Below are 144,179 nucleotides of genomic sequence, written 5' to 3' on the forward strand. Positions count from 1 at the left end.
GTCAAAAGCTTACTTCAGTTTCACATGTGAATCAGGTACCTCTAATTGCATAGTGCCCATTATACACAATGTTGGACCATTGGGTCAGGTCTAACTCAAACTGAATAATACCATCTAATGAATCACTAACATTAGAAATAGCAAATTCCTAATTATGATGGTAATTCACTTTCTCTTATAAACTGGATTTTAAAATCTATTCCCCAAATTTGCTTTAAAAACCTCCTGGCCAGCTGAATTTTTGCTTGCGTGTCTCTAAGTAGCTGGAATGTTGCTTGTGTATTCTCTAACCAGAGAAGAATTTTCCGGGGAAGTTTGAGATCAATAGTGTAAAACACTTTTCAGATATGGGACCGTTATTTTTCACTTTTTGAAGTTTTCTTTTCCATGTATGTGTAGCCATACTGAAAATGATAGTTTGGTCCAGAAACTCCAAATTTGCTTTAATCAGTAGTGGTGGATGCAATGCTGTGCAAAGTGCCGGTGCTATTCACCATGAAACTTTGAAGCTCTCAAAATTCTGCCAGGAATTGATGGAATCTGGAAATTGCATATTTCAGACCAGTTCTAGAATCTCCATCAGCTGAGTTTGCAGAGGATGGCTGAGCTTTAAGCACAGCCAGGAGATGATCCACTTTGCTGGCAGAATATTTGATCTGAATACTTGTGTTTCACTGGATATCATGTATTGACTTTAATTTCTAAAAACCAAATACAAATAATAGTTTTCACTTACATAGCACTTTTCATCAAAGTACTTTACAAAGTTGGCCTCAATCCAGCAATGTGTTTATCTCTAAGCATGTGAGTAGTCTTCACTCGGACTGCTCTTGTGCCTAAAGTGAAGCATCTGCTTAAATGGTTTGCAGGACAGGGCCATAGATATTATTTCTATTTTCCTCGTGGAGGAACAGAGAACAAAACAGTTCAGCAACTTGCTCAAAGTCAAACAGCATGTCAGCAGCAGAGCTGTATCACCATAACCCAGGTCTCCCAACTCCCAGCCCCTTTCTCTACTCTCTAGACCAGTGGTTCAAAAACAGGGATACCTGGGGGTATGCAGAAGTCTTCCAGGGGGCACAACAACTCATCTAGATATTTGCCTAGTTTTACATCAGGCTACATAAAAACAATGAGCAAAGTCTGTATAAACTAAAATTTCATACAGACATGACTTGCTCTATACACTGAAATGTAAGTACAATATTTATAGTTCAACTGATTTATTTTATAATTATATGATAAAATGAGAAAGTAAGCAATTTTTCAGTAATAGTGTGCTATGACACTTTCGTGTTTTTATGTCTGATTTTGTAAGCAAGTAGTTTTTAAATGAGGTGAAACTTGGGGGTAGACAATACAAATCAGACTCCTGAAAGGGGTATAATGGTCTGAAAGGTTGAGAGCCACTGCACTAGACCAGTTATCCCCAAACTTTTGCTGGTCGCGCCCCCCCCCTTACCCCTGTCTGTGCCCCCCTGCACCCCATGAACCTGCGGCCGTGGCTCTGGGGGATGGGGGAATATGGGGTAAGGGGTCCAAGCAGGGGTGAAAGTCAGTTAGAGGACTTACCGGCCCGCTGGAGTCCTGAGCAGGGGGCGTGGCCTCAACCAGAAGAGGTGTGGCCTTAACCGGAAGAGGCAGGACCTTAAATCCCTGGGCCCTTTAAATCTTGATTTAAAGGGCCAGGGCTCCAGTTGCGGTAGTGGCGGCTGGGAGTCCGGGGCCCTTTAAATCACCCCCGAGCTACCAGCTGCAGAGATTTAAAGGCCTGGGGTGGTAGTGGCAGCTGGAGCTCCGGGGCCCTTTAAATCCCCACCAGAGCCCCACCGCCGCTACCCCAGGGCTTTGGCAGCAGGGCTCAGGTGGAGATTTAAAGGGCCGGGGCAGTAGCAGCGCCCAGAGCTCCAAGGGGCCTTTAAATCCCCGCCGCTGCCCCGTCGCTGCTACCCCCGGGCTTTAAATTGTCATCTGGGAAAGCCGGTCCCGGTATGGCGCACCAGCTCTTACCGGTATGCCGTGCCGGGGCATACCGGCTTACCTTCACCTCTGGGTCCAAGGCTTGGGCCTCAGCTGGGGGTGGGTCTGGGCCAGGGAGTGGAGCTGCGCAGAGGCGGGGGATGGGGATGGGGCCAGGCGCGGGGCTGGGAGCCGGGGATGGGGCCAGGGATGGGGCTGGAGCAGAGCTGGGGGCAGGGAGGAGCTGGGTGGTGCTCCCTGCCCCTGTGAGGGCTGGCTCAAGCCCCGCTGCATCTCCCCGGACATTCCTCCGCTCCATGCCCACCCCCTGGGGGCACGCCCCAGACTTTGGGGACCTCTGCACTAGACCATACTATCTCCTAAGGAAACCTCAGGACCACAAATCTATTTTGGTTAGATGTAAGTAAGGTTGTAAACTTTCTGATGTTCATCCAAAATGAATTTCCAAACCTCTTGAAATTTGCCCATCACTGGAATTTTGAAGGGAATGTCTTATAAAGCTCCAGACTGTCTGAATCTAATAATGGAGTGAGTCAAAATATAGTACACAAGAAGCAAGTAAAAATGCTGGAGAATCGAGCTAAAGCCCTCAGCATCCAGACCTGTGCATCTGAAAAAAGGGAGGAAGCAGAGAACCAATTGCTTCCTTCTGCCCCCCCCCCCACACTTCTCCTCCCCTCTCACCAGAAAAAGCAGCTGTCAGAGCTCCTGGTTCTAGGTGATCTGTATATCAGGATTTATGAAATGTAAGTTATGTACATTTCTAACTCCCAAATAAAATGTTAAATAACAGTGTGCCTAAGGTTCCCTCCGTCCCCATCCAAAAGTAGGGAAGTGTTTAAAACAAATTATAGCTTATGACTTTCCTGTAGGCATACATTCTCTATAGGTATTGTTTGCTCCCTGTTTCTTGTGTCCTTTTATTCTGACAGTTAAGTAACATTGCTTTCTATCTTCCTTGTTTTTTCTCCTGTTTAAGATCAGTAGCCTGTTCTAATAAATAATGCAGCCTCTGTCTGGGCAGTTGTTTGCTATGTGATCTTACATGATGCTGTGTGTAGTGAGAGGATAAAGCAAAACCTCTTTTACACATTCTTTAAAGTCCTTTGTAGTGTACATACTGTTAGAAAAGTTTGTGCCAATGTTTTCACTGAGCCCCTATTTTCACGAATGTAACCCATTCACAGAAATTTGATTTAGTTGCAATGGCAGACTGTATGGGGGTCCGTTTTCAGAGTCTATGCACTAAGGCCCCAGTTCAGAAAAAGCACATGGGGGTCAATGGAACACACAAAGTCAATGGGATGTAAGCATGCGCTTAAAGTTAATGAATGCTTAAGTGTGTTCCTGAATCAGGGCCCGGGAGAGCTGTGCAAAATCCTATGTTTATATGAACAAGTGTGGTTACTGATCTTCTAAGCACCTGTTTCCAGGAGCAAGGAGTCTATTTGTGCCTCAAAATGCAGGGTTCTCCCTGTGCACCAGGTCTGTGAATATTTGTGTGGGTTTCCAATGTCATGGGGCTTGGTACATTTGCCCCAGGCTGTCTCAGGCTGGGTGCTAATTTTACCAGTTGTAAAAATAAGATGTTTGACCATATTGAAACAACATGAATCTAAATAATTGAGCCCAGTCTTGCATTTCTTGGGAACCCAAAACTCCCACTGAACTCAGATCAGTGACTGAGAGGTGACTGGTTTGATTCTTCCGCCCACTGCTAATCACCTGAGCCATCAGTCCAGATAATGTCTTAAGTATAAAACCAATCAAAAAACCTTTTAACACCAGCAAATCTTCTCTATGTTAAAAGAAGCCATTCCCCCCCCCGCCATATCCTTGGTCCTTTGGAAATTCCATTGTTATCAAAGCAATGCAAGGCCACCCCTTTCCATAGAATGCATGACTGTGTAGAAGCACGTGTCTGCAGATGCCTTTTTGCACATATGCCAAATTGCTGTGGAGGGGAGGGTGTTAAATGGTATTTTGCAGCTGCATTCATGAGAGCTCAGTCTGTTTTGCTTATTGAAGTGAAGGGTAAGAGGTGGTGTGATCACCGTCTAGAAGTACCTACACAAGGAGAATATATCTGAGAGTAGAGAGCTCTTCAGCCTAGCCATGAAGTTAATTAACCCTGAGGAGAGATGTGGGGGATCCTTCCACATGTGAAGTCTTAAAATAAAGACTGGATATCTCTCTAAAAGCTACACTCTAGTTCACCCAGGTGTTATGGGCTTGATACAGGAATTACTGGGTGAAAATCTCTGCTCTGTCTTATGCCAGAGGTCAGACTAGATAGTCCCAATGGCCCCGTCTTGCTTTAAAATCTTTGACTCTGTGACGGGCTGCAGTGGATCTGTTGGCCCAGTAGTCTCAGTTGCAAGCAAGGATGGTGCCCGCCCACTCCTGGGACTTCAATAAGTGCAAGCAAGGATGGTGGAAAGCCAGGTGTTCAGCTAACGCTTGATATGGACTCAATTGGCTCAAAGAAATACAGAGCACCTTAGTCTGCAAGTGTGTCAGTGCATGCTCCCTCTATGTAAAGTTCTTCAAGGCGAGAACCCTTGACATTTAGAAAATCTCTCATTATTTCTTCTCATAGAAGTCTTGACTCTGGGGGTATTTGGTAATATCTTGCCTGCTGGAGTTTTGACCTATGAAAGAACTGGAATGATAGCAGCTCTGCATGCAAAGTTAACTTCCAGATTTCACAAGAAGCCCTGACCACAATATTGGAAAGGTCTTGTTCATTGCTATTTGATGACTTCGTCTTATCCCATCAATTGCTTCTAGAGTTCTCTTGTTAGTGAATGTCACTAACAGACTTATACCCCCACTGGCTTATTATGTGAAGGAATTCCTTGGCCCCCAAGCATTTTATATAATTTATCCCAATGGTGAATGTCCTTTCTGCACAACCATAATTGCTCTCGTGTTCCAAGTTGCCCTGGAAGATAAGAGTAACAGATGGTGGAAGCTTTTCTGCTCAGAGTCCATCCAGAGTGATTTCCTTCTTTTCTCATTTTGTTCACATACACAACTCAACAGAAATAATATGGAACATAATTCAGTGTGGTCTACGTGGTTCCTGAAGCAGGTGCTGCTGCTACTGCTGATCTCAATATTTATGAAAGGAAGTACCTTCCTTCTCATTTGCACAACCCTAGCAGCTAGTGAAAGACTGTCAGCGGGCTCCTTTTGGCTTGTTTCTTGTTTGCATATGTGTAAAAGCTGGGCTGCTTCTCATTCTTTTAAGTGCTTATTGCATATATATAGGAAAAGGCTATATTTTCTGAATTTAAAACCACCAAGAGGTTGTTTTCTGACATCGACAGATTCTGGCAGCATCACAGAACATTGAAAACAGAAGTCTGAGCAGCTGATCAAGCAAACTGCAGCCACCTAAGTAATAAGAAACAAATGTTATCAGGGGTCTTTTACCCAAAGTAAAATCTTTGCAAAGGCAGTGAGAGAAGCACAGTGAGTGTGGTAAAAATATTCAGACAGACTACTTTTAAATGCAAAATAAAAAAGGCACTAAAAAGACATGAACGTAGTCACATAATATTTAGCTCTTGTATATAGATCTCCAAGTGCTTTACAAGGTTGAGGTGGTATTGTTATCCCCATGTGATGGGGCTTACTCCTATCACCTGTTAGACAAGGGGTTACTGCCAATTAGTGCACTTGTGATTGGCTAACTGCCCCTTGGCCAGAGGGGGTGGAGGCTCATTAGGTACCTGGGCCTCATGAGGAAGCTGAGGAGGCAGGAACTATCTGTGAAGAGACCCTAGAGACCACAGGCTCAGCTTGGTGTGGGAAAGTCCTGAAACAGGGCTTAAATGGCAAGAACCCAGGTAGGAGGATTCCTTGGGAGTTGGGTTAGGCTGCTGTGGGGGAGGCCCTGCAACAGGATTAGTGAAAGCCCTTCAGTGGAGCCTGGAAGGGGTGGAAGAGTGATTAGCTCATCAGAGATAAGAGCAGCCAGGAGGATCTAGGCACAGGCCTAGGAACCAAAGTGAGACTGTTAAGCATAAGCTGGGGGGGAAGCAGCACCAGTGGGGCTTGGAGGAAACAATCCAGTAGGTCTGAAGAAGTAGATCTAGCTGCTTAATACAGGGCACCTGGCTGTAACCTAGAGTAGAGCATGGGCTGGATTTCCCCCACCAGCCCCTGAGGGAACCTGCTGTAAGGAATATCAAAAGCCTACGGTGAGGCTGAAGATTGACCCCCACAGCACAGACTGAGGAATAATCGGGGGAGGGTGTTGCGTTGAAGGCTCTCTTGTCTTGAGATGCTTTATGAACTTTCAGTGGGACCTTTGTGTTGCCTTGGAAGGGGACTAACCTTCATGGGACTTAGCTAGAGGGCTGAGCTATGGAAGACCTGGTCAGAGGCAGATGGCCCACAGGAGGCACTGGAGATGAGGACTCCTTGCAGTGCTGCCCCCTGACACAAGAGGGCACTATGGGTGGTGACTACATGATCTTCCACCCCCTTGTATAGACAGGGTAATTGAGGCATGGAGAGGCAAAGTGATTTCCACAGGGTGACATGGCAGTCAGCTGCGAACCAGCTGAGCGGCGAACGATGGAGAGGCTAACAGAGGGAGTTTGCCTGGGAAGAGCCCACTGAGGCTTTCATCTTGCAGGCTTCTCTGAGTAGTTACTACAACACCTGAGGAAGCTCTTAGAAGGAAGGTAGTATGGATGGTGAGCATTCAGCTGTTGTTACCTGCACACAATGTGCCATGTTTGTCTTTCTTCTACAGGACAGAAGTGACTTTGTCTGTACAAAGTGCAAGCTGGTCTCCATGTTGGAAGAGAAGGTTCAAGGTCTGGAGAAACAAGTATCAACCCTGCTTTGCATAAGAGAAACTGAAGATTTCCTGGACAGATGTCAGGATATGCTTCTACGGGCACAAAATTCTGAAGATTCAGAGCAGGCTGCGTAGCAGGGACAGAAGGATGGTGAAGAAATTTGGCAGCATGTGACCTCCAGAAGAAGAAAGGGGAGCATTCATGTACTAGCAATGCAGATACAGATAAGCAACCATTTTCATGTTCTCTCCACAGGTACTAATGCGGAGAGTGGACTAGATGATACATCTGAGGGAAAGGAGCAGAAGGAGACTCCGCCGATTGGAAGGCGTGAGTTGCCCTGTCCTAGGGATGGGGGTTCCACAACCACCACTCCCAAGAGAAGGAGGCAGGTAGTAGTCGTCGAGGACTTCCTCCTCAGAGAGACTGAGTCATCTATCTGCTACCCTGACCGGGAAAACCGAGAAGTCTGCTGCTTGCCAGGAGCTAGGATTCATGATGTGACGGAGAGACTGCCAAGACTCATCAAGCCCTCAGATCGCTACCCCTTCCTGCTTCTCCATGTGGGCACCAATGATACTGCCAAGAATGACCTTGAGCAGATCACTGGAGACTACGTGGCTCTGGGAAGAAGGATAAAGGAGTTTGAGGTGCAAGTGGTGTTCTCGTCCATCCTCCCTGTGGAAGGAAAAGGCCCAGGTAGAGACCGTCAAATCGTGGAAGTCAATGAATGGCTATGCAGGTGGTGTCAGAGAGAAGGCTTTGGATTCTTTCTCCAAGAAGGAGGAGTACTAGGCAGAGACGGGCTCCACCTAATGAAGAGAGGGAAGAGCATCTTAGCAAGCAGGCTGACTAACCTAGTGAGGAGGGCTTTAAACTGGGCCAACCGGGGGAAGGAGACCAAAGCCCTGAGGTAAGTGGGATACCGGGAGGAAGTGCAAACAGGAGAGCGCAAGAGGGGAGGGCTCCTGCCTCATACTGAGAAGCGGGACGATCAGCGAGTTATCTCAAGTGCCTATACACAAATGCAAGAAGCCTGGGAAACAAGCAGGGAGAAATGGAAGTCCTGGCACAGTCAAGGAATTATGATGTGATTAGAATAACAGAGACTTGGTGGGATAATTCACATGACTGGAGTACTGTCATGGATGGATATAAACTGTTCAGGAAGGACAGGCAGGGCAGAAAAGGTGGGGGAGTTGCATTGTATGTAAGAGAGCAGTATGACTGCTCAGAGCTCCGGTATGAAACTGCAGAAAAACCTGAGAGTCTCTGGATTAAGTTTAGAAGTGTGAGCAACAAGGGTGATGTCATGGTGGGAGTCTGCTATAGACCACCTGACCAGGGGGATGAGGTGGACGAGGCTTTCTTCTGGCAACAAACGGAACTTACTAGATCGCAGGCCCTGGTTCTCATGGGAGACTTCAGTCACCCTGATATCTGCTGGGAGAGCAATACAGCAGTGCACAGACAATCCAGGAAGTTTTTGGAAAGTGTAGGGGACAATTTCCTGGTGCAAGTGCTGGAGGAAACAACTAGGGGCAGAGCTCTTCTTGACCTGCTGCTCACAAACTGGAAAGAATTAGTAGGGGAAGCAAAAGTGGATGGAAACCTGGGAGGCAGTGACCATGAGATAGTTGAATTCAGGATCCTGACACAAGGAAGAAAGGAGAGCAGCAGAATACAGACCCTGGACTTCGGAAAAGCAGACTTTGACTCCCTCAGGGAACTGATGGGCAGGATCCCCTGGGAGAATAACATGAGGGGGAAAGGAGTCCAGGAGAGCTGGCTGTATTTTAAAGAATCCTTATTGAGGTTACAGGAACAAACCATCCCGATGTGTAGAAAGAATAGCAAATATGGCAGGTGACCAGCTTGGCTTAACAGTGGAATCCTTGCTGATCTTGAACACAAAAAAGAAGCTTACAAGAAGTGGAAGATTATAAAACTATTGCTCGGGCATGCAGGAGGGAAATCAGAGAGGCCAAATCACACCTGGAGGTGCAGCTAGCAAGAGATGTTAAGAGTAACAAGAAGGGTTTCTTCAGGTATGTTAGCAAAGAGAAGAAAGTCAAGGGAAGTGTGAGCCCCTTACTGAATGAGGGAGGCAACCTAGTGACAGAGGATGTGGAAAAAGCTAATGTACTCAATGCTTTTTTTGCCTCTGTCTTCACGAACAAGGTCAGCTCCCAGATTACTACACTGGGCAGCACAGCATGGAGAGGAGGTGACCAGCCCCCTGTGGAGAAAGAAGTGGTTCGGGACTATTTAGAAAAGCTGGACGAGCACAAGTCCTTCTCTGACAAGGTAATTGGCTCTGTGGATGAGGGGAAAGCAATGGACGTGCTATTCCTTGACTTTAGGAAAGTTTTTGATACGGTCCCCCACAGTATTCTTGCCAGCAAGCTAAAGAAGTATGGGCTGGATTAATGGACTATAAGGTGGATAGAAAGCTGGCTAGATCATCGGGCTCAACAGGTAGTGATCAATGGCTTCATGTCTAGTTGGCAGCCGATATCAAGCGGAGTGCCACAAGGGTCAGTCCTGGGGCCAGTTTTGTTCAATATCTTCATTAATGATCTGGAGGATGGCGTGGATTGCACCCTCAGCAAGCTTGCAGATGACACTAAACTGGGAGGAGAGGTAGATACGCTGGAGGGTAGGGATAGGATACAGAGGGACCTAGACAAATTAGAGGACTGGGCCAAAAGAAATCTGATGAGGTTCAACAAAGACTAGTGCAGAGTCCTGCACTTAGGACAGAAGAATGCCATGCACTGCTATAGACTAGGGACCAAATGGCTAGGCAGCAGTTCTGCAGAAAAGGACCTAGGGGTTACAGTGGACGAGAAGCTGGATATGAGTCAACAGTGTGCCCTTGTTACCAAGAAGGCTAACAGCATTTTGGGCTGTATAAGTAGGGATCTAGGGACGTGATCGTTCCCCTCTATTTGACATTGGTGAGGCCTCATCTGGAGTCCTGTGTCTGGTTTTGGGACCCACACTACAAGAAAAATTGGAAAGCGTCCAGTGGAGGGCAACAAAAATTATTAGGGGACTGGAACACGTGACTTATGAGGAGAGGCTGAGGGAACTGGGATGGTTTAGTCTGCAGAAGAGAAGAATGAGGGGGGATTTGATAGCTGCTTTCAATTACCTGAAAGGGGGTTCCAAAGAGGATGGATCTAGACTGTTCTCAGTGGTAGCAGATGACAGAACAAGGAGTAATGGTCTCAAGTTGCAGTGGGAGAGGTTTAGGTTGGATATTAGGAAAAACTTTTTCACTTGGAGGGTGGTGAAGCACTGGAATGCGTTCCCTAGGGAGGTGGTGGAATCTCCTTCCTTTTGAGGGTTTTTAAGGTCAGCCTTGACAAAGCCCTGGCTGGGATGATTTAGTTGGGGATTTGTCACGGAGTCCAATGGCGATGCTCTGGAACTGCTCCCCATGAAGCCAGTCAGGACTCTGGGGCGGTCGCCTTCCGGTGAGCAGCCTGTCTGCAGGACACACAGCTCACACGGCTTCCACCTTCCTGGATCTGACCTCGGAGCATTCAGCATCCTCTGCCCCTCCGTGCGCTTCCCACAGCGAGTCTGCTCAGGCAGGGCTCCTGGGGAAGCCAGAGGGTCCTGCACCCCAACTTCGCAGTCAGACTTGACTCTCAGTCGGCCAGTAAAACAGAGGTTTATTAGATGACAGGAACATGGTCTAAAACAGAGCTTGCAGGTGCAGAGAACAGGACCCCTCAGCTGGGTCCATTTTGGGGGGCAGTGAGCCAGACAACCACGTCTGCCCTTCACTCCATGTCCCAGCCAGCCCCAAACTGAAAGTCCCTCCAGCCCCTCCTCCTCTGGGCTTTGTTCCTTTCCCGGGCCAGGAGGTCACCTGATTCCTTTGTTCTCCAACCCTTTAGCTCTCACCTTGCAGGGCGGAAGAGCTCAGGCCATCAGTTGCCAGGAAACAGGGTGCTGGCAATTCTGTGTGTCCAGACTCCTGCACACACCTGCCCTCTAGGGCTCTGCAATGATCATACACCCTTACCCCACCCCCTAGATACTTAAGAACTTCATAGGGGAACTGAGTCACCCCCACACTACTCAGAGGAAACATTAAGAACAGTCCCACTTCGTCACACCTTCCTTTTGAGGGTTTTTAAGGTCAGCCTTGACAAAGCCCTGGCTGGGATGATTTAGTTGGGGATTGGTCCTGCTTTGAGCAGGAGCTTGGACTAGATGACCTCCTGAGGTCCCTTCCAACCTGATATTCTATGACATGCAACTCTGTAGCAGAGCCACTAATGGAAACTAGGTCTCCTGACTACTAAACTAGAGGTTTGTCCTCTAGTACAGTGTGTGTATGTACCTCTATCCGGATCATAGAGGGATCTGACTATCTGACCAAGTGCTGAGTTACCCAAAAAGTAAAAGGGGGAGAGAGAGGTTCAGATAGCAGAAAATGTTAAAGTCCTGGTGGCCTGGTTTTCAGAAATGCTGAGCACACTTTTAGTGCCTTTTGATCGTTCAGCACCTCTGAAAATCAAGCCCTAGGCATTCAAGGCCTGGCTCAAATCCAGTTAAATGACAAGTGAAATCACATCTGTGTAGGCAAATTAGAAGCCAAGTTGTAGGTCTCTGATCTGAACACCCTTGCAATTGCTTGGGTGCTCCCTACAGAATATGGAGCAGTGGCACAAAAAGAAAAGGAGTACTTTTGGCACCTTAGAGACTAACAAATTTCTTTTTGCGAATACAGACTAACACGGCTGCTATTCTGAACTCCTGGTGCACGTTTCTCCACATTACCGTAAGGAGGGGAAGATGATCACTTTCATGACAAAATGAAGCCTCTGAATGTAGAGATGTGCCTGATAAACCTGCTATTGTTCAGTGCATGCAAACAGATCTCTTTGTGTTTAGGGTTAGGGAGCTGTGGTATAAAAGCTCATGAGAAGCACAATTGGCAGATTCCCTGCTGAGCCGTTTCCTCTTGGCACGGTAGCTGGAGATGGGGACACTCCGGGGAGGGTCACTTAAATCTGTGATTCTAAGGGCAGATCTATAGTCTAGCAGAGAATGCTCTAACCTGTGCCAGCTGGCAATGGTTTCCAAGGGACAGAATGCCATCTAGATCTAGCCAGAATGTGATGTTCGGTGGCACAAGAACTGGGCATGCTGGCTTTGCCATCTGAGAACCCCCCCCCCGCCCCCACACACACACGCGCGCACACACTGGCAGGAAATTCTCAGCTGGGTGGATCTGGCTGCTTTCTGGCCCCATAGGTCTGAGAAGCTGCAATCTAATCTGTTTCAATCCTCTTTAGGTTGTTTTATTATCAGCTTCTGACGTGCACCTTTGTTGCCAAAGCTCTTGTAAAACTGTTTCAAAAACTTAAGGGTGAGTAAATCCCCAGTTTCTAAGTTTAAGAACGAGGCTCCTTTGGAGGCGGGGGGGTGAGTGGGGAAACTTTCCTGCCATCCAAAATCTACTTGAAATTTCAGTCTGTCAGCTATAAACTATTGTTGGAATTGATTTCAGTGGCTTTTCAGACTCTTAGCTGCAACATAGAAAAGGGTAACTGTCTTTGAATGCATGTGCAGCCCTAGGTACTAGGTCTTGCTTGTCCACTTTTGTAGTTTGTTATAAACAAATTATGCACATAAGCTCGTTCCAACTGACTAAGATCTCTTTTTCCAGTGATTGGAATGAAGACTGCTATATGAAAGGAGGCAACATTGTAGTTGCTTCACTGTCCTACAGACAAAGAAAGTCCATGTACTTTGACTTCCGTTACTTTTGGAGGTGTGCTCAGGTGGGTGAGGGTTTACAGGACTGGATCCTAACATGCCTATTTGATCTTTCTGTAGTCTTGCTGAATGTTGACACAGTTATTAGCCCTCTTTAAAAGGACATTAGTGGTGGATAGTTAAATCCTGTGTAGATTATTGTAACTTAGTCCTTCCTGGTCTTCCCTTCACCTTGACTCTAAAGCTCCAGCAATTGCGAAAGGCATTTACTCCCCTGCTCCTTTGTATAAAGGAATGGGGATCAATGACATCTGGGTTGAGCTGCACTGGCTGCTGCCATTAGAATAACAGCTACAGTCAGATCTTGCTAATGATAATAGGCCTGAATTTACTTGCAGGGCAGCTTCTACATCCTGCTCCTGCAACTAACATCCGGCTGATTGAAAGTTACACAGCCTGATAGTGACTGAACCGCAGGATGGCAGATAAAGACAAAGAGGTCAACGGAGTAATGCAGGGGTGGCCAACCTGTGGCTCTTCAGAAGTTAATATGTGGCTCCTTGTATAGGCACCAACTCTGGGACTGGAGCTACACGCGCCAACTTTCCAATGTGCCGAGGGGTGGTCACTGCTCAACCCCTGGCTCTGCCACAGGCCCTGCCCCCACTCCACCCCTTCCCACCCCCTCCCCTGAGGGGGCTGTGCCCTCACTCCTCTCCCCTTCCCCCCACAGAGCCTCCTGCATGCCACAAAACTGCTGATCAGAGGTGCGGGGAGGGAGGGGGAGACGCTGATCGGTGGAGCTGCCGGTGGGTGGGAGGCGCTGGGGGTGGGGGAGGGAAGAGGGAGCTGATGTGGGCGGGAGGGGGGCTGCTGACGTATTTCTGTGGCTCTTTGGCAATGTACATTGGTAAATTCTGGCTCCTTCTCAGGCTCAGGTTGGCCACCCCTAGAGTAATGCCTGACTCACTGGTGAAAGCGAGAGCAGAATCAGGCCTTGTAACTTTTTTAATTTGTCATGCTCTGCCAGGGATTAAAGTTTCAATGAACATGCAGTATTCCTTGTCAATATTTTGCTTTGACTAACATAGGATTTGAGTATGTGGCCAAAAAATCCTCAATGCAGGAAAAGTATGTTACTGACTGGTGGGAGATGGCTCCATTATTAATAATCATCATGCACTAAACAATAAAATAGGTATCTGTCTCTGAACTGACTAGTTAAGACTGTGCCCAGGGACCCAGCTATATCCCCCACTAGGTTTAAAACGATTCTTCTTTCTTCTCTCTGCCTACAGCTAGAGGGAAACAGGTGACGTCTACACTAGAAACACTACAGCTGCACTGCTGTAGAGTAGATGCATACTACAGCCATGGAAGGGGTTCTTCCATCACTGTAGCAAACCCACCTCTCCAAGGCTATGTCTACACTGCACTTTGCTCGGGGGGTGTGGGGGGGAAAAAAACATGCCACTGACCGACAAAAGTTTTACCGACCAAAAGCCCTGGTGTGGACGGTGTGGACAGTGCTTTGTCGGCAGGAGAACTCTCTCCTCCGGCAAAGAGCAGCTACACTGTGTGCCTTACAGCAGCAAGGCTTTCGCGGAACAGCTGTGCCACTGTAAGCTGGGCCGTGTAGACATAGCCCAAGAGGCAGTGCTAGGTCAACAGCAGATGTCTTCCGTTGACCTAGCAGTGTCTACACTGGGGCATAGTTGGCTTAACTAGATCACGCAGTGCATGAAATTTATTCTTAGCCCTGAGCGATGTAGTTAAGCTGACCTAACTCTATAGTGTAGCCCAGCCCTAAATCTCAGAGGCTCAACTCTTAATTACATGAAGTCAAATCAGAATACAACACAACCCAAGTAGCTTGATCTCCCAGCTTTTTAATGAGCACATCTTGCCTTCAGTTACCGAGGTGTGAGTCTGGAGTAACACCAGAACTCAATAGTAATGAAACAAAAGCAGCTAGTAATTCTGAAGAGTACATGGTAGAAGCACAATTCCTAAGCTTTCACAGAAACTCTGAAAAGAGGAGACAGATCAGCAAATGCATTTCCTAATAAACTAGCTTGTCAGACCCAAGGGTGGGATTTGGCATAAAATAAGTGTTTGCAAATTAAGGCACTGATCCTGCAGTTGAAGGTGGGCTCACCCCTGCATCCACATGGAACCCCAATGAAACCAGAGAGGCCCTGATCTTACAGTGGCACCCACATGGATGTCACTGCAAGACTGACCCTGACCCAGTCCTAGAAGCTTTACTCATTCATTGTTTACTCAGGTGAGTCGGTTCCCATTGAAGTCAATGCAAGTCCTTGCCCAAATCGTAAGTGTTGCATGCATGAGCCCTTTGAAACATTTGTTTAAGTTGGACACACACCCTCCCCTGCGGTGTTTTCCTTCCAAACTTTACATAACTGGGTAGCACAATAGAAAACTGACAGAACAGGCCAGCCAGCTCTCACTGGTGTTTCACTCTCCATTAGCTGAATGTAAAAAGTAAGCTAAGCATCACCTGAGAAAAGGAAATACAAATTTGGATTTTTACATGTTTTAAAAAAAAATCCTACTTCTGCTTAGTTTGCTTTTAACTGAGCAAAATAGTCTGTTCCCATAAACTCAAGCCATTGTAACACACAAACTGAAGTGAGAATTCTAAGCAATAGGGTCCTGCCATACCCTCATGAAAATCAATGCTCATTTATGTCAATGACAGCAGGCTTAGGCCCAGAATATTTAACCTGCCAATGCCCCTTGGGAAACTAATCATTTTTTAAGATGCTGAAAGAAACCAGACACCATTAGAATAGTTAGACAACCAAAAAGTGTTGCTAGCTACAGTCAGAAGGCCCATCTTGCAAGGATTCTGCACACAGAGCTCCCCTTGAAGGTGATGGAAGTTAAGGATCAGGCCCATCTTCTACCTCTTCAAAAACATTTGCTCTCTGCACAACATTAAGAATACGAGGAAATAGCACACATAGCTGTGTTCCCAATAACCATGTCAGCTCACTGTTAGTGTTCTGTGTTTTCAGTTTTTACCAATTATTACTGATCGATTACCAGTTTTTTATTAGAGTTCAGTTTTTACTGATTTATACCCATTTATCAGTCCATTCAATATTTTTTCTTATTCTTTTTTTTTAAACGCGAACACTTTACCCGATTGTTGTGTCCTGCAGCTCTGCAATTGAAGCAGTTCCGCAGTGTAGAACACACGGTGCAGGTCAGAAAATCAAACAATGTTAATATCGTGCTATGATTGGCTCACAAGGAGACACAGCCCGCCTATTCCTTTGTGTCCGTTTAGTGCAGCACTGAATTTAAGCAATCAATCCTTTGCAGATAAAGATAAGGTAAACCCGGGGCAAAAAGGCAATATATGCCTGAATACCAACAGAAAAATCCGTGCTTAGAAATTTTCAAGAAAATTGAAGACAGGAGTGAAGAGGATGCATTGCACTGCAAGTACTGCAGCATTGGGGTCGGTGCTTGTGCTGACAGAATAAAGGAGCATGTCAAAAGTGAGCAACACAAGAAGCTAAAGAAGAAAGTGAGCTTCGGGATAAACAGTCAATATTGGGAGCTTTCACCAGGGCTTTACTGAAAGACAGGACACTGCATGATTGTCAGTGAATTTGCACGTGCTCTTTGTTTCACTGGACAACCACTGTTAGTCGCAGAGGGGCCTCTAGGTGATTTTGTGCGACAATACTGTCCAGCAGCAAAAAACCTGCCTAATGCAGACAACCTCACTCATAAGTATCTGGAAGAAAATGACACTGCTTTAGTATCTAAACTGAACATGGCATCTAGTCTGATTTTTGACAGTCTCCTGATGCTTTGGACCATCAGATTGTTGGCCTTTTGTTTTCATTTTTTATTTCAAAGCAAATAAACCCCCATTGTTTTGTGCTGATGTGATATTCATCCCCTTTGCTGACATACATTTTGTTGAGTCAGCAGTAACTGACATGTCTGAGGTGTACCAACTAACTTGGGGAAAATGTGGCCGCAACCAGAGGCGACCCTGGGCTGCTGATAGTGAGGGCACAGAGTGAGGGCAGCCAGCTTCAGCAGCAAATCGGGGGAGTGACCCTGACCAGGCCCCACACCGCCCTGTGTTCCCTCTACCCACAACTAACACAGATTCTGCTTCCTACATAACTAAGTTTGCACTGGAGATTAAGCTCAACCAGGAACTGGAGCTGTTACGTATTACCTGCCTGATCATCTGATTAACATTCCGCTCTCAGCAGCTACTGCTACAGAAGAAATGAAAGATGTGAAATCTTGTATCATTGGATTTGGGGCTATTTTCAAGCATGTGAACAAGTTGAAGTCTCTGTTTTACACAGTGCAAGATGAGCGCAGAGCCGACTGCCGATTACCTATCCCTGTTGTGCCACATCGGTGAATGAGCTTGTACTTCACTGCATATCCTATAAATAATGTGTGGACGGTGCTAATGCCTCTCCGAGATAATCTTGAGTTTGTTGGCTCTAAAAGAGAAGCTATGAAATAACCAAAATGACTGCCAGATTCTACACACCCAGGTAATCTTCATTGTTGAAAACTTGGAATCACACTAACCAATTTATTTGAGCATAAGCTTTCGTGAGCTACAGCTCACTTCATTGGATGCATTCAGTGGAAAATACAGTGGGGAGATTTATATACACAGAGAACATGAAACAATGGGTGTTACCATACAGACTGTAACGAGAGTGATCAGGTAAGGTGAGCTATTAGCAGCAGGAGAGAGGGGGAGGAAAAAACCTTTTGAAGTGATGATCAAGGTGGGCCACTTCCAGCAGTTGACAAGAACGTCTGAGGAAACGGGGGGGGGGGGGGGGGGAGAATAAACTGGGGAAATAGTTTTCCTTTGTGTAATGACCCATCCACTCCCAGTCTTTATTCAAGCCTAAATTAATTGTATCCAGTCTGCAAATTAATTCCAATTCAGCAGTCTCTCCTTGGAGTCTGTTTTTGAAGTTTTTGTTGTTGAAGAATTGCCACTTTTAGGTCTGTAATTGAGCGATCAAAGAGATTGAAATGTTCTCCAACTGGTTTTTGAATGTTATAATTCTTGACGTCTGATTTGTGTCCATTTATTCTTTTACATAGAGACTGTCCAGTTTGGCCAATGCACATGGCAGAGGGGCATTGCTGGCACATGATGGCATATATCACATTGGTGGATGTGCAGGTGAATGAGCCTCTGATAGTGTGGCTGATGTGATTAGGCGCTATGATGGTGTCCCCTGAATAGATATGTGGACACAGTTGGCAACGGGCTTTGTTGCAAGGATAGGTTCCTGGGTTAGTGGTTCTGTTGTATGGTATGTGGTTGCTGGTGAGTATTTGCTTCAGGTTGGGGGGCTGTCTGTAGGCAAGGACTGGCCTGTCTCCCAAGATCTGTGAGAGTGATGGGTCGCGCTTCAGGATAGATTGTAGATCCTTGATGATGCGTTGGAGAGGTTTTAGTTTGGGGGCTGAAGGGGATGGCTAGTGGCGTTCTGTTATTTTCTTTGTTGGGCCTGTCCTGTAGTAGGTAACTTCTGGGAACTCTTCTGGCTCTGTCAATCTGTTTCTTCACTTCAGCAGGTGGGTATTGTAGATGTAAGAATGTTTGATAGAGATCTTGTAGGTGTTTGTCTCTGTCTGAGGGGTTGGAGCAAATGTGGTTGTATCGTAGAGCTTGGCTGTAGACAATGGATCGTGTGGTGTGGTCTGGATGAAAGCTGGAGGCATGTAGGTAAGTATAGCAGTCAGTAGGTTTCTGGTACAGGGTGGTGTTTATGTGACCATTGCTTATTAGCACGGTAGTGTCCAGGAAGTGGATCTCTTGTTTGGACTGGTCCAGGCTGAGGTTGATGGTGGGTTGGAAATTGTTGAAATCATGGTGGAATTCCTCAAGGGCTTCTTTTCCATGGGTCCTGATGATGAAGATGTCATCAGTGTAGCGCAGGTAGAGTAGGGGCATTAGGGGACGAGAGCTGAGGAAGCGTTTTTCTAAGTTAGAACTAACAGACTAACACGGCTGCTACTCTGAAACCAGCCATAAAAATGTTGGCATACTGTGGGGCCATGCGGGTACCCATAACAGTGCCGCTGATTTGAAGGTATACATTGTCCCCAAATGTGAAATAGTTATGGGTGAGGACAAAGTCACAAAGTTCAGCCACCTGGTTTGCCGTGACATTATCGGAGATACTGTTCCTGATGGCTTGTAGTCCATCTCTGTGTGGAATATTGGTGTAGAGGGCTTCTACATCCATAGTGGCTAGGATGGTGTTTTCAGGAAGATCACCGATGGATTGTAGTTTCCTCAGGAAGTCAGTGGTGTCTCAAAGATAGCTGGGAGTGCTGGTAGCATAGGGCCTGAGGAGGGAGTCTCATAGCTAGACAATCCTGCTGTCAGGGTGCCAATGCCTGAGATGATGGGGCGTCCAGGATTTCCAGGTTTATGGATCTTGGGTAGCAGATAGAATGCCCCAGGTCGGGGTTCCAGGGGTGTGTCTGTGCGGATTTGTTCTTGTGCTTTTTCAGGGAGTTTCTTGAGCAAATGCTATAGTTTCTTTTGGTAAACCTCAGTGGGGTCAGAGGGTAATGGCTTGTGGAAAGTGGTGTTGGAGAGCTGCCTAGCAGCCTCTTGTTCATATTCCGACCTATTCATGATGACGACAGCACCTCCTTTGTCAGCCTTCTTGATTATGATGTCAGAGTTGTTTGAGGCTGTGGATGGCATTGTGTTCTGCACGGCTGAGGTTATGGGGCAAGTGATGCTGCTTTTCCACAATTTCAGCCTGTGCACGTCGGCGGAAGCACTCTATGTAGAAGTCCAGTCTGTTGTTTCGACCTTCAGGAGGAGTCCACCCAGAATTGGCCAATACAGCTGTTTACCAGGTCCTAACAACCAAAATCTCAGCTGAAGTGAGCACAAAAGCTGCAGGAGAAACATACAATGAAAACCCAGCTGTTTCTGGAAATCTTTCGCACCCCGCAACATGAGAGAACTAAAAAAGCATTTAAAACCTTCAGCACAAAGTTCAGCGAGAAATGGGAGACAACCATGGCCCGTAATCTGAACCCCAAAGTGGGTGCCAGAGATTCTTTTTGGAATGTCATCCAGGTGTTGCACCCCTTCCTCAAGGTGAATTTTGCAGCAGATTGTGACCATTATGCCAGAGTGCTTCAACCATTTGCCACTAAGATGATATTTCAAATCTGAAATGGGAATTTACTACTTACATGAATATGTCTAACCCTGTCAATGTGAAACTGGATGTGCTGGCTTTTTGTAGCAGTCATCAAGACACACTTCCCAACTTCAACAAAGTGGCACAGTGAGCTTTGAGTGCATCCCCTGTATCTATTGATGCAGACGGCTTACTTTCAAAGTTGGACCACCTCCAAGACAGCAATAGGCTCAACATGAGTGAGGATACTTTGAAGAAAATTATGTGAGTGTACGCAAACCAGGATTACTGGACAAACTACTAGCTCAGAGACAAAATACCGTTGTACATTTTAAAAAAAGTTTCAATTATACTGTAGTAAAATGTGTATATGATGAAAGGGGTCTCTTGTTCTTTTTTGTGTGTGGTTGTTTTTGGTCCCACTTTCATCCCGGTTTTAATGTTAAGAAAACAAACACCAAAAACTTCCCAGAATTTTTTTACAAGTAAAAACTGAAAACACAGAACACTACTTACTATATACAAAGCTGAGTTACATATACACTGCTGCTCTGTTAAGTTATGATGGCTTCTGCAATAGAAGATAAGGAGGCCCACTAGAGCAGGGGTGGGCAAACTTTTTGGCCTGAGGGCCACATCGGGGAATAGAAATTGCATGGCGGGCCATGAATGCTCACAAAATTGGAGTTGGGGTGTGGGAGGGGTGCAGGTTCCAGCTGGAGGTGCGGGCTCTGGGGTGGGGCTGGCGATGAGGAGTTTGGGGTGTAAGAGGGTGCTCTAGACTGGGACTGAGGGGTTCGGAGGGCGGGAAGGGGATTGGGGCAGGGGTGCAGGAAGGAGTTCAGGTTCCAACTGGGGGTGCGGGCTGTGGTTGGGGATGAGAGATTTGGGGTGCAGGAGGGTGCTCCGTGCTGGGATCAAGGGGTTTGGAGAGCGGGAGGGGGATCAGGGCTGGGGTAGGGGGTTGGGGTGCGGGGAGAGGCTCAGGGTACAGGCTCCGAGCGGCGCTTACCTCAAGCAGCTCCTGGAAGCAGTGGTATGTCCTTTCTCCGGCTTCTACATGTGGAGCAGCCCCCGACCCTGGCTTGGACAGGACATCTCTACACTCACTGTCCAAGTGGGCACTCAACTCCATATAAAACCGGGGAGGGATTATTTAGGGATCATGGATAACATTTTCAAAAGCACCTAAGGCCCAGATCCTCAAAGGTGTTGAGAGCAAAGGGAGTTAAGTGCCTAAATAGACACCTTACACACCTTTTGAGGATCTGGGCCTTAAGTGCCATTTTCAAAAGTGATATAGGTACTTGGGAGCCTAAGTTTCCATTGACTTTCTTTTCCCTGGATAGCTTGGCCATATATGGAAGCAGCAGCCAGTTTTCTGGGGTTTATGCAGCTCAGATGGCTGTGGACATATGACCCTGGATCACAGCCCTGGTTTTCCCCCAATTTCCAATGTTTCTAATGAAACTTCAGCTAACTTGACTTCTCTTGTTGACTTCCACATTGACATATAATAACGGATCCTGTTTATGCAGCTCTGTAAATATCTCCAGTACAGGTGCTGCTGTGGAAGAAGCAGCAGGGGTACACAATCACACAGCACTGCTTTTTATGGGAGCCTCATGTAAATAGTGGGTATTTATTGCAAATGTCCCAGCACAAACAAGGAATTACAAACAAACAGGGTAACAATTTTAAGGTTATATTTTTAGCTTAAAATTGGTTATTTGTTTCTCTTTCCCCATAGTTTCAACTCTGACACATTGAACCAAATTCAGCCCTGGCAAAAGTAAATTTAAGCCCTACTGAAGTCATGGGGACTTGTGCCTGATTAGCAAAGTCTGAATTTCTCCTTACTATTTCGACTGTGGTAGCATCTACCCTGTGCTTTCCAAACATAAGAATACAAAGTCTCTACTGCAAAGAGTATGCAGTCTGAGGCCTTGATCCTGCAAAAAGGTCTACATGGATGGATTCCTATGACTCTGTAAAAAGAACAGGAGTACTTGTGGCACCTGTTTCCACTGCATGCATCCGATGAAGTGAGCTGTAGCTCATGAAAACTTATGGTCAAATAAATTTGTTAGTCTCTAAGGTGCCACAAGTCCTCCTGTTCTTTTTGCGGATACAGACTAATACGGCTGCTACTCTGAAACCTAAGACTCTGTAGTGCCTCATTCACTGATTTCAATGGATCTCTGTGTGGGTGCAGGCGTCTGCTTGCATGGAGCTCACTCTTACTCTAAAATTGCAGTCTCTATACTACGGGGAATGCATGTCCAAGTAAAAACAAATGTGTGTGTTGTTGAATGAATGCAAAATAAAGTACACCTCTCACCACGGAATCTTACAGTCAGTAATTTATGTTTCCTAGGGGTCATACGCACTCATTCTCCTCCCAATAAAACTAGAGGAAATGTCTGACAGCCCTCCCAAAAGTGGAATATTGAGTGCACTTCACCCTCATCTGCACGGTAGCAGGGAATCTTGGCAGTCAGCAGGTTTCTTTCAGACTATTGACTTGCTGTCAAAATGTCCCAAATTCTCCCTACTGAGGTCAGACCCATACGCAGATTTGGGGAGGCATGGCAGGGCATTGTCACCCCCCCTCCCCTCCAAAGCTGCAAGCCTCAGGCAGACAGCCTGAGTGTGCAATGTAATGAGATCTGGAGAGCAGACAAGAGACTGCTGCTCCTAGCTTGTGCCTGTGAGGCAGGGAGTCAGGATTTTGTTTATAAACAGAGTGATTAACAGGTGATTAAGATAAGAAAGGGCTGTTAGGATGTTTCCTAAAGTTAAATGATCTGTTCCAAGCCTGGTGAACTGCAAAAAGTAAAATAAAGATAAAATAAATTGGTGCCACAAGTACTCCTTTTCTTTTGCAGAAAGTAAGTAGCCTAAATGATAGAAAGTAATTGTAGATTTTTCCACAATTGTTTAAATTGTTGTATTCTAGAGGTAGGAACAAAGTCACTAATATCTTTCTTTGAGAAGATAACTGGTTTTTTTTAGACAAAAGAAATGCTAGTAGATCTAATCTACTTGGATTTCATAAGGCATTTGATACTGTTCCAAATGAGAAATTATTAGTTAATTGCGAGAAGATGGGGATTAATATGAGAACTAAAAGGTGGATAAGGAACTGATTAAAGGGGAGACTGCAATAGGTCACACTGAAAGGTGAACTGTCAGGCTGGAGGGAGGTTACTAGTAGAGTTTCTTAGGGATTAGTTTTGGGACCAATCTTATTTAACGTTTTTATTACTGACCTTGGCACAAAAATTGATAGCATGCTAATAAAATTTGCAGATGACACAAAGTTGGGAGGTATTGCCAACATGCAAGAGGACTGGAATATCATACAAGAAAATCTGGATGACCTTGTAAACTGGAGTAATAGAAATGGGATAAAATTTAATAGTTCAACACGCAAGGTCATGCATGTAGGAACCAACCAACAAGAATTTTTGCTATAAACTGGGGACTTATCAGTTGGAAGTGACAGAAGGAGAAAGACCTGGGTGTATTGCTTGATCACAGGATGATGCGGTTGTGAAAAAGGCTAACGCGGTCCTGGGGTGCATCAGGCAAAGTATTTCCAGAAGAGACAGGGAAGTGTTAGTGTCATTATACAAGGCACTGGGGAGACTCATCTGGAACACTGTGTGCAGTTCTGGTCTCCCATGTTTAAGAAAGATTAATTCAAACTGGAACAGGTGCAGAGAAGGGCTACTAGGATGATCAGAGGAATTGAAAACTTGGCTTGCTTAGCCTAACCAAAAGAAGGCTGAGGAGAGAGATGATTGCTCTCTATAAATACATCAGTGGGATAAATACCAGGGACCTACGTTCCCTCTAAGCTGTGCGACTGCGCAGCTGCCTATTAGGTCTCACGCAGGGCCCCAGGGCTGCGGTGAGGAGAGATGCCTTTCCTCCAGCACGGACCTGCCGTGGCAAGGAGAGACGCCTCTCCCCACTGGCCCCATCGGGGACCTGTCATGGCTGGGGGAGAGGAGCCCCTCGCCCGGCCCAGGACCGCCGGAGCTGCTGGGGAGAGGAGCCCCTCCTCTGGCCCAACCCAGCCCTGCCCTGCTGGAGCTGCCACAGTCAGGGAGAGGCGCCTCTCCCCTGGCCCCGAGCTGCTGTGGTGAGAGAGGGCTGGGGGGAGTCCTCTCTCCCCACCGCAGCCCTGGGGCAGCCTGCTCCCCAAACCCCTCAACCTGGCCCCACCCCAGAGCCCGCACCCCCCTCCCACACCCCAACCCTCTGCCCCAGCCCTGAGCCCCCTCCCTCACCCTGAACCCATCATCCCCGGCCCCACCCCAGAGCCCACACCCCCAGCCAGAGTCCTCACACCCCCCCACACCCCAATCCTCTGCCCCAGCCCTGAGTCCCCTCCTACACTCCGAACCCCTCAGCCCCACCCCCGCTACATGAATTTTGTTACGTACACCAATATGAAGGCGATGTGTCACACATCCAGGGCCGGCTCCAGGGACCAGCTTTCCAAGCAGGTGCTTGGGGCGGCAGTTAGAAAGGGGCGGCAGTCCGTGTCCCGCGGTGGCAATTCGGCGGCGGCTCCACCGCTCTTCCCGCTGCGGCGGTTTTCGCGTGGCATCTCCGGCGCTGTTGCAGCAGGGGCAATTCGGCGGCGACTGCTTGGGGTGGCAAAATTGGTAGAGCTGCTCCTGTACACATCACCTCCATATTGGTGCACGTAACAAAATTCATTCCACACGTGGCCGTAAAAAATTAGAGGGAACACTGCCAGGGACTGAGAGGAGTTATTTAAGTTAAGCGCCATTGTGCACCCCAGAACAAATGGATATAAACTGGCCATCAACAAGTTTAGGCTTGAAATCGGGCGACGATTTCTAACCATCAGAGCAGTAAAGGTCTGGAGCAGCCTCTCAAAAGAAGCAGTGGGGGGAAAAAAATCTAACTGGCTTCAAGCCTGAGCTTGATAAGTTTGTGGAGGGGCTGATATGACAAGACTACCAGGTCATGGTCTTAAAGGCGCTCCAGGCCCATAAAATGGAAGCATCGTGGGAAGGGCCATTCATAGTCCAGGAGCGCTTGGGAGCTGTTAATTATCTCATAGCATTCCCCACCTCCAACCGAAAGCCTAAGGTGTACCATATTAATTCTCTAAAGCCCTTTTATTCCAGAGAATTAAAGGTTTGTCAGTTTACAGCCCAGGGAGGAGACGACGCTGAGTGGCCTGAAGGTGTCTACTACGAAGGGAAATGTGCTGGTGGCGTGGAAGAGGTGAACCTCTCCATGACCCTTGGGCGTATGCAGCGACAGCAGATCCAGGAGCTGTGCACTAGCTATGCGCCAACGTTCTCAGCCACCCCAGGACTGACTGAACGGGCATACCACTCCATTGACACAGGTAATGCTCTCCCAATTAAAGTCCAACCTTACCGGGTGTCTCCTCAAGCTAAAACTGCTATAGAACGGGAGATCCAGGATATGCTACAGATGGGGGTAATCCACCCCTCTGGAAGTGCATGAGCATCTCCAGTGGTTCTAGTTCCCAAACCGGATGGGGAAATACGTTTTTGCGTGGACTACTGTAAGCTAAATGCTGTAACTCGTCCAGACAGCTATCCAATGCCACGCACAGATGAGCTATTAGAGAAACTGGGACGGGCCCAGTTCATCTCTACCTTGGACTTAACCAAGGGGTACTGGCAGGTACCGCTAGATGAATCTGCCAAGGAAAGGTCAGCCTTCACCACACATCTCAGGCTGTATGAATTTAATGTACTCCCTTTCGGGCTGCGAAATGCACCCGCCACCTTCCAAAGACTTGTAGATGGTCTCCTAGCTGGATTAGGAGAATATGCAGTCGCCTACCTTGACGATGTGGCCATATTTTTGGATTCCTGGGCAGACCACCTGGAACATCTATAAAAAGTCCTTGAGCGCATAAGGGAGGCAGGACTAACTGTCAAGGCTAAGAAGTGTCAAATAGGCCTAAACAGAGTGACTTACCTTGGACACCAGGTGGGTCAAGGAACTATCAGCCCCCTACAGGCCAAAGTGGATGCTATCCAAAAGTGGCCTGTCCCAAAGTCAAAGAAACAGGTTCAATCCTTCTTAGGCTTGGCTGGTTATTACAGATGATTTGTACTGCAATACAACCAAATCGCCGCCCCATACATGCCACAAGGGGCCACAGCAATGGTTCCCTCAACCCACCCAGCAATATTGTTAACCTATCCAACTATACTCTCAGCCCAGCAGAAGCAGCTGTCCTATCTCGGGGCCTCTCCTTCTGCCCCTCCACCCCCACGAACATGATACAGTTCTGTGGTGACCTAGAATCCTATTTTCGACGTCTCCGACTCAAGGAATATTTCCAACGTACCTCTGAACAACATACTAATCCACAGAGACCTCCCTACCAACACTACAAAAAGAAGGATTCTAGGTGGACTCCTCCTGAAGGTCGAAACAGCAGACTGGCCTTCTACATAGAGTGCTTCCGCCGATGTGCACGGGCTGAAATTGTGGAAAAGCAGCATCACTTGCCCCATAACCTCAGCCGTGCGGAACACAATGCCATCCACAGCCTCAGAAACAACTCTGACATCATAATCAAAAAGGCTGACAAAGGAGGTTCTGTTGTCATCATGAATAGGTCAGAATATGAACAAGAGGCTACTCGGCAGCTTTCCAACACCACTTTCTACAAGCCATTACCCTCTGATCCCACTGAGAGTTACCAAAAGAAACTACAGTATTTACTCAAGAAACTCCCTGAAAAAGCACAAGATCAGATCCGCACAGACACACCCCTGGAATCCCGACCTGGGATATTCTATCTACTACCCAAGATACATAAACCTGGAAATCCTGGGCGCCCCATCATCTCAGGCATTGGCACCCTGACAGCAGGATTGTCTGGCTATGTAGACTCCCTCCTCAGGCCCTACGCTACCAGCACTCCCAGCTACCTTCGAGACACCACTGACTTCCTGAGGAAACTACAATCCATCGGTGATCTTCCTGATAACACCATCCTGGCCACTATGGATGTAGAAGCCCTCTACACCAACATTCCACACAAAGATGGACTACAAGCCGTCAAGAACACTATCCCCGATAATGTCACGGCTAACCTGGTGGCTGAACTTTGTGACTTTGTCCTTACCCATAACTATTTTACATTTGGGGACAATGTATACCTTCAGATCAGCGGCACTGCTATGGATACCCGCATAGCCCCACAGTATGCCAACATTTTTATGGCTGACTTAGAACAACGCTTCCTCAGCTCTCGTCCCCTAACGCCCCTACTCTACTTGCGCTATATTGATGACATCTTCATCATCTGGACCCATGGAAAAGAAGCCCTTGAGGAATTCCACCATGATTTCAACAATTTCCATCCCACCATCAACCTCAGCCTGATCCAGTCCACACAAGAGATCCACTTCCTGGACACTACAGTGCTAATAAACGATGGTCACATAAACACCACCCTATACCGGAAACCTACTGACCGCTATTCCTACCTACATGCCTCCAGCTTTCACCCTGACCACACCACACGATCCATCGTCTACAGCCAAGCTCTGCGATACAACCGCATTTGCTCCAACCCCTCAGACAGAGACAAACACCTACAAGATCTCTATCAAGCATTCTTACAACTACAATACCCACCTGCGGAAGTGAAGAAACAGACTGATAGAGCCAGAAGAGTTCCCAGAAGTTACCTACTACAGGACAGGCCTAACAAAGAAAATAACAGAACGCCACTAGCTGTCACCTTCAGCCCCCAACTAAAACCCCTCCAACGCATTATTTGGGATCTACAACCTATCCTGAAGGATGACCCAACACTCTCACAAATCTTGGGAGACAGGCCAGTCCTTGCCTACAGACAGCCCCCCAACCTGAAGCAAATACTCACCAGCAACCACATACCACACAACAGAACCACTAACCCAGGAACCTATCCTTGCAACAAAGCCCGTTGCCAACTGTGCCCACATATCTATTCAGGGGACACCATCACAGGGCCTAATAACATCAGCCACACTATCAGAGGCTCGTTCACCTGCACATCCACCAATGTGATATATGCCATCATGTGCCAGCAATGCCCCTCTGCCATGTACATTTGTCAAACTGGACAGTCTCTACGTAAAAGAATAAATGGACACAAATCAGATGTCAAGAATTATAACATTCATAAACCAGTTGGAGAACACTTCAATCTCTCTGGTCACTCGATCTCAGACCTAAAGGTCGCAATATTAAAACAAAAAAACTTCAAATCCAGACTCCAGCGAGAAACTGTTGAATTGGAATTCATTTGCAAATTGGATACAATTAACTTTTACTTGAATAGAGACTGGGAGTGGCTAAGTCCTTATGCAAGGTAACCTATTTCCCCTTGTTTTTTCCTACCCTCCGCCCGCCAGACGTCCGTGTTAAACCCTGGATTTGTGCTGGAAATGGCCCACCTTGATTATCATACACACTGTAAGGAGAGTGGTCACTTTAGATAAGCTATTACCAGCAGGAGAGTGGGTTTGTGTGTGGTGGTGGGGGGTGAGAAAACCTGGATTTGTGCTGGAAATGGCCCAACTTGATTATCATACACATTGTAAGGAGAGTGATCACTTTAGATAAGCTATTACCAGCAGGAGAGTGGGGTGGGAGGAGGTATTTTTTCATGCTTTGTGTGTATATAAAAAGATCTTCTACACTTTCCACAGTATGCATCCGATGAAGTGAGCTGTAGCTCATGAAAGCTTATGCTCAAATAAATTGGTTAGTCTCTAAGGTGCCACAAGTACTCCTTTTCTTTTTGCGAATACAGACTAACACGGCTGTTACTCTGAAACCTACAATGGTGTGTGGCCCATCGGCGACAGCCTGTAGCAAAAATCCCAGTGGCTAGAGGTGGGACACTAGATGGGGAGGGCTCTGAGTTACTTCAGAGAATTCTTTCCCAGGTATCTTCCTGGTGGGTCTTGCCCACATGCTCAGGGTCTAACTGATCACCATATTTGGGGCCAGGAAGGAACTTTCCCCCAGGTCGGATTAGCAGAGACCCTGGGGGTTTTTGGCCTTCCTCTGCAGCATGGGTCACTTGCAGGTTTAAACTAGTGTAAATGGTGAATTCTCTTGTAGCTTGAAGTCTTTAAATCCTGATTTGAGGACTTCAGTAACTCAGCCAGAGGTTAGGGGTCTATTACAGCAGTGGGTAGGTAAGGTTCTGTGGCCTGCAAGGTGCAGGAGGTCAGACTAGATGATCACGATAGTCCTTTCTGACTTCAGTAAAGTGTATCTGAGTAAGAATATACATTACAATTTTAAACCTAACCAGTGTCCCTTAAGTGACTTGCCACGAGACATCAGAACATGTTAGTATTAGAGCTGGGTGGGTCTAATATTTATTTAATTTTCTTTCTTGATATAGGAATTAGATACAATGCTCTTGTCAGATAATTTCTAAATTATCTGCAAAAAAACCTAGAGTTTTCAGTTGCCCAAGTATCCCCTAGAATCACAGTTAATGTTGCCCCTCCACCCCTGAAAAATCTGAAATGGCGCCCCTGTGAACAGGCATGGAATTCCCGCCCCTCCTCCCCCCCCACACCCACACCACATGTGGTCCCATTGGCCTGACTGGAGATGCCCACCCCCATCCCAGTACAGAAGTCAGACTACACCTATGATCAGATCTGGTGACACAATTTACAGAGCATTTACTGTACTGTGTGGGTTTGGAGAGGGAGCAAATATCCCTCCCAAATGCACAGACGAACTGCAGATATATATGTCAAGGCTGAATTCCCACACTGTCACTCTGAGCGCAGAAGGTAGGGGCCTGCAAGGATTCTAAAAATTAATACTTGCCACTCCAGGCTTGTATTAAACTCCCAAGGTTACAGCGTCTCTCTGACCTTGGCTTCGTAAACGTTGCCACCACCAAAATGCAAAAAAACCCAAAACCCTTAGACCCAGGAAGGAACACTTGGGAATTCTTCCCTTTGGGGTAACCTCAAGCTCTTTCATCCCCCTGGGGAAGAGCTGAGAAAGAAAACAAGGGAATTTAGCTGTGGCCACCAGCTAATCAAACAGCATATGCACAAACCTCTTAGGACACAAAAATCCTAATCCTTCTTAAAAAAGGTAAATTTTATTAACAAAAACAAAACAAAAAGAAAGAAAATACATCTGGAACTTAGACTTTTGCTAGATTTTAAAAGAGCAATTTCCAAAAATGAAGCACCCAAAATAGCTTTCTTAGGGGTTCAGCTTAAAGGTTACAAGCAAATAAAAGCATCTGGGGTTAGCACAGAGGAGATCCACAAGTCAAAATAAAGAATAAACCTGATTGCATTTATCTAAACATTCCATATCCAAATGATTCCTTCTAGATATGGAAGATTATTTTTCATACTTGGTTCAAACTTTACACGGCATTCCTGCTTATAGCATTGATGCTCGGTCCTTGCTTCTCCAGAGAACAACAGACAAAGGGAAAGTTTCTTTCCCAATTTTAAAAAGTTCTAGCATTCCCATTGGCTCTTTTGGTCAGGTGCCCACTCCTGTTCTTTTACCTGTGGGCTTGTTAACTCTTTACAGATAAAGGAAGCAGAGAACAGCTACCAAGAGGGATTTTACAGCTAACTAGCTGGCTGGGTGTCCATCAAAGGGGGCTACTCCCCCTCCCGCCCCTTCACGTATCACAATATATTTTCCACAATTTTGGTTTCAGTGTAAAGTAATTGTATTTTACTGGAGAATTGCTTGGACCACTAGAAGCAAAATTTGACTTGAGTTACAATGGCCTGAGAATTTTCTTATGTGAACCACATTCTGCATGGATGTATGGGGAAGGAAGGGCACAGATAGCCTGCTTGGAGAGGACAGCCACCCAGAATCCTTTACCTGGAGCTGCCTGAGCACAAGGGGTGTTTGGGCCCCCAGCGGTGTAAAAGCTCAAACAAAGGCCGGCCCTTTCTCATAAGGCAACTGATCAGTAGATGTGGGCTCAGTTCCTGTCTCTGCTGCAGACTCCTTGGGCAAGTCACTCAATCTCTGTGTCTCAAGTTCTGCCCCTCTAAGCCACAGATAACCATTCTGTCCTGCCTGTTTAGATTGTAAGCTCTTTGGGGCAGGGACTATTTTATTGTCTGTTTCTACAGCACCTAGAACAATGGGGCCCTGATCTCAGTTGGGGCCTCTAGGTGGTACTGGGATGCAAATAATGGTATTAGTGAGGCTAAGGTCTCACCCCCCTCTCCAACAGCTTGTAAATCAGGCTAGCCTGGAGGGAGTGGACAGAGCATCATAGCAGAAGGCAATGGTAGCCAGTCCTCTGTGCGTGCCCAGCATACCTGCAGACATTTTGCCTTTGGGTGCTTCTGGGTAGCTGCTGCTGAGCCCACTAAGAGGCTGTGCCCTTAAAAACCACAACCTTCCCTGGCAATTGTTATATTTTGAGGTACAAAGTCTGAGTGCAGATAACCACTTGATTTAGATGATGGGTTACATTTTATGGTTGCTGCTTATTTGTACTGTGGCTAATATATTTTGAAGAGATAATCCATGGTTACTTAGACATACAATAAATGCCATATTGCAAAGATCAGTATCCCACTTGCTATGCTGATAGCTCAGTATTGTTATGGTTCTTGTACCTTGAGCTCTAGGGACAGTGCTGGTACCAGATAACACTTCAGAATCAGTAGCGAGTACAGATGGGATTAAAGTGGTGATACATCATTGTGACTAATAGGAAATTTCCTCACCATAAATTCTAGATAAGCTGCCCAAAGGATTGGGGGGAAAGATGATCGCTCTTCATGGAGAGCCAATTTTACCCAAAGTTTTCTCTACTGGACATTTGTTCTGGGTTCTAAAGAGCACTGGTGAAATACTATGGCTATAGTGCATTGAACGGTTAGGAAGGGTCACCTCTCTCAGGGTCACAGCACTCTGCCTGATCCAAGTCCTGGAATGGTCCCTATAGAACTCCTGTGGCTGGCATAATTTAGTGTAACTCTGAAGTTGCTCTGAGTTACACCAGGTCCTTTTTCAGACCCCAGTTGCCCCAGGAAAAGGGAGCTGGAGCACAGCCACCTCCTCCCTGCAACACACAGTCCTTGTCTGTGCAGAGCGTAATCTCAGTGCAGGCGGGACTCCAGCCCTTTGTTCAAAAACTGAGGGTCGAGTCCAAAAAAGCTCTGTGAGGCAGCTTCGGCGAAACGCAGGTCGGTGTTCAGTATCTCTGAATACGGACCAACAGATTGGGGGAAGTCACGTGCAGTAAAGGACCTATGGAACATCAAAGGTCTGTATGCCATTGTTTCTCTTTGAGGGTGTCCCTTTTGCACTAACACAAATCTCCCACCATATGACGTCAACACTGTGATCCCAACCCCTGCCTCCGTGTGGAGAACAGTATCCTCGATCCAAGATCCCCTTTGCAACTCTTATCTACCATAGTCCCACAGGAGAGTCTGTGTTTCAGCTTAGTTAGCTAAGCATTGGGGGGCGGGGAGGGCCTGTTCTGCAGCAGGAGCCCCCAGAGATATTCTGGCTGATTCAGCCAGGCTGCCTGTGCGGGCGCATGTGCCTTGAGTAGCTCCTGTTCTGTGTCTGAGACCCTCTCCCTCACTCCTGTGCCAGCCTTGTCCACAGAATGACTTGCCCTGTCCGTTTTGTGGGATTGGAGGGAAAGATCTAATGATACCTTCAGCGTTAGATGCTGTCATGCCTGGTCCCACTGACAGAACTCCTACTGACTTCAGTGGTACCAGGATTTGGCCTCAGGAGTGCAAGTGTAACACCGACAGACCCTGGTCGTCGGCGGGTGGGCTTGAACCTGGGACCTCTGGAGCTTAGTGCATGAGCCTCTACAGCATGAGCTAAAAGTCAACTCCCTGTTAGCAGACTCATTTTCTCTCTCTCTTTAAGTGGTCTCAGTGTCACTAGATGGGACAGAACACCACAACCAGAAGGTGTGTGGGTTACACAAGGACCAAGGTTATGGCTATCCCATGAGCAGGTGTGCCTGGTAGAAGAGAAGGCTACTTATACCTTGTCCCCCACCACTCCTTTCCCTGCCTTTCCTAGCTAGCCGTAATCTAGTGCATTGTATGCAGAAGCACTCTGAGATACCCATCTCCCCAAAAGGATTCCTTGAGCCAGCATTATTAGTGTGTGGCAAGAGCAGTGCCAGTTACCTTTGGAGCTAGCTCCTCCTTATAACCATGCTTTTCAATGGTGCGCCTTTCCCACAACCACCACGGTTTCCCCAAAACAAAACCCAGCCCCCTGCAATTGCACGTGTCTCATCTGAGGGCAGATTTCTATTCTGTTTTTGTTTTACGGTAAGGCTGGAGGTGGAAGAGGAACTCAGAAAGAGTCGAAGTTATGGTGTAATTAAAATCAAGCACATAAATCAGCTGCCTGCCCTTGACTCTGAAAATGTTTCTCGTTTTTCTTTTGTGGAGGATGGGGGTGACTTTTCAAAGAAAATGCTTTGGGCATGTGGACCTCATGCTAAGTTTGGCAGACGATGAGTTAACGAGGAGGTCCAGTGGGGTGGGAATTGAGGAGGCCCTAGGTATTCTTTCTCTGTCCTGACCAGCCCTGCACTGTTCAGCAAGGAAAAGGAATCAGCAGCTCCTTTGACAGGCAGCTAGGAAGAAGTAGGACACTGACTCATCTTGCACACTTCTGTAGGTGCCTATCTATGGATTAAGATGCTTAACTTTAGGCACTCCAGTTTGAAAACCTGACCCATTATTGTTAGACAGTGTGGGCTGATGGGATATCCCTATAGGCCCAAGGTGGATGCAAGTGGCTAGTGCGGAGGGAAGAGTTCTGAATAAGACATTCCAATAATGTAGAGTTTATGGCAGAAGTGAAAGAGGTGAGAAAAACTTGCTTTCAGCTGCCTCCATCTCCAACACTGCCTGTGATTTGCTAATCTGGCCTTGAATAAGTACTCTGGTGTCCAATAAAATCTGTTTAATATCTTAGGTTGGGGAAGGGGAGTGGAGTTTACAGGATGTTTCTATTTTCAAAGCGAGATTCTCAACTGCTCCTGTCTCACTCATTTACTCAACCATGAAAGCACTTAACATCTAGACACATCACCACACCTTTTTCTAAACTAGAGAAACCCCCAGGAAGCTGAGAGGTCCTAAACTAATAAACGTAATAATCAAAACCACCGGACAGTGACTTTAATGAAAACAAGCTGCTTGACTTTGCCCTTGAAAGTTTATGGTGTTTAAAACAATTGTAAACATGTCAGTATACATGGATACCGTTTCCATAGCAGCATAGCAACAGTTGGGGGCTTGCTCCCAAACATATCCAAAAGGAAACTAAAAATAGTTTGTCTGTTGCATCAAAATATGTATATGTCTTCAGACAGTCCTACATGCAACAGGAGTTTGTGGACCGCCATCAACTTTCCTAAAAGGGCATCTGCAAATGGCTATTTTTATTAAATGCAACAACCTCAGAAGTAATGGGCCTGATTCTCCGCTGCCCAGTATTCCAGGTTGCCATTTCAACCTGTGCAAAGGGTGGGTGTCAAATGCTACCAGCTCAGAGTGGTAGTGGGTTTACACCCACTTTGCACTGGTGTAAATGACTTACACAAAGTGCAAGGCAATGGAGAGTCAGGCCCAACATGTGCTGAACGCCTCCGAGGTCCAGGCCAAGAGGCGATTCCAATACATTATTAGCTTAGAACTACTCTTCTTCCATTCTTCCCCTTTACTTTGTCTCACAGTTTCTAGACCCACCCTGGAACACTGGTTCCCACCTCAATTGACACAGACCTGAACTGCAGACGAGATCCAAACTATAGGTAAAAACCATGGGATTTTTGCTCCTGTTCTGTGTGTGGGTGTGTTTGGGAGGGGTGCATGTGTGTATATATATATGAGAAAAGCAAGGGGATGGGTTAATGTTGTATGACTTTTTTATTTAAAATCGCTCGGTATTTGATACCTTTGGAACAGAAATTAATTTGAAATGTTTTATTGTTAGTCAAGTGCTCTATTGACATGGGATGACAGAAACAAAGAGATTCTAAGAGCTTTGTTACGAAGGATCTGATCCTGCCCTCATTGGCTAAACGCCCATTGATTCCAATGAGTCAGGCCTGACAATGATTTTTATAGTTACATATGTAGTTGCGAAAGTTTATATATAGGGGAGTGTGTGTGTGTGTGTGTGTGTGTGTGTAAAAACTCTTAAATTACAGAGGGCTTTGTGGTCTCCTCTGCCACATATAGCAGTGGGAGCAAAATGGAACAAGAAATTCTCCAGGTATGCAATTGGGGAAAGTGGGGCCAGCAGTGCTTCTGCAGCATGTCCTTTCTGACTCCAGAGATTGTGCAAGCCCCTGTTTGTGGGAACTGTACTGTCAGGGCTCTGTGGATCTGGAGGGAATGGACTGAGACAGGAGGAGGTGAGACAAAGGAGACCGTCATTCTGCACCCCATCATTCCCATGAACTGGGCAGGTGTTTCCCACTATGATTATAATGACAACGTCAGCATTAGCTTGTCCTGGTTGTTTCTGCTGTGGTAAGAACTTCTCAGATGGTGCAGCTGGTTGTGTTCAGAGGCAACTACAAATGGGTAGGCCGTGTTAGCCTGGATGCTGAAGGTATGAGCTGGCAACTAATTAAGAGGCATAGGGCCTCGGAATGAATAGCTATTGATGTTTTCTGTTCCCAAAATACCTGGCTGGTTGCACTGTGGTAGCAGGTGTGTGTGTGCGGGGCAGAGCTGGAAAAGTTCTCTCTTACCTTTGAAGCATCACTCAGACAATTTTCAGAAGCAGGTTATTGGATTAGTCAGTGCTGTGCACTGGTACGGCTGGCACTCCCTTTGCTCCTACGCAGTTTGTCCCACTGTACTAAGTTGCACAGCCATTTTCTATAATAGGTTCCCAATCTGCACCCCCAATGAGGTCACCAGCAATTGCCTGGGAGCCACGAGCCAGCTTACACTCCCAAACCCAAGACATCCTCTGAAGCCGAGGGAAGTGAATTAATGTGGTATCACAGTGGGATAAAGGGCTGGGAATGTGATATGTGCTTACCAAGAGGTCCTTTTGTAGACAAAAAAATTCTGGGATTAAATAAAGGGTTTTGCAGTGATAACATCTTTTTGGCAACTGTACAAAAGTCCCTTGCATTGGACAGTCATTCCTAAGAGATAACGTGTTACATGATGTCAAAGTAAATAAATCATGCACTGCAATGGGGCAATACAGCATGCACAATAGGAAAAGCATTTGAGAGAGAGCACTATGAATGAAAAAGTGAAGAACAACAATTTTCTAGTTAGATAGGACCAAGCAGTAATCGTGATTTTTGGAACCTTTCACAAATAAAAGCATTGAGTTGTGGAGACAAGGTGGGTGAGGTAATATCTTCCGAGACTTGAAGAAGACCTTTGTATAAGCCTGAAAACTTGTGTCTCTCACTAACAGAAGTTGGTCCAATAATAGATATTACCTCACCCACCTTGTCTTTCTAATATCCTGGGACTAACATGGATACAACGCTGCACATAACAATGGATGATATTGAATTTTGACTTGAGTCATATTGTACATTTTTCATACACATTCAGGGAACTGCTTGGTATTCAGGAAAACATGTAGGAATCCCCAAAATGTTATGAATTCTAGGAAGAATTAAATCAGAAAATGTATACTTGAAGTGTCGTATTTATTCATGATTTCCTTTTAAAAACGTGTCAGTCCTCTGATCACAAAGTAGAAAAGATACAGTGAGATGTAAGTAACCAACCATTTTACCATGAATAATGAATATCAAATGGTCAAAGTGCCATTCACAAACAAAGCTTAATCTGATAATAATTCATCTGAACTCTTTGGTAAATACTTAAAGAACAATAAATACAGTCAAAGAAAATGAGGATCTGTTCACAAAATATTCACTTGCTCCAATAAGGGGCTACTTGCACAAGACATTATTCATAAAAAGTATCTCAACCAGCTCTACTTAGGCTAAAGATTTGCCACTTTGACTATGTAAAAATGCATTTTGGGGTAGGAATAAGTAAAAATCATATACATCTTTGCCTATATTTTAAACAGTTAATGACATACTCTAGTTAGAGAATAAATGGTCCCTGCTAGTAAAATCCGTACAGTGAATGTATTGTTGAAATTCATTTACAAAACAATATACAGTATTCATAAAAGTAACATGCAAGGAAAAAATTTTCAATAATAACCAGTATCTGGGAAAATTGCTCACTAGTCAAGCTGAAATTACAGTACAATGTTCTTTCAAGCCTGTAGAGGATGATGATTGAGATCTCACAGATTAACAAACATTACTTATTGTTGTGGCATCTTTAACTACAAATCAGCATCGGCCTACTTGTCCTTTCTTCTGCTTTTATTTGCAGTGTTAGCCCAGTAATCTGCTTTGACAAATATCGCTGAAAGATTTCTTTCCATGTTTTCTGCACAAGAGTGTAACTAGTAAAAATGAGACTAGCAGCTTGTAAACAATAAAATAAACCATGAATGGGGTGCGGAGGAATCCTGAATCATAATATCTTACTATCTTTGTGTCTGTGATCTTACTGGGCATTTTTTCATAGTCTCCTTTTGTTGAGAGTAAATTGGATGGTAATAGGCCAGCTGGCCATTCCTCTCAGGTCTAATCCATAGCCTGAGTAGGCTCATTACTATCCAGGATAAAGCTTCATTCGCTAACGGACAATGGGCCTGATTCTTCTCACACCAATTTCACTCCAGTGTAATTCCGTTAGCATTACTCCTAATTTACAGTCCTTTACTTATTTGTTGTAATGTGGGTGTATGGAACTCATGACTTGAATAACTACTTGGAGTTTCCAAATAAATCTTGGTTCATTTCTTTAAAAAATCAGGTCCCTACATTAATTGGAAATAGGCAAACAACCAGCAAGCAGACCCTGGTCTGGTCTGCGGCCACTTAAAAAGCCCTGTTGGCAGACATCCATGCAGGAATGGCCCTAGGCATTTTTTCTGCAGCCTCCCTGGAATGGTTGAGGGAGGGGAAAAAAAAAGGCCCTGTAGCCATGGTAGGATCAGCCCAAACCAGATCCTCTGATGGCATAGAACTGGAGTAGAGGCACCTGTGGTACCCTCTTCCTAGGTGCTGCTGTTGTAGGAGATGAGACTGGGGAAAGGGTGTGTTCTCATGCTTTCTGGCAATCCTCCATTCCTAAATCAGGCCCTCGGGGAGTGGGGACACTTGGCAGCTGGCCCCGGGTGGCATCCAGAAAGAGATCTCTTCCTCCCTGAAGCTGACTATAACTACAGTGTGTACCGTCAGACTTGGATCTGCTGCTTAAATCTCTTTGGAAGATCCTGCCCGAAGAGAGCACAGATATGTAGTCTCCCAACTGAGTTTACTCATAGATTATTTAAAGAAGACCGTTATATCTCTGACATCTAGAAGTCACAGTGTTTAATGAAGGTTGATGTTAGATGTCCACATCAAAGTGATTAATATAATCAATAGGGCAGAGAAATGGCAACATAGCTGTGACCCAGCAGTCCCATGGTAAAGGATCCTGTTCTGTAAAAACAACTCTCGTCACAGACCTGACAAACTCACTACACCAAACACATATCTTGAAGGGTATTTATGCACAAGAGGTGAGTTTTCTGTAGATAGCTTACAAGTTATGAGGATTCATAATCAGTGTGAAATGTATGTATGGGGAATATTTAAGGAATAATGTTAATATTGAAAATGTGCTTTATGGTCTTAGAGTAAAAGTTGGTCACCAGGGAATAACAGTTCTCCGTGATGGCCCATTCAAGCAGGAGGGAGTTGTCACCCCTCCCTGGTTATCTAGTGATGCAATACAAGGCTCAGTTGCAGAGGCAGCAGGTGGAGCTCCACTTCAGGGAGGCTAGCCCCCCAGCTCCACCCCGTCCACCCATAACCTCCTGTTCCCCCCACAGTTGGAACCCCAAGACCCTCTGCTCCCCCTACGGCTGTAGCCTTGAGCCTCCCTGCCCCCTCCCCCATGGCTGGAACCACAAGCCCCGCCCCCTGCCCAGAGAAGCCCAGAGCACCCCGCCCTTGGCCAGAAGAGTGCCGGGATGGCCGAAGCCCCAAGACCCACCCCCACCTGCCTGGAGGTGCCCTAAGGCTGTCCTCCCCCCCCCAGCCTGGAGGAGCCTGCACCAGCCGCAGCTATGCTGTACCTCCTTTCCCCAGACCCCAAGCCTTCCCAGGGAAAAGCGTCTCTTTCCGAGGACGCTTTTGATATGCCCCATGCAGGTTCCGGGGGAGCCGAGGGGGCGGTATTTGCTACTCAGCTTCTTGGGTTCACCATTAATCTCTCTGGAGTCCAAGGAGATTACTGAGGTACCCAAGAAGCTGAATAGCACATACCACCTCCTCAGCCACCCCAAAACCTGCATGGAGCATAATAAAGCCAAAACTTCATTGCCAAACCCCTGAACTGGGGGTCTGGGTCCGGTGGCCTCCCATAGACCAGGCCAATAGGCCTGGCCTATTATACCCGCCGCTCATGCTTAGCTGTCTAGCTTTGCTCCATCCCAAGACTATCAATGGAAAGCCATCGGAGACAACTGCAAACAGTCAGAACCACTTGGATGTAAAAAGGGAACACTACAACAGACAGGGGATTGTCCTGTCTATGAACAGAGAAAATAGAATGTTTCAGTATAACAAGAGGGAGGAGCACTCTTTGTCCATTCACCGAGAAAACAGCCTGTGGAGTAGGGGTGTTTTCATGAAAGTTTGGATCCTGGTTCCTGGGAAGCCAGCCAGCTCTGCAACAGACTTATCTTTGGGGTGGGGACTGGGGACCTACTTTATTAGACAAGAAAGGTAACTGGTAATAACAGTAGGCCCTAGTTCATGACCTGTGATTTTTGTCTTATATTGTAATCATTTATTTCCATCACTCTTATTTCTAGTAGAATCTCTAGCCTTTCTTAAATAAACCTACTTTTGTTTTATTTTAAGTGCTCTGTGTTATAAAGGAGTGGTGATTGAAGGTAAAACTAGTAAACTGGGACACACTGCTCATTTGGGAACAGAGGATCTGGGATTTCTGTGAGTAGCCCAAGACAAGGGCTGGATATCACAGGGGATCACTTCAAGGACATTATGGTGCACCTCTTGTTAACCTGCAAGGCAAAGACAGGACTGGCACAACCCAGAGGAGAGTGCATGAGTGGCTAAAAGGCTGGTGGTGTTAGGGAGCTAACACCTAGCTACCACAGGCAAGGCTCCCTCTCACAAGAGGCAGGAAGTACCATGATAACTCACAGTCCTGGGTACTCTGAGAACTGTCACAATGGCCAATAGAAAAATCCCTCTGACCTGGGGAACAACTGAGATGTTTTCATTGGACTGGACTGGGAACAGGCCACTTCCTTACAGTCTCTGCGTATCCTGATTCACTGGTTGGTTGGTTGTTTTTTCCTGCATGAACTCTCTTTTCTCTGGTGCCGTCTGTGAGGGTGTAAGGCTGGGGCCTTTTCCTGCAGCCATATTAGGAAAGCAGCAGACATGAGCCAAAAAGCAGGAAGTCACATCCTCACATTCCATCTAAATTACATTAAAACAATGTAATATTGGGCTGTTCAGAAGGCGATCCTATCCTAATACCATATAAAGAAACAGATGGTAAGATGGTTAAGGAAAACTTTGTTTGATAGCATTATGTCTGGCAAGAAGCCACTGATCAACAGTTGTGGTTGTGAAATCCCTACTTCTTTATTGTTTTCTGTTTATGGTCCCCACTTCTCTAGTGTTTATCTGTAGGGTCTCTGTGGTTCTGTGATTGTTTCTGCTGTTACATAACTAATTTTGCTAGGTGTAAATCAACTATGGTGTTGAGGTCTGATTGGTTAAAGAACTGTTTCATAATGGGCTAGAATGGGTGAAAAATACTGGTTTGTAGGACTTTAGTTTACAATGATTGGTTAAGGCACAGCTCAGCAAGACTCAAGTTTCACTATATAAACTGGGATCCAAAAGGAAGCTCTTTGGAACCAACTCCAGGACACAGCCCCAAGATCAGAGCTGCTAGAGCTCAACACCCTGCCAATCATACCAGGCAGAAGCTGGAGTTCCCGCATGACCTGATCCTGACTGGCCAGCAGGAAAAGTTCATCTGCCTTATTGGGAGTGGTGAGAATTGTATGCTTAGCATGTGCATTCTGTTTTGGTGATTGCTAATAAATAGAGGGTAAGTAGGATATTACTGTGTAAGGCTCTTTCACTGGTAAAAGATCCTGTGAACCCACAGAAGATTATACCCTGAGCCCTAGGAACTGGATATGGGTGTTATACCCTGAGCCTACGGAGGGGTAAAGCTGAGCCCATGATGGAGTAGAGCCCAGAGCTCACGGAGGGATAAAGCTGGGTGCCTTATACCCATAGCCCTAGGAACTGGGAAAGGGTGGGGGTGCCTAAATTAACAGTGTTACGGTTTGAGCCCACGGAAGGGTAAAGGTGGGCTCCCTAGGGAGCGTGCGGGTAACAAGTGCTGCTTTTAAGTGTTTTGGCAATCACTCTTCCAAGGCGGTGTTATTTGCTTCTTTTCTAGTACTGCTGGGGCGGGGATGTGTTTCCCGTGAGGTGAAATGGGTAAGCACATTATTTCACTTAACAGGAACAGTGAACAACAAGGATTTCCTGAGGAGAAAACAGATGCTACGTGAGGTTTCTCTCTTCCCTCATCCCCCTTCTCTTATGACTACAGTAAGATTTCTCAACTCTACTAATTATACTGTCATCCTCATAGAATCCCTCCCACCCCCACCCCCTCACCCCCAAAATCCTGGCAGCAGAGTTATACATCTTTCAGTGGGAGTTAGTTTGTACGCATTTTCTATCTTGAATGTATGATAAAAATCAGCTGAAAGACTTCATATCAATGCTTTCCTGGGGCCTGATCTAAAGCCCACAGAAATATATGGAAGATTTTCAGTGAGTTTTGAATCAGCCTCCCGAGGCCTTTTATTATGGTCCCGCAGTGGAACAATGCGAGAGAAGCTTGATGTGTATACTGTATGAGAGAAAGAGAAGGAAAAAATGGCCTGAACGCACTGCTAGGAACCAGGAGTTTTGGCTTTTGAATCCTAATTCTGATACTGTGACCTTGAACAAGTCACTTTATCTCACTTTTTTCCAATCCATAAAATGAGAATGAAAACATTTAGCTTGCTCCCTGACAGGGTGTTGTGAAGATTAATATTTCTCATGTGCTTTGAAAACAGCCAAGTATTGTTGTTATTACATAACAACTGTTGCTAGGTAGGGAAAACTTATGGTGACCAGATCCAGACGCAGACACTAGGCCTGTGTTTGATGTCCTTTGACAGGTCAAAGTGGTTCTAGCACGGATATAGAAAGATCCCAATTTTGTATTTTCTTCCTCTTTATTTATATGCATTTTTTATTTTCCTGTACAACCATTTGTATGGCAGGACATAGCATGCAGCCAGCTGAACATACAAGATACACCATGTACCAGCTAGAATGTGGCCATCTGTGTGCTTGAGTGCAGATTTCAAATAGGAGAATCCTCCCAATGCACAGCATTTGCTGTCTGTAATCATCTTCAAAGCACGTACAGACATTAACTAATTAGTCCTCACAACACCCCTTTGAAGTTGGTAAGTGTTCTCTTACTTCAAGAGCTTCTGCTCCAATCCTGTGTGCAGGTTGCCATCCATGCACCCCACTTTTTTGGGAACATGTCAATTCAGACTCCTTCAGGCTGCTAAGCAACTGGAGTGACAGCTTCCACCAGTGGTAGTGCCCCGGAAGTAGTTAGTTTCACTGTATAGGAGACCTGCTTCAGCAGTTTGTACATGCTGATATTCCCTGTGAGGCCGCTTCATGGGCCATGAAAGAGGCCCCATCTGCACTGGGAAATTGGCTGAATTCAGAAACTGTTTTCAACATCCGGTCTTGAAGACTGTTTCAGCTCATATAGCTGAGCCAGAAAAGGCAGATCAAACTAATCTAGATAGTTTCTTATACCATCTGAATGCCTCACAAACAGCTCAAGGGTGGGGGATGAGGGCAGAGGGGAGAGGTCATTGAATTTCTCTTCCCCGTTTCCTCACAGTTGGGACTATGCTTTTAAAAAAATGATAATTTTTCTCTCTATTTTTGTCTATTTCCTTCAGTTTTGTCTTCTCCTTCTCCCTTTCTCTTCACTCTTGGCTTCATCCCTTTCTCTATTTCTAAGTATTATGGATTAGGAGAGTATTTAATAGAGACAGATTTTGCTACATCTGCCGCCTTGCACCTCCCTTGGAAGCATCTGGTGTTGGCAACTATCCTGATGGAGACAGGACATTAGACTAGCTGGCTCCTGGATCTGGTCCAGTATGGCAATACCTCTGTCCCTATGGCTATGTCTACACCGCAGAGTTTTGTCGCCAAAAGTGATGCCGCTTTAATTAAAGCGTTTTAATTAAACCGCTGTTGCATGTCCACACTATGCTCCTTGTGTCGGCAGAGTGCATCCACACTAGCAGCTCTTGCATCGACACAGAGACCAATGCACTGTGAGTAGCTGTCCCACTGTGCACCTGGCCTCAGGGTGCTTTGGGAAGGGTTTGCAATGCCTCATGGGGCAGGTACAGTGTCACATGATGCAGGTTTCTCAATCCCATCGTTCCATGGGCATCCTACTAGACTACCAGCCAGTTTTCAACTGAAGTGGGGTAAGAGTGTGACAGGGAGCATATGTAGCAGGGAGAGACAAAGTGTGTGTTGGGGGAGAGCGAGAGTGTTGGCGTGCTGTCTCTAAGTTCAGACAGCAGCTGAAAGAAACCAGTCCTGAGGCAGGGCAGGGAAAAGGGAACACCCCAACATCAGCCCCCACCTCCTTCCCTGGCTCTGCACAGCACAGCAATCTCTCTCATACGCATACATCCGCCCCAGCCTCTGTGTGTTCCTAGTGTGGGACGGACAGTCCCATTTTGGGGGACTTTTTCTTATATTGGCGCCTATTACCCCTCACCCCCTGTCCCATTTTTTCACAGTTGCTATCTGGTAACCCTAGGAAGAGAGCAGGAGCATTCCACATTGATGATTTGCTCTTGGTTCCCCAAGCAGAGCCCCATGCACGGCTGTCGGAGCTTCGAAAGGGGAGGGGTGCTGAGTCCAAAACAGTGAGCAGCGTGGCCACGGCGGGCATTGTGGGATACTGGGGGAGGCCAGTTCTGGTGATATAATGAATGGCAACGTCTACACTGATGCTTTGTCGTTTTAACTTTGCTGCAAAAAGCCCTGTGCCTCTCGTGGAAGTGGTTTTATTTTGTCGCCAAACCTGAAGAGTTTTGTTGCCAAAAATGGCATTGCAGTGTGTACACCTCCACTGTTTTGCCACCATAAGCTGCCTTTTGCCGACAAATCTCTGCAGTATAGACAAGGCCGATATCACTTCATTTTACCCAGTTTCAGTGTTTGCCTGCTGTCCTTCATCCAAGTGGTGATCTCAGACAAGCTAGGGGATGGCATTGCTTGCATTAGCAGTAAAGGAGAGGTAGAGCTGGGTGCCATCTGCGTAGACCCGGCCTTTGAGGCCCTGGCATCCCACAATCCATACACCAAAAAGTCTCATGCTTAAAAAATTAGCATGATATAAAATTAACATGCAACCCATTAAATAAATTAAAGACAAAGTAACTGATAGGTCTCAAAATGTAATTGTAACTGGGGAATTGGCATTTAGCGGGCGTGTTTCCATGGGGGTCCCACAGGGATCGGTTCTTGGCCCTATGCTATTTTTATTTTTATCAATGACCTGGAAGAAAACATAAAGTCATCACTGATAAAAGTTTGCTGATGATACACAAATTGCGGGGAGAGGTGAATCATGAAGAGGACTGGTCACTGATTCAGAATGATCTGGATTGCTTTGTAAACTGGGTGCAAGCACGCAATATGCATTTTAATATGGCTAAATGTAAATACATCTAGGAACAAAGAATGTAAGCCATATGTACAGAATGAGGGATTCTATCCTGGGAAGCAGAGACTCTGAAAAAGATTTGGGGGTAAATGTGGATAATCAGCTGAACATGAGCTCCCAATATGATGCTGTGGCCAAAAGAGCTAATGCAATCCTAGGATGCATAAACAGGAGAACATTGAGTATTTTACCTCTGTATTTGGCACTGGTGTGACCGCTGCTGGAATATTGCATCCAGTTCTGATGCCCACAGTTCAAGAAGGATATTGATAAATTGGAGAGGGTTCAGAGAAGAGCTATGAGAATGATCATGGGGTTAGAAAACATGCCTTATAGTGACAGACTGAAGGAGCTCAATCTATTTAGCTTAACAAAGAGAAAGTTAAGGGGTGACTTGATTATAGTCTCTAAGTATCTACATGGGGAAACAAATATGTAATAATGGGCTCATCTGTCTAGCAGGGAAAGGTATAACACTATCCAGTGGCTGGAAGTTGAAGCTAGACATAGTCAGGCTTGAAATAAGGTGTACATTTTTGACAGTGAGTGTAATTAACCCTTGGAACATGGGTAATGGTGGATTCTCCATCACTGAACATTTTTAAATCAAGATTGTGTGTTTTGCTAAAATATTTGCTCTAGGATTTATTTGGGGAAATTCTATGGCCTGTGTTATACAGGAAGTCAGACTAGATGATCACAATGGTTCCTTCTGGATTTAAAATCTGTTTATGTAGATAGGTGTTAAAATGTTGGTGAGAGAATCAAGCCTTGTGGTACCCCACAAGCAAAGGTGCAGTTAGTTATCCATCACCACTCGCTGAAAGCATCCTGAGAGAAAGGACTGGACCAATTTCAGAGCGTTCTCATTACTCCCTGCTATTAGTATTATTATTATTTATTTGTATTTCCGTAGCACCTAGAGGTCTTTATTGCAATCAGGGCCTGATTGTGTTAGGCACTGTACAAATACTTAGTAAGTAACATTCCTTGACATAAAGAGCTTCCAATGTACACAGATCAGACTTACATAAGATGGAAGGGGAAAGAAAGGCAGAGAGAAAGGAAATAACTAGCCCAGGGTCACAGAGCAGGTTAGTTCATAGCTGGAGATTTGCTTGGTTTTCTTAAAGCCTAAATCTTGCATTTGCAAATTGGTGCCAACTCCTCATTTAGGACTTGATCCAAAGTATATCGAAGTCAATGGGAATCTTTCCATTCTGCTATAAATTACACCTGTGTAATTCCATCAAAACACCCCAACCACATGTAAGCCCGAACTCATGTGGAATCATTGAACCTCAATGAAAAGCTATAGAACTCAATCCCAAATGGGACTGCACAGGTTTGACTGAGGGCAGAATTTGTCCATTACGGTGTAATCCCATAGGCCTGATCCAAAGCCTATTGAAGTCAATGGAAGTTCCTCTTATAGAAGAACTGCAAGATCAGTCCTGTAATTGAAGTCATTCTTATTTTCCTTTTAGCTGTACACATGCCGGCAGAGTCATCCCAACCAAACAAGCATTAAGAGCCTGATCTGAAAACCAGGGAAGTCCATTATTTCCTTCGGCTTTGAATCCGGCACAAAGTGGAAAAACTATTGATTTTATGTTTTTGGCAAGAGAGCCCATTTTTGCTGGAAAGAAAGAAATGCATCCTTATTGGGACATAGATTCTATAGAACAGAGCCCTAAGTCTTTGAGTCATAAAGGTTTAGCTGTCTTATCAGAGCAAGCTTCTTCAGGCCACTTAAACATGAGTACTTTAACTGCGGTCCCTTTCGTCCTTCCAACACACCCTATTGCCTTTGCTCTGACAAGGAAAAGAGAGTTCTGAAGGCTCCCAGCCCCCTCAGTTGAACTAAACTTGCAGTATTTGGTGAGCATTTGAAAGCCTCATTTTCTGCAGTCACATGATCGGTTAAGACTCTCAACTTTCTTTTTTTTTTTTTTTAAGTACATTTCTAGCCTCCGTGGTTCAGAGAAAAGTTTGGAAATGTGAACTCTCCCACCTCAAGAACCAGAAGACAAAAAAAAAAAAAAAAAAGCCAACATCTATTATTTTCAAATCTCATGATTGTTAAGCAAATCTCTTAAGTTTTAGGGCCTGCTCATGATTTCTGAACCTTTGGCAAAGCTGTAAAATGAGCACTGAAAAGCCAGTGGATATGGTGTGGTCAGCTGCTGATATCCTTGTCCGTTTACCACAAGCCATAATTTCAACCAGGCAGTTAGCTCATTCCTTTTCTTCCTTGCCAACCAAAGAAATGCAATGATTCTGTTTACAAGTGTAATCAGGATTGAAATAAACTAAATCTGTTTTGAGAAACCCATTATTGGCCTCCTTGTCTTTAAATACTTTCCTTGAGGTAGCACCTCCTTCCCCTTTGTAAATTCAACCAGCCAGAGGATGTCGTGTTAGTCATATTTTGGAGTAAAAAACGAGTATTACTCTGTTACTGTTCAGCCAACTCACATGGCTTAAAATCATAGTTTTAACAGGCCTTCTGCCATATGAGGTCTCAGGCTGAGTGTACAAGGTTTTTTCCAAAATATGAAGAAAAAAATATCTTTGGCTGCTTGTAAATTGAATGCAAACAAAAAACATGTAATAGTCTGATTTCATGTGCTTTCTTGGGATTCTAGAACTCAGAAGCAGCTTTGTTACTTTAACTTTGCACAGAGTGGGCTCCATTATTGTGACACTCCATACCTCAATGTAGTACCCTGGAACCTCCATTTTCACTGCTGTGATATGATTAGGATATGTTTTGTACAAAGTATGCCTTGTGAAGTATTATTTTGTAAATTTCGATCTGTTGAACAATAATCTGTTGGATTGTATGTGCTGTCATTGTATGTGAAGTTATGAAGTTTTGCTATGTGTGTGTTACTGAAATATGTTGTGAGGTTGGGAACACCCACAACCAGCCTTTCAGCTACAACAAAGGAGTAGCCATCTATAGCCAGACCTTCATTAATGGCTCATCAACAAAAATTCCACTATCCCAGAGGCGTCTTGGAAAAGGCGCAATGGAGACTGCTTGACCAATGGGGACTGCCTGACTCCCACCTCACCGCAAGGATCTTTCTAGCAGCTGGAGGAAGGCATAAAAAGAGAGACAGTGGCATCATCACTTGGCCTATCTCTCTCCTCCACCCCCGCAAATCTCAACACCTGGAAGAAGGTCTGGAAGAAAAAGACTTTGAACTGAGGGAGTTTGGTCCCAGACTGGAAAAGGGTTCAGCCTGTGTACTGAAGAACTGTAAGCTTCTTGTACCATCTGTTGGGGTGAGAAAAACTGTTTGATTCAGCTCTTGCTTAGTCTAAAAGTTTCAGATTTAGAATGCGTGTTTATTTTTTATTTTCTTATGGTAACTATTTCTTAAGGTAACCTTTGTGCCTACCACTTATAATCACATAGTCTATCTTTCTGTAGTTGTTACTTATTTTAATGTTTTGTCCTTACCAGTGAGTTTGTCTAAAGTGCTTGGGAAATCAGTGAAGGTTACAAAGGCTGGTGCATGTCCATTTTCATCGGATGCCCATGAAGTGAGCTGTAGCTCACGAAAGCTTATGCTCAAATAAATTTGTTAGTCTCTAAGGTGCCACAAGTGCTCCATTTCTTTTTGCGGATACAGACTAACACGGCTGCTACTCTGATCCCTATTGATGGTTCATGAGTGGCTGGGAGTTCATTCATGCGACTCGGTTGGGTGTGTCCCTGCCTGTGGATGTCTGTGTGAGTGCAGTGCCTGTCAGAGGCTTGTAGCTTGACATCAGCATCACAGTGTGAGAGACAGCCCAGGTTGGTGGGTTTGGAGGGCTCAGCTGTCCAACAGTCCAGGTTGCACCCCAGCGACCCAGTGACAATTACATAAACAATGGACCAGTATATCAGCTTAAATTCATTTGGCTCCCTGAACTTCAATGAAGCGACTGCAAATTATATCAGCTGAAGATCAGCCCCTTTTCTTTGCTATTTTCAAAAACTGAAGGCTAAGCAGAGTGAAGATTAAAAATCATCCGTACCGTGCGCACAGCCCAAATGTCTTCATTAATTTTCATAACATTTTAAAATACAGATAATACACAGCATCATGGCTTTAATTTATGATAGAGGCACGCCTAGTCATCTGAACAGAGGATTTCCTATATTCCTATCTGGGCTCTGAAACTCACTCGCTGTGTGGTATTGGGCTAAGTCATTTCACTTCTTTGTGCTTTGATTTTCCCATCTCTGAAAGAGGGGTAATTCTTGCCAAATGTATACTTCCTATAGGTATGGTGAGGATTCATTAGTTAATGTTTATGAAGTGACTTGATTATAAGTGCTAAGTATTATTACATAACACAGCAGGTTGATATGATAACTCAGAGGCGTAATATGTGGTTTTTATTTCACCTATTATACTTCTTAAGGATGACTTATTGAAGTCACACCTGCCCCTTCCACTCTGCCTGGGGTGCTGTGGGTTGTGTGAGAACATTATCAGCATGTCCTCATCTCCTGTGGTTCATTCTCTGAGGGAGGATGTGTGGAAATGCAGTAAGCCAATTCCACACATTCAAAAGTCATGCGTCAGGCCCCCCAGAAACCTAAGACTGGCTTAAAAATTAACAGAGTTTAAAAGAAATAACCACTTCTCCCCCCCAATTTTATTGTTTGCTTTCAGGTATTTTGAGCCTTTAGTGTTTACATTTTCAAGCTTTTCTCTGCAATCTTGGGGGCTAGAAACTTACTTTTAAAAAAACCTGAGTCTCATGGAATCACATGACTCCAGGAGCTGGGTCCTTAGAAAAACACCAAATATTGCAGGACTCTCAATAAAATCATGAATTGGCTACACTGTTTGGTCTGTCTCTAAAGACATGTTCTGTTCCCAGGCCTGCCCTTGGGACACTTACTACACAGAGGTTCCCTTTCTCAAACTCTGAGATACACCTAAGATATGTTCATCAGTGGATTCCTCTGCTGTTGCTGTATGTACATGATGCTCACCTACTACTCACATGCAAATTACCCCTCCTGGCGGCTAGGTGTTATAGAATCCACACTAGGCATTACATCACCCAGGTGACTTGCATACTGACGCTCTAGCTGGGGAGGCTAATTGTGGCTTGTCATGGCCTGTGGCACATGTGCAGTTCACCCAGCGCATGCCAGCGAGGTGATTGATGGCCAAGCTCCTCCCCATTCTGAATCATTTTTATAGTGTAATGAGTGTAACATACAGATGGTGTGAGGCAAGCTGACTGTGTGTGATGAGACAGATGGTTGCAGTCCATTGAAAGAAAGTGTGACCCTTGAATAAACTTTAGATCTGTGCCCACATGACAGTGAAATGTACACGCAGGCCTTTGAGGGCATACTCTACACAGCCTGTGGCAGTGAGCCTCCCAACCCAGACTGGGGCTTGTGCTTCTGTGCTAAAAAGAACTGCGTAGACAGCACTTTTAGGTTGCGGCTCAGGCTGGGGCTCAGACTCTGAAGCTCACCGCCACCCTCCCAGGTGTCAGCGCCCGAGCCGCAACATCAACACAGCCATTTTTAGCATGAGCTCTGCGCTGGGCTGTGTAAACATACGGCAGTCTGCAAAGGGGCAACCAACATGCCCATTATTCTATGCACTCTAGGTGAAATTCATCTCTCTGCACAAAGCCAAATAACCATTTAAGCCCTACTTGGCCCCTGTTTTGAAGTGGAAGAATGCAGCCACTGAGTAGCTGCACAGAGTAGCAATTATTCATGGGAGCTTGTCTATACTTGAAGTAAACTCAGCTGGTACAAATTGCGGCTTTCCATGACTATGTTTGGAGCCTGCATCAGTACACAGACACTGTTTGCTGGCCACGAGGGACTGAATCCCAGGTATCGGCAAAGCCTTAATTCAACCTGCTGTAACTCCCAGGCAGATTTCCAAATAAAAATCCACCCCAACATGAAGGGAGCAAGGTGTGGGAAATGTGGCCCCCGGAATCTTCTTTGCAGCTCTGTCCCTACCCCCTTCCCTTTCCTACGGATGTGAAGCCTTGAGTACAGAGCTGAACTTCCATGGTGCCTGGGCTGAGTGAAGAGAACACAGAGGAGCCACAGCACTCCCCACTCAATGGGTTTGGGGAAGCGTCCACCTCAATTTGCTACCTCCCCACCATGTAGTGTGTAGGCCTTCGTGTGTGTTTTTGTGAGTGGTTTATTACATTTCCCAGTACTGTGAGAGCCTGGGCTAGAGGATCCAATGTGTTGCAAAATTAACCCACTCACTGTACTTTGCAACTGTGTGTGAGTTACAACCAAAGGCCAGTCCTGGTGTTTTTAAAGGGAAAAGATTAGGATTTGACTTATACATTGTGGATAGGGTGACCAGATGTCCTGATTGTATAGGGACAGTCCTGATTTTTGGGTCTTTTTCTTATATAGGCTCCTATTACCCCCCCACCCCTGTCCTGATTTTTCACACTTGCTGTCTGGTCACCCTAATTGTGATTTAGGCAGTCAGGAGCCTAAGGCTAATTGAAAATCAATACAACTTAGATGCCGAAGTGCCTCAGGGCCAAATATTTAAAGGCATTTAGGCACCTAGTGGGATTTTTAAAAGCACCTAGGTTTCTAACTCCCTTTGATTTCAGTGGGGGTTAGGTGCCCGTGAAAATCCCAGTAGGCACCTCTAGTGGCTGCTGTGTCCAGCTAACCCTGCTCTATGACACGGCCCCTTTAAGGAATAGGTGTTTAGGGGAGCAGCAGACAAGCTGGTGAATGGGGTCAGGTGTTAACCAGCGAGCTATCTCCTGAACAGGGTAAAAACTCTGGGGAGAGAGAAGGGAGGCTCTGTGAAGCAGGGCTGGAATGTGGCTACTGCTGGGTTGGAAAAGCTGGCTTCAAACAGTACACAGCCCCAGAAAGGAAGGCTGTGGAATACCTTGACCGGGAGAAGGGTCTGGGCCTGAGAGGCCACAGGGGACTGTATCTTTGTAGAGAATTTAATAAATGGGATCCCAGGAAGGGGAATATTACTATAAGTCCTTTGGGCTGTGAACAGGTTTGTTGAGAGAAGCAAGAGGGAATGGAGGGTACTGTGCCTGCAGGGTCATGTTGTCCCATGACAGGGAGTGCTCTGGGTTAGCACCCTGCTACAGCACCAATCAAATACCTTTAAAAATCTGGCCCTTGAGCACTTTTGAAAATGCGATTCATCCCCACCTCCATTTTTTTTTGCTTGAAAGCGTTCTGGAGGCACTGTGGTAATGATGAGCAGGCCACAGCCAGCAGAAATGGCAGGCACGATCTCCACATACTATGATGATGGGTGCTATATAAAATGCTTAAACAGCAGACATTTCCCACTTCTGCCTTTTCCTCTAAGGACCCATCTTGGGGAGGAAATGGGAGCCATTGTTATGGGGACCTGATATGTTCACACAGAGAGAATAAATTAACAGTGTCATGGAATGTAGGGATTCTTGCAGCAGAATTTGGTCCCATTGTGAATTAGGACTTCAGCATCATGCCCCAACTTTCTGACTAATGTACACTGAAATGGCTAAAGTATTATTCACCCAGCAGACTAACAGTTTCCAATGCAAATGCCAGCACAACTGTAACTAAATGCTACTGATGGCACAACAGCAGAATATACGTGCATTGCTCTCTCGATCATTGCAATTTTCCATCATAAAGTTCCCTTTGAATTCATATCTCTGCAAATAGACCTCAAGATGTTGGATGTTTGCTTATTAACTTACAGCAAATTGCACTTCTAACAAGTTGAGAAGAACGTAATTTAATCCTCATTTGTGACCAGACTGATTGATTGCAATGATTACACATCCACCTACTTACCGGGTATGAACACTGCCACAGGTGTGGTACACATTCACGTCTGCTAAAAAGTAATGGTAAAGATGAGACTGACTCGTTGGTTTGGTGTGATTTCTAGTTATGAAGTTGAACTGTTAAAGGACCACATACTCTTTTGGGTTTATAATATACTCTCTGAGTCAGGAAGTATCATATTTTTTAAACCAAATATCTGATAATCATTTTAATTACTGTGCTCCTTAGCTAGCCTTTTGTTACAAAGCTGCAACCTTACACCAGCCAACTGTACTGTAAATCATGACTTGCATGATGACACCTCCATTAAAGAGTTCATCTTTTACTTGCAAAGTAAAATATTTTCTTGCATCTGAACTCTGACTAATGATTTAATTACAGATCACCATGTAGAACTGGAGTGATTATCTAGTTAAGCATGAATTGCAGAACATCACTGTAATGGGAGCAGTTGTCCACTACGTCAGAATATTTAGTTTCAAAGTTTCAGCTCCTCATAAAATGTTTTCTGTAAACTTGGTTTAGATTTGTGCTGTTTTAAATAGAAAATCAATTAATATAAAATAAGGCAGGCAACTCGAAGCTCCCCTAGGGAGCTGCAGGGGTCCCTTTTGAAGTAGAAAGGGTATGTTTCCACAGCACGAGGCGGCGGAGGCTGGATTGAGGGAGCTGCGGGAGGGTCTGTGTACTCCCATGGCAGTGTGAAGTTCAGTTCCAGAAGAATGACCGCTATAGCATTGCACAGGGGGTGAATAGGGGCTGTGCCAGGGAAGAAGTGGGGGCTGCATGATCTGGGCAGTGCAGTGGAGATGTGTTGAGGCCATACAGGGTTACCTCAGCCCTTAAACTGAATTAGTGGAACTACTTAGGGTGTATCTACACAGGGATGATAAACTGTGACAGGCCCAGGTCAGATGACTGGGGCTCTCAGGGCTTGGACTCCAGGGCTGAAAAATCGCTGTGTACACATTTGAGCTCAGGACCCCGCGAGGTGGGAGGGTCCCAGACCTCGGGCTCCAGCCCAAGCCCAAATGTCTACACAGTGAATTTTAGCCATGCCGCAGGGCTTTTATCCCCATGTAGACATACCCTAAGTGGTATGTCTAATACTGCAATTAGACATCCCAGTCCCCCACCTCAAAGGGTCCTAGAGCCTGGGTGCCAGCCTGAGCCCAAATGTCTACATTGCAATTAAACTGCCCCTCAGCTTGAGCCCAAGTCAACTGGCACAGGCCAGACCCGGGTTTTTAATTGCAGAGTAGACATACCCTTAGTGACTTGAGATGAGGACTCCTTTCCTCTAGCCCCCTCTGGCATCCAGTGCCTGGTCTACTACTCAGAGTTTGTACTGGGTCCCAGATTCTGGGTTGTAAAGCAGTTTAGAAAGACATAATAGCTGAACAATAGTCCTTACTGCTTCTTACTCACCCTCTGTAGCTGCAGAAAGATCATAGAAACATATGTTCTTTGCTGGGAACAATAGAGGCTTCCATGTGTCATTTTATGTTGCCTCTGACTCAAAAAGCCTGTTAGACACAAATGCCCGAACAGTATGTGGCTGTCAGAAAACAGAAACTGTTCATTTAAATATCAAAGACAATTTCAGTGCAGCGTTTTCCCATGTAACAACTTTATATTCCAATGCTGCAAGGCAAATGGGTCCCAGATGAAATGGCTCAGCAGACACGGTATTCCATATAAGAGAGCTGGTCTAAAATTAGACCCACAGAACCAACTTTATTTTGGTTCTGGGTGTGCTCATCTTGTCTGTTTTGTTCCTGGACAAGAAAGATTCTTATATATTATGGCACCATGCTGTCTAGCCAGAGTGGAAAAGACTGCGGGGGGGGGGGGGGGAATAGTGTGAAATGTACCACGATTACAGAGAAAATCAACCCCCCAGGCTTGTTGCTGGCAGGTAGCTCAGTTAAGAAGTCTGGACTTTAGCGATGGCTTCCATTGAACTTAGTGGTAGTTTTACCATGGACTGCAAGCTTCTTTTTCAGGGGGAAGTTGTTAGGTGTTTTTCATGGTTAGGGAGACGTCTTTAAAAAAATGAAAGAAACCCCATTTTGGGACTGCCAAACTTGACTATATCCTCAGTTTCTTTTAAGCCTCTATAGAAAACCCTTTTGAGGATTAGGACTGAAACTGTTCCTCTTAGAACAAGAAAAGTTCTGGAAAGTTGACTGGTTCTTAAGAAAATGAATAAGCAAATTGCCAGGACAATGGAATCAAACTGATGAATGAGCAAGGGTTTTTTTTAGGCTGATACAAAAGCAAATGAAAGGTAGCAGTGATGAAGTTCCCCTAAAACTTAACCATAAATTATTTGTTATCTAATAGGGAATTAGCCCAGAACAGAACTGTGAGCCATATGTTCCTGTGGCTTGTAGACTGAAAACATAGCAGAAGTTACTACAAAACCCAAAATTCTATGCACAAGATGATAATTTTTACTTGGTCTGGCTGCCAAAGCAACTTCCAGCATAAAACTGTCCCCATCCAGAAAATCAGAAAACTCTCCAAAAAGGGGTGCGAGTTGAATAAAATGTGTGGGGAGTCTAGCAAAGGCCAAAGTGCCACTTTGATACATTATACAGAAAAGTGACAGCAAATCAGTGATGCTCTGAGCAGCAATGTGCAGTCAAAATCCACACTCACTGTGGCAAGATATAAGTAATTAATTCGGTGGATACCTAAGCATGCAGGGGCCATTTGACAATGGTGTGTGTATAGGGGTGCAAACATCACAGATTGGAAGGGTCAAGGAAAAGATCTGTCCCCCTACTATAGACACGACATGCTGGATCTTCCCACACACACAATAAGCAGGTTTCTTTAAATCTCTTCTGTGGCTGAGATGCTACTTACTAGAGCATTTCAACTGCTAGTTACTATATGGTCTAGCAGACTGAGCACAGGACTGGAATCTGGGATCTCCTTAATTCTTGCTAAGGTTCTGCCCCTGAATTGCCTAGGGACGGTTTTCAACTCTCTTTGCCTCCGTTTCCCCTGCATAAATTGGGGGTGATAATACTATATGTTCATGTATCTACTTCACAGGTATATGGTGAATGATTCATTATTTAAGGTATGTGCAGTGCTTTGAACTCAGATTATTATATAAGCCTTAAGTATTACGAATAGTTATTATAACAACACAAGCATTATTTTCCCATGCTGCAAACTAACTTATTCAGCAGATTTTTGCAGCTTCTAATCTTTCCCTTACCTTTTTACCACAGAGAGAAGCACATAGCCCAGTGTAAAGAACAGGGGAAGTTGTCTACTTAATATTTTGCCACTGCCCACTTTTTCCTGTCCTGGTGGCAGCACTTAATACAACAATCTCTCCCTACCCCTGCCTCACTGCAATCATCCTGGTGTCACACGGACACACACACGTTCATTCAGTTAGTCACATACATTTTGTTCTTCCTCAGTTGCACGTGTCTCTCCCTGACAAGATAGAGAGGCATGTTCTGATTGGAGTTAATGGGAGTTTTGTCACAGACTTCACTGGGAACTGGAAACTGGGAACTGGTCCCATAAAAACAGGAAGTGAGCCCTGTGGAAGATATGGAAGTATATCACCTCCAGGTCTCTCAGCCTCTCTTTAAAAAATCCAACACAAAGTAAATTCAAGATCACAATCATTAGGACTGTGTCTACCCTAGCTTATGTCCTGAAATATGATCCACAAATGCTAACTCCAGTGGTAGCAAAATAGGAGTACTAGTACAGAGAAGACACCAGTGGCCACAGGTGTTTTCAATACTATGGGATCAGTCCTGCAAGGTGCTGAGTAAACTGGCTCAATCCAGCCAAGCACTTAAGCATATGCTTAATTTTAAAGGGACTAATCAAGTGCATAAAATTAAGCATGTGCTTAAGTACCTTGTTGGCTCAGAGCCAGACTGCTCAAACCAAAGGGTCCCACTGATTTTTATGGGCGTGGGTCCAATGTCATCTAATCCTCCTGGTCAGTTCTACACAACATGGTGCTAAAAATACAAGTGGCCACCATCACCATGTCAATACCAGCCCTCTGCTGCTGCTACATCAAGTGCTAGAAAAGATGGACATTTTTTAGGAAAAAGCCCACTGTAGAAAAGGCCCATAATAAAAGGCAGACTTGTATATTTGTTCCCATATACAGTACCAAATGCACAGTTAGTTTCACTGACTAATTCACAGTTATCAAATCATAATAATGTAGTATACAATATATTACATATAATATACTAAAATAATTATTAATTGTGGTGCACCTAGGAGTCCAAGTCATGGACCAGAACCCATTTGTGCTATAACCAGGGTAGTAAACATGTAGTGGGGAGATAAATAAGTGCTATATACTGTTTAACTTCCCCCCTCCCTTCAATTATTCCATCAGGTGTTTCCTTCAGACAAAATAAAACATGTTATTTGAAATTAATTATAAAACAAAATGTTCCAAGGAATTTTATTTTTTTTTTAATTCAGATTTTGATAGTGGTTTTCTACATATGAAAAAAATCTGGTCCATTGAAATTTATTTATGTATATTTAAATATATACAAGAAAGAGAAAATAAGATCAGAGGCCACATTCAGTTCATGATTTCCCGTAAGCTGGGGAAAAAAATAGAACAAAGTAAACTGATGTGTTCTTTTTTTCCACAACCACAAGGGTACTTCAGGTGAAATAGTACACAAGTCATTCAGAGTATGTATTTTGCCCAGACCAAGTGATCTATGAAAACTGATATAATAATCATTAGCAATAATGCTAGAGTAGTGGTGTGATATACAAAGGCAGAGACCTTTAATCTCTCTCTCTCTCTGTACTTTCTGTATGTATGTCCCTGTGTATAATTACACACACACACACATATACACAGACACATTTGGGCAGGATTTGGCAGCCTGCCATTGCCATGATATCCACCATTATTCATTTCACTCATGAAAAGAAGTAAGATTGGGAAAATACAAAACTACAGGTCCCAGTTCATTGTGTCTTAACATGAAATGCGTTAAGCTTTTCGTTTTTCATGGTAGTTGCTCTGTTCATGGTATAGATTTGAATCACAAAAAGAACTTTCAACTCTACTACATAGCTCCATTTAGGAAAAGGTGAGGAAAGTATCTATATTTATGTGGTCATAAGGAAACACTCCCTTATTGTCTGTGCAAGGCTCTAGTGAACATTTTAATGTAGAATCCATGCAATTTTGTACACAGTAACATCAGTGAAAGAGGAAACAAAAGCTCTGCCATGTAAATAGCCCACAGAAATCAGAAGCTCCCTCACTAACCTAACCAATGCATACAACAAAGTAGGGTGTAGCAGCTGAAATCTAAAGATTTTCACCTACTTTATCTTTCTGGGTCTGTCAGCCACCCTCACACACCCCAGCCCTCACTCCTGACTTCAAATATATCTGCCATATGTAACCCAAGTTCCTCCTCTGTATCTGTAGCAACATGCTAGAATCCTCCCTCTTCCTCCCGTCTTTGGGAGGAGAGTAAACCAAAGGTCTTAACTGTTTATGCAAAAAGAAAAAGAGTACTTGTGGCACCTTAGAGACTAACAAATTTATTTGAGCATAAGCTTTGTGAGCTACAGCTCACTTCATCACTGTTTACGGTAATTAAAGATCCTAAGGCACTTTTTACACAAAAGAGAGGTGTTAACCTCAACCAAATTACAGCTTGGGTAAGTTTCAGAGTAGCAGCCGTGTTAGTCTTTATCCGCAAAAATAAAAGGAGTACTTGTTAATCTCTAAGGTGCCACAAGTACTCCTTTTCTTTTAGCTTGGGTAAGGATAGTCTTCCTACCTACTTTTCCCCCTGTAGTTTCAAATGGATAAAATATCCTTCACTTCTCTCCCAAACTGCTGTGTAGTGTAACTCTGTGCTTTGGCACAGTTGACATATTTTGTCTGGGGGATAGTTATATTTAATTGGTGGAAGAAGTGATTCCTATATATGGCATGTACTAGTTCAGTTCAGTTTGCTCTGGGATAAAAAATGCTATACAAATAGGGGTTAAAGTATAAAGGAAAGTGAAAACAATGCTTCCCCACTCATTGTGTGTTTGTACAGCATCTAGTACAATGAGATCTCAACTGGGCACTCTGGCTACTGTACCATACGTAATTATTAATAATTGATATTCATACATCGGTAGTTCATATGTACATATTTGTGAGTGTGTATCATCATTCCCACTACAATGATCAGTTACTTGTCATATCATACCACCATCTCAGGTGTATCTCATGGGAATTCTCATACATCACTGAATAATCATTTAATAATTTCACTCTCTCTGTTTAAATATGTAAGTCGCTGAAGCTGTTGTCGATGAATCACAGCTGGTGCCTTTTGGATCTGAGTCAATTCTTTTCCTACCTTCTATTTCATTGCTTCATTGTGGGGTGCCTAACCTATGTAATGCTGAAGGGTCTATTAGTAGCATTCCAGGATCCCAAGAATCATGCCTAATTTTTATATACATATACATCCATTTAAACCAATTACAGATAAACACAATCATTGTATTTACTTGTATGTTCCTTGATGGAAAAAGGGAAAAGTTAGTTGTTTGTGTTCACCAGGAATAAAAATCTGGAGTTGATCAGCTTTTTATTTTCTCTCTATAACTATAGGGAGATGAGAGTCATGGTGGGATGTATTTTAAGACTTCATAGACCACACCGGGCCTTGGGATGCACACTGTGTCTCTGATTAACTGGATGGGGGAAGGAACCTATAAAATCGAATCATAATATTTTGCATTTATATAGGGCCTTTTGTCTGAGGATCTCCAAGCTCAGACATTTATTAAGACTCATAACCCCTCTGTCAGGCAGGTAAGTTGTTCTCCTCAGCTGTGGGTGAATTGTGGCACTGATAAATTAAATGACCAGCTGCTGTTCTGGATTGTTTTCTCTGGAATTGTTCAAATTTCAGCAAAAGCAACCCAGGGCTCAACAGAGTCCTAACATTACTTTTGAGAGTCACACAGCATCATCATCACATGATTAAGTTTGTATCATAGCGTGGCATTTGCCTCAGATGTGACTAGGTTGTTTTACATCCAATCCTTGTGGCTCAGCAGTTGGATTCGTAGCTCTGCCATGGACTTGTTGTATGACTTTGGACAAGTCAGTCTCTCTGTCCCTGTTTCCCACTCTATAAAATGGACATTGGAGCAATAATACCCGCACCCAGGGCTAAGATGACCGCCTTCTTTTCAAGGAAATTAATTACCACTGCACAAAAATATGAACCCTCCCCTCTCTGAGGCCAACCCCCACCCCCCCAATTTATTTATTTATTTTAAATATGATTATTAAGTCAATCGTGATTTTTTTTAGGCTTGTTTCGTGACTTTGAAGCGCTTGAGTTTGGCAGTGCTGCTCCAGTCAGGCATCCTCAATCGGTAGTTGCTTCGCAGTGCATTGCCCTGAGACTCCCGTGGGCAGATGCGCTCAGCTAGTGTGGCATCAGGCTTCCCAACCCACTGCCCTGGCTTCCCTGGGCAGATGCAGGTTGGATACAAACAAGAGGAAGTCTCCTTTTTCACCCAGTGCACAACTAACCGATGGAACGTATTTCCATGGGATGTTCAGAGGTGGATTAGGGATTTGTGGGGCCCTGGGTCAGAGCAAGTGGGGGGCCTCTCCCCCTCCCTTCTGCCTGCAATCCCCCCCAGCCCACCTGTTGGGGAAATGGGGTTGAAGCACAGGGGCTTTCCCTGCCCTGTCCCCTCACCCAGTGCTCCAGGTGGGGAGTGGGGTTGGGATGCAGGGAGCTTTCCCAGCTCCCCAGCAGGAGCGCTGGGTGGGTGGAACTAGTCGCAGGGACACCCATTTTTCCAGGGGGCCCCAATTGGCCGGGGCCCCTGGGCACGGGCCCCGTTGGCCCAGTGGCTAATCCGCCACTGGGTGTCATGGCCAAAAAGCACAACTGGGTTCAGAAAAGAAGGAGATAAGTTCACAGAGGAGAGGTCCACCAAGAGCTGTTATGGTGTGTGGGACACCCAATGCAGGGGGATTGGGACGAGACCCTCCGCCTCTGACTGCCAGGAGCGGGGAGTGGAAGACGGGATGGATCACTCCACAGCTGCCCTGTTCTACAGGCTTTCCTGAAGCTCTGGCACAGGCCAGGGTGGGAGCCAGCCTGCTGGGCTCCGCTGGCCCACGGCCTGCCCCACAGCCCGGCAGCTCCTGCACCCGCCGCCCAAAGGGCTGGGAACCTCCTCTGGCAAAATCAACCCTCCCCCACTGTGAGGGCAGAGACTAACCACCCAGAGGGGTGGGGGGAGAAAAAAGAACTACAACTCCCATGATCCCCCGCGCGATGGCGCGGGCTGATGCGGTCACCGCGCCCCGCCCACCCTGTGGGGTGTTGGAGCCGCCGCTACCAACGCCGCAGACCCAGAGCGCTGGAAGCTCGTTGGCGGTCGGCAGCTCGCGCTCGCGTCCGCCTCGAAGCCGGCCACAAAGGGAGCTCCCCGGTCCGTGCCGCAGCCCTGCCGGCTGAGCGGGAGGCGCTCTGGGCTCCGCGCCCCAGCCCGGAACTTCTCCGCCCTTCCCCCTTGCCGGGGGTCTGGACCCGGAGCGGCGGGGGCGCGCCACCGGCCGCGGGGCTCTCTGCCGGGGTTCGAGCCGCACGGAATCGCGACGGTGGGCGCCGCTGGTTTGGGCCGGGTGAGTGTGGCGACTCTCGGCCGGTACGTGTTAGCTGGGGGCGGGGGGTCAGGGGTCAGAAATCCCCCCCCCTTGCCCCCCACCGCCGGCTGGCTCTGGTGCACCCCAGCCGTCCCGGGCACGGTGCCGGGTGCGTGGGTCTGTGCCGACACCTACCTGCCTGGGGAGCGCTGTCAGTGCCGGTCCTCACGGGAAATTCCCCAGGCACCAGAGCGTAGCCGCCCCCCGCCTCCCCTGGCCGAGCTGGGTGTGCTGCGGAGCGCGGCCCTTTGTCACGGAGTTGCCGCTGAGCCAGCGCCTCCGGCTTTATTTTACTCTTTTTAAACTTGACTTGGTTTTTTTTTTTGCCCCCAAAACGAGACGCGTCTGCTGAGCTCGGACTTCATTTCCTTTTGCACACTTCCCGGTTTGAACCCAGTTAGTGGAGTGGCATGGGAGCAGACGGGTGAAAACAAAACAAAGGGGGGGTTTGTTTGCGTGTGTTAAGCTGCAAGTCTTTATTTTCCTGTATGACAAAATATTTCGCCACTGTTTACTTGGGACGGTTCCCCATAACCGATAGGGAAACTGAATTTGTATTCTATTCTTTCTATTGTTAAGCTTCCTTAGAACTACAATGTACAGACCTGTTTTTCTGTGCCCTTCTCCTGTGTTTTATGGCTCGTTTACAAAGGATCTGTGATTCAACACAACTTTAGTTTGCTAGAAGAAACAAAATTGTGCGCCTTCCATCCTCACACTTTTTACAGGGGTAAGCAGTGTATTTGCAGAGGTAAAATGATATTGGGGAGACTGGACGCTATTATAAAAAAGGAGATGAATTTAAAAGGCAGAGAGGAAGAACAGCTCTATTTTCAGATGTGATTCCTTCCCATCCCCCCCACCGCAAAATCTCTTTTAACAGGAAGAGTGGCCAGTACTTTTATACTGATGATTTTTGGCTTTCGTTTAAGTAAATTTTACTCAAAACCTGCAGTTACCTTGATCTCTGCTACACACAGTCCCTTGCGTGTATACACGCCTGCTGTAGTTTAACAGTAGTACTTTTTTTCCCCCCTTCATATTACCTTCAAAGGTCTTGCATTTGTTTTTGTTTTATTGCTTGGACTGACAGTTTAAAATCCACCGCTTTGTAATATTTTGTCATTTTAGTTGGCAATAGACAGAACTGCAAAGGTTGCCCCGAACATGCTCAGCAAAATGATGATTTTTCCCCCAAATCTTGAATTTGCAAGGTGGGGGAGGGAAAAGATTGAGTTTCCTTTTTTTGTGAACATAAAATGTTGCAAAATAGAAAAGTTGTAATGTCCTGCTACCATGATTGGATTTAGCACTTTGTATGCTGTAGATGTGTTTTGGGAAACCTACACTGAAGGTTTCCTATGCAAGTTTCCTGGATTATTTATTTTTATGAGTAGAACATGGTTCATATTAAGAAATTAAAAAAAAAAGTAATCTTTTATTTGTAAATTCTCTTCTAGGCCAAGATTTTCAAACGTGACTAGTGATTGTGGTTGTCTCAATTATTGTGTGCCCAACATAAGATGTCTTTTTAAAAGGCCCAATTTTCAAAAATTGCTGAGTACCCACAGTTTGAAAATCAGGCCCCTTTGAGGCTCTCAAGTTGGACATCTAAAATAGTTAGTTACTCTTGACCGAAGTATATAATATGGTTAATAATGAATTTTAATAATCTAGAATTAGCCAGCAAAGAGACTTAGTTTTTATGTGCCAGTTTTTAAACTAATTTTATTTTAGAGGACGTAGAACATTATTACTGTTGTTTTTGGGAAGTGCATAATTGGGGGGCATTAAATCGGATATAACTTGATTTGATATCTTCCTCATGCAGCTAAAGTATTCAGGTCTAGGAGGTACAGCAAGTTAATGGTTGTTTCTCCTGTCAAGAAGCCCAAAACTGAAAACAGGACTGTTTAATGTCTGGGTTGAGGTACAGTGGTAGAGCTGTGTAGGACAAGTGAGCACAGCATCTGTCTCAGGCCAACAGTATTTGTACCTCCCTTTTGTGAGTAGTAAATCTAGTCCTAATATTTTTTTCTATAAAAAGAAAAAAGCCTTCTTTAAAAAGAATTGTGGAATACAACAAGTAAGCTAGTTTGAAAATTAAGGCCATGTCTAAACTACAAAATTAAGTCGACCTAACTTACATTGGTTACTAAATCGCTCATATGGGTGCACACTGGGCTTCTTGTTTTGGTGGTTCGTGTCCTCACCAGGAGCACTTGTATCAATTGTATTGTTGGTGTGGGGCATTGTGGGACAGCTCCTGAAAGCCAGTAACAGTTGACGTAATCAACACAATGTCAGCGTAGACACTGCATCGACCTAATTACATCGACCGTGACCATATGCCGCTCAGGGAGGTAGTGTTACTAAATTGGCATAGAGAGCTGCTTACGTCAGCGGGAGCCAAACTTAAGGGAAGACACTTCCACAGCTAGGTTGAAGCAAAGCAGCGTATGTTGACCTAAACCTGTCGCATAGACTAGCCCTAAAGCTGTTTACAGATACTGATCTCTTCATTGATTGAAAAATGGGATGGAGAGTTGACATTGATTTTTCTAGTTAGGGGCAGTGTCGAAAATCAAACTCCTCCCAACATTCATTTCAGAGTGCAGTAAAGTAGTATACAGCAGTTGCTTCAAGGCTTAAGCCTTTTGCAGGACATCAGCTATTATGAAGTACTGTGTTGTTTGTACAAAGAGGCTACTCTGGCACTGCGTACCTTATTGCTTAGATCACAAAAGCTCTCTGACTGTAGATGGTGTTAACAGAGAAAGCCCAGATTGTTTGTTTCCAAACTTTCATTCCTTAATCTCTATATTCACAACTGCACTGACAGATTGTCTAAGGAAATGACAGCAAAAAGCTGGTGTAGGAACTAGGTCAAGCACTGCTAAATACTGCTGAGCCAGTTTCAGTGGAACAAAGTGAGCATGTTTCCATCTGATCTAGTTTTTCATTTCAATTTACTTGTCACAAGATACATGTGTATATTATACACTGCAACCAGAGGCCATTAGTTTCACTAAAAATGGTGTTGCACCCTTGATTTGGTACTTAGTGTATCTGCGTAGACAGAGTAATGGTGAAGGAGGTAAGAGTTTTTTCATTTGTCTTAAGGGCCAAATCCTAGGAGATTCCAAGCACCCACAACTTCCATCAAAGTCAGTCAGAGTTGAGGGTGCTCAGCAGCATGCAGACTTGGACCATATGTTCCTTCCTTTTCTTCTCCTCTGCGCTGCCACTACTCTTCTCCTTGATGTTACCAGATTCTGAGATATTGTAGTTGCGGGGAGGAGAGAGGGACAGGGAATTGACAAATACACACACCACCCTCATGTTTTCACCCCACCACAGAACAACATATATTGGTATTCTAGATCTCTCTAACATTTTTCCAGTAGACCTGACATAATTCATCAGCACAAACTGCTTTAAAACAGTGTTTCTAGTTTAACATACAGCTAGTAATGATGCATTCAGAAATAATGTCTTTTGGGTTTTTATTCTGTTTTTTTTTTTTTACTGGAAATTCCTGAAGAAACAAAAACTCCTTTATGACAGGCCCAAAATAATATTAAAAAACTTAAAATATAATGATAAAAGAACCAAATCTTGGTCTGTTGCCTTTTTCAGTTTAAATGTAGGAAGAATCCTATGTTTCCAACATAGAAAAATGATGGTCTTGAATGAACCCTTGGCAGATTCAGAAAAGAACATATTAAATATAATTTGAAAATAATTAAATGTATAGTAAGTCACTTTCAAAAACTGTGTATGCTGTCATGGATCCCATTGGTAGAGAGACATATGCCACCTGCATTCTAACCATCTTCCCTTTTGCTTCCCTTGTCTCAAATCAGAATATGATTGGTCTGTGAGGAAGAGTATTTAGGAGTCACTGTCTTGCTGGCTTTATAAAGTCCTACCAAACCTTTGATAGAACTGTTGTGGGGGAAAGTAGTAATCTCCTTTAGAACCCAGCATGTTCTGTTTGACCTCCAATAGTGCTGAGCCAAATCAGCCCCTTGCTCTTAGTGGGAATGGTGCACCCCAGCCTCATGATGAAGTGTAGTGATGTGATATCCTTCCCAAGGGCACAGTTTACACACACACCTGTGATCTCTGATCCCATGCCAATATCTAAAATGTGGCCAGCTAGCTGAAGTGAACCACAAACACTCCCCTTCTGCTCTCTAGTGGAGCAGGCTGCAGCAAATTTCAGCTATGCATCTCACAGAGGCTGATGAGACTCTTGGTATGCCCCTCTGCATATTGGCGGTTCAGCAATTTCAGCCAAGTTGTGTTTTGTCCAAGTACTAATATTTAGGCCTGTAATTCATTAATCACATAAGCCTCTGTCTTACCAAAGAGAGGGTTAAGAGGTGACTTGATCATGGTGTGTAAGTACTGACATTTCTGATAGTAGAGAGCTATTTAACCTAGCAAACAAAAGCATAACAAAATCCAGTGTCTGAAGCTAGATAAATTCAGGCTAGAATTGAGGAGCAAATTCTTAATAGAGAAGGTAATGGACTATTGGGACAGTTTACCTCGGGAAGTCTTTAAATCAAGCTTGAGTGTCTTTCTAAAATGATATTGTCTAGCTCAACCACAGGGTGGTATGGCTTTGATACGGGAATTGCTGGGTGAAATTCTATGGCCTGTGTTATTCAGGAGGCTAGACCAGATAATCATAATCAGGGGTGGCCAACCTGAGCCTGAGAAGGAGCCAGAATTTACAAATGTACATTGCCAAATAGCCACAGTAATACATCAGCAGTCCCCCAGCGCCTCTCACCCACTGGCAGCCCCACTGATCAGCGCCTCCCCTTCCCTCTCTGTACCTCCCGGTCAGCCGTTTTGTGGCATGCAGGAGGATCTTGGGGGGGGGGGGGGGGGGCAGGGGAGGCGAAGGAGCAAGGGCACAGGAAGGTGTGGAGTGGGGGCAGGGCCTGTGACAGAGCCAGAGGTTGAGCAGTGAGCACCCCCCGGCACATTGGAAGGTTGGCACGTGTAGCTCCAGCCTCTGAGTCAGTGCCTATATGAGGAGCCGCATATTTACTTCTGAAGAGCCACATGTGGCTCCGGAGCCACAGGTTGGCCACCCCTGATCATAATGATCCCTTCTGGCCTTAAAAACTACTAATCTATAATGATCCTTGCTAATCAAACTTGTCCTTTTAAGCAACTCACCATAAATGATTATGGTCTCCCTTGTGCACTAATTCTTCCACTTGGACATATTTAGCCATTAGTCTTTCACGTATACTTTTGCAATTACGTATCACTTTGTTCATCTTCAGAATGCTTTACAAACATTAAAAATCCCCACCTTTTCCTTGAGATAGGCACCCCCATTTTACACATGAGGAAGGGGAGTGGAAACTGAGGCACAAAGAATAAGGGCCTGATATTGTATCCATTAAAATCAGTATGTGCGTCCCCATTAATGGGGGTGTGGGGGGCAAACAGGGATAGGCCTTAAGTGCTTTACCTCAGACCATTCATTAAATTAGTGCCAGAACCACTATTAGAATTTAAAGAACCAGAAACTCCAGATCTTGTGTTTGGATCACTCCTCTCTGGGGAAGACTGTAAATTTGCACCATCTTTGACTGTTTTCTCCACCCTGTATCATTGATCACTGTGTTTATTTGTCATCAGTAGGGCCCTAACAAATTTGTGATCCATTTTGGTCAATTTCACAGTCATAGGATTTTTAAAACAGTAAATACCATGATTTCAGCTATTTAAATCTGAAATGTCATGGTGTTTTATCTGTAGGGGTCCTGACCCAAAAGGGGGTTCTGGGGTTTGCAAAGTTATTGTGGGGGGTCGCATTATTGCCACCCTTGCTTCTGCGCTGCTGGTGGCGGCAGCACTGGCTTCATAATTGGGCTGCCAGAAAGTGGCGGCTGCTGGCTGGGAGCCCAGCTCTGAAGGCAGACCTGTCAGCAGCAGCAACACAGAAGTAAGGATAGCATAGTATGGCCAGCAGCCACTGATCTCCAACCACCCAACTCTTAAGGCAGCGCAGCCGCAATGCCCCTACAAAAGCTTTGTGACACCCTCCCCCCCAATAACCTCCTTTTGGGTGTGGACCCCCAGTTTGAGAGAGACTGATCTCTCCTGTGAAATCTGTATAGAATAGGGTAAAAGTACCGAGAAGACCAGATTTCACGGTCCGTGACACGTTTTTCCACGGCCGCGAATTTGATAGGGCCTTAGTCATCAGTAGTGTTAAACAACTTAAATGCTGGGTTTGTAGCCAATATAGTTGTAAACTTGTCTAAGTACTTCACTTAGATCCTCTGCATTTAAAAATAAAATTCATATTAAATTATAAAAGAAGTGGCCTCTAAGGAACTCCCAAGAAGGGTCGCGGGCTTTATTTCAGTTTGTGCACTTTCAGGTTCTCTGCACTTTGATCGCTACTCTTTTGTATCTTTAATGCTACCTTAATACACCCTTTCCATTTTTCTAATGTTTTTACATTTCACTGCCATTTATGCAAGGATGTGGATTGTTTTAACAGTGTTTTAACACAAGGTTCAACTGGGAAAATATGACAACAGAACTGTCACTTCATGTAGCTAAACCAAATGTCTGGTATGTGATTAGGAATCTTTTTAAAATGCATCACACATGTGGCTTACTATAGAGTAATTCACTTCCTTTTAAAGAACTTGTAGCTTATTTTCCTTCTATTATGCATCTCTTGGGATAAGCTGCTAATTCTAAAAATATGTCAGTTCTGCTGTTTCCCATCATCCGCTGTAACTTTTTGCTTCTCCTTCATTTGGCATTAGTTTGTTTTGTCCCTGAGCTGCTTTAAATACTCTAAGGAATGCTTAAACATAGTAGAAAATAAAATGCAGCTTGTAATTCAAGTTGTTATGATTGGATCGTTGTTATATTTCATTGGATAATCAAAGGTAACTTTAAACGTGCATTGCTAAATGTGGGAGTGTACAGTATGTTTAGTGCAGTAGACGTTACTTAACTTAAGTGAGGTATATTTTTGGTTCATTTTTTAAATGGACTACACAATACCGTTTTTTTGGGAAGGCTAGGGCTTGACACTTGTTTCTGAGTTGGGGGTGAGGCTGTCATGTTGTCCAATAACTCATGAGATTTTAAAAATCTGTAGCATTTGTTGTCGTATGGAAGAAAAGCCTTGTATTTCCAGGTGTGAAACCAAAGTCCAGTATCCACTGAGCCATTGCTTCTGCATTAGTGTTACTGAGTAAACCATCGTGGTAATTCAGCTGCAGTTTTAGAAAGCCAAACGCCACTTTCAGAACTCCACAAAATACAGACAGCTTTCACAAATCCGTGTGATCATTCTATGGGCCAAACTTGTTGGTTGCATATCGACTTGGAAGGTAGTCTTCCTGTCTCAGAAAATGAATATAATCTGGCATTCTTTCTTCTGTAATTTATTGAGTAGTAGATAACCTGAGCTCAATCCTAGGCTACAGCCTCACGCTCCTACCCCAATTTCTGCCATGAGTGTTGTGTAATTAAGGGAGTTTTGTGTTTGGATGAAGGGTGGATTAAAAGGGAACCGTATATACTCGTTCATAAGCCGAATATTTTTGGTAAAAAAATGACACATCAAAGCGGGAGTCGGCTTATAAACAGGTCTACACCAAAATTTGATGATTTTAAACTCTATGAAATCATCAGTTGGGAGCATTGGCTGGGAACGGCAAACTGCAGCCACAGGGAGCTCAGGGGCTCTATGCCTGCAGATGCTCCAGGTAAACAAAACGTCCCAACCCACCAGCGGCTTACCCTGACAGGCCGGGAGCCAAAGTTTGCCAACCCCTGAAATATAGGGTCGGCTTATGAAAGGGTCATACAGTTTTTACTATTTTCACCTATCCGTCTTGGGGGGTCGGCTTATAAACGAATGGGCTAATGAACGAGTATATACGCTAATCAATCTCAACCTCTGGTGAAAGCTCTAGAGTACATGGACTCATGTTTGCTGTGCCACCTTGAACAAATGTGTCTGTAGAGTGACATTTAAAGTGCTTTTGCCCCCTTTATTGCTTCATAAGAGTATAAAGAGAACCTCACACACCAATGCTGCCTTTTTCCAGAGAAGTTATTTTCAATTTGTTTTTTACCTGAAAAATGACAGGTATTATCTACTCAATTTTTGAGAAAGGATTGGATTATTGGAGAACTAGTGAGATTATTACATCAATAGTGACGGAAAACAGAGCAATTGAGACGGGAAGGGATAGTAGCCAAACCAGTTAAAATCTTTTTAATACCTATACATCAAACTTCTGAAATACATCTGTGAGGAAATACATTGTTAAAGATTCACCCAGGCTCCTTCAGTTAAGGGCTAGGAGATATTCTCTGGTCCTCCAAGGAGACCTCAAGCAAAAACAGTGCAGACAATTTAATGTTCTCTATATATTTCTAAGATAAGATCTTTCAGGCCTTTTTTTAAGTAATCATTGACAATTCTTATGTTACCTGTTCTTCCAGCATAGGTCATAAAGGAGATCAAAATTCTTGAGCTGTCATAAAATGGGCTTGCAGAAAGAATGAATTTGCTTATCTGAACTATGTAGATAGGAGCCTCATCCTTTTCCTACCTCCGTCCCTTCCTTCCTTCCTGAGTAGTAATTTCAGTAATCATGCGATTAGAATGCTAACACTTATTGGATAATGAAAATGTTTTATGTCATGTTTCTGTACATGCTAATATGAGTAAGCATATTATCATATGTAATTGTTCTCTTTTTATATTCTGGAGCTGGTAGAACAGGTTACATAATGTATCTACATTAAAATCCTAGACAAACAACTGATCACTCATTTCTTTCCCTGGTTCTGCCCACAGCTTTCTGAGTAGCAGATGTGAAACAGAGTAGATTCTTGTAAACGTCACGCTGTTGCTGGGGAAAACTATAGGGACCCCATGAAGACAATCTAGTCAGCTTCAGTAAATATGTAGCTTTACTTGCTGCACCCGATTCGAGTCCTGCTGCCAATATTGGCAGTTTCAGAGCAGCGAGGAAATATTATAAATAGAAAAAATACAATTACGAAAGACCCACACATTCAGTAGGGGAAACCCCTGACTATACAGGGGAAACTGTCTCTAAAAATAGGGAAACAATATCTTTTTCTGATCTTTCAGTTACTGAAATCTTGAGTTACACTAGGTTTTGGAGAGGAGCTGATTTAAGTTGGCAGTATCTCTATGAACAGCAGCAGAAATACCTGTCTGATCCAAGATGGTGAAAGGAGAGTTAATCCTTGCCTTTTCTTACAGCCAGGAGAGGCTGGGAAGACTAATAGAACTGCATGTGTGGTAGGGAGAAGCAAAGAGCTCATATCTTCCAACAGGTAGGGTGACCAGATGTCCCTATAAAAATCGGGACAGTCCCGATTTTGGGGTCTTTTTCTAATATAGACTCCTATTACCCCCCACCCCGTCCCGATTTTTCACACTTGCGATCTGGTCACCCTACCAACAGGCCATGTGAACACTAACACTCTGTGGCCTTAAAGGGCCAGGTTGTGTCTGGGTTGGCAAGGAGAGGGGATGGTTCAAAAAGTATCCTGTCTTGCATCTTTCCCACACTGGCTAGGTACAGTCACAGGACCTGGCTAAGCTAAAAAGTTAGGTTAACCGAGCTATGTTGCTAAAGGATGTGAAATCCAAACCCCGAGTGGTGTAATTAAGCCAACCTAACCCCCCGATGCAGATAGTGCTAGGTCAATGGAAGAATTCTTACATCACCCTAGCTACCACTTGTCGAGGAGGTGGGTTTCCTATTTCCGTAGGAGAACCTCCTCCGTCAGGCTAAGTAGTGTGTACACTGAAGTGCTACAGTGGTGCTGCTGCAGCTGTCTCCTGTAGTGTTTCAAGTGTAGAGAAGCCCAGAGTCTCCTCACTTCTAGCACCCCCTGTGGCGCAAGATACCCCAAAAGGAGGATTCTCTACACCTTGAAGTCTTTAAACCACGATTTGAGGACTTTAGTAGCTCAGACATAGGTTAGGGGTTTGTTACAGGAGTGGGTGGGTGAGGTTCTGTGGCCTGCGTTGTGCAGGAGGTCAGTCTAGATGATCATAATGGTCCCTTCTGACCTTAGTCTATGATTCTATTTGGCCATGATATTTTCCTGTACTAGCCTCTTACGTTGGCTATGGTGAGAGTGTGGACATGCTCCACCGTAACTCCCTGGGAGCTATCAGATGGATTGTTCTCTCCATTCCTGTGTAAGCCACATTGAGCCCTATATATTTTTATCTCCATCTTACAGATGTGGAAACTGCGGTGCAGAGAGACTAGGTGACTTGACCTAAGTGTCTTGCTGTGTGATAACGTAGGGTTTGTCTACATTTAAAACTGTTAGTGCTTCCGTGTAGATACTACCTACGCCAATGGGAGAATTCTCCCATTGGCGTAGGTAATCCACCTCTCCGAGAGGCGGTAGCTAGGTCAACGAAAGAATTCTTCCATACCACTGTCTATGCCGGGGGTTAGGTCAGCTTAACTATGCTGCTCAGGGCTGTGTATTTTTCACAGGCCAGAGTAACACAATTAAGCCAATTTAATTTTCTAGTGTGAACTAGGCCTTAACCTTAATGTGCCTCAGTTTCCTTATCTTTATTAAAATAAGGCTGATGGTAACTCCCTCAGGATGTTGAGGCTTAATTCACTAACATTTGGAAGCTGAATAGAAATGCAAATTAGTATTCAATTATTAACTAATCTTCAGAGCACTGCTCTGAGGTATGTAAACTGAGGTACAGATGCATGAAACATGATATATGAACTGTTAAAGCACTTTAATTGAGTGTCTTCGGCCGTGTCTACACTGCCACTTTCAGCGCTAAAATTGTAGTCATTCAGGGGTTTGAAAAAACACACCCCTGAGCGACAAAAGGTTTAGTGCTGAAAAGCACCAGTATAGACAGTGCTTTATAAAGCTATCACCGCTCGTTCAGCGTGGGTTTTTTTAATTGCTGGGAGAGCTCTCCCCTGGCGATAAAGCGTGACTACACTGCCCACGTCACAGCGCTGGGCACAACGTGGGCAGTGTAGACATACCCTTACATTCCAATTATCTTTCTGTTTGCTCTGTTTTTCTTTTATATGCAGTACTAAACAATTGGTGGAATTTGTAGAAGTGTGTGCTAGAGGCAAGTCAAAGCAAGGCACTGAGCTTCTGTTGAACATCTGCCTGATATTGGGAGGAAAACTGCATTTGTAATACAGTGAAGTTTCATATCTGTATATATAAGCTTTGTCACTATGGGAATGGATTATAAAATGGCAGGCGTTGATTCCCTTCCAATCAGCATGTATTCATTACAGCATTTACTAAAGCATGTCAGTTAGTTCTAATGCAGTCATGCCCGCAGAAGGATCACCTTGATTTAATTTTTTTTTTAAGTGCATTGAACGGAAACAGATACTATTTGTTCTTCAAAGCCTAAGTGCTATATTTCTAGCTCTTGGCAGACATTGTCCACAAGTACTTCATGTTCCACTGGATTTATGCCAGAAACATACTGCATGTACTGAAAGCATCAAAACCAGACCTCCTTTAATTTTAGACTCTACAGCTAACGTTGATTTTTCTTAGAATTCCTACATTCTAACTACTATCATTTAAAACTTTTTTTCCTTGAAAGACTTTGGGAATGTTCTGTCAGTCCTTACTCAAGTGCCTTGCACCATAGAAGTCAATGGGACTACTCATGTAAGTAATAGCTGCAGGATTGGGCACCAAATTACCTGCTTCCCAATTTGTAAAGTTAAATGAACACAGTGAATTATTTTGTTTAACTCCTGTCTTTCATGATGAAGCTGGGTGCTTTGTGGCTAAGGGTAGACCTGGAGACACAAGCCCCTCAGCTATCCTGCATTCTGCAAATCTTGAGGGACCATTCTGATTACTTAATCTGACCTCCTTTCATTATTTTTATTTATTGTAGTGTCTAGGAGAGAACCAAGAACAGGGCTCTGTGATGGTACCTTCACCCACTGTACAAATGTATAATGAGAGCCCCTACCCCAAAGAGCTTGCAATCTAGATAGACAGCACAAAGTGTATGAGAAAGGGATAGCACGTACAAGTGGAGTGAACAGGGATTATGGTAGGAGGGGATTAGCTAGATGGACAGCCAAAGGTTGGGAAAGAGCAGCAGGGTTGGAACAGACAGCCAGTCTGTGCCAGAGGTGAAGTGTTCTGAGTGAGAACTGCAGTCATCCTCCATGACTACTGGTCCCTGCTTCTCCAGCTGTTACTGCTGGGTGTAGTCTCTGATCAGTTCATCCCCCGCAGTTTCATTCCTGAGGCCATGTGGCTGGGGGAAGTATGGATGCCACCTGGCTCCTAGTGCCTGCAGGAGCAGGGGATCTCCCCTCCACAGTTCCAGGTCTGGCAGGGCTGTAGGGGAGAGGTGGTTTTAACTTGACCCCCTTTTTTACAATGGTCCCTCAATGCAGCAGTACCTGCTTTCATGTACTCAGAAATGCTGTGCACCCTCAACTCTCATTAATGGAAAATGAGGGTACACAGCATCTCCTATGAGTAAGCCTTTAAAGAGGAGGCAGTTCAGTTTCTCGGTTCAGTGGTGGCTACAGACCTGAGGATCCTACAGGCCTTATTAACACCACTTATTGCAATTAAAGTGCATGGGAATGTATTGGCAGGAGTAAAGGATTGCAGTTTGGCCCCTAAGAGTTGTCACAGTGTACCGTATTTTAAGCTATGAGACAGTTTTATTAAGCTAACTAGAAAAAATTCCTACTATGACAGGTTTGTTAATGTTAGTGGACAAATTCAGCTTAGACCAGTTTTCACAATTATTAGCCTCCAAATAATTTCCAGAAATTATTTGTCCCCCCTAAAAACCAGAATTGCTGCTGCAAGGTTTCAGAACTGATTAGGCTGGAAATGATTGTTTGCTTCATCCCTCTTTCCCTTCCATCTCCTAAATTGAGATGTCCTTCAGAGCATCTAGTTATCCTGAGCATGGCAAAATTTAACAGAATGATTAACATGTGGGAAAAGCTTATAGGATATGACTGAAATCTGCAGAAGGCAGACTAAGAATCAAGACACAACAAATTCTGCATTTTGGCTGGGGGTTAGACTAGATGACCCTTGCTGTCCCTTCTAACCTATGATTCTAAGAGAACATTGTAATTCCACTGCTGTAACCTAGAAACTGAATTCAAGATTTTAGTTTACTGCAATACTTGAACATCTGTTTTTTGTTTGTTTAATTTGAACACTTTAACCCTTCAGATAAACTAAGTATTAACCTTGGTATGCATCCTGACTGTGTCTTTTAACTAAGTTCTTTACTTTAGTTACTCATTAAACTGCTAATAGAATATTTATGGTTGTACAATGAAGCAAGTAAGAGTAAATTAGAGTTAAGTTTACAAGCACAACCTTAACTCTGTCCCCTTGTATGCAGACTTGACAGGAAGGTTTATAATTACGTGTTATTTCTCAAATAATGCAATAGAATTCTGTGATATGTATGCCCTTGCACTGTGTGTGTTACCCGCATACATTTTAAAGTCCAAAACCAAAATGTTAAAAACATTTAGATTGCAAAGCCAAGCACTTAAAAGTTGGAAATGTCAGATTTATGGTTGCAAAAGGAGAGAAAGGGAAATAGTGATTCTTAACAGTTTCTATCTCGGCCAAACCTGAACAGAATTTCATAGTACCAAGAAAAGGCACTATTCCCCTGCCAAGAATGGAAAACTTCTCCCCTGAAATTTTTTTTTGTAATAATGTCAAGTGTTGGGCAAGCTAGGTATAAGACCTTATCTAAAGACAAAAGTTGCACTGATTGAATTATGGTTATTTTTGAAATAAAAGTTGGATAGACAAGGTCTTGGGGTCACTACCAACTCCCTCTATAATGCCAGACCTACTCAAGTATGTGTGGTAACACTGTACTGTCACAGCTGCAGTTTATAGAATGTATAAGCATTCCTATTACTACACAAGAAGGGATGCTTTCCATGTGACCAGCATTCATTCCCACCTCAGTTGTCCAGCACCTTGATGCTGTCCTATTTCCTGTGTGTGCCAAGCTTCTGTCAGGCCTGTGTATTGAACCTGGATCTCTCGCCTGGCCTTGCAAAAGCATTAGGCCATTGACTCTGCTGACAATATTTTAATTGTAATAGTTTTGTTGCACTTTCACATGTGTGAAGCTGTAACATGCCACTATTTCCTGTCTTTGAAAAATACTACTTATTGTAGAAACTGGAGTAGACTTAGTTACTCGGCATTATTAGGATTGGCAGTCATTTTATGGCAGGGTTTTTAAGTTTCAGAAGTCTGTTTGTAAATTGTTAGCATGTTGAAACTGTTTAGTCAATTGAACCGTTTTGGATAACTGAGCATTTGAGTTTGTGGAATACCACTGCACTAGACTATTGATGGAACACAAGGCATATACCATGTTGGAAAAGACAAACTAAGTACCAAAATGATGACTTTGTTTTCAAAGTCGTGTGTGTGTGTTAGCCTTCGGTTTTGTGAAACCTTAGGCCCCATCTGCACATAAGAGAACAGCTCCTTGCTGACCGTTTTGAACAGGCACCCCTACCTGGTACTCCTCTCAACTGGTAGTTCTGTTTAGCTGCTAGAGTGGATGGGCATAACAGCGCTTCCTGTTATGGTGTTGAAAATTATTTTCTTCTGTCTACACTAACAACTAAACTGAACTCAACAATAGAGGGGCCTATAGTTCAAAGTTTTTGTTATAACAGCAACAGGCCGTTTTCCCAAAGCAGATGGGGCCTCAGATCACATACCCTAGATCCAACTGGAAGTGCAGTCTCCAGTCATATTGTTTTTGGACATAGTGAGTTTACATTCACATGCAGCCTAGCAGCATGCAGTGCTATAACATGTCAGCTAGCACCCACACTTTTAATCTTTTCCTTCATTCAAGTTTTTAGTTTAATGTGATAGACATTATTATATTCATCCAAGATAAACAGTTTTGTCCATTAACTGCTGTCCAAGTACATATTAGAAATAATGCTCTCTGATTAAATGCACTCTTACAGCTCCATTGGCAACAAGTCTTTCTTTCAATTACCTCTTAGGATTTTAATTGAGATGGTATCATTTGTATAAGTGTTAGATCTACATGTATTTGTATTTCCTTATTACTTGTGGTCTTTAACCATACTTAATGCTGGGCAAATATTGTAGTCCTGTATGAAAGGAGGGTGTGTGGGAAAACTAAATGGAGAAGCCAGGGGAAGTATCATTAAAGTTTATTCCTTTAAACTTAGAAAGCTAGTATAATACAGCAGCTTCTAAAAAGCATACAGTGTACCTGAAAGTGGAAGACCCTCCCCCCCGCCCCTGCTGATATACCCAAAAGATGAAAAGGGGAGGCATATTATGCTGAACAGGACTGACAACCCTCTGCTGCCTTCCTTTGTGCTTTGATAATGGACTGCCACGTAAATCTCCTACACTGGTTGACTTATACAGTGGATCCCCTTTGCCAGTCGTATTTGGTTCAAACTTCTTGCCCTTGCCTTCAAGGCCCTGTGCATCTCTGCCCCTGTCTGGATCTCTGGTTTCATTTCTTCCCATATCCCTCTGACCTCCTTGCTCTGCCAGTGATGCCAGCCTTCGCATCCCCTCTGTCCGATCTGTTTGCTTATAACTGTTCCACTTGCTATGGTATCTGAGAGCCTCCCAAAAGGGAACTAAAATCACAATAGGTCATGGGGCTGATCTGCTGCCTTAATTCCACTGGGGAAGTTGAGGTTACATGGTGATTTTGCCACCCTACACATTGAACTTGGCTCCAGTCTACCAGATTCCCTTTTTTCATTATTCAAATCGCTCCTAAAGAATCACTTCTTTTCGAAGCCTACAAACCATAACCCATGTCGGTCAAAGAAGGAAGCAACAAGAGACGTGCAGATGAGAGGAAAAAATTACCCTAGTGGAACCATCATGGCAGGAACACAACAACTTTAATCAGTGTGATCCTTTTATTGTAACCCCATCCTTTGCTTTCCCTGGCCCTTTACCTTCTTTCCATCATTCTTTGCTCTTGCACAAATTAAACTCCTTGGAGAAGGATCAGCATGTAAAGCACCTACCATGTTTTTGGTAATGTACAAGTAATAGGACAGAGCCAAATTCTGCCCTAGGTTTCTCTGGCTTTACATCGGTGTAACTGAAATCAGAATTTGGTCCACAGTGATCAGGTTAAATACTGTGGGCCAGATTCTGCTATCCTTACTCATGAGTAGGATCGTACTCAACAAGTAGTCCCATTGCTCAGGGTGAAGAAGGGTATTAGAATCAGGCTCTTAATTATAAATGCAAAAACTTAAGACACTATCCTTCAAAGTCCAAGAAATTTAGTTATGGCTGGAACTCTAAGTTCACCCTCTTTTACTTACTATGCAGGGTACCAGATACGTGCAGTGACATGAGATCAGAGAGACACCAGTTTTTTAACCTCAAGTTCCTGTTGAAATAAATGAGTTGTCTAGTAAGGACTCACTACATGCTGTCACCTGTTATTTTTAATGTGACTCTCCCCCTTAAGACACTCCTACAAATCTCACTTTTCCCAATTCATGTTCCATTCCCTACCCTTATGCCTCACTAGATAATCGTTTAGTTTAGGTCAACTATGATTAAACATTAAAAATTAATTGATCAAACAAGTAAAAAACTATGGGACGAACAAAGCAAGTGTCATGTGTAACTTCCAAGTCTCTTTTTTGCATATTGCACCCTTTCTCTGCTTTTCCTAGTATTAGTGTGATCAGCCTAAGGCTCATTGCTAGGGGGGAGGGCTAGCTCAGTGGTTTGAGCATTGACCTGCTAAACCCAGGGTTGTGAGTTCAATCCTTGAGAGGGCCATTTAGGAATCTGGGCCAAAAATTGGGGATTGGTCCTGGGGTTGGACTAGATGACCTCGTGAGGTCCCTTCCAATCCTGATATTCTATGATTGACTCAACCCCCATCCTCTTCTAAGGCGTGGGGTCCTCTAATGTTTCCCACAGTATTCTTGTCAGCAAGTTAAAGAAGTATGGGCTGGATGAATGCACTATAAGGTGGGTAGAAAGTTGGCTAGATTGTCGGGCTCAACGGGTAGTGATCAGTGGCTCCATGTCTAGTTGGCAGCCGGTGTCAAGTGGAGTGCCCCAGGGGTCGGTCCTGGGGCCGGTTTTGTTCAATATCTTCATAAATGATCTGGAGGATGGTGTGGATTGCACTCTCAGCAAATTTGCGGATGATACTAAACTGGGAGGAGTGGTAGATACGCTGGAGGGCAGGGATAGGATACAGAGGGACCTAGACAAATTGGAGGATTGGGCCAAAAGAAACCTGATGCGGTTCAATAAGGATAAGTGCAGGGTCCTGCACTTAGGACGGAAGAACCCAATGCACAGCTACAGACTAGGGACCGAATGGCTAGGCAGCAGTTCTGCGGAAAAGGACCTAGGGGTTACAGTGGACGAGAAGCTGGATATGAGTCAGCAGTGTGCCCTTGTTGCCAAGAAGGCCAATGGCATTTTGGGATGTATAATGGGGGCATAGCGAGCAGATCGAGGGACGTGATCGTTCCCCTCTATTCGACATTGGTGAGGCCTCATCTGGAGTACTGTGTCCAGTTTTGGGCCCCACACTACAAGAAGGACGTGGATAAATTGGAGAGAGTCCAGCGAAGGGCAACAAAAATGATTAGGGGTCTGGAACACATGACTTATGAGGAGAGGCTGAGGGAGCTGGGATTGTTTAGTCTGCAGAAGAGAAGAATGAGGGGGGATTTGATAGCTGCTTTCAACTACCTGAGAGGTGGTTCCAGAGAGGATGGTTCTAGACTATTCTCAGTGGTAGAAGAGGACAGGACAAGGAGTAATGGTCTCAAGTTGCAGTGGGGGAGGTTTAGGTTGGATATTAGGAAAAACTTTTTCACTAGGAGGGTGGTGAAGCACTGGAATGCGTTACCTAGGGAGGTGGTAGAATCTCCTTCCTTGGAAGTTTTTAAGGTCAGGCTTGACAAAGCCTTGGCTGGGATGATTTGATTGGGGATTGGTCCTGCTTTGAGCAGGGGGTTGGACTAGATGACCTCCTGAGGTCCCTTCCAACCCTGATATTCTATGATTCTATGATTCATCAGCTACCCTAGGAGAAACATGGAAATCAATGGGTTGGAGGTTAGGTTAGGCAGGTAAAAATCCTTTTAGTGCATTATTTAAAGTTAATGGAAAGTGATATCATGATAATGCTGAATTCTTTTGAACTAGTTTTTACACCTGATTAATATTAATGAAAGTGAGAGAAGAATCATGCCCATTGTATCTGATCTCTTCTAGGATTGAAAATCTGTTTTGGGACACAATTTTGAAAACCTTTTTTTGTTGATAGTTGTTTATTTTAAGTATCGGTGGACTAGAGCTGATAGGGCCCATAACGGTGATGCAGATGAATTCTGAAAACCATCAGCTCTAATAATACTCTTTATCAATGTTGGAGTTTTTCTCTGTTAGCTTTGGGGCAGGAGGAGGATGTGCAGGTACTTAACGCATAACATGGATTGTTTTTAAATTTGTAAAGTTTTTTTTAATTTTTAGTCTCAGCAAATAATTAAATTGCTCCTTAATTGACACTTGCTGCACAACTGTCTTGAAGCTTATGCCTTGAAATGTTGTTGCAAAATACATAGCCCTCTGGTGCCTAAGTCGTCTTGAACAAGATGTGAGCAAAATAAAAAAAAGGCCCTCATTTACTTCAGATTTACAACCATGGAATGCCATTAACTTCAGTCTAGTTACCCCAATTTGCACCCGTGTAACTAAGACCAAATTTGGCCCCAAGGGTTACTGCTAGCACCAAATCTCATACTGGACATTAAATGAGACATGATTAATGACTTATTTCATACCCAAGGTGACAACCCTGTTCTATAATTTTTTCTTCACTGTGGATCACTTCCTTAAACATAGGTCCTTTGTGGACTGTCTCCCTACCCAGTCCTATACTGATCTCACACCTTTCTTGTGGCTACTACAAAACCTGTTTATAAACAAAAAGTAATGTTTAGATGGTCTGAAGACTGGACAGAAGGAAGATAAACTTGTTTTAATGTGAATATGTTTACAGTACTGCATTTCCCCTGGTAACCTGCAGTCCCCACTGCTCTAGTCTCTCTGGATCACTCAACAGTTTTGTTCTGCTCCTGTTTATTTTCTGCCTCTGCAGTTTGTTGTCTTTACATTGAAATGTACGCAGAAGAAAAGCAACAAAGACAGGATCAGCCAGAGAGGTGCTGTGAGTTGTTTTGATTTTAAAAGCCTTTTGGGGAAAACGGGAATCCTGGACTGGGCTCCAACTATCAGGAAGCACCCTGTTTGAGGACCTGACCATTCCTTTTCCATTGTAACAGAAGCAGCTCAGTGGGCTGCTATTCTTCCATAGAAGACAGCTTTGAGAGCCACTGTTTTTTAAACCATTCTCCAGAGTGAGTTTTCTGAGTCAGTGGTACGTCTGGAAATTGCTCTAGTTGTTGCTGCTTTGTTCAGCGAAGTACAGGGCAATATATATCGTGCTCTAATTGAGTTACAGTACTTGGAACATTTCCCCTCCCACCCCCCAACCGTTTTTGTAAGGAGGGGAGGTGGAAGGATTTGAAAACCTGAAAATGTCTGCCATTATAGTCAAATTGTTTGCAACAAAGCCTTTGTCTACCCACAAGGTTACTGGTATAGGTAAAGCAGAATATGTGCTTATCAGTAAGGTTTATTCCCCATACAGGAAGGGGAATAAACCTACACCAGTATAAGGGACCTTTGTGTCAGGTTAACTACGTCAACAATACAGTCATACCATATAACTATACCATTTAAAAGAAAAAAATCGCATCCTAACCAGAATGTTTTTACCAGTGCAAACACTTTGTGTAGGTTAGGTCTCAGTAGGAATGGTTCTTACCCTTCTATTCTTTTCCCCATGCCATATTTAAATGTGCTGTACTGCACTCATTTAAAAAACAAAAACAAAAAAACTTACGGTTGTTGATTGATCGCAGTTAATTCACATGATTAACTAAAAAATGAATCATAATTGCGCTGTTAAACAATAGAGTCGATTGAAATTAAATATTTTTGAATGTTTTTCTACATTTTCAAATATTGATTTCAGTTACAACACAGAATACTAAGTGTACAGTGCTCACTTTATATTTTTGATTAGATATTTGCTCCATAAAAATGATAAAAGCAATTGTATTTTTTCAATTCACCTCATACAAGTACTGTAGTGCAATCTCTTTATCATGCAAGTGTAACTTACAAATAATTATTAGATATGTTCATGGAGGATAGGTTCATCAACAGCTATTAGCCAAGATGGTCAGAGATTCAGCCCCATGCTCTGGTTGTCCATAGCTCTGAGTGGCAGAAGATGGGAGTGGATGATGGGATGGATCACTCAATATTGTCCTTTTCTATTAATTCCCTCTGAAGCACCTAGCATTGGCCACTGTCAGAAGACCGGATACTGGGCTAGATGGGTCATTGATCTGAGCTAGTATGGCTGTTACATTTTTATGAGTGAATATCAGTTTTCATAAGAGCAGGCATTTTGCAAACAGTTTTGCACAAATGTTTGTGAATAGTGAATAAAGATACAAATGTGTTCAAAGTGAGCAGCTGTTAGTGTTTAGAAACGTTTTAATTTCAATTTACATATCATTCAACCAGCAGTGATGCTAAATTATTCCTGACAGAGGTGGTTTATCAAAATTTATTCCTCAAGAGCCTGTTTCTTGCCCTTGGAGTGGCTCAGATTGCAATAAATGGCTGACTTTAAAAAAAAAATAAAAAAATTAATTCCTAGGAGGAGAAACCTCTCCCCAAACCACCCTACAAGATCTACTCCCCAGCCCTTCCAGGTATACAACTTGGAAACCGTGCTGTTCTATCAGTTTATACTCAGTGCAGTTTTCAGAAGCATAGTGTAATCATGTCCGTCAAATCACCTTAATATTTGCCTAGTGGTGTTGCCTGCTTCTGGTTATGAGAGCGTTTTTTTTCTTTGAATGTGTGAGGGGAGTGTATAGATTTCCAAGTCATTGGTAACCCCCACCCCCAAGCAAAAGCTTCCCGTGGACATGGAGTTCTGTTACCAGCAAAGAGGGAATTTGTTGCAGCAATCCTTTGTACTACCAATATTTTAACATCACTGGGCCAGATGCAGTGTTGGCAGGTGCTCCACAAACTTCACCACACATCTCTGCTGATAAACTGCAGTCCTAACCTGTAATATGCCTCGGCCTCACTTGAGTTAAGACTTTGTGAGGTGATTTTGATACAAGTGGATATCCATCAGGGCTGTCAAACTTAGCCACCTTGTGACTTAAAACATGTTTCAGTGGACCAATAGCCTAGTGAACTATCCTTAGGCTTGGCAGAATAAGATATGAATTTGATTTTTATTTTTTATAATTTTGATGGATGATATGGATTTTTATTAAGGATTTTTTCCTATTTTTATCTCTGGAAACTTTCACAGTTGTGCAAAATTGTGGTGGGGGGGGTGTCAGACTACAATTATTTGAAGACAGTAGACACTAGGATTCAAAAAGTTAAAGCTTTATAACCGTTAATACAAATTGTCGACGTCACATGTCTAACTATACTAAGTAAATATCCTTAAATCAAACTCAGTTCTCAAGCAGTATTTTTCTATCTGTATATATTGATTATTATTATAGATGGAAATATTTTCAGTTTGTGTGCATGGTGAAATTGACATTGAAAATCAAATCCTTCTAAGTTTAACTATTCACTATGGCCACACCGGAAAACTTTCTATGGGTAACATAATTTGTAACCTAGGGTGGTGTGAAGTGTCATGTATCAGATGTTTGAAAAAGATATTTGATCACTGCAACACCTTTTTTATTCTGAGGGCCAAGATGAGGTGGAGGAAGCACTGGACAAACCTGTTTACATTAGGTTCTTCACTGGGACTACATTTGCAACATGATCAGCTATTCTCATGAAAAGGACTGCATTCAAGCTCGGAGTTCTTAAAATTTACTGGCATCTAGGCCAAATCCTGGAATCTTCACTAAGGCAAAATTCCCAGTGAGTTCAATGGACTGAGTAGGGACTTTACGATTTTTCTGTTTGAAAATAATGTATGTTAAATGCTGTTTGAAAATGCTAAGGGCCAAATTCTGTTCTCACTTTGGATTTATGCAGTGTAATACTTTATATTTACATTGGTAATGGGAGCTGAATTTGGCCCTCATATGGGCTTATTAGGAAAAGAGTGCTCTAATACAGTGTACCCGAACATCAGAGTGTACTGTTGCCTACAATGTCCCTCCATCTTAACATTCTGTACTAAGCATTTTCTGACTTGCTCTCTCCACCCACACATCCGTGAAGACAAGTGAAGGCTCAGCAATGAGACTAGTGGATTTTGAGAACATGATTTTTAAAAAACAAACATGCCATTTTGTTGGAACAAAAAATACTCACTTTTGATGATTGCATTATTCCACTGTAAAAGAAATGAGTACTCTTCAGTGAGTAAAGGGTAAACAAACCTTTGAAAACAGGAAAGCATCTGGACAGGCCTTCCCAAAATCAGGGACCTGGTCTCCATGGACAGTCGGTGGGGCACCTGGCGTATCTGGCCATGGAATGTTGGGTGTTTTTATCAGCTGTCCCATACACTTCTGGGATAAGTCTAGATTTGTGCTTTAGTGGTTTGGTGGCTTGAATTGCATGTGGAAAGCAAACATGAAAATATTTTTCTAACATTGACTGTAATTAGAGATGGAGAAGGACGGGTGTCTGATCTGCATATGGGTGAAGGGGGCTCCTGAGTGGGGACAGTGCTGTCTCCTCACTTGGTTGCTGCCTCTTGGGTTCTGGCCGCAAGTGAACATGGGGAGCAGCAAGAGAATCAGCTGTCTACTTGGCAAGTATCATTTCACCGCTGGTGGCCGGGAGGATGAATTGCGCAGGGAGTCCTTGTTGGATGCACGAGATCCTAGCTGGGATGTGGCCTGGCATAATTGGGGCGCTGTGTGTGTCATTTGAGAAGCTGGTATTTTCACTTGGCATCCCTGAGTAAAAGTTTACAGTTTAAGGAAAAACATGGATTGTCAATTCCCACTTGAAACCCTAAATTCAGTTGTAAAAGTCCACGAAAAGTTGTATGTAACTGGTTTTAAAAAAAAAAAACATTCTCAGTCAGTTTTCAGAACTGGATTCAGTTCCCATAACTGTTTGATGCTCGAAGATTTGCACCCTATGCAAGCAGTGTTTTTTGTGCTCATTTTTCATTCTAAGTGGCTGTTACTGCAGAAACACTTAAACAATTCAAATTTTTGAATATTTTTAAGCTTTGCTGCACTAAAGCATTAGGGGAGTGGGAACCAACTCTACATTACTGAATCTCCATTTGCATCTGAAAACAAGACTGGATTTTTGTCCCAAGTGTATATAATTTAGGGATTAGAATCCGCCATTAAGATTTTCTTGCTACTGTTTGGTAATTTCTTTGTATTTTTTTTCTTAAATTTGGATATGGCTAGACATTGTGTATAGGTGAACAAGTGGTTGCCACATCTTCTAGAATTCAGTAGTCTGTATATTTCTATATGCAGCAAACCTCTTATCCAAATCAGATTAGAAGGGTAGAAAGTAGTGTCATTTTTCTATACATGTGGTACATAAGTGAGCTGCCCATAAGGCAGTAGAGGTAAAGGACAGATGAGATTAAAGAATCAGAGGCACAATAGTTCTTCTCTAACCCTTAATAGAAAGGGAGAAGATAAATAATTGAGGGAAACATTTAAAACAGAGGTTCTCAAACAGTGGTCCGTGGACCAACAGTGGTCCATGAGCTTCATTCAGGGGGTCCGCGGATAGTTCCCTCTAAGGTGCGCACCTGGGTGGCCGCACACAAAAGAATAAAGAGCCACCCACCTAATTAGTGGAGCTGCGCAGGCGTGGCTCCACTAATTAGATGCCTGGATCCTGGAGAAGACCCTCATGTAAGGTGAGGTGGGGGTCTTGGGGGGGAATAAGGGGTAGGTGGGAGGGGGCAGTGCGGGGCAAAGAGGGGGTGGGGGGAATTTGGGATGTGCAGGGTGGCCAGAGAAAAGAGACAACTTTCCCCAGCTCCAGGGCTTCGGCTACCAGGGAGAGACCCCTCCTCTGTCCCAGCCCCAGCTCGGGGGCTGCTGTGATGGGGGATAGAGGGAGAGACCCCACTTCTTCCCAGCCCCAGCGGGGGGGAGAGCACACGTCCATCGCATTAGAAAGGTAAGACTACTGATATTAAGATTGTGCTTTTATTTGTAGAACCAAAAAAAGTTTGTTATATAGCGCTTTTATCCAAAGCGCTTTACGATAGTTAGCTAATGGTACAAACAACATTTGGAAAGAGCATTAAGTGGTGCGCCAAGACCCTCAGCAATTTTCAGGTGGTCTGTGGGGGAGGAAAAGTTTGAGAACCACTGATTTAAAACATAGGCACGGTGCTGTTTGTAATCTGGAGTCAACGGGTTGCCATGGAATGGTGGTCTGTTAACTTGGTAACTTCAATATGCAAGAGAATTTAGTCTTCACTAGTTAAATAATTGTGCATTATATAGACAGAGGATGCTGTACTAAAGACCATCCTTGTTAAGTAATGTCTTGCCTTGAGAGACACATACTTTGATTATCAGAAGGCCACCTCTGTTAAGCAGTCCATTTTTATTGCTCTCTGGAGGCATTGCTTAAGGCATACTTCTATGTGTTAGAACAACCTTAGAAAATATATGAATGGTAGAATATTAAAAATCTAAATATTAGAAGAAACTTGGACAACAATTTTAGCCCTGCATTCAAGCCGCTCCATGCTGTGACCCATCTCTGTAACCTACATATGGATAGCTAGTAGCAATAGAAATGTATTTGCCTTTTGTAGAGAACTGGGCACTCTGTGGCCTGCAATGTGCAGTCAAGATCATGGTAGATATCTGGAGTGTGTATGGATAAATGGATCCTGCACTTGCATGTGGAGGGCGAATGAGTAAGTATGCCGATAGTCTGTCTAGAAAGGATGGATGGTGTTTTGGATTGCATGTGGAAGGTTAATGGAGAAATGTTGCCTGTTGCCGAAGGTGGGATTGAGGAGAACAGTTCTTTGGTTTGCATATTTGGGGGAGATGTTTGTTGTGGCCGTCTCTCAAAAGGAGAGTGAATTGGAGGAGGGTATGTCATTGGGGAGTAGCTCATGTAGTGAACTGATCATACATTAGTAACTAAAATGGGAGACAGAGTGGTGGGGATATCTGGCTCCTACTGGAAATATACTTTCTCTCACACTGTAGTTTTTTGGTAAGGGGTATCTCCAGGGTGTCTACCCCAGGAGCAGTCAGACCATCTCCACTCTTTTAGGGTGCCAAAACAGCCATGGATGTTTCTAAGACAGAAGTATCAAATGCATTCCGTGGAGAGGGCCATACTCCATTTTTAGCTATGGTCTGTGGGTGGGGTATAACTTAGGATGAAACACCAGCTTTGATCTACAGAGGCACTTCAACTGGTGTCACTGGGAGGAGTGCACAAAGAGCAAGGGTGGAGCAGGACTTTTATATAGCAATTAAAGGTGGGACTTTCAGAAGTTCTGACTAAGTGTTGGCCTAAACTCTGCAAGACTACAATCATTGGCTTCAATGGGAGTTTTACCATTGGCTTCAGTGCAGACAGGGCAAGTGCACAGAGCTGTAGAAAATCCCATCCTAAACTTTAGTCCTTGTGGTTATTTCTTTCTGTACCTTATTCTCACACTCAGTATCACTCAATGTAAACATGTTCTCCTTCAGGACCAGTGCAAATTCTGCCCTTTCTTTCATTTCCTTCTCCGTTCTCATTCCTCTCGGTGTGGTCTTCTTCCCCCCCTCACCCTCCTGCCTTCCTTCTGCATTTCCTTCTCTGCAGCAACTCCCAACTTCTGGGCTTTGTTCCACTCCTTGTCCATCTATCTGCTAACATTCTCAAAAGCAGTGAAATAGTTTATCATTGGCTTTTAGAGTTAATATCTCTCCTTATCCCACCGTTAATCTCACTGAGAGTTCATACCTCTTGGAACCATTGTTTTCCTGCTGTCTGCCCCACAAGGGGAGATAACCACTTATTAGTTTGCCCTTGGTTCAGATATTCAAGGTTTTCTTACAACCTTGATGGCTAGAAACTTGTTACTTATAAAATGAAAGCCCCTCTTCTGAACTGGTCACACCACTCACAAAAGCAAATGTAAAAAAAACCACCTGAGCCAGCAGCAAAGCAGTGGAGTCAGAACAGCAAGGGTGTATATCTGGGAGAGTTATTCAGTGTCCGGGCAAGACCCTTTCTCTGCAGTTAGGGTCCACTACACAGAAATGGCAGTGAGATCTTGTGGGGAGATTCTCCATTGTCCACATCGCAAACAATTCACAGATTCTGGCCCCCTTGGCAGCATCTCTGCTCAGGGAAATATAAACAGGACAGGAGTGTGAAAAGTGAGGGCTGGTGGTATCTGTGGGGAGTGGAGTTGCACAAGAGAATTGCACTCCAACTAGTGCTGCAAATAGCCTTGCTTTCACGAGTGCCAGATTAATCAAAGGGCTGGTCTACACACAGATTTTGTACTGCTTTAACTATATCTGTTTGAAACTGGTACTGTTAAAGCTGTACAATTCCTTAATGTACATGAAATTACATCAATATAAAGGTGTGTTTAAGCTGTGCCATTATAAGGTAGCTTTATACTATATGGCAGCATCCACACGAGAAGCAGTCCTGATGCTATTTTGGTTTTTTAAATAAATCCCACAAAAACATTGTATAAAACTTCTGAGGATAATCATGAACCTGTGAGACCAGTTGAAAATGGGATTGGATTTTTCCCCCATGTCTCCTCATGCCAGAGGTAGACTGATTTATAACCATCAGTGAAAGATTATATTTATTTGACCAGGGAAGAAAGTTGGACTGTTTCCCCAAACAGATAAGAGATGTTGGGCCAAAGTCTGAACTCTTACTGTGGTGCAAATCTGGTCTAACTGATTGGGTCTGAATCTCGCCCCAACTTTGCACCCTGTCTAGTCATTTACACGTGGGCAAAGAGATGGCCAAGTGAGCATTGAATGGTAGAGGCTACCAATGTCTTACACCCACTTTGCACTTACTTTGCTCAAATGTTAATAATCACTTGAGATGTAAGACAGTAAAGAATCAAGTCCATTGATTCAACAGGATTTGCTTCAGATTTACTAGAGTAAGGGTATGTCTGCACTGCGAAGTTGTCGACAAAACTTTTGTCTTTCACGGGTACTCCCTCCTCCTTCCCCCCACCCCCCGGTGAAAGACCAAAGTTTTGCTGACGGAAGTGGCAGTGTGAGCGCTCCTGCCGACAAAGCTAACGCCGCTCGCGGGGCTGGAAGTATTTTGTTGGCAAAAGTACTGACAAAGAGCTTTTACACATGCTGACTTTTAGGTAAAAGCTGGGTGGTGTAGACAAACCCCAGAGAAGAGATCAGAACCTGGCCTCGTATGTGCTATGGGAGTGAGCCCGTAAGAAGCAGCTGGCCAGCAGTGTCTGGTGTCTGATGTCTGAAAGTGGATAGACACAAGTGGCATGTGTAGATGTGTTTAGAGCAGGTAAAGATCCAAATGTATCTGGTTTAAAATAGGATTGGCAATGCCTAAGGGCTCGTCTGCACTGCAAAATTAGGTCAATTTAACTACACTGCTGAGGGCTATGAAAAGTTTCAGGCCCTGTGTGATGTAATTAAGACGGCCTAAGCCCAGAGTAGACACTGCTAGATAGACAAAAGATTTCTTCCGACGGCCTAGCTATCGCCTAACTACTGTAGCATCTGAACCATAGTGTCACAGCTGCAGTGATTCTGGTGTAGGTGTACCCTGAGGAGTGTCATTTGTTGCTATCTTAGTAGGTACTATATTAGGGAATTGTTTTTGATGTGGGAGGTGAGGAAAGCTAGTTTGGTTAAGTGCTAATTTAAAAAACAAGATCAAACCGTATAGTCTGTATCAATACAGTTATGTAAGTAAGACTGACCAGAAATAGGACAGTCTCTGAGATGCCAATCCAGAAGAATTGCTAGGGATCAGGCTTGTAGAATACAGTTTTTAAACACACCTTCTACTTCCTTTTCTTCCTTTTGGGGCCACCAATTAATGTGAAGAGCGGTAAGTGGGATGTGAGCTCTGATTTCAGCCAATGGTGTGTCGGCAGTGGAGTGTTTTCCTAGATTGCGTAACTCTTCTGAGCCAACCCTCGGTTCAGTCAGCTTGCATTACCAAGTGCTGAAGTAAACGAACACACAGCAGAGGCAGTCAGAGCCTGCGAGTTGCTGCGGTTTGAAGGATACTCTTGAACTCTGTGGATTTCATCTTTATTTTAAAAAGACTGGCTTTTTTCACCCCCTTGCTCCCCTTTGTATAGCGTGTGGAAATACAGGAAGAATAAAGAGGTACTGGTAAGTGCCTGGATGTAATAGTGCCTTTTGTTTTAATATCATGTTTCTCTGTCTTGTTGGATTTAGTAGGCGTTTTTTGATTTTTTTTTTAAACAAGATTAACGAATAAGTGAGTTTCCTTCTGTAAGTAGCTGTAGAATAATTCAAAGCATTTTATCTAACGTTTTTTGTTCGAATTGATGAGGGAATCTGAGATAATAGGCAGTGTGGTGTTTTTGGCTCCTCTCCCTCCCAAAATAAGGAGAGGCTTTCAAAGTATAGATTATACACTGCGTGTCTTGTCCTTTGAAAATAGCTTAAGATGATTTTGGGGCATCTTGATCTACAATTTAGGAATGAGACGTGATTGAAGCATTTGGTGTTGTCAGAACAAATGACTATAAACTGCAGTCTCTTACCAAAGTCTGAATATTTAGCTTCTTTATCCTGTGCATTGGTCTAACCAACAGTTTAATATTAAAGGTGCTATGAATATGCCTTATTGGTATTAGAACATCTGTTGTCTAAAAAATCTCTTATATGTTGCCATGTTATTAATTAATAGTCAGAAAGCTTGTCAAGAATCAAAGCTTTCTGGTCCAAATCTGCAGAACAAACTTTCAGAGGTGGTTTTGTAGTGGGGCAGTGTCTTTCTCCATCTGTTTTAGCTAAAGGTGCATTATATGGTAGATCCCCCTCCCCCCAATGTGCTCAATCACAAAAACACGGGAAATCTCCATCCTGTATGCAAACGATTTGGTAAATGGTCTTTAAAAAATAAAAACATATAAATCTGTATTTTTGGCAAGTGTTTTAATAAACATGGCCAAAACTCTTGTGTACTAGAAGAGAGGCTTCGATCAATGACATAAAAACTGAAGAATTTTTTCAGGTGATATACTTTAGTTTCTGGGGTGCTTTTCTCTTGCCTCAACACGGAAGACTCAATGAAGGCTATAAAGGGCACTATCCTGCATAGTATGCAGCTCTTCCTGGTCTCTGCCTCTTAAAGAACCAGTCCCTAACTGTCAGTGTTAAATGGAAAAGCTCTACTTTTTAGCTGATAGCTTTCTGCCTAGGGTAAGGATATGTTAATGTCTTTACAAGCATGCCACCTGATATGTTATTTACTGCTTGTTTTTTTTATTTAAAACATTTACATGGAATCATATATTTATGTAGCACTTTCATAGCTGTAAGTCTAAGAGTAACCGGTGCAAAGGAGAGATCTTCCAATTTTTTTGAAATTGGATGAACTAGACTACATTACAAGTGCAACCAAGGGCTGATTCAGAAAGCTGCGAGTTGAGAACCTGATCCCATGCTCTTTACCTTCACAAGTCATTCATGAGTAATTTTTACTCTTGTGAGTAGTTCAACTGAATAAGGTTTGCAGTATTTGGTTGCAGAAAAAGCTCCATAGCCAACTTGTGGGCTTTGTGCAAAGGTTACGTGGTTTATGTCATTATTTTATCTTGAGACTTAGGCCATGTCTACACTAGCAAGCTTATAGTGGCACAGCTCTTCTACTGACATAGCACTTGTCCACATCGGTGCTTCTGTCAGTGTAACTTATGTTGCTTAGGGGGCTGTTTGTGTCACTCAGGGGTGTGAAAAAAGTTATACCAGCAAAAGTGGTATTGTAGACATGGTCTTATTTAATGGGCATGGGAAGGGAGAGGTAAACTGCATGTGAACGTACCACCTTGCAAGTGGCAAAGACTTCTCCTAATTAATGAGGTTATATGGCAATATCAAAGTTGCAGCTTTAAAATAGCCATCCTGTGCTAAAAGGTAATGTTCTCAGCTTCCCACACAGTGTCTCTGAATTACATCACTTTTCTGTGGGAGGACATCGTGGTTTCCTCAGAGGAGGATCAGCTGTTACTTTTCATAACTTAAAAAATTCAGCATATTTTTCTAAATATTGCAGGGACTATTATGTAACTTTTTTCCCCCTTGAGTATAGTGTTAACATAGTTGATCAGATTCCGATCTCAGTGTAAATGCAGAGTAATGCTGATATGACTGTGAGTGGAATCTGACCCAGTGTGCTTAACCATCCTTTAAAGAGGAAGGTGCAGAATTTTTTTAAACTAGTATGTAATTCACATCTGCTAAAATGTTTGCCTTGTTCATCAGACAAAAATGTTTGTTCTTTATGGTGTGGTCCCTGAAGTCTCAAAGGGAATGTCTGCACTGCAATAAAACAACCTGCAGCCCCAACGGGGAAGGGTCTCAGAGCCCTAATGTCTACACAGCAATTTTTAACCCTACAGCCTGCGCCCGGCAAGTCCAAGTCATCTAACTCAGGCGGTGGGTCTCTTAGTGCAGTGTAGACGTACCCAAAGACACTGATGCATCTTCAGATGCATTTATACAAATGGAACAAATTGTGGGGCTACAGCAGAGATTTGTCAACTCTATGGAAATTAATGTTTAAACTGGAGAAAGTCAGATGTTCTGATCAAGACCAAGGCAATAAGTTTATTCTTCTGTGTAAAGTTACTTGTCTCTGTGTTTGCAGGTTTGGAGCCTTTCTGTGTGGTTTGACCATTTGTACCATAGTTTCAAGGCTAACAATCTACTAATAAATCTGTTTTACCGAAGATATTTTAGGTTTGCTACTCTAATAAATGAGATTGTAGTAAAGAGTCTCAGGGCACAGAAACGGACATATCTTGCTAATATCATATGTTATGCTTCGTGGCCTGTGTAGAAAGGACTATACGCTGCCTAAGTTTGGCCTTGTGATTTTTTTATTAGGTTACTAATATTAAAATGTTTGAAAATAAAACTTGAAATCCCTCCTGTGTGTACAATGGATGATTAAGCCTTTTTAGGGCCTCGAGGGGAAGCACAGACTTTGAGAAAGGGGATTAACTATTTGAAGGAAAAAAACTGTCTTGACCTTAAGGTGTACACCGAACTGCGGAGCTATTTTAGTTATTAAAAAGAAAATCAACATTTCCACAGAGAGAAGAATGAAATATTCTTCCTTTTAGAACAGTAAAATCATGCTACCAATGATGTCACCCCCATCTTTACTCCCTAATTGCCCAGTACAAAGGGGTGTGAGTTAAGGACAGTATCAGCCTCAAGTGTAAAGCAGAATATAACTTTAAAGCCAAATGCAATACAAAACCCACAGAAACTAAAATTCAGCGTGTATATGGGAATGCATTTTTCATTTGGAGGAAAAGAGAAAAGCATTGAAAATAAACTGTAGGCCTAATAAATGCATACACCAGAGGATAATGTTTGTTATGTACTTTTTGAGCGCCATAATTACATAAGTAAAGACAGTGGTGATATCAGTTTAAGCTTTCTGGAAAAAGATTTGAGCAGGAAATATATAATGTATTTAAGCTTAATATGTGCTATTGCTTTTATACTATCCCGGATGGGCATTGTGCTTCACAGACTTTGTCGCTGCCTCAAAAAAACTTTGTAGTCGAGGGGCCTGATTCTTCTGTCACTTACACCAGTGTAGATCAGGAGTTAACACTATTGACTTTCATGATCAGGTTCGTGATATAAAGCAAACTATCATCTTCATGAAGCAAAGCATCAGATGAAAAGATAAGTCTGTCAAAAACTGGAATTCATTTTTTTAAATGAATGCATGGTATCCTAGATGGCATTGTGCCTTCTACAATAAATATAGTCTGACAATCTCAGTAGCATGATCTAGTCTTTTCATGTGTGTATAATAGGAAGTTATACTATACACACCTCCCTTCTCTCCAACCCACTCATTGGATCTGGCAAATAGACTGATGGGCTTTTCCCGTCAATCAGGAAGGCAGGTAGTCTGTGGGAAATTAAATTTTTCATCTCACTAGACCTGTTTACCACTTTCTCTGCCTCTCTTCCTCCTAGACTTCACATTAAAAATGTCTTTTTGCTGAAAAAAGGCTAATGGTAGCATAGGAAAAAAACACATTGGAATCTTAATCGAGGTACATGGGCAGGAGAGAAACAGCCAGTTGCTTTTAAATCCAGAAAACAGGACTGCTGCATCAGTGATTAGGGATGACATGAGAGCAAACACTATATTGGACTCCTTCATAAGAATTACTGGGAAAATGTGGAGTCCTGATCCTACAAATTTTGGGACTTTCCATGAATTTAAAGCACGTGTGTAAGTGTTTTGTTTGCAAAATTGGGGCCTAATTGTGGGGTTTTTAGTCATGTAATCACATCACTTAACATGGAATTCCCTTTATTATAAGACCCTTTGTATTTTGGGACAGAGTAATTTTGTTTACTAAAATGTAGTATATTAACTTGATTTATTTTACATTAGTGAAACTTCATTGATTTCAGTGTAATTGTCACCATTGTGACAGAATAGAATCAGACTGGTAAGTGTAGAATTCACCAGTTAAATTTCAATTTAACTGGGTCTGGTGCTTGTAAATGAACCAGGATACCTAAACTGATTGACTGTCCTGTTGTCCTGCTCTAAATGAATGAGAGGAATGGGATATGTAAGAGCTGAATGGTTTCCAGATACAGAATTAACATTATACAAAAAGAAAAGGAGGACTTGTGGCACCTTAGAGACTAACAAATTTATTTGAGCATAAGCTTTCATGAGCCACAGCCATTGAGCTGTAGCTCATGAAAGCTTATGCTCAAATAAATTTGTTAGTCTCTAAGGTGCCACAAGTCCTCCTTTTCTTTTTGCGGATACAGACTAACACGGCTGCTACTCTGAAACCTGACAGGATACAGAATTTACTGGGCTTGTCAATTGCAAGGTCTGTGGTGCCTTTTCATCTTTAGTGAGTAGAAATAAAGATTTAGAGCTTGTAGGTAGAACACGAAGAGGAAAATACTGCAAAGCTGAGTGACATCAGTTAAAACTTTCTGCTTTTGCTTCTGAATCAGCATATTTTTATTTTTAAGAGAGACCTCTATCAATGAATATATTGTGTGTGGTGGTTTTTTTTAATCGCAGCGTTTTAGAAAAGGCTAGTCTGGCATGAACTACAGTTGCTAACAGCCCATAATGCTAGCTCTGTGTTTAGAAAATGATGGTAATTTACTACAAAGAGACTTTTATTCTAGTATTTTTAGCTCACAGCAGAGTATTTAATGAATCTCTACTTAGGCTCATTGAACTCGCCATCTTCCCCCCCCCCCCCCATGTTAACTGTTAAGATGCTGACAGTTTAATTTGCATTTTGTAAAGCTGAGTTTTGAGTTAGCAGTTCAGTAGACTTCATTAATTAACTCCTCAAGGTGCTGTGCACCAATCAGTTCTCCCTCTGGTGTCAGAATAAACCAAAAAATCCCAGGCAGGATCTATAGACTTAATAGCAGCCACAGGAAAGACTAATGTGTACATGGTCCCATTTGATTAGAAAATACTGCGATAATCATGTGGCTGAGAACCGGACATCGAAGTACAACGGGTAGAAAAACCTCAACACTTGATTGTGCTTTTTCCCCAACAAACCTGAATTTTCAAATAAAAGCTTTGTCAAATTTGGCAAACTTCAGCCAGGTCCCCTTCAAAGCATGAAAGCATTTGTTCTATCACTTACATTACAGCCAAATTCTGCTCTCAGTATAAATGTAGTCAGTGAAGTTGTTGTAGGTTTCCATTGGTGTTTGCTTCTTGCATATATGTTGCTTGCTCCCACAACATATGGTTTGATACAAGTGTGTTGGTCCTTTATGTGGTTTGAAGTATTCCTAAGTGCCTGTATTGTCTAATTAACAGAAGAGATGTGGAAATAACCTTTCCCCCCATCCCTTAGCCTAAGTATACCCAAAAATCTATGGGGGCAAAGTGGGTGAGGTAAGATTTTTATCAGACTAACTTCTGAACACCAACAGAAGTTCTCTCTCTCCAAGAGAAGTTGGTCTAATAAAAGCTACCTTGTCTCTAATATCCTGGGACCAGTACAGCTACAACAACATTGCATATTAAAATCCGACTCTCTCTGCCTGTCACAGCAAGAGACAAACATTTCCATGACTGAGATGAAGATGTAAAGAAGGGGAGGGGTAGAGAACTCTTAGGAAAGTTGCTTTGTCTTTTCTAGACTGCATTTAAAAATATTCTGTTTTTGAGTTTGATCTGTTTGACAGCTTTGTGGGCATGAGGTCCTCAATCTTTCCACAAAATGCATACACCCTGGACAGCAACAGTGAAAACTACCCAACCCTCCTGGCTCTTCCCTGCTCTGGAGGAACCAGTTCTAAGGGTGAAAGTATCCTCCATTCACCATGACTGTTCAGTAGTTAGGTTTCTCTGCTGAGACTGCCAATAAGGATGCAAATTAGTGTCCATTATGATGGTATCTTTTGTGGTAGTAACAGCTGTCCTTTAGGAGCTGACTGAGATCACCAGCTCATTACATGTAAATCACCAAACAGCCATAGAATAATGGTTTTCAGCCACTGCGAGCCTTGCTAATACTTATGCATGAGTCACTTTGCTTACATGAATAATCACATAGAGTTTAATAGAACTACTCACATGCATAGGAGTATGCAAGATTTGGCCCCTTTGCTATATCTGAAGCAATGATCTTGAGGTGAAGACCTGTTCCCAGTGCTCTGAGTTGTCAAGTCGTCTTCCCTTCTGAACTTCCAAAAATGTAAATGGACAAGACTTTTGTTTTTGGAGTAAAAATTGTATTTGTTTGAGATCAAAGTTCTGCAATTGAGGAAGGAGCATGGCTGATGAGGAGGACACTAAGAATTTTAAACTCGCTTGATGTCTGTACAATATCTAACACAATGGGGTTGAACCAGCCATTAGGTACTACTGCGTTATAAATTGTTAGCTTTCATGTAAATCCTTCAGCTGGTAGATTGGCTGGGCTAGTGGGTTCTGTCCCCTAAGACAGTGGCTCTCAACCTTTTCAGTCTACTGTACCCCCCCTTCCTCTTGCCTACCCCCAAATTTCACCTCACTTTAAAACATCTTGCTAACAAAATCGGACATAAAAATACAAGTGTCACAGCACACTATTACTGAAAAATTGCTTGCTTTCTTTTGCCCTATAATTGTAAAATCAATTGGAATATAAATATTGTACTTATATTTCACTGTATAGTATATAGAGCAGTATAAACAAGTCGTTGTGTGAAATTTTAGTTTGTACTGACTTTGCTAGTTCTTTCTATGTAAGCTGTTGTAAAACTAGGCAAATATTTAGATCAGTTGTTGTACCCCTTGGAAAACCTCTGCATACTCCCAGTGGTACGTGTATCCTGGTTGAGAACCACTGGCCTAAGAGCTGTGTATGGCATGTCTGACAATGCCTTCTTTTCAAAGGAGGAAACAATAGACTTTGAGAAGGGTGTTCAGCTAGGAAAGCTTCATAACATTCTCTCTCCAGTCTCATTAGTTGTTGGGAGTCTGAGAGGCTAGATCACCTCACAAGAACCTTTACAAGCTTAGAAAATAAATTGCTTTCAGTTCCTTATTGAACTGTTCTAGATGGTAAAACTGAAGAAAGTTTCCTTTCCTTGGAAAAATTACTGACAAGATTCTAGGGGCAGGAGATCTGATAACTACTGCGTTTTCAGCTGCCTGTGCTGAAGATCTTGACTACCATTGTGCCAAGATAATTGATCTTTTAGATGTGCGATTTCAAGGAGACTGCTGAATTGTATTTCTATAATCTTACATTAACCTTGTTTGACTCTTAAAGACTTTCTTGTCTTATGAAAGATTAAAAAGGCACATTATACTGATCATAGAAATACAGGGAATTGAGAAAGAAAAGGCTTATTTAAATAAATCCAGTCTATTCTGCCAGATCAGGCGGGTTTCCTACAGTAAATCCTTAAGTACTTTGTCCAGTTCTAAATGATTGATGCAAATAGGCCTCCACCACTTTCCTAGAAGACCCTATAATATAATATTGAGTGTAATTTTCAATTTTGTGAAATTCCAGTAAGACTACTTAGAAATTTCATTGGAAGACTTTTTATTTAAACTTGATTAAGGTTCTTGCAGTTCTTGGTGGGGAGTCCACAAAAGGTCTGGGTAAAGGATTCTTTTAAAAAGTCATAAATGATTTTAAGAAAACATGATTGTCTATAACACTGAAAACAAAGACAAACCTGACAAAGGCTTTGTCTGTATTTTTCAGCCATTGGTGCAAACCCCCAGTGTAGAAATGACTTGCACTAGTGTGAATCGTGCTAGAGGACAGTAAGGGCTTAAACCAGTACGGCTGAAATTCCATTGTAGAGCATGCCCAGGTTTCATTGCAAACAGGGTGGGGAGGGGACATATTCAGAGCTGACATAAATGGTGTATCCTTTCAAAAAAGTGGGAGTAATTACATGTCAAGGGGATAGTGTCACAAGAAATGCAACTAACAAGGGCAGTGAGAAGGTACATGAGGAGACTGAAGGCCTCCCCCTTGGATTCCTTACCATGTGTTACACCCGCTTACACTGATTTACCCATGTGTAACATATGTCAACATGTATGCCACCTCTGAATTTGTCACTGAGGGCCTGAGTTTTGTAGGTGCTTGAGTTTGGAGTTGTTGGTGTTTAGTACTTCTGAAAATCAGGCCTTCCATGTGCAATTGACAAAATCTTATACGCTTGAATTTAGCATAAAAAGCTGGAGAATTTTAGTTCAAAAACGTTCATGCAAATTACTGCCTTCCTCTGGCAGTGGAGGAACAGTTGTTCCCATGATCACAATAATTGGTTTTGTAATTCTTGAATTTTCTCCTAGGGGAATAAGATCTTAATGTGGTTGTATCCCCCCAAAATGAGTTTGGTTTGGATTCCTCTTAGCCTAACGAAAATTAATTAGGGTGTGTTTTAGATTTAGGTGTGAACAAAATCTTTTTGTACTGTGGTTTCCAAGTTAAAAGATAACTCTCTTTAGCAGTCTGAAGTGGTGCATCAAAAGAGGCTGTTGTCCTGGCTGAATTGGTGTTTAACATGAAACGTGATCCACTGTTTTGGTCAATGGTAAGAGTCTCTATGGTCTCTGTTCTGTAGTCCTCTTCTCCAGAATGAGGTTGCTTGGCCATCTGTTTATGTAATTCTTGAAAGAGGTTTATTCTCCTCTGAATGTGCACGTGTAATTCCCATTACAGCTAGTGAGAGGGAGAGGGTCAGAACCTGACTTTGGGGCTGGCAGCTGCATTTTTCCAGGGCTCTCCACAGAACAAATTATTACCTGAAAAATAGCAAGGGGAGAACATTCCAGACCTTTTCACACCAAAATCGAAACTGCTATCTCTCAGATCTTTTCCTATATCCTCTGGTCCTGCCAGCATGAGGCAGCTTTAAGTATACTACTCAGTACTCTTACAAGTAAGCAAGGCACAGAACCATTCAAATCTTACTTACCACACCATTTTATTTACCGGTCTAATAGTATTCCCTAATGGACAGTACTGCAGATTCCATGGCAGTTAAATGACTGAGCAGCAAATGTCAAGATTTTAATGACATCCAGTGTACATTTCAGAAGAGGAAAAAGCAAAGTGCTGACTATGAAATATGATGGCTAAGGCAAAAGTGGCAGGATGCAGAGAAGACTGAACTTTGATCTCTTCCGCAGCCTCTGTTCTTCCTATCTGCATTTTATAAATGGGTTAGTCATTAAACAGAGGACTAGAAATATAGGGATGTCGTTTTTGACATTTAAAGGCCATGAATAGTTGCTTGTAACATGCTTTTGCCCAGACCAACATGGAGGTAAATCCATTTTATATTGAGCAATGCTTCAGTGTACTTGCATGGAGAAACACTAGAGAAAGCAAAACAGGAAATGCTGTTGCAGTTATGGCTAATAAAGATGGTGACAGGCTGTTGCAGGCCCATGTGCTTCAAGACACCCAATACAGGCCCAAACCTACAGGCTCTCCGTGCCTAGGCTGTATCTTGCTAATGAGCTCCATCACAGGGGAAGATGTGGCCCCAAGAAGTCCTTGGTAGTTTGTCTCCAGCAGAACTGCGCTGCCAGGGTATAAGGGCAATCCCACTGGGGAGCAGAGCTGGTGTGTAGGCACAAAGAACGAGGAGTACTTTCTTTTTGCTGATACAGACTAACACGGCTACCACTCTGAAACCTGTGCAGGCACAGTGTCTTCATGGTGTTGGCTCTTGAATTCCTGGACTCAGTTCACCGTGGGCGGTGTGGGGGGCTGGTGATGTGGCCTGTTGATGTGATGTTTATGTAAATACTCTTCTGTGAGTAAGAGGTTCAGGACTGAGCCCTAAACTTGTAGGTTATTTTAAAAAAAACCTTCCCTTTTAATCTTTTGAGATAATAACAATTAAACACTCCCCACGTGCCTGCCTGTACTAACTTTGATCATCAAACCAGCAGGCAGATTTTCTTTCTGGATTGTGACTTCATTGCATGTGAATTCCTAAGGAGTCATGGCCAACAGTCTCAAACCTAAGTGCTTAAAATTAGCTCCTAAATCCATGCTTAGGCTCCTAAATAAAAGTGCCCTGATTTTCAAAAGGTGCTGAGCACCCGTAGCTCCTGTTGAAGTTAATGAGAGCTGCTGGTGGTGCAAATTACTTAAGCACTTAAGTTTGAAATGTTTTGCCCTAAATTCTTTGGTCTCCCATAATTGGACGATTGACTTGTTCGGTATGTTACTAGATATGACCTTGTGTTACTGGGCTGTGTGCAGGCAAAAATCAAGTAATTGAAAACATTAAGGTAAGGTTTTAAATCCATTATCTGTATATATGGGAAAATGGACTGACTTTAATTTGACTCCTCACCCCCACCCCCAGAATAAATAAATACTGGATAATCTCTCAGTCCCAACTGTGAGAATTACCTGTAACATAATTTATGACACATACCAACAGGTGACTTGTGGGACTAGGTTAATTGGGCTTAATATCAAGGGCATCTAAATCTTTGCCAGTAAACTCTGAAAGACACTCAAAGCTTTATTTAGTTAGGGCCCAATCCTGCATTGCTGAGCATCTCCTGATAAGCGCTGAACACCTGACTCCCATTCAGGGTTCATGGTATTTTGCAAGAGAGACTAAACGGCTACTGTGAGTGTGTTCAAACAAGTCTTTAATTTAGCTGGCTTTGTCGCTACTATGTATGTTAGTTCTACTTTGGGTCATTTTTTCACCCTGTGTTTCAGATTAAATATTGTCATATAAATTTTTTGTCTTCCTTTGTAGTTTTTCAAGTGAAAGATTTAAGGTCTCACCTGGGTCTAGTGTTTGGAACATGAGACCGTGAACCAGAACACCTGGGTTCTATACCAGGCTCTGCTGCTGACTTGCTGAATGGCTTTGTGCAAGCCACTGTGCCAGAGTTTCCCCATCTGTTAAATGCAGATAACGGTTCCCTGTCTCAGGCATGTGAGGATTGATTTAGGGTTTGTAAGGAGCTTTTAAACATGTGAAATTCTGTGCAAGTACCAAGGCTCCCATGTGCTACAGTAATACAAATAATTAATCATTTATTTTATTGATTATTAACCGTAAGTTGTGGTGTTGGGATGGGAAGATGATAAAGGTTGTTACCTGCACAAACACCTACATCAAGTGCGTGAGTTGAGCTATCATCGATTAGTGGATTGAGTTTAGCATGTGGAACTCTTGAGTTCAGATCCTTCTTCTGTTACTCACTCTCTGTGGGGCAAGTCACTTAACCTGTCTATTTCCTTAGAAGTGTGAGACCTGTACTACTGGAAATTATTCTCATTAACAGATGTGGGGGAATAATTCAGGGCTTTTTCTGCAAATAGCAGGCTGTTCACTGTGTCTGCATTCATATCCCCTGTGTGTTCTGTCCAGAAATAGCTCTAGTGAATAAGTTTACTGGGAGGGAAATTTCCAAAAAACAACAAATTTTAAGGTAATTTTAGAGAATCTGTGGTAAAACAGTTGTGAAATTTTAATCATGGGTATTTACACTAAAAGTCAAGTTCTAAGAATTAAACTCATCCAGTCTGGAGACAGAAGCAATACCATGTGACCTCTGTGTCCAGTCAAAACTCACTGTAGTATCAAATACTTGCACTTAACTGCTCACAGTCAACAGCGCAAGAATTATTATTCAGCAAATAATTTTGAATCACAAATATATTTGATAAAACCTATGTGCTCATGGACAATTAATGATCAGAAAATATATTCATTCTAGTCTTCTTACTAGGCAACCTCCTGTCTTGAGGGTCTACCCTAAAGCATCACCAAGCATATCTAGTGCAGTTCTACATCACTTATGTTAAATAATCAGGAAGGGTAAATGAAAACTCTGTTGCAGATCCATTCTGCCATGGCAACATTAGACCCTATTGCCACACTTAATTAGCCTCTTAAAAGGCTATATTTTGGTGATTCCAGGAGTTACTTGAAGGCAGACTAACTGGAATTGTGTGCTCTCTTTTATATACATGGCAGAAGCAATTATTCAAGACCAACTGAAACATGGGAAAACAGTGTATATGAAATGATTCCACTACTGCAGCAGGTCCGGCAGACCAAAAGATAGACAAGTGGAACAGTATATGGTTATGCTGGATGTGCAGGCTCACTTAAGCCATTGTGTATAGCTGATTTGCAGACAGTAACAAATTTCTTTGACATCTTGCTAATTTGTTTTACCTTTATTTTACAGGAAATAATGAAAAAAGTCTGCCAAGGCTCTTGATCAGAGAACTGGAATTTGAGAAGAAGTCACTAACTAAGCTCATGTTTTCTCCTGATCAAGAAAATCATCCATCTAAAACACCAGTAAAATATGGTGAACTGATTGTATTAGGGTAAGTGTCTTGTTTAGAAATGAGAGTGCATAGCAGTGAGGTCAAATGTTAGATTACTGCAGTGCCTCTGCAATGAAAAGTGAGCCAATCACATGAGGCTTTGATAGGGCTTTGAACTGTTGTGTGGAAGACCTGGGTTTGATTTCCAGCTCCATTCTCTTGCTTTGCAGGCCAGGCAAGCTATGTGGTATTAAACACCCAGCATACTAACGATCCCAGTCTGTGGCTGGAAAGACAGGATCTTTGATAACATAGAAGGAAATCCTTGTTTATCCTAGTCTAGACAAGACTTTAAAAAGGTTTTATTAAAAGCACGCTAGCTAATGTATTTTAGAATCCTAGTGCAGACTAGGCAAATTGATCAGCTAATGTGTTATAGTACAATGTGATCTGTGGGGTCTGCTCCTGTCTACAGTACAGTGTTAAAACATGTTAACAAACATACTTTATAAAACATCTTTTCTCCTAGTCTAAGTAAGCCTTAATTAGAGGAAAGGGGTGTTTGTTGTTTATCTGAGATCTTCTCTGGGAAAAATAGTCCTTTTGCAGTAAGTGTTACTCATAGGAGTCGTCCTTCTGTTATACAAGCAAATTATTGACGATAATGCTACTTGTAACAATAAATCTTGCACATTTACCAGCTTAGGGCCTGCTCCTGCTCCCTTTGACGTTGGTGTGAGCAGGATTGGGCCCTAAACGTGAACACATGGTTTTCTCCATCTGTTTTTTCTGATTGCACCATTTAATTCTGTACACCCAGAGAGAAGTCTGTATACCATATTCATCTATTCTCAGGCTTATAGTCCTGTGCAGCTGTCTAGCGGCTTCTTTTTTCATAATACATTAATTACCACAAAGACTGTTTACAGTGAAACTTGGTTTTTAGATTACAACACAATACTTGTTTAGCAGTCGGTCCAAATTAATTTAAAAACCATTATTTCTTCATATATTTTATCTGCATAATGGCTTTTTTCACAGGTATAATGGCTCTCTGCCAAATGGAGATCGAGGAAGAAGGAAAAGTAGGTTTGCTTTATTTAAAAGACCCAAGGCAAATGGGGTGAAACCCAGCACCGTGCATATTGCCTGCACTCCTCAAGCAGCAAAGGTAAGTTTGACAGCTTGTTAGTTGTGGGCCAGAGTCTGCTCTCTGACACCAGTGTAAATCTACTGAGCTCAGTGTAATTACCCAGATGTAAAACTGGAGTTGGAAGCATCAGGCTCTGTGTGGGAAATGGTTGGGAGGTGTCTATCCCGTTGGTACCTTTCACTTACTGAAAAAGAAACCGTTTAACACAAACAAATCCAGTGCCCAGTCCTCACCACATAACACAAATAACTACTAAGAGTTAAGCTGGTCATATTGTTTGGTTTTCCTCCAGGACATGCTACCAAGGTGTACTTCAGATTTCCTGTTTTCTCAGTCTATGTAACTAGAGATAGGTCTGTTCTTCATCTGGAGCTGTGCACTCCGAATACACCTGCTACTCAGTCCACTGGTGGTGGTGGTCAGCCACAGATGGGGCAAGGGGTGAAAGGAGCTGTTTCACAAAAAGTGTTGCAAGGGGCTTAAAATCAAGTGTAAGATTCTCCCTAGGAGGAAGAGCGGGGAAGGTTTTAAACCCAGGAAGGAGCACTGATGAAGCTTAAAGCGTAAAAGATAACTACTGTGTCTGGGCTCCATGCACACTTGCACTGGAACCAATCCTGCCAGATGCGGAATATTTTCAGCGAGCTGACGAGTGCCCACTGCTCCCACAGAAATCTATGGGAACTAAAGATGCTTAGCAGCCTGGCAGGAGGTATTCGGCACGTTTCAGATTCAAGCCTATGACTAAACACAGTGGAGCCAATGTGGTCCCACTCTCATGTGTAAGGGCTATAGGATCTGACTCTGTTAGTATCTCTAAATGCTCTGACAATGGGGAGTACCAGTTTATACACCTTTAGCTCAGGGAATTACATAAAAAAGCTGGGTGCTTTTTTAATTCGGGAGAAGTATAGAAGAGGGGTTTGGTTCTGATGCTGTAATCCAGTTGATGTGCTCACAGCTCCTATTGAGTTCACTATTTCTCCAGCCTCACAAGTACTTCATTCACAAGCAGACTATGAAGACCTACTTGTTCAGTTATAGACAACTAGCCATTGTTTTGCAAGTCAAAAATGGCACAAACCTCCAAAACCTCCACAGCCCTGGCTGACAAACTGAAAGTTTAATGTATTTTGCTAGATATCTTGCATCCTGTGAGTAAATTTCCATTTCCTTTGCTTTGCTAGCAACACTTACTGCTTTTTGGCCAGGTAGCTTACTAATCACCCCATGATATCACAGTGTCTAAAAGGGCTGTTAAAATAAAATCCACGCCTCCCACCCCTCCTTTGCTGTTGCAAAAGGTCAGGATGTGGAGGTTTTACAAATGCAATGCTAGTATTTTTAGCCTTTGCCATGCTTAATCATTCTTTGCATCTTTTGTATCTAGGCCAAAGTGTGTCTAACACTAGCCGTGACTAATGTGTCCGTCTCATAACGCGTGTCTTGTTTCAGTGTGGTGAAGGGACCAGTTGGGTCTGTTTCTGGATCAGTCCTGCGTTATTTTATTTTTTAACTCTGGTGTCTGAACAGTGACACACCTTTAGCAAATTTGCACCTGTGAGTTTGTGCAGTCATCAAGCACAACAGAAGGCTGGCTATATTCCTAGATCTGAGCACAGTTTGTATCCAGCCCACCAATGAGGGCAGTGCCAAGCTGCAGCAGCCAGGGGAAATTCTGGAGGGGTTGGGACTCAGAAGGCACTGCCCCTTCCAGAGCTCTGTAGATGTGCAGGAGGTGTGTTCGCAGTGTGCCATGCTCCGTTGTGGATTGTTCCTCCAGGGCTGCTAGAAGGGAGCGGACTTGCACTTCCCAGATTGCCGTGATTGTGATTGTGTCTGGAACTTGAAGGGGGAGAGTACATGGTAAAGAGAGTCCTTTGAACCCTCACTCCCCACCCTCCATGCCCCTACACAAGAGCCTGGCATAGTCTGGCCCTTAATGTTTGTTGTAAGCTACACAGCTTATTTACTATCTCTACAAGGTGTTGCAGAATTACTGATCTGCTGGGGCAGCACCTCCTTAGGGGGGGTGGGTAGCATGTACTTTCTTCCGCAGTTGGCTAACTCCACTAGATGAGGTGGAGGAGGAGGATCACGGCCCCACCACTTGTAACTGTGTTAACCGGGAGCATGCAAGGACTGCAACTGTCAGCAGCTATTGAGAGGAGGAATTAAACAGGGAAAGCTCCTTCCACGCTTATGTCTGTACATATCCCTGTAAGAGGTGGCTTCAGTCTCCCCCAGAGCTCTAGATGTTGGTGTCTTGCATAGCCATGTAGTTAGGAGAGCATTTACCTAATGTCTCATATTGATTACTTCACACTTTTTTGATCATAGCTTGGATAAATCTCACCTCTTTGTTCCAAAGCTGAATAGTATTTGAAATAACTAAGTGGGTTGCAGGTGATAGTAAAACACTGAATTTTCTAGTTTGGGGCCCAAATACAACTCTCATGGACTTAGCACAACTCACGGAATGCACACTGATGCTTACTATACTCCACTCACATTCTTTTTAGGGTGCCAGGTCTGGGAAATCTGAGTGCTGTGGTTTTTACCAAGATATCCTTGATTGCTTTTTAAAATGCAAAACCTCTAGAGTGCTAAAACCAGACCATTAAATTAAGACTCAGACGGTGTACTGTGTGAGTGTCACGTTTAAAATCAGTATCTGTCTACAGCGAAGCCACAATTTTTGTGCCTTTTTCTTGCGATCTTTTAACTTACAAAATAACACGAGCATTGACTTGTCAGTCTAACTACTATAAGTCTACTTGGGTTGTTCCACTTTGTCAATTGACTAGTGTTTGTTTTCATTTGTGATGCTCAAATATTCTTTATTTTTAATATATATTTTAATTTTCTATAGGCAATAAGCAACAAGGACCAACATAGCATATCGTATACCTTGTCTCGGGCCCAGACGGTGGTGGTTGAATATACACATGACAGCAACACTGATATGTTTCAGGTAGGTAAGCATGTGCAGTATATATTTTTCTTACCATTATAAGAAAATGGCACAAGACGTGCCCTCGCTCAAATTTTTTTCGGTGTTTGAAGGTAAAACGTGTTTGTGACTAATCCACCAGGACAAGGAGCAAGGTTCTACTCTTCATTCTGCCAGAGACATCCTTTGTGGCTGTGGCCAGTCACTTCACTCATCTGTCTTCTGTAAAATGGAGAGTAAGGGATAACTGTCTCACAGGGGGAGCTTGAAGCTAAGATCTTGCTTACAAAGTGCTTTGAGAATCAGCCACTAGTAGGTGCAGTGGAAATGCAAGGTGCCTAGTTGGACCAATAACTATTTTGTGCTATGAAAAAACAGCACAAACTTTTTCAAGAAAGTCTAGTAATATTTGAGTGAATTCTGTACTGTGAAATGTTGGCATATAGGGCCCACTTCTGATACACCATTGTAAATCCGAAGTCATTCCATTGCCTTCAGTGGAGTCTGCGTATTCAAACAGAATTGGGCCCACAGCATACTTTAATATCTCTTACAGCTTTCCTCAAAAGGAAAGGGTTTTGTTTTTAAAAATGAGGGTTTGTTCCTTCTCCTCTCCAGTGATTGAATCCTGTGTTGAAGTTAAACTAATTTGCCATGACTGAGCTACCAAAAAAGGGTTGTTTTTTTTAACATAAGAACAGTCATACTGGGTCAGACCAAAGGTCCATCCAGCCCAGTATCCTATCTTCCGACAGTGGCCAATGCCAGGTGTGCCAGAGGAAATGAACAGAACAGGCAATCATCAAGTGATCCATCCCCTCTTGTCCATTCCCAACTTCTAGCAAACACAGGTGAGGGACACCATCCTTGCCCATCCTGGCTAATAGCTATTGATGGATCTATCCTCCATGAACTTTATCTAGTTCTTTTTCGAACCCTGTTTTTGTCTTGGCCTTCACAACATCCTCTGGCAAAGAGTTCCACAGGTTGACTGTGCGTTGTGTGAAAAAGTACTTCCTTTTGTTTGTTTTAAATCTGCTGCCTATTAATTTCATTTGGTGGCCGCTGGTTCTTGATAGGAGGAGGAGTAAATAACATTTCCTTATTTACTTTCTTCACACCAGTCATGACTTCATAGACCTCTATCATATTCCCTTATGTTCTCTTTCCCAAGCTGAAAAGTCCCAATCTTATTAATCTCTCCTCAAATGGCAGCTGTTCCATAACCCTAATTTTTGTTGACCTTTTCTGAACCTTTTCCAAGTCCAGTATATCTTTTTTTGAGATAGGGCGATGACATCTGTGTGCAATATTCAAGATGTGGGCATACCATGGATTTATATAAAGGCAACATGGTATTTTCTGTCTTATCTATCCCTTTCTTAATGATTCCCAACACAGAATCATGGAAATGTAAGGCTGGAAGGGACCTCAAGAGGTCATCTAGTCCATCCCTTTGTGCTGAGGCAGGACCAAGAATACCTGACTGGTGTTTATCTAACCTGTTCTTAAACTTCCAATGACGGGGATTCTACAACCTTCCTACTCTATTCCAGTGTTTAACTATCTTTATAGTTAGGCTAGACATTAGGAAAAAAACTTCCTAACTTTCCCTTGCTGCTGCAGATTAAGCACATTACTTCTCGTCCTACCTTCAGTGCACATGAAGAACTGATCCCCATCCTCTTTATAACAGCTCTTAATATGTTTGAAGACTATTCTCAGCTCCCCCTCCATTTGTCTTTCCTCAGGCTAAACATACCTGGTTTTTTAACCTTTCCTCCCAGGTCATGTTTTCTAAATCCTTCATAATTTTTGTTGCTCTCCTGTGGACTCTTTCTAGTTAGTTCACATCTTAGTGTGGTTCCCAAAACTGGACATGGTACTCCAGCTGAGGTCTGACCAGTGCTGAGTAGAGAGGAACAATTACCTTCAGTGTCTTAGATATAGCATTCCTGTTAATACCTCCTAGAATATTAGGCTTTTTTGTAACTGCATCACATTGTTGATTTATATTCCATTTCTGATCCACTATAACCCCCAGATCCTTTTCTGCAGTATTACTGCCTAGCCAGTTATTCCTCATTTTGTATTTGTGCATTTGATTATTTTCCTTCTGAACTGTAGTTCATTGCACTTGTTTGTTGAATTTCATCTTGATGATTTCAGATCAGTTCTCCAAGGGCATTTTGAATTCTAATCCTGGCTTGCAATCCCTTCCAGTGTGGTGCTGTCCACAGATTTTATAAGCATACTCCGCTCCATTATCCAAATAATTAGTGAAAATATTGACTGGTGCAGGACCCCACTAGATACATCCTCCCAGTTTGATAGTGAACCACTGATAAATACTGAGTGTGATTTTTTTTTTTTTTTTTTTTTTTCTCCTTTCCCCAACTAGGTACCTTATAACAGGTTTCAGAGTAACAGCCGTGTTAGTCTGTATTCGTAAAAAGAAAAGGAGTACTTGTGGCACCTTAGAGACTAACCAGTTTATTTGAGCATGAGCTTTCGTGAGCTACAGCTCACCGATGAAGTGAGCTGTAGCTCACGAAAGCTCATGCTCAAATAAACTGGTTAGTCTCTAAGGTGCCACAAGTACTCCTTTTCTTTTTAGGTACCTTATAGTAACTCTTCACCTAGACCAGTGCTTCTCAAGCTGTCTGATGTGGGGGACCGGCAATTTTTTTTTCCCCAATGTGCACGGACCACCACTTGAGTAGCACTGACCTAGACCACATTTCCTTTGTTTGCTTATGAGATTGTCATTTGGGACTATAAAAAGCCTTACTAAAATCAAGGTACATCATGTCTACACCTCCCCCCTCCACTAGGCCGGTAACCCTGTCAGAGACTGAAATGAGGTCAATTTGGCATGACTTATCACCCTATGATCCTCTGGATGCTTGAAAATTGATTTAGTCATTTGTTTCAGTATCTTTCTGGTATTGAAGTTTGTCTGATTGATTGGTCTGTAATTCCACAGGTCATCTAAAGAGGGGGAACAAATAAGCTATCTTTGTAAAAATGTTCTTCAGGCAGGCTTCTTTAAAATCACCTGTGGCAGTCCATGTGGACTGATGGGTTATCCTGCCTAGAAAGCAGAGTACATGCAATAGAAGAAATATGTTGACTCCCCACATCCCCTACAGCAAACCCCTCCATCCCCCACCAAAAACTACCCCAAGTGCCTAGTCTCCTTTCTCTCGCTTTTGTAGTAGTGTAATCCACTATACCATGAAAATTGGGAGAGAGGGATCGTCTGTCAATTCCATAAATGGGTATGGAATTGGAGAGCTCAGGCAGCAAGTTGTCGAATTCAGTAGCACCCTAGTCATTAGGATCTGGCTATCTGAACGTCCTGGATGCAATAGGGTAAAAACTTCCCTTTAAACTCTTTAAGCATTGTAACAAACCCAGCTGACAGGGCAGTCAGTTTCATGCAATCCCACCATACTCAGGTGTGTTGAATAGGTCTGCACTGAAGACCTAATTCAGCCAATTGTTTGCAACCAGAAGAGGGGGAACTACCTTGTCAGCAAATGCACTGAAGGTAGATTCCCTTCTCTCCCCGCACCAAATGTTGTTCTGTTATGGCAGGGATTTCATTGTAAATGCAAGCTTCTTGTACCTTGTCTCTCCTAACAAGAAGGACCCTGCTTTCCAATGCCCCATCAGAACTGGAGGGCGAACTCACATGTTCCAGGTGTTCTTTCTAATCTGTATTTCCAATAGGTCCTAAACCTGGCGTCAAGAATTGGAACATGTGATGGGTTCATGCAGCCATTAGGGGCTCAATCATTCCCCTCCCACCATGATTAAAGGGATCACTTTCCCACTATTTTGACATTGCAGCTGCTGATCTGGGGCTGACTTAGATATTGGGACTCACCTTTCTGATGCGACTGCCCCCGGGGGAAGTTCTGTCACATCTGACTTCACTACAGTTTTTTATTCTATTGGCTGCTTTCTGCCTCCTGAATAAACCAAATTTTAGAGGTCGTCAAGGAACCATCTCCTGCACCTTACATACTCCAGAAGGGACTATCTCAAACGAAAACAAAAATCTCACTGGAAGGGAAAAAAATCCCAAGAAACGTACCTGAAGATCATGCAGAAAACCCAAAATAATGATGATGAAGAAAAAGCTGACAGCCATCCAACAGAGGAACAAAAGTGAAAACAGCTACAACAACTCCAGAGAACCCAAGACAGCAGGTCCCACCACGTGCGTGCTACACAGCCCCTCAGTATCCTCAACCTATCAGACTCTACCTAATTGAAACTAAAGTATCATACTCAAAAGGACTAAATTCTGCTCCAACACAGAACGTGATGCCACACTAACATGTGGAGAACTAGAAGAATTCTTCCGCTGACTCTGCCTCAAGGAATTCTTTCACAGTGAAGATGACGCCACCCACAACTATCACATCCCCCACCGAATAAGATAAGAAAAAGAAATAATCTGACTGGATGTCGCACAGCGGAGGAAACTACACACTAAATCATTAGATTGGTTGCTTCAGGAAAAGATACTCTGAAATCCTCAACAAATTTGCAGTTCACCCAATCTTTCTACTACTGAGAAGATAGTAATACAGTATCTGAAATCCAGCCACCAGAAAGTGATCAAACCTGCAACCAAAGGGGATGCCATCATAGTCTTCAATCATGGCCAACAGGCAACTCTAACACCACTTATTATAAAGAACTCTAAGATGCCACACCACAATTCATACAGGAATTTAAAATTACCATCAAATCCTTCCCCAAATAACTCCAAGAAAAACTCCAACTTCATCCCTCACAAACCACCCCAGATTCTACATGCTTCCCAGGCAGACCCATCATATCTCGCCATAGAACTCTTACTGAAGAAATATCAGGACTCATAGAAACAGCCTTAAACCACACCACACACACAACCAACTTCCTCCAAGACGCTACAGGCTTCCTCCAGTAACTCCATGACGTTAACGACCCCCCAGAACACACACTCTCTGCCATGTGGATGTCACCTCCCTGTACACCAACATCCCTCACCACGATTGCATTGCTGCCTGCCTCAAATGCCTAGAAGATAATGTACAACGCTCAAAAATCCACCCTAAACACATTGCCAAACTCATCTTTTTCATTCTCACCTACAACAACTTCACATTTAACAACAAACATGTTGCCCAAACCAGGGGAGCAGCCATGAATTCTAGGATGACTCCCCAGCATGCCAGCCTCTTCATGGACCACCTCAAAAAAGAATTTCTGGAATAATATGCCATGAAACTAATGATATACCTGAGATACATTGATGTGTTCATCTTCTGGACAGAGAACCTAAATGCCCTCAGAAATTTCCCATCACCCATTGCGACACGGGCCCATTTGTGATTCACTACTGTGTCAGCAATTCTTATCCGGCCTGACGTACTCACTACACCTCCCACACTAGTGTCATAATATTCATTTAAAAGGTGATGTAATATATTTGAAATTTAACACATTGGTCATTAATGTCATTGTGAAATGGAGTAAAACCTCAGTTATGAACACCAGAGTTACGAACTGACCAGTCAATCACACATCTCATTTGGAACCAGAAGTACACAAACAGGCAGCAGCAGACACACACAAAGCAAATACAGTACAGTATTGTTAAACGTAAACTATAAAAAATTATTTTTCTTCTGCATAGTAAAGTTTCAAAGCTGTATTAAGTCCAATGTTCAGTTGTAAACTTTTGAAAAAACAACGATAATGTTTTGTTTACAGTTACGAACAACCTCCATTCCCGAGGTGCTCATAACTCTGAGGTTCTACTGTGTATGTATTAACACTATATAAGAAATTATGGGTACTCACTGATATTCAGCTTTACAGTTTGTGCCCAAACAAAGGGGTAACAGGTCTCTCCCAGACAAGAGGCAATGTCACAGCTATATACCTGTCTCCTATGTAAATTAAATATGGTGGAATCAAAACAGTGGAAGCCCCATTTACGTACAGGAGAATCGGAAGTGCATAGGAAGGGGAAAACAGCATGAGGTCATCCTGTCTCTTGAACTTCGGAAGATATAAGCAAGACAGAAGTCATGTCTGGTGATCTATCACTAGACAGACACAAGGGGCCAGGCTCTTGCAAGCTGAGAAAGATGGTTCCTTCAACCAACAAGTTGAAATACCTGGAAATAAGCAGGTTTCTCACCTATATTCTAGGTAAAGATATTTTATGAAGGAAGACAAGGGAAACGAGCTCCTTGTGTTTCTGTGGATGGTCCTGATTGATAGAAAGTCAGCCACCTGAAGTGTGACACCCGTCCATCAGTCTCTTTCTAGAACACTCCCACAGTAGCATCAACTTTCTGGACTCCATGATCAGCTTCAACAATGGAACCCCACATATGACTATATACAAGAAATCCCTGGATCACCACACTTACCTTCATGGATCCAGCAACCATTCGAGACACGTTAAGAAATCGATCTACAGCCAGGCACACAATATACAGGACTTGCTCCAGACAAAGTCTGGGATACACACTTAAACATACTTGCAATCTTCACTTAACAAGGGCACTCCACTGGAGAAGTAGATTGCATCATGGAAAGGGTCACCCAAATACCCTGGGAGAACCTGCTTCAGTACAAGGAGGGGAACCCACTGACCACATAGAATCATATAACTGGAAGGGACCTCAAGAGATCATCTGATCCAGGCCCCTGCACTCAAGGCAGGACTAAGTATTACCCCTAGTTTCCCCTAAAGCCCCACACTAGAATCCATATGGGGTATCATCAAACAGTTATAACCCATATTTGATGGGGACCACATCCTAACGAAATCTTTCCCAAACCCTGCTTTTGGCCTTCAAACAACAGTCCAACTTTCTCTTGCTCATCCAGTAGCTAGCTCCCCACCAATCGGGACACACCAACTCAAAGTGACAACAGATGCAAAACCATCAGACATATCTCCACTGCTACAATGATTAATATCACCCACAATACACCTGTCTGGCACATATAAAACCCATGAATCTTATCACAACTTGTGGTGTACCTCGACTATTCTGTGCACGAAATCAATTGCTACGCTCTCAAATGAACTTCAACAGAAAAATAAGACATACCATATCACCTGTGCGCAAACACTTTTCATAAAGCAATCACTTCATACCTGACCTCTCAATCTTCATCCTCAAAGGAAACCTGCACACCTTCAAAAGGCAAGCCTGGGAACTTAAATGCATAACTCTGCTAGATGCTAAAGTCCATGGACTCTGAGACACTGCTTTACAACAATTTGTAACACGCCCCACTGCCTGCCAACTCTTAATTGCCTCCTACTTTTTAAGAGGTCTCCTACAGCATGTGTGAACCTGTTATGCTTAACAATCTGCCCCAACTTGTATTTGGGTTAGCCACTTCTGTTACCTTCCCTAAACTTGAAGATGAGCTCTGTGAAGCTCGAAATCTTGTAGTCTGCACCAACAGAAGCTGATCCAATAAAAGATATATTACTTTACTTACACTGGTCCCATTTTATGAGACAGTATGGCTACAGCAATGCTACAATCAAATTAGAGATGGAATAACTTACCAGTTCAGAGGGGGTTAGTCTCAGGTTGTAAAATGTCTTTAGTCTCTGAAAGGTCATGGTTTATTCTTGACCACTTTAAAATGTTTTAAGTTTAAATATTTTGTACTGTAGCTTCTAAGTCATGTGTGTTTTTCCCTCCCCAGATTGGCCGGTCAACAGAAAGCCCTATAGACTTCGTAGTGACAGATACTGTTCCTGGAAGTCAGAGTAATTCAGATACACAGTCCGTACAGAGCACTATATCAAGGTTTGCTTGCAGAATCATATGTGAACGGAACCCTCCTTTTACAGCAAGAATATACGCTGCGGGATTTGACTCATCGAAAAACATCTTTCTTGGGGTAAAGAGACACTTTCTCTTCCCAGCTCAGTGCGGGCTTATATTTAAACTAGTTTATACCTCAGAATTACAGATGAATGGAAGTTCTGTCATTGTCATTCCTCATAGGAAAAAGCTGCCAAGTGGAAGACATCCGATGGACAGATGGATGGGTTAACCACAAATGGAGTTCTTGTTATGCATCCGCGCAATGGATTTACTGAAGACTCCAAACCAGGGGTATGGAGGGAGATATCTGTGTGTGGAAATGTGTTCAGCCTCCGTGAAACCAGATCAGCTCAGCAGAGGGGAAAAATGGTAAGTGTAGTGAATAACATTTTATGCTGCATATTTGATACAGATACATTGTTTAAGGCTGTACCTAGGGCTACATAAGGGCCAAAGTATGTTTGATTGACTTAAACAGTATAGGGCCTTACTCTGTATTTAGTCACATTAATTTTAGTGGCTGCTCATGGAGTAAGATGCTACTCAACCCGAGTAAGACCGGCAGAATCTGGCCCTAAATCATTCATTTATTGTATGTCTACACTGCTGTGCTAAATTTAGTAGCCCAGTCTAGCATGTTGGTCTGTGAGCAGTGGAAGCTTTGCTACATCATGATGTGGGCTTTTTAAAAGTTTTTTTAAATTATTTCCTAACCCTCCCTTTTCACTTGCATCTTTATTCACATTTTGTTCATTTTGTGGGGGAGGGGAATTCCCACAGTTCTTTGGATGTTTCAGAGTTAATGTAATGTAAACCTTGCTCTAGAAAGATTCATGAGATATAAAACCAGACTTGTCTTGATATGACTTTTTTTTTTTTCCCCGAGCAAAAATTTTTTTAAATCAGATGTTTTACTTGTTTTAAGTTGTGGTGCATTTGTTTAGGAAAGATGGTGTGCTGATTGTGTGTGTGTTTGTTTGCATACACTACTACTAACTTAAAACTAATGTTGCTTGCTCCCATGGCAAACTATTGCTCTTTCTTTAATCAGCTTAGCTGGATGCATGATCAGGAAGGAGCTCATGATGATTAGGCATGTGGGTGCTTTTGGTGGCTTCAGTTTTAGGGTCCCGAACTTGAGACATAGTTAAAGGTGCCTGATTTTCAAATAATTCTGAGCACCTACCCTCTAAATATCAAGCTCTTTCAGGTATCTCAGATTGAGCACCCAAAATCACTGCTAGTTGAAACTCTTGGCCGGAGCTCCCTAGCCAGGTTTTACAGTTGTTTTCTTCAAAATCTATACAGTCAGTTTGAGTAACTTTGTGATCTCTGTGCACTTCCATCCCAGGTTGAGAATGAAACCAACCAACTCCAAGATGGCTCATTAATCGATCTGTGTGGAGCAACGATGCTGTGGCGAACTGCCGAAGGCCTTTCACGCACTCCTACGGTGAAGCACTTGGAAGCTCTAAGACAGGAAATAAATGCCGCCAGGCCTCAGTGCCCTGTAGGGTTTAACACATTAGCATTTCCTAGTATGAAGAGGAAAGATGTTGTAGATGAAAAGCAACCGTGGGTGTATCTGAACTGTGGCCACGTACATGGCTATCACAACTGGGGAAACAAAGAGGAAAGAGATGGGAAGGATAGAGAATGTCCCATGTGCCGCTCTATTGGCCCCTATGTGCCTCTGTGGCTTGGATGTGAAGCTGGATTTTATGTAGATGCAGGACCTCCAACTCATGCGTTCAGCCCATGTGGACATGTGTGCTCAGAAAAAACAACTGCATATTGGTCCCAAATTCCTCTTCCTCATGGTACTCACACTTTTCATGCAGCCTGTCCGTTCTGTGCACATCAGCTGGCTGGCGAACAGGGTTACATCAGACTTATTTTCCAAGGACCTCTTGACTAATACGCGTGTCTCCCAGGACTTCATTAAATTTATAAGCTAAGCAATTCTGATTTTAAACAAACTGTCTATTTCATATTCTCTGGGTTTTGACAGTTTGCATTAAAATGAAGATTTGTTTTGTTTTGTTTTGTTATAGCAGCTAAATCCCTTTCTAGATGAGGAAAAGCCTGGAAACAACGAGATTATGGGGAGGAAAGGGAAAGTTCCTGACTTTGTTTAATGTCTACTTTTGGAGAAGGGGAGGAAATTTATGCATAGCGAAATTCAATGCCTTCAATTTAATGTTTTTGAATGACGTGTCCTTGGTGTGTTAAAAGTTGCTTTTTTGGGGGGACGGGGTATAACTGTGGGTAAATGTGGTCAGTTCAAAGGACATTAGTTTACAGCTTGGATGCAAACATTGTAAAATATAGCAACATGTATATTAACTTTTTCTATTTATCTTTATTATTGAAATTATCTTATGGCATTTTGATAGAGGAGCAGCATGGTAGTAGTGTGTGAAATCCATTGACTGGATGCATAGAATAGTCCTTGATGGGGGAAGATTAGAAGAAAACTGTAGAAGTACCTTTTTAAAATCTAGAGTACTATTGAGTTCTTAGAGTAGCCGAATGCTTTTTAAACAAAATTAATGCAAATTACATTGGTGTAAAAATATGCTTTAACCTCACAAAAGATAATTATGATGGACTTTTTAAAATGTCTGTCCATTGGGTAGGACTATAATAAAAGAACTGGTCACAGGAAAACATTTACCTGATTCTTTGAATATGCAATTTTAAACTAGGTTAAGGATTTTTCTCCTTCTGTTAACTAATCTTTTATTTACCGTTAGCAATGTTTGAGGTTTTTTATTTATTTAAACAACAAAAAACAAACAGCCAAGACTCATCTGTTCTTCACTGTTAGAAAAAAGCCATGAATTAGCCAGAGAGCTGTGTTCAATTTAAAGAATTATTCATTCTGCTTTTAGTCTAATCCCTTAATTTGTATGCAGGGTGGGTAGATGGCACACTGGCTTCATACACTTTGCCTTTCAGCTCCACAGAGCTGGGTACAAATATGTATTTAGGTGACAATTGAAGACATTGCAGCCTTGGAGCTAAGATGTTTGTCCACATCCCCAAACCATCATGTAAATTGGCACAATTGGCAGTCTGTGCTCAGGAAGAGCTCAGATTGAGATTGAGTTGTATGCATGGCGCTTGAGGTGGAGGAAGCTTGCAGAAAAGTTACTCACACCATGGCTGATTTAAGTCTGTTTTTAGTCTCACTTTCAATATCCCTCCCCCAAAATGCTCCTCTTTTTTTTGCACCCCCACCCCCCTTCCAATCCCTTACCAGAAAAGGCCGGTGCATTACATGGAATTTGAGGCTAATCCACCATGCTTTATGACAAACATTCAAATAATCCTTTTAGGATTGAGGTAAGCTTTTTTTTTTTTTTTCAAACGAGCTTTTTAAACTGGTTTCTCTTCTTTGGATTGGAAATATGTACGGTATAAACTGATAGTAGCAAATTCCCGTACTCTGTAGCATAGCTTTAATTTATCCTATCACAAAGCTGTTCTGAACTTTTCTTGGTAAAAACAAACTGAATTGTGTTTAGAAGTCATGAATTATTTACTGTCAAGAATTCTTTCTCCATTTTAAAAAGATACGTATCTATTGTTTGGTTCACTCAGGAAATGTATGTGTCAGGAAACCTGTATTATAAGTTCAAGTAGCTGTCATGTATAAGTAACTGCTGTTACACCATTTCAAAGAAATATAATTGATTTTGACATTTTTCCAGTTTCATGCATTAAGTAATGAGACTTATGCAACAAGGAATCCCTGTATTGTGGTTGTTCTAATCATTTATATTCAGACTATATATACTGTAGTTTAATTTTTATTTTCAAATTAATTTATTCAAACTATGTGAGTAAACACTTTTCAAAAATAGAAATTACAGAGTTGCCTATTGCTCTGTTGCATTTGTTTCTGCTCATATGGAAAAGATTTAACGAAGATGGAAAGGTTACGGTATTTTCTGAACAGTCATTTTTAAAAGTATCTCCTTCACTTTAAGCATGTTAGTTTCACTTATATTGAGAGCAGAGAAATCTGATGAGATGACCATCAGGGGTTTATGAGATTTGGCATGTTCATGGCTTGACTAGCACCTCCCTCCCTCCCTCCATGTGGAGGGGATCTCCCTCCAAATTTTGGCAAGGATGAGAAAGAGTGGTGATTACTCGCCATCTTCCCTCCTTGGCACTTCATTCAGAGGAGGACAATATGAGCGGTACGGCTCTGCACTGCACCCAGACTCCAAAGTGGAAATCCAGGCAGAGGTAAAAAGGCATACCTCCCTCTGCATCTCCTTTTTGAGGCTGATAATTCTGGCAGCTCTTCTTCCTTTTTTAAACCACGTGTTTGACAGCTCCAGTGTCTGTGCTAGTTGGAGCTGCTTCAGTATCACCTGAGGGGGATGAAGTGATCTCTCTTGGATAGTCATGGTCCAAACACCACACGGCATTCTATCTTGCAGCCAGTGTAGGTTGTGTTGTGCACAGTCAACATGAAACACCAATCAGTGATCCTGCAGCCACATTCTGTGAAGGCATAAGATTCTGAGGGACCTTAAGATATAGCCTGATCTGAAAGCCCATTGAAGTCAGTAAACCCCTGTTCACTTCAGGCCTTTAGCGTGCATTATGGTAGTCTAATCTCAAAGTGACAGAGGCATGGATGGCTAGGGCAAGATCTGCATCTAACCAATGTAGTTGAATCCTGACTGTTGCTGCTCCCTGTGCATATCTGACTGCTACACCCAATGTGGTCTGAGTAAAAAGTAAAAGCCTAATTACAGCAAAACCAGCTTTTAAAATAAAACTGACAGGTTCTTCTGCCCCCTGGGGCACCAGCCTGGGCTCCCTTGTACTGTCCTGCTGAGCCAGGCCCTCAAGCCTCCTCCAGCACACACACACAGGTAGGGACATACCCAGCTTCAGAACAGAAAGACACAGACACTGAAATCAGCTCTGCATGGAAAGGTGTCAGCGAAGGAACTGCCCAAATACTCCAGTGCACACACCCCCTTGGAGTGCAAACCCAAAATTGCAGTCTTGCTTGTTGAAAAGGAGTACTTGTGGCACCTTAGAGACTAACCAATTTATCTGAGCATGAGCTTTCGTGAGCTACAGCTCACTTCATCAGATGCATACTGTGGAAACTGCAGAAGACATTATATACACAGAAACCATGAAACAATACCTCCTCCCACCCCACTCTCCTGCTGGTAATAGCTTATCTAAAGTGATCACTCTTCCTCTTCCCTTACCCCCACCCCTTCCCCTGGGCCTGTGGAAGAATACTGGTATTCTATCATGGAGTCCAGTACCAGGTGACATGATCACATGACCCTGCAGTGTCAAAGCAGCCATGAGTCAAAGGCCATTTGTAGTATCCCAGGAAGGTGGGAGATTAGCATCTTCAAAGACCTATTGTTCTCCCTAATGGTCCATTGACTGGTCCCCAGCTAGTCAGCCAGACTGATTGCATTCTGTCTGGTGGGCGTTCCCCAGGTGCAAACACTTTTGTGGTACAGATGTATAGTCAATATTCCTAACTTTAGATACAGAAATCATGCATGCATACAAATAGGATAATCATATTCAGCAAATCATAACCGTTCCAATGATATCTCTCATGCCTTATCGTGCACAAAACATCATAGTTTTGCTATAATCATATAACAATATTTCTATGAAGAATATGGGGTGTAGTGTCACAACAACAACTTTCATTTTCCACGTAATCAATAAGGATGATTGCTCCCTCTAGTCCTCATTCTGGTGCTGGCAGTGAGGATATGAAAATCGGAGAAGGAAACTATTAAAACAGGAGCATGAAAAATTTAAAGAAGTTTGCCATTAAATCCCTTTTGTATAGGTACCTTTTTCAAAATCATTCCAAACCATAAAGGGAGCTGAGGGTGACATGTTCACCTTTGGTGACTACACTTGCAGCAGTGTGGAGGATACACGTAGCTACACACTGCAGTGAAAAGCAGACTGTGTCCACACTGGTATATAGCTACATGGGGCAGTGAGAGGCTCTGGCAGGGGGAGGAGGTGGGGAAAGGCTCCTGCAGCTCTCAGCAGCTGGGAAAGGCTCCCGCCGTGGGACACTACACTGCTAAATATAGCAGTGTGGACAAGGGAGGCACTGCTTGGATGCATAGAGCGCCCTGTAGGGTGTGTACCCTATGGTTCTGGCATGTCTTTACTTGCCTGAGCAATGCCTCACCATCTATGCTGCCATTTATACCTCTGCTAGCTAAGTGTGCAGTGTGTGTACTCTACATGCTGCCGTAAGTGTCAGCATAGCCTTTGTGTTTTGTGGGAGAGAAGCTGGCAGTAGGGGCGTTCACGATCACAATGGCGCTTACATATGCAATGAACCTTAATGTGTTTTGTTTGGTGCCCTGAATGTTACACATTGGCAGCAGCTTAGTTATGCTTATAGCTTTAAGAAGATCACCTTTTTATCCACGCTGCTCTTCTGGTGTTGGAAGAAAACACTTCAGAATGAGGATGAGAACTGCAGCCTGGGTAGAACAAACTCTTGCTGTGCAGCCTTATATTAAATCTATCGGAGACCCTGCGACAGGTTGCATGCTGTCTTTCCAACCTCCGAGAGTGTGTTGGCTTTTGCCACTCCTGTTCATGTAAGCAGGCAACGTGTTGACGTGTGTCCTGTTCTCTAACTGCAGGATTCTTGTATGCTTCAGAGCAATGAAGCAGATGACACAGTGCCCTAAATCTCATGCCTGTGAACCAAAACCTATTTGGTTGCTCTAGTTTTAGATGGAGCAGTCTTGACTGGTCTCTCTTTAGAGTCCTTTCAGAGGGCTTTACATTGTCCTTTGAAACCAATTTCTTAAGGTTTCACGTGCTGTGTAATCCCATTGTAAAATGAATGTGGAATTGGGCCTGATTCATTGGGGGTAAAATTTTCAAAAGTGTCTAAGTGACTTAGGATCCTTCAAAATGCATACAGGCACCAAGGCCCATTGACTTGAAATGAGATTTATGCTCTGAAGTCACGTGGTCACTTTTCAAAACTTTACCCCCTGGAACCTTGGTTCTTAACACAATCGGCTTGGAGGCAAGGGAATGTATTTGTTAGTAACAGCCAATGGAGTGTTGTCATTAAGGGTATGTCTACACCACAATTAAAAACAGTCAGCTGACCCATCCCAGCTAAGCGGTTGTTTAACTGTGATATTGACACTCTGGCTCAGGATGGAGCCTGGGCTCTAGGACCCTACAAAGTGGGAGGGTCCCAGAGCTCTGCCCAAACATCTGCACTGTAATTAAACAGCCTCTTAGCCCATGCCCTGCGAGTCCAAGTCAGCTGGCATGGGCCAGCTTAAGATTTTTAACAGTGAAGACATTCACTTAGTTTCATTTTTGGTGTTGTGTCCCTAAACCAATCCCTGTTGCCCATGATAGCCAGGCACAAACTGTGTGGGTCAGTGGCTCTGAACCTTTTCAGACTACTGCACCCCTTTCAGGAGTCTGATTTGTCTTGGGTAACACCCACCACCACTTCACCTCACTGAAAAACTACGTGCTTACAAAATCAGACGTACAAGTACAAGAGAGTCACAGCTCACTATTACTGACAAATAGCTTATTTCTCATTTTTCCGTACAATTATAAAATTGATTGGAATACAAATATTGTACTTATATTTCAGTGTCTAGTATATAGAGCAATATACACGTCGTATTAAAATTGTTTGTTTGTACTGACTTTGCTAGTGCTTTTTATGTAGTCTGTTGTAATACTAGGCAAATATCTAGATGAGTTGAGAACCACTGGTGTAGGTGTTTTCTAGTGCATACTTCTAAAGGCTAGCACAAGTGGAAAGAAGCACTGAAAAGGCAAACCGTCACTCCGATGGTGCGCCCCAAATCTGCTGTTTTTATAAGGAGTTGGACGCTATCCTAGGTGGTGACCCCACCTCCACTGAAAAGAGCACCGTGGATACTTTGGCGGGTCTGGAGCCAGTGGGAAGTGGACCTAACCCAGAGGAGGAAGTCATTGATGAAGATGTGAGGCTGAAGAAAATGTGGAGCCCTGTGACACATCCAGTCAGGAGCTGTTCTCTACTCCAGAGGTGTTTAGCCAGTCTCTGCAATCGCTCTCTGGTGAGCCAGAAGCAGGAGAGGAGACCCCCTGTAAGTGGTTTTGCTTTGTGACGTTCTGAAGCAGGTTAAGGGCAGAGAAATGTAGACGGCTGGCTTTGTTTCTGTGTGCTGGGCATTTTCCCGCACAGCTAGGCAGTATGGTGGAACAGGGAGTTGATGCACTCCAAGATTTCACAGGAATCCTCCAGAGAGATCTCTAGGAAACTTTCCTGGAGGTACTCAGCAATTCTTTGCCAGAGGTTCCTTGGCAGAGCTGCTTTGTTCCTTCCCCCATTGAGAGACACTTTCGCACGCCACTCTGCAATTACTTGGGCAGGGACCAAAGCTGCACGCAGGCGAGCAACAGAGGGACCGGGGCAGAAGCTGCAAGTGTGTAGCAGATATACCCTTTCTTCCCTGCTTACCCTCAGGAGTGAGATCTTCCACAGTGACCACTGCCTGTAGAAAACAGTGGGAAAGTTAGAGTGTTGCCCCCCATAAGTGCCCCGCGACCTTTTCAGATTGCTTTTCTGCAATACACAAGGCCTCTGCCCCTGGGTTCACTTGCTATTCTTTGGGGTCTTCTGCCCCGTGTGTGCTTGCCTGTGGTCACAGAGAAAGTGATAGTTTTGTTACCAGCAGTGTATTAATGTTACTGTTTCAATGCTCTGTGTGTAATTGACAATAGCACTTCTGTTTGTTGTGAATTATGCCTCTCCAGACTTCACCTTGAGAACCAACCCCTCAACAGCAGCAGAGCATCTGCGCAAGATAAGAAAATGGCTGAGATGGACCAAGGAAGATAAATTCTGGGTGGTGCTGCAGCGGTCAGAGGTAGAAAACACTGAATGCAAAGCGAAAAGCAGGAAAGAGAAGGATTCTTACAACAGGGATGCCACAGAGAGGCTGATTAAAGTTCTGGAGCATCAAACCAACATGCTCCAGACTCTCATAACACTGCAGACTGAGCAGATGCATGCCCGCCTTCCCCTTCAGCACATTCCCTCCCTAAACGCCCCGTGCGCATTCCTTTCCACCTTCTGGCACTTTGCACTTTTCTCTACACTCCACCCCCACAGACAGCTTTTCAAATGAAAGCTGGACCTATACTCAACTATGAAAATCAGCTCTCCCTCTCCCCACCCCCTGTACCTTCTCCCCCACCAACTGTGTGTTTTTCTGTGTGGTGTTGTGGTTTATTTGGCAATAAAAGCAAAGTGTGTTTTTAATTATAAGCACTCTTTATTTGTTTCCAAGCAAGGTATGCTCCCTCATGGCACCTGCAAATCAATAGGCACTTTCATTAGTTCCTTACATTGAATCTGAGGCCTTAACAATCACAACTGCTTTCTAGCCTACCAAATGTAATTAACCATCGCAGTCCCAAGCATAGCAACAAATATTACTGGTTTTCATCTTTGAAGCATTGCCTCAAGGTATCTCAGATTCTTATTGCCCCATGTTGCACCCCTTTAATAGCCCCGGTATCTGGCTGCTCAAAATCAGCAGCCAGGTGTTGTGCCTTGGCAGTACACCCCTGAGTAGACCATTTTGCCCTTCCCTTCACAAATATTATGCAGCGTACGACATGTGGCTATAACCATGGGTATATTTTCCTCATTCAGGTCTAACCTGCCATATAGGCATCACTAGCGTGCCTTTAATTGGCCAAACACACATTCAAAGGTTATTCTGCACTTACTCGGCCTGTTGTTGAACAGCTCCTTACTGCTATCTAGGTTTCCTGTGTACGGCTTCATGATCCATGGCATTGAGGGGTATGCCGAGTCTCCCATGGGCATTTCGACTTCCCCTATGGTGATCTTCTTTCTGTACAGGCCAATGTTCCTAAAGATGTGTGTCATGCACCTTTCTGGACAACCCTGCATCAATGTCAGTGAAATGCCCATGGTGATACACCATTGCCTGCAAAACCATGGAGAAGTACCCCCTTCCAATTGATGTACTCAGTCGCAAGGTGGTCTGGTGCCAGAATTGGAATATGCGTGCCATCTATCACCCCTCTACAATTAGGGTACCCCATGTCTGCAAAACCATCCACAATGTCACGCACATTCACAAGAGTCTCAGTCTTTCGCAGCAGGAGGCAATTAATGGCCTTGCTCATTTGCATTAACGCAGCCCCAACGGTCGACTTCCCCACTCCAAACTGGTTTGCAACTGGCCAGTAGCAGTCTGGAGTCACCAGCTTCCACACTGCGTTTGCCACGCGCTTCTCCACCGAGAGGGCAGCTCTCATTCAGGTGGTGGTGTGCTGCAGGGCTGGGGTGAGCTCAGCGCACAGTTCCAGGAAGGTGGCTTTCTGCATCCGAAAGTTCTATAGCCGCTGTTCGTCACCCCAGACTCGCACAATGATGCGATTCTACCACTCTGGGCTAGTTTTCCAAGCCCAAAAGCGACATTCCACTGTGTTCAGCTCCTCCGTGAATGCCAAAAGCAATCTGTTACTGCTTTCCATGTTGGATGCCACGTCAGGCAGCTGTGACTGCCGTTGCCTTTGTAACTTCAAAAATAGCTCAACTGCCACTCGCGCTGTGCTACTGAGAGCTAGGAGAGCAGTGTGGGATCCATTCCTGCACATAGATGTGGTGGGGAAAGCACAAAACAAGGGACGTTGAAAAATGCCACAGACTGAAGATGGAAGCACATAGAATGCTAGGATGGAAACAGTGCGTCACGGGGCATTGAGCTCGGACCATGATGCACCGTGATCCCCTCTGCCTTCCCACAGACCTAGTGGCAGAAGGGAGAGAGCTGCACTGTAGGATAGCTACCCACAGTGCACTGCGCTCATTGGTGATGCAAGTGTGAACACACTATGCCGCCAGTGGAAGACAATGTGAATACACAACAGCCGTTTTCTTTAAGCGCATTTTTAATCAGCGACTAAACTCTTGGCGAAAAAATTCTGCCAGTGTAGACATACTCTGTCCTTCCAGTCCTCCGTTTCTACAATTCTAGTACTGTCTTCAGTCCTGCTGGGGGCACTCTTCCCTACCTAGTAACTGTGGTGAAGCACGAAAACACAGCTAAGGCCCATGTTTAAGACCCCATCATAGTGGAAGAGCATGAGTGCCTGTTTCTTTCTTTAGTCCCCTGGGAGCTGCTGTGTCCTGTCTGCTGCGTTCTGCATGTGGCCAGGGCCTATGCTCAGCCCTGGCTTCCGCAAATCTGTTCAGCAACTGCAACTTCCAGGAAATCATGCAAAGGCACCTCTAGCTAGGTCACCATCTAGTTTGTCTCGCTCACCTACATGCTGCAAGGCGCCAGGTAACCCAGATGATTATGCAGCACCATCTGAGGATGTGCTTGTGGGATCGTGAGTGGCTGGAGGCAAACTACCAACTCTGGCCATAATGAGCTCCCAGCCCACTCCCTGACTTCAACCCTCTGCTCCCAACCCCGTCCATAGCTCTCCTGCTGTCAGTTGTAACAGGAAGCAAATAAGGGCATTGCAGGGGAAGGAATAACAGGAGGAGAGGAGGCAGGAACAAATAAAGGGGACAGAATAGGGATGAACAGGCAATTGGAAGTCACAGAAACAGCATTAAAAGGTGAGAGAATAAGAATGAGAGTAATCAACATCAGCTGGGTAGAGGCTAGGGAAGGTGGGAAAACACTTAACTTTTATATGCTTAAGCTGAACCCTAAAAGCTCTTCCCCTCCCCTCTGCATGTCAGTATTTATCTGGTGCCTATCCTTACATTCTAGCCTAGGCGCCGACTTCTGCTGGCCCCTGTGGGTGCTTGACCCTCCCAGCCCCACCCCCATTCCAACCCTTTCCCCCAAATCCCCACCCCAGCCCCACCTCTTCCTGGCCTCCTCCCCTGAGCGCGCCACGTTCCCGCTCCTCCCTCCCTCCTGGAGCTTGCTACAGCTGTTTGGCGGCAGCAAGCGCTGGGAGGTAGGCAGAGGAGCAGGGACGCGGCGTGCTCAGGGGAGGAGGCGGAGGTGAGGTGGGGCAGGGAGGGGAGCATGGCTGCCGGTGGGTGCAGAGCACCCACTAACTTTTCCCTGTGGGTGCTCCAGCCCCGGACCACCCACAGAGTCGGCACCTATGCATTCTGGGGCCTACGAAGAGCACTGTAGCTTACAGCAGGGGTTCTCAACCCCAAACACCTGTCAGAGGGTTCCCATATTGTTAAATGGGAAGGAGGTTGTGGTGGTGGGAGTCCTGGTATGGAGAAGGGGTCAGAGTACAGAAAGGGTTGGAAACTAACACATTTAGAACTTCAAATTGTACCAGAACTTTCTCAAAGTTCAAGCCATTTCTTTGTCTTGCCCACAAGCTGAGGGTCTAACTGATTGCCGTATCTGGGGTCGGGAAGGAATTTTCCCTCAGTAAATTGGCAGACTCTGGAGGGTTTTCACCTTCCTCTGCAGCATGGGACACGGGTCACTTGCAGGTTTAAACTAGTGTAAATGGTGGGTTCTCTGTAACTTGATTTGAGGACTTCAGTAACTCAGCCAGAGGTTAGGGGTCTATTACAGGAGTGGGTGGGTGAGGTTCTGTGGACTGCAAGGTGCAGGACGCCAGACTAGATGATCATGATGGTCCCTTCTGGCCGTAAAGTCTCTGATTCTCTGAGCTTGGACAATCTTAGAGTGGGAGACAGGGCAAACATTATTAAGCTGTAGGGGTGAGGAATGTTCCCCTACTGGAGAAGCAAATAAATTGTCCCTCAGCATGTCCTGTAATATTGTGCCATTTTTGTTTTTAGAATCTCCAAATATCATTGCGGTTAGTGGCACCTGCACTGACCCTAAACTCTTGGTCACTAGTAATCCATTAGTTCCCTTTCCTTTACTCTTCCACTGCTGTACATCTGTAACTATAACAAAGATTGACAGACAGCCCTAAGCCGAGTGTGTGGCTAGGTTCCTAGGAAGGATCTGCTGCCTTTCATAACAATGACAACAGTGGGGCTCCTCTAATGAGTTGTAGCCTCGTATTCACACCAGGATTGTCTTTTTTCTCAGCAAAAGACCAGCTTCTCTTGCTGCATTTACGCTCATGGAGAGAATCCTTAGGAGGGTGGGCAGAGCAGGGCAAGCCCCTGCGCCCCAACCCGGCTCCCTGGCAGGAGCGTGGGAGGATGGGATTGCAGATGGAAGGCTTGGGGAAGGGCCCCCACTTGCTCTGGCCCAGGGCCCTGCAAAACTCTAATCCGCCTCTGAGTTGAAGGGGCACTATCTAATTAAAACTCCCACAGGTAACATTTCATCTGTAACTAATATCACCTTAAATTATCCAGTTTAGTGTTTATTTACACTGCACTGTTCACTCTACTGCTTGCATTTCAGAGTAGCAGCCGTGCTAGTCTGTATTCACAAAAAGAAAAGGAGGATTTGTGGCACCTTAGAGACTAACCAATTTATTTGAGCATAAGCTTTCATGAGCTACAGCTCACTTCATCGGATCCGCTGATTATATTTGTCCAAGCTAAGTCAGTTTCACTTTGGTTTGCTATCTATATAACTGTCAGGTTCTCCCTTGTACACATTGCAGGGAAATGTTTGTTTAAAAAACAAAACAAATAGGTTTTCTTCGGAACATTTTATTTTTAAAAGCATGGAAACACGTCTATTGAATATAAGACTTACCAAACCCTTTTTTTACATTAATAACATTTCAGGCCAAATTGAGATGTTTTTTCAGGCTCCAGTGGGTAATGCTGGCTATTATAGAAACATGAGCGAACAAAGAAGGTGAGAGGTTTAAGTTCTTATACTGCGGGGAAATGGCTACATAAAGGTCCAATCCTGTGAAGTGCTGAGTATCCTTATTTCCCATTAACTTCATGTAATGAAGTGATTACAGTTATTTCAAGGGGAACCGAGGGTGATCAGGAGCGACTCGGCGCTTCACAGGACTGGGCCATAAAGCAGTTTTAGTGACCTCTTGATTTAAATAACTTTTAATGTAGCGATATGTGACAGTACAAATGGTGTGCTAGGTAGGAAGAGGTTCATGAGAACTTGTGGGTTCAATTAGCTCTGCCCCCCTCCAGCTGTAAGGTGCCAAGCCTGGAGGGAGGGGTTAAAAGGCTCAGCAGGGGGCTGAGTGGGAAGAGGCTAGGGCCTCTTGTGTTAGCCCCTTGAAAAGGTGGCTAGCTGGCGGCCCTGGGGCCTATCCCAGGACTGCCTGAAGGAAGGCCTGGCCAGGGCTGGATGATAACTAGACACCAGGGCTTCTAGGGGCAGGTAGGCCCGGCAAGGGACTTTTATCTGTACTTTGTTCCCTGGAACTCCAGGGTCTTTCCTTTTGGGGATCTGCGAAGGAGCATGCCCAGGAAGGGGCTGGTGGAAGGCCTAGAGGGCAGCCTGTGGTAGGAAGTGGCCCAGGGAGGGAGCTTCTGGAACCCACAGAGAGGGGGCCTAGGTTCCCCTACTACCAGCCCCCGGGGGGTATGGCAGCCCTGGAGATAGGGGCTGGAAAGAACTTGTGTTTGTGAAGCTGCTGCGTGACACATGTACGAGGCTCAGTTCACAGTATGCATCCGATGAAGTGAGCTGTAGCTCACGAAAGCTCATGCTCAAATAAATTGGTTAGTCTCTAAGGTGCCACAAGTCCTCCTTTTCTTTTTGCGAATACAGACTAACATGGCTGTTACTCTGAAACCTTACAGGGTTAAGACTCTGTGTGACCCTGTCGGAGGGTCATGTCATGAGAAGAGGCAAAGCCAGACACCAGATGAAGAGAGCCATTGCCCCACGCCCAGCCATGAGGGGACATGCCAGCGAGTCGACTCACTGACACAGAATTACAAGTTACTTTTACTTTCATCCCTACTATTGGCTGATGTGATTTAGATGTTCAATTTACATTAATACTTTGCGATCACAAAATCTTTACTTAAAAGTTGCAACTATAAAATGTTTTTGTTGTGTTTTTTTTTTTTTAACTGAGAAACCAAATCTTACATGGCGGGAGCAGGGGGCAAGAATTTGGATACATACGCTGATCCTTGACACTTGATTAGATGGCAAAGCTAAAAAGTTCACTCCAGTGCAATGGTAAAGAGAAAATGTTTCAGTGAAATCATCCTTGCCAAAAACCCACAGTTTGCTCTGTACCGTGGGAGGAAGAGAGAATTACTTAGTCAGAGGAATGAATGTGACTAAAGCAGATGCAGCCTCCAGCAATGCCGTCATCTCTTCAGCAAACTTTAAAGAACATGTAGAATACCTTGCTTAATTGGTCGATGTCAATATCCTTTATTTCCAGTTGGCTCTGTGGATCACTGTTTCAAAAGCACCTACATGACTTAAGCTCCTAAATCCCATTGACCCTGGCTCCCCATCCCACCAGGTTTAGGAGCTTAAGTCACTTAGATTCAGGCTAAAATTTTCAAAAGCACGTCTGACGTTTTAATATTTTATCATTTTGAAATGTTGTAGTTAATCCTATTAAATATTGGGTGTGTGTGTGTGTGAGAGAGAGAGAGAGAGATCTCCTAAGAACAAAGGGTGTCTCTACTCTGTAGCTAGGAGCAAACCCTCCAGCCCAGGGAGACACTCGCACTAGGAGGGCTTGAGCTAGCCATGTGGACATTGTAGCGTGAGCCTGAGCTGCAACGTCAAACTGCTCCTTTTAGCCCAATAGCTCCAGCCCCCCCTAGCACGAATTTGTCTACCTGGGCTGGAGGGCTCGCTCCCAGCATCTGGGTAGACATACCCCAAGAGGACAGTGCACCCCATGTTTTCTTTTAAAAGGGTGCTGCTGAAATGGATCATGTTTAAAGCTGTGAGCAGTTTGCAGACCGAGCAGGCTGGGATTAGTGTCTCCATGGGAGCACTAATATATTCGTAGACTTTGGAAGTCTGCATGCTATATTTTTATCTTTCGAGGCTAATGGTTAATAAGTCAAGTATATTTATCTTCCTGCAGTAACAACATGTCTAAGTCTATGTTGCATGAGGTTTAGATCACTGCTAGCCAAAGTGTAACCCAGCAAGGGTTAGTACTACAGTGCAAGTTTTCATACGTAGTGTGAAAACGAAGGGTCAGATTCTGGCTGGCTCCTCCCATACAGGGTGGTGAGAGGATGCAGGGAGCCCTTCCCAGCATACACAGGTGGGTGACCAGAATGCTAGTGCTTGTGCGACTGAGTACAACAAGGTGGGTGGGAATCCTAGAACTGGCCACAAGGCTACTTAACCCATAACCCTGCCTCTCCACCTCCCCCTGCGTCCTGCTGGTTGGAAGAGCAGTTCCTTAGTGAGGCATTCTGTCCGTCTTAGCACTCTGCAGGCAGAATGCTTCTGCCCGCAGCTCCTAGGGCCTGATCCAAAGCTCACTGAATTGAGGGAGCCTTTCCCTTGCTTTAGTGGGCTTTGGGTCAGCGCCCCTCAGCGCTCCACATGCACAAACTCAGCAACAGCTTTAAATGCCAGGATGCAGCTGTGATTGTCCCTACATGTGATGAGGATGGAAGGTGACAAACGTAGCAGGGAATTTCAGGGCCGGCTCTAAGCTTTTTGCTGCTCCAAGAGCACAACTGCCCAAGCAAAAAAACAAAAAACAAAAAAAATAAAAGGGTGGCCAGAATGTTGCCCCTGGGATTGTACCGCCCCAAGCACGTGCTTGCTTTGCTGGTGCCTAGAGCCGGTCCTGGGGAATTTAGGGCGTGGCCAGACCACAGCAGGACTGCAAAGCGGAGAAACCAGTCTTGGGACAGTGACGTGGCTGGAGAGTGGCAAAGCTTGGTGACCCCCAATTTAGAGACTGGACAGAAATGTCAAGGATGTCTAGTCTCCACGGGGATAGTCTTTCTTTGCTGCAGAGCCCTGGGGAGGGTAGGATGCGAAGCTGTCATGTTCATCTAGATCTTTGCCAGACTATGCAGCATATACAATGTGACGACTACAACTGAGTTGCAGGTCTCCACTTCTTAAAGAGACTGGAATTTGTGGTGATGGCCACATAACCGCTTCCCCTTCCTCGGGAAAGAAGATGGGTTTAGAAGGTACATTTTCATTGTTTAGAGACACAAAGTTGTCTGGGCTGTTGGCAGGCACTCAGCAATGGCTCCCAAGGAATACACAGGAGAGTATGGATGGCTCCGAGCAGAACCACCAAGGGCCTGGTAACAATCAGAGTTCCAAGGAAGGGACAGCGTATAGCCGTGCTGCTCCAGCAGGAGTCCAGCGACTGAACTGTGTGTGTTAGCCACAGAATGATGGTAACGATGGTCCAGATCATTTGCCTCTGTGACCCATGCGGAGCCGGGACCCTCGACAGTCGGCTCTACACTCTCTTGTACCAAAAGTGCGGGTCAGCCCCTTCCCTGGTATTGTCTCCCCTTCCCCTGGGCTGACCGAGAGGTTTCTCCTTGGAGCTAGGGTCTATGCAGGGAAGGTTGTAAAGACTCTGTGGACTGGAGAAGAGTGGGTAGGCTAAGAGTTGAGCTGTTAGGGGGACACGTGCTCCCACTCTGTCCTCAGAGAAGGCCCAGAAAAAGTGTTCTCTTTAGCCTCTGAAGACAGGACAAGAAGTAAAGGGCTTAAATTGAAGCAAGGGCGGTTTAGGTTAGATGTTAGGAAAAACTTCCTAACTGTCAGGGTGGTTAAGCACTGGCATAAATTGCCTAGAGAGGTTGTGGAATCTCTGTAATTGGAGCAAATTAGCCAAACACCTGTCAGGGATGGTCTAGAGAATACTTAGTCCTGCCTTGAGTGCAGGGGACTGGACTAGAAGACCTCTTGAGGTCCCTTCCAACAGAGGTGAAAGTAAGCCGGTACACAGCCGACCGTACCAGCAGGCGGCAGCTTCCCTAGGCCAGCAATTTAAAAGGGGCCTGGGCTCCGGGCAGTGGCCGGAGCCCTGGGCCCTTTAAATCGCTGCCAAAGCCCCGCTGCCGGAGCCCTGGGCCCTTTAAATTGCCGCTGGAGCCCTGGGGTAGCAGTGGTGGCCAGGAGCCCCAGGGCTCCGGCGGCGATTTAAAGGGCCCGGGGCTCCCAGCCACTGCAGCCAGAGCCCCAGGCCCTTTAAATCGCTGGCGGAGCCCCAGGGCTCCAGCAGCGATTTAAAGGGCCCGGGGCCCATGGGGCTCCAGCGGTGATTTAAAGGGCCAGGGTTTGGGTTCTGTAGTTTCCACACCGGACTGTTGCTCTTTTAAGACTTCTGAAAGCATGCTCTACACCTCGTCCCTCTCAGATTTTGGAAGGCATTTCAGATTCTTAAACCTCGGGTCGAGTGCTGTAGCTACTTTTTAGAAATTTCACACTGGTAACTTCTTTGCGTTTTGTCAAATCTGCAGTGGAAGTGTTCTTAAAATGAACAACATGTGCTGGATTGTCATCCAAGATTGCCATAACACGAAATATATGGCAGAATGCAGATAAAACAGAGCAGGAGACATATGATTCTCCCCCAGGAGTTCAGTCGCAAATTCAGTTAATGCATTATTTTTTTAACTAGCATCGTTGGGATGGAAGCATGTCCTCTGGAATGGTGGCCAAAACATGAAGGGGCAAATGAATGTTTAGCATATCTGGCATGTAAATACCTAGCAATGCCGTGGTGCCATGCAAACACCTATTCTCATTTTCAGGTGACATTGTAAATAAGCGGGCTGCATTATCTCCCATAAATGTAAACAAACTTGTTTGTCTTAGTGATTGGCTGAACAAGAAGTAGGACTGAGTGGACTGGTAGGCTCTGAAGTTTTATATTTTGTTTTTGAGTGCAGTTATGTAACAATCTAAATTTGTAAATTGCACTGTCATGATTGCACTACAGTACTTGCATGAGGTGAATTGAAAAATATTTCTAATAAAAATAATATAAAGTGAGCACTGTACACTTCGTATTCTGTGTTGTAAATTGAATCAACATATTTAAAAATGTAGAAAAACATCCAAAATATTTAATAAATTTCAATTGGTATTCTGTTGTGTAACAACGTGATTAAAGCTGCAATTAATCACAATTAATTTTTTTAAATTGCAATTAATTTTGTTGAGTTAATTGCGTGAGTTAACTGTGATTAATTGACAGCCCTCGTTCAACATACTATATAAACACTGATTAGCTAATCCACCAACACACCTATGAGGAAAGTAAATTGGTGCTATTGCCTCCCCTTTAAAGATGGGGAAATTCAGGCCAAGCAGTGACTTCCCAAGTCCACACAGCAAATCACTGTCAGAGCCAGGACGAGAAATTCAGGACTACCTGATTTCCAGGTAGATGTTCATTTCCCAAACTCATGTTGCCACCCAGTAAGATGCTATTCTCTCCTCACCCCTCCCCCAATTTATTTTAATAAGAGAGAAAGCCATGCTGTAACCTTCACATCTGGATCCAAAGGTTTGGGGGCATTGAGATCTGGTATTTGGTTTGAGGCACAGCTTTGCTTTTGATAACTGATGCTTGTGATTTTTGTTTGCGTTGCTCTGAATTTTGGGATGGAGAAATGGCAATAAGGCACAGACGCGCTTGCCATTCTATTTCTGTGCTACAAAAGATCTGCAGTTAATTTTTATGAGAGGAATAACTACACACCTGCTTACCCATCCCTCCAAGGGTATTTGTGTAGTTTAGTTAATGTCTTAAAAGTGCTTTGAAATTCTCCTATGGAAGGACAAAGTAGCATTCTGGTGAGACAGTTGTCTATTCATAATTAAGTCTGGAACTAGCTTTTGCTTAAAAAAACCCACCAGTCTCAGATCACAGACTAACCCCAGGCAGTAAGTGCTTAGCGAGAAGCTTCCCCCATACATATGTCATTGCTTAATCATCCATTATGCATATCTTACCCCCTCCTCTGAAGCATGAGGTATTAGCCACTGCTGGAGCCAGGATAGTGGACTAGATGGACCACTGGTCTAATCCAGCCTGGCCGTTCCTATGGTTCCTGTGAAGTTAGCTAACTAAGGAATGCTGTTCTAAATCAGAGACTCTGTCTGCAAAGCAGAACGGACAAATATGAAGGAAAAATAGGATGAGCTCGAAACAAGGAGGGGGGGAAAAAAACCCAACTTTCATATTCAGAGTGTTCTCGAAGGGTTTGAAGATAAAGCTTTTCTGCAAAAGATGCTTCCATATCTCCTCCCACTAGACCAACAGCTTTCCCTGCTCCGTTGTGAGAAAGCACACCCAAGAACTGCACCTGGAAAAATGAACGTGTCTAACCAGCCTAAACCTCTGGTCTTTAATTGATTAAAATTTAATGACAAGCTATTAATAATGAATGCAGCCAGGAAGATGGGAGAACTGCATTATAATGGCCTTGAGAGTTCTATTTAGCTAGAGTTCTCAGTGGAGCTCGAAAAAGAAGAGGGCAGCTTTCAAAAGGATGAAACAAATCTTCAAAGGAACAGATATAAGAAGCGGTCTCGGGCCCAGCCAGCCTTGCTATTGAACAGTGGGCCTGGGAAGCAGTTTTTCACCTCCTTTTCCATTAAAAACTTAGCTGCTGTGTAATATAAGGAAGGATGGTTTTGTGGTTAAGGCCCTGCATTAGGATACAGGGGATCTTGGTCTGATTGCCAGGTCTGCTAGTGATATCTTGTGTGATCTTAATTAATTGAACTGTCTGTGCCTGTCAATAAAGAGAAATCTTCCCTACCTTGTGGAAGTGTTGTCATTAGTTGTGTTAATGCTTGTGAGGTGCTCAAATGTGATGGTGATGGGGGTTGTATAAGGGCTGGTATGATGAGTCTATGGGGCAACCCTTCCCCCAAACGTAATTGACTCTCTAAAAAAGCTGGATGGGAGAATCTTGAAGTAACCATCAGCTGCCTGTTCTTGGGTCTACACAACCTTGCCAACCCTGTTCTTCGGTGCCTCAGTTTCTGAGTGTCTGATTTAAAACACCTTGGGCCAGACTGTTAGAAGTCCTGCATGCCACAGCTCCAGATGAAAACCACTGGCACAGCAACTAGTGCTCAGCTCCTCTGAAAACCAGGCTCCTCTACAGCGTCTCAAGTTGGGCACCCTAAAGTCGAAGCACGTTCAATCCATGGCCATGTTTGAAAATGTGGCTGCATACAGGTAGAACCATATTATCCCTTAAGATCCATGCCCTACTCTACTTTTTTCCATGTGGAGGGGAAGGCAGGGGATACTGCCTCCCCTCTCCTCCAGCCCCCACAGTTAGGGTTGCCATCTGTCCAATTGCACAAACCCCAACATCCTTGCTTGGCCCCTTCCCTAGGGCCCCGCCCCTGCCCCGCCCTTTTTCTGAGGCCCCACCCCCACACACTCCAGCCCCCCTCCCTCTGTCGCTCGCTCTCCCCAACCCTCACTGACTTTGACCGCGCAGGGGGTTGGGGTGCGGGCTAGGGGGTCAGGCTGAGGGTTCAGAGTGTGGGAGGGGGCTCCGGGCTGATCCTGGGGCAGGGGATGGAGGATGGGAAGGCGTTTGGGGTTCAGGCTCTGGGAGGGAATTTGGGTGTGGCAGCGGGTTGTGGTGCAGGAAGGGGTTCAGGGTGCCAGCTCTGGGAGGGAGTTTGGGTGTGGGAGGGGGTTCTGACCTGGGGCAGGGGGCTCAGGGTGCAGGCTCTGGGAGGGAGTTTGGGTGCAGGAGGGGGCTGGGGCAGGGGGTTGGGTTGCGGGAAAGTGTTCAGGGTGCAGGCTCCGGCTGGACGGCGCTTATCTCAGGTGGCTCCCGGAAGCGGCAGCATGTCCAGCAGTGGCTTCTAGGCTCACTGGTGGCCAGGCAGCTCTGCGCACTGCCCCTGCCTGCAAGCACCGCCCCTACAGCTCCCATTGGCCACGGTTTTCCAATCCTGGCCAATGGGAGCTGCAGAGTCGGCGCTCAGGGTGGGGGCAGTGCGCAGAGACCCCCTGGCTGTGCCTCCTCCTAGGAGCCACTGCCGAACATGCTGGACACTTCCAGGAGTGGCGCTGAGCAGGTAGGGAGCCTGCCTTAGCCCTGCTGCACCGCCAGACTTTTAGCGGCCTAAAATCTCCCACATTGGCTTCAGTAGCCTCCGGGAGATTGAGCCTGATTCCAGGAGACTCCCAGCCAAACCGGGAGTATTGGCAACCCTACTCACAGTGTCAGGAATCAATATATGTGGAAGAGAGCAGGTAAGGGGAAAAGTACGTTCAGGCAACATGTCCTTGCCCCATCCTGGAAGGGAATCTATTTCAAACTTTGTGGGGAGGAGACTCCAGGGCCTGTTGCAGGCAGAGGAGTCTCTGGGAGCAAGCAGTTCAAGCAGGGAAGCCATGCTGTTAAGAAGCTAGAAGATGAATGAGGAGCTCAAGAGCTGGTGGGGAAGTACTGAGGCTCCACACAGTTGAGTCTGACTTCTAATGGGAGTTGTGGGAGCCAGCCAGTGTCTCTCCTGCGTCTCCCCTGCCCTGTTTGTTCCACGTAGGGCAGGGGTCGGCAACCTTCGGCACGCGGCCCATCAGAGTAATCCGCTGGCGGCCCGCAAGACATTCTGTTTACGTTGACCGTCCTCAGGCACAGCCCCCCGCAGCTTCCAGTGGCTGTGGTTCACCATTCCCGGCCAATGGGAGCTGCAGGAAGAGGCGGCCAGCACGTCCCTCCAGCCCGTGCCACTTCCCGCAGCTCCCATTGGCTGGGAACGGTGAACTGTGGCCACTGGGAGATAAGGGGGGCCGTGCCTGTGGACGGTCAATGTCAGCAAAACATCTCGTGGCCTGCCAGCAGATTACCCTGTTGGGATGCGTGCCGAAGATTGCCAATCCCTGATGTAGAGCAAACCGCACTGCCTTGAATGGAATAATTTGGTGACAACTAACTCTGTATGTGGAGCCTCACGGTTTTCTTCTGGTCTGGCCCCTTCCCACCTGGTTTTCCATGGCAGCAGACAGTCTGGCCCACAGATCACACCTCCTCTTTCACTCTGTGTAAGCTCAAAAGCTTGTCTCTCAACCAACAGAAGTTGGTGCAGTAAAAGATATTCTCACCCAGCTTGTCTCACTCATCATAGCCTTTTGAAGCTGTCTTGGAGGCCCAAAGCAAAATGCAATGCCCATCTGCCACTTCTTACCCTACTGTTTGAGCAGTATATCAATGAAGAAGGCAACTAGCTAACCTTATTAATACAGGGTGACACATGAAATCTTGACCTGCCAACAAAAAGTATTGTAACTTGCAAAGCTTGAGCTGTCCATATCTGACAAAAAGAAAAGGAGGACTTGTGGCACCTTAGAGACTAACAAATTTATTTGAGCATAAGCTTTTGTGAGCTCATGAAAGCTTATGCTCAAATAAATTTGTTAGTCTCTAAGGTGCCACAAGTCCTCCTTTTTTTTTTTGTGGATACAGACTAACACGGCTGCTACTCTGAAACCTGTCATATCTGACAAGTTACTCAATTTTTTTATGTTCCTGCATGCTGCTTTGCAACTACTAATCATACATCATGAGTCAGCTAGGCCCTTTGGCAATGAGAGATTTCACCAATAGCACAGTCATTGACTGTGACTGCACTAAGACAAGTAGTTTCTTTCACATCATCAAATCAGACTGTGGTGTACACTGTAAGGGACATCTTCCCTTCTCCTTGTTAAGTCTGTTTTTGTTAGTGTCTGGAATGAAGGCATGAGCTGCAGCTCCCTGAGAACTTCTGGTGCTGGGTTAGAGACAGGCATATTCACACGGTGCTTGCCTGTCTCTTTGCAAAGTGTACAATTTGTTTGTTTTGACCCAAAAACATTCTGCTTCGCAAGGGAGACGGGCGCTGCGAGACACTGAGGATCATGAGTTATGAATGTCATGCGGCTTCGCTATGGTAACAATGAAATTTGACACGGGCTTGACTGGGACTTTGCAGCCAGGTGCATGACAACACAGGTCCCCAGACACAGCTTTCTGTCTGGATTGTGAGCGAGAATTTCAGATTCCCTTCCTCAGTGGAACCAGCAAGAGGGATTTCTTTTCCCTGCTGGAGCCAAGCAGCAAGTGGCTTTTTTTGTTTATCTAGAGCATCTTAAATGGGGAAATGGTAACTTGGCTCAAGAGACTGGTAACTGGATAAAGAGCTTTTCATCTCTATATTAAAGTGAACTGGGTATGAACCAACAAAAGCTACATTATTACTACCTAATTGCCGATTTGTGGTCTGTGTGAAATTGTATAGTGATCTCAGGGAGATTATGTCGTCTGGACACTTGTCCAGTGGCAATTTGGCAGCACAATTGTTGGCTCTGTCGGCACTCTCAGGAGAGCAGACATGGAAACAGAACTACTGCTATATCCATAGAGTTAGTCCAATCAGATCATGGATGATGTGGAGAAGCAGGAGCTATTTCTGCTTGTTCTATATCTATGGCTTCATCTTCCAGTCCTGCAAATTCTTTGGGCATTTGGTTCGCTTTATTTTACGAGACTACTGGACAAGATTTTTACTGATACTAAAAATTACGTGGCTAGTGAAGCCTGTAAAATTGTGCAGAAAGGCCACATGATTTAAGATCACTGTAGAGCAATACAGATGCCTTCTCTGATCTTGCTCATATTGCAAACTGTTAAGGTACGGGATGTGTATTCTGATACTGATTACAGTGCAAGACATTTGTGGTCAGATTATCTGACTACAAACCTGACTAACTAGGCTGTGTCCCTGAAATCCTTATAACAGTGTTAGGCTGGAAAAAAAGTAAATACTTGCCAAACTCCATTCCACTTGTGATTCCAAAATAAGTTGCTACTCACAGTAGTTCTTCAGAACATTGTCCATTTTCTTTCTTGTAGGTTATGATCAGCAGTGAAATAGTTAACACTGCTGCCATTTTAGTAATCATTAGATTTCAAATGAATAAGGCAGTTCACATCTCTCAGACCAATTGTTTCAGGCGGTCTGCAGCCTCAACTAGACATGACTGCATCCATTTACATCTGGCTCGTATTTTGAAGATTTATTTTCCTAGCTGTAGTCTTTTTTTAAAGAAACAAATAATGAAACCTTAGATTCTTGAGCATAAGAAGCCAGGCTAGTTTGACCCCTGGTGTTTGTATGTCGCTCAGTAAAATTCAAATGATGGTCTTCATGGCTAATGTATGGGATCTGAATTTGAGATTAAAATCCAGTCGTTCATGCCCGAGCTAGAAGTACCAGAGAAGACAGCATGTTCGACTCCATGTCCTTCTGGCCTAACCTGAAGCAATATTAAAATGCCCTACTATGGAGAACTGATAATCACTAGGACAGTCAGCACAAGATAGGACTGGAGGACCTCACCCTGCAGAGTAAAAAAAAAAAAAACCACCTTACTCAGTCTTTGTAAAGTAGTTAGTCTTGATGATGCGATATTAGATCCTATCATGACAGTGCACTAACTCTGTCTGTGGAAAGTTCCTGCATGACACCCATCATAAGTGGATACTAGTGTGGAGTGCTCTTGGAAAACCTTAATTGGTTAGATCACAGAAGTGCCCAGGCACCATTCAGTCTAGTTTGCTACATTGCCCACACCCTCTGTGCCCATAGATTCAGAAAAACAGCTTTCCAAATCTAATAGACCAACTTTTAGCTTCATACAAAAATCTTATCATAACGGGCTAACTGTCTGCTCTGTATTTGGCCAGTTTGTTAAAGAAAGCAGAAGGCTCTGATGCCATCTTTGGAAAATTGTTTCGTTACCTGTCCAGAGGACTAATCAAAGCCATTTCTCAACTTCAGAAAACCTGGAGAGAATTAGCAGTGTATCCAGCTATTGTTAATAACATGCCTCATATTGATTGATACCTACCATTTCTGACAAATCTGTAGTTCACCTGCAATACTAGCATTCCTGCCAATTACTGTAGAAATACAGTCTTCAATTTGTTGCGGGTGGGGGAGGACGTGCCTAGTATCAATGGGATAGAATATGCTCCCAATTGATCTCTTTAGTAGATGTGTAAATGTTGTGTGATTCTAATATCATTTACACGATCATAACTCCACTGGTGATACTCCTGATTTACAGGGCACAAGTCCTGGTATAAACAAGATAGAATCAGGCCATTAAATATATTGTCCTACCCTGACTAAGATTTTGCTATGCTATGTCATGTGTGCCTGACAATTAGTCTAGGTGTTGTGGTAGAGGAGAAACTCATCTAGAGTGAGTACATCCAGGCATAAAAGAATTGAATGCAGTGGGGGGATTGAAGAAACTTGCAGAAACTGTGTCCTCTTGATAAGGACCAGTTTGTTAATCTCTTAACCATATTGGAGAGCATTTACTCATTCAAGTAGCACTACACACACGTGACCGGCTCGCAAGTGGGAGCAAGGCATTCAGAACCTGGCCCTAACTGACACTGAATTTAGAAATCATGTTATCTTTGTGGCATTCCCTCTTTCCATGTCATTCTTCCATAGCCGAGTGCTCACTTTAGTGTGTGCTACTGTAACTATGATTGCAAAACAATTTCAGTTCTCATGCACTCATGATTTTCTCAGAATTTCTTCTTTTGGGCTGAACATGTCCAGGTTTAGTCTTTGTCTAAAAGTGATTTATTTTTATTTTTATTTTTTTAAGCCTTTGAAAGTGATCGGTTTGGTCTCAACTCCCATGAAGGTGAGGAAAACCACACTTTAAATTAATAATTATAGCCACATTGTTGTCACACAGCTAATTCAAAAATGGACAAACTTTCAAACCTGAAATGTGATGTGTAAACAACTGTGACCAAGTTTGAAAAGAATCGTTTGGATCATTGTTATAAGTGATGATTGGAAAAAATCACATCTGCACAGGTACACCTTTATAAAATCTGCCCCTTTTGGCTGTACCTGTGGAACCCAAACTACAAAAATGTGGGTCTTTGTGCCCCCTCCACCAGTGGCTGACCCCATAACACATTTGAGTCTGCTACTGCTTCCAGCCAGAGGACTTAGGGCCAGATTTTTCAAAGGTACTTAGGTGCCTAAAGATGCAGATGGTGCCTCTTTTGGCTTTCAAAAGCGCCTAGGTGCCTAACTCCCATTGAATTCTCCATTAAATGACCTAAGGGTTGTGAATAAAGGGTAGTGGGCAGGAACACAGTGCCAATCACCATATCTCTATGCATTGCAATAAAGGGTACATTCATAGAATTTGTCCAAGGCTTAATTCCCAAGTGGGCATAATCAGCTGGGGGCAATTGTGGTCTTGCACCCACAATTAGCTGAGCCAGCAACTGGAGCGCTTTAAACCAAGGTAGTGTACGCCCTCAGCCCCCTATTAAATTCAGCATGAAAGAATTTCACTGGAGCTAATATGCCACCTGAAAACTAAAATGGATTTCCTGTCCTTCACTGAAATTAAGGTGAGGCAGATTAGTCAGAACTGAGTAAACGGTCAGGAATAGTAGCTTTGAGGGTGGGGAAAACAAAATGCCAATCAAATACAGAATTGATTCAATATGTGTTCAGTCCTCTCTTGGAGACCGATATCCTGCACTTGCAAGGAGAGAAACTTAGTCAAGTAGGTTTTTTTCCATCTTTAACTTCTATGATCCCATATTTCATTCCTATCTTAAATTCACCTACGGGGAAAGTAGAAGCTACAAAACAGGAAAAGGAGAGGCTTTCCAGGTGGTTTCTGGAAATTTGGGGAAAGGCTGCCATCTGCTGTAAATTATGGTTGTTGCTGGAGATAAAAGAAGCAACATCACATCCTCAGCATAAAACACATGTACACTGAGCCCCATCTACTTTAGTTTCCAAAATTTCAGGCTTAAAATCAAGAAGTCCCATTCTCAGAACAAATCATAGGAGAAGGGAGAAGAAATTGTCATTGTTTATTTTGTTAAATATCAACAATATGCTCAGCACACAGCTAGAGACAGCCCTTGCCCTGAGGAGATTACAGTCAAGAGAAAGGTTTCAGAGTAGCAGCCGTGTTAGTCTGTATTCGCAAAAAGAAAAGGAGGACTTGTGGCACCTTAGAGACTAACCAATTTATTTGAGCATAAGCTTTTGTGAGCTACAGCTCACTTCATCGGATGCATGAAAGCTTATGCTCAAATAAATTGGTTAGTCTCTAAGGTGCCACTAGTACTCCTTTTCTTTTAGTCAAGAGAAAGAAACACCATCACCACTCCTTGTCTCCCAGTTTCTTTCTTACCTTAATCTTGGTATCTGGTCTTTACTCTGGTGATGGAGGCCAGAGCTTAACAGTCACAATCGTTAATGTATTTATCCTCACAACACCCCTGGGTGGTAGGGACATGCTATTATTTGCCTTGTCCAGATGGAGAACTGAGGTACAGAGAAGCTAAGTGACTTGTGCAAGGTCACACAAGAAGCCTGTCACGGAGCAGGGAATTAAACGCAGCTCTCTCAAGTCTGTGGATAGCATTGTAACCACTGAACCAATCTTTCTCTCTTAAGACATTGCTGTTTTTTTTTCTGTGTATCACTCCTCCCTCCCCCAAGTCTATTCCATTGGAACAGAGAGGGCATGATGGACAGGGGCCTTGCAACTATAAGGCTAAGAATAGCTTGAATAAGGAAAAGGTGTGAGTCATGGAAGATTGTTCCAAGGAGAAGGGGCATGTGATGAGAAACAAGGCCTGAGATGTAGGTAGAGCAGAACTGTGGAGGGCCTGAAGGCTAGCAGGAGAGATCTACATTTACTGTTCTAAGCAGCAGGGGGGAGTGATGTAATCTGACTGGTGGATCAGGAAGATAATCGTAGCAGCTGGACCTTGGATGGAGTGGGAAAGGAGTGATATGTGGTTATCAGGGAGGCCAGGGAGAAGGTTCCAATAAGCAAGGGCAGGAAGTGACCAAGATTTGGATGAGGGCTTAAAGCCCAGGATGGGGCAGAGCTCCCTCTTCACTGCTAGAAGCAAGAGAGCAGCTCCCGCCTCTTTTCCCTGGGCTGGCTAAGCAGCAGCTCCACTCCTGGTTCAATCCCCTTTAACACTGATCTAGACAAGTGCTTTTAGCTATAAGCAAAGATAGGAAGAAGTGGCAGGGCTTGTTAAAAGTCTAGATTCCCCCCTTCTGGTGGTGTCATGTGGGGCAGGAGCTCACATCATCTCCTGGGGCAGGGCAGAATCCTCCATAAACAGGGACTTCCCCTGACTGCAGCCAGAGCAGCTGTAATGCAGGGAGCGGGCTTTTAAAGGCCACACAACCATGACGGCAGCAGGGGTGAGAGACTAGGGAATTCTATAGGTCCCTGCTCATTTTGTAGTGTGAAACTCTTGCTGTGGGGTTGGCTGGGTGACAGAAGGCCATGTTAGCTCAGCAGTGGCAGAGAAGGTTGGCTGGGGTGCCTTGATTTCCTGGGGAAATTAATACAACCTCACAAAAAGAAAGGAAAAGATGCACCTAAGAGCTTTTGTACTTTGTAGCATTCCGCTTGTATGTTTTCTGTTGCTGTTTGCTTATCTGGTCTGTTTGGACTGTAAGCTCTTTGAGGCAGGGACTTTGTGCATCTCTCTGGCACGCAGCACCTAACAACTGGGCTCCTATTATAATCAGGGCATTTAGATGCTATTGTAATATAAATAATCATGGATGCATTAGCAGGAAGAGTGAGAGTCTGAGATACCTCCAGGAGGTTAGGAGTCTGAATGATGGGGAAGATG

At 43.9% G+C, this 144,179-nt stretch overlaps 1 protein-coding gene across 3 annotated transcripts; it reads left to right on the top strand.

The window, feature by feature from the left end:
• Window positions 1–60,986: 60,986 nt before the first annotated feature.
• On the top strand, window positions 60,987–118,435 carry PELI1 (pellino E3 ubiquitin protein ligase 1). Of its 3 annotated transcripts, none has more exons than XM_037896066.2 (7): window positions 60,987–61,313; window positions 102,495–102,639; window positions 103,621–103,750; window positions 106,605–106,706; window positions 114,429–114,626; window positions 114,734–114,922; window positions 115,905–118,435. In XM_037896066.2, exons 2-7 carry the CDS (start codon window positions 102,569–102,571, stop codon window positions 116,469–116,471), a joined length of 1,257 nt encoding a protein of 418 aa, XP_037751994.1. In that variant the 5' UTR covers window positions 60,987–61,313; window positions 102,495–102,568; the 3' UTR covers window positions 116,472–118,435. The 3 variants fall into 3 exon arrangements, with proteins under 3 accessions (XP_037751994.1, XP_037751995.1, XP_043399909.1); XM_037896067.2 differs by lacking the exon at window positions 60,987–61,313 and adding an exon at window positions 81,730–83,498; XM_043543974.1 differs by lacking the exon at window positions 60,987–61,313 and adding an exon at window positions 89,767–89,902.
• Window positions 118,436–144,179: the final 25,744 nt, after the last annotated feature.

Source organism: Chelonia mydas, chromosome 3, assembly GCF_015237465.2.
Source record: "Chelonia mydas isolate rCheMyd1 chromosome 3, rCheMyd1.pri.v2, whole genome shotgun sequence".
Lineage (NCBI taxonomy): Eukaryota > Metazoa > Chordata > Testudines > Cheloniidae > Chelonia > Chelonia mydas.

Excerpts from the sequence above, each read along its gene's own strand:
- PELI1 (XM_037896066.2), top strand. The coding sequence starts at position 102,569 with ATGTTTTCTCCTGATCAAGAAAATCATCCATCTAAAACACCAGTAAAA. Across the intron at positions 103,751-106,604 it reads GCACTCCTCAAGCAGCAAAG|GCAATAAGCAACAAGGACCA; the intron begins GTAAGTTTGACA and ends AATTTTCTATAG. Across the intron at positions 106,707-114,428 it reads GCAACACTGATATGTTTCAG|ATTGGCCGGTCAACAGAAAG; the intron begins GTAGGTAAGCAT and ends TTCCCTCCCCAG.